General features: G+C 41.2%; 5 protein-coding genes across 23 annotated transcripts in view; 2 read left to right on the plus strand and 3 right to left on the minus strand.

Annotated features, from left to right (window-relative positions):
- The window catches only part of LOC110565460 (protein-lysine methyltransferase METTL21E), a 7737-nt gene extending 3742 nt beyond the window's left edge, over nt 1-3995 (minus strand). Inside the window, exons 1-3 of the mRNA XM_021663147.1 lie at nt 3941-3995; nt 2265-2431; nt 1454-1571 (exon numbers count right to left, since the gene is read on the minus strand). Coding sequence (XP_021518822.1) covers nt 1454-1571; nt 2265-2431; nt 3941-3995 — 340 coding nt within the window. The remainder of the gene's footprint in view (nt 1-1453; nt 1572-2264; nt 2432-3940) is intronic.
- Nucleotides 3996-21918: 17923 nt separating this feature from the next.
- On the minus strand, nt 21919-56376 carry Ercc5 (ERCC excision repair 5, endonuclease). Of its 2 annotated transcripts, XM_060379814.1 has the most exons (15): nt 56143-56371; nt 51838-52013; nt 50381-50496; nt 49805-49891; nt 47759-47819; nt 44958-45101; nt 42850-43057; nt 38654-39703; nt 32329-32576; nt 31877-31996; nt 31540-31753; nt 30286-30430; nt 24498-24700; nt 24006-24088; nt 21919-22538 (listed from the first exon to the last, which is right to left on the minus strand). In XM_060379814.1, the coding sequence occupies exons 1-15, from the start codon at nt 56228-56230 to the stop codon at nt 22005-22007; spliced, it is 3477 nt and encodes a 1158-aa protein (XP_060235797.1). In that variant the 5' UTR covers nt 56231-56371; the 3' UTR covers nt 21919-22004. The 2 variants fall into 2 exon arrangements, with proteins under 2 accessions (XP_060235797.1, XP_060235799.1); XM_060379816.1 differs by lacking the exons at nt 21919-22538; nt 24006-24088 and having other exon boundaries at nt 24566-24700; nt 30256-30430; nt 56143-56376.
- Nucleotides 56377-58638: 2262 nt separating this feature from the next.
- Bivm (basic, immunoglobulin-like variable motif containing) lies at nt 58639-92544 on the minus strand. 16 transcript variants are annotated; one of them, XM_060379822.1, is made up of 12 exons: nt 92419-92544; nt 91901-92016; nt 91352-91486; nt 78423-79020; nt 73089-73215; nt 71929-72024; nt 71360-71464; nt 71062-71156; nt 64370-64502; nt 62866-62952; nt 62048-62144; nt 58639-61120 (listed from the first exon to the last, which is right to left on the minus strand). In XM_060379822.1, exons 4-12 carry the CDS (start codon nt 78895-78897, stop codon nt 60836-60838), a joined length of 1500 nt encoding a protein of 499 aa, XP_060235805.1. In that variant the 5' UTR covers nt 78898-79020; nt 91352-91486; nt 91901-92016; nt 92419-92544; the 3' UTR covers nt 58639-60835. The 16 variants fall into 16 exon arrangements, with proteins under 16 accessions (XP_060235805.1, XP_060235806.1, XP_060235801.1 ...); XM_060379823.1 differs by lacking the exon at nt 91901-92016; XM_060379818.1 differs by having other exon boundaries at nt 91352-92016.
- Nucleotides 92545-92583: 39 nt separating this feature from the next.
- Poglut2 (protein O-glucosyltransferase 2) lies at nt 92584-108279 on the plus strand. Its single transcript, XM_021627905.2, has 10 exons — nt 92584-93224; nt 94284-94489; nt 96881-97086; nt 97261-97338; nt 98619-98791; nt 98912-99149; nt 100970-101179; nt 101849-101938; nt 103995-104102; nt 104787-108279. The coding sequence occupies exons 1-10, from the start codon at nt 93043-93045 to the stop codon at nt 104802-104804; spliced, it is 1509 nt and encodes a 502-aa protein (XP_021483580.1). The 5' UTR covers nt 92584-93042; the 3' UTR covers nt 104805-108279.
- A 1239-nt stretch (nt 108280-109518) lies between these two features.
- Tex30 (testis expressed 30) lies at nt 109519-118715 on the plus strand. Of its 3 annotated transcripts, XM_060379834.1 has the most exons (7): nt 109576-109664; nt 110126-110567; nt 112995-113068; nt 113543-113773; nt 116781-116832; nt 117288-117493; nt 118275-118715. In XM_060379834.1, the coding sequence occupies exons 3-7, from the start codon at nt 113054-113056 to the stop codon at nt 118446-118448; spliced, it is 678 nt and encodes a 225-aa protein (XP_060235817.1). In that variant the 5' UTR covers nt 109576-109664; nt 110126-110567; nt 112995-113053; the 3' UTR covers nt 118449-118715. The 3 variants fall into 3 exon arrangements, with proteins under 3 accessions (XP_021483583.1, XP_021483584.1, XP_060235817.1); XM_021627908.2 differs by lacking the exon at nt 110126-110567 and having other exon boundaries at nt 109519-109664; XM_021627909.2 differs by lacking the exon at nt 110126-110567 and having other exon boundaries at nt 109541-109664; nt 112981-113068.
- Nucleotides 118716-120967: the final 2252 nt, after the last annotated feature.

Here is a 120967-nt window from a genome sequence, read left to right on the forward strand (position 1 = left end):
GGTACTTGGTTGGAGTATGAGTCACTGGAAAGACCCCTCTGTTCAAATTTTCTGGTTTTGTTGCTCTCCTTGTGGAGTTCCTGTCCTCTCCAGATCTTACTATTTCCCTCTTCTTTCATAAGATTCCATGCAACAATTGGCCATAAGTCTTAATGTAGATAAATCTAATTTTCAACAAATCTTTTTAAAATCCCAAGGTAAGGAATACCTCTTGCCCATACTGTGTTAAAAGTACCCAGATACTGTATTTGTATCTAAAGACACAATCATTACCACTTTCAGGATACTGAACAAATGACGTTCATCTTTTTTATGTTTGTCTCAAGTTAAACAAATACACCGAAGAGATCAATTCTTTTTAACAGACCAAAGAGCTTTCCAAAACATAGACTCTGTCTGATCCTGAACCAGGAGGATTCAACAGATTTTTTAATAGAGTCCCCGAGTCTAACCATTCCAGGTGAAACAGCCTCCAGGCAGAGAAAAGTTTTAATTTCAGTATTGGGAAGGACTTTCAGGGTCTTGTATTTCTTCAGTGATTAGAAAGTTTTAAGTTACTAAATCTTAAATTCCTCTCAAGATTTTAAAGCTATAGGTTTGTTCTTCTGATGATAAAAAAAAAAAAAGTAAGATAGACTGGGGTCGTAAACTTCAGAGGGTGAAGCCAAATGAAAACAATGAAATGTAGAACAAAAATATTGGGCTAAACCACGGCAGCCATGCAGAGAGACAGTTTTGCACATTCAGATGGAAAAGATGCTGGTGAGAGACCTAGAGGTCATAAAATGAAGAATGGAAATGAAGAATCAAATTCAAAGACAAACCCCTAAAAATCAAAGCAGAGATACGAGTTGTGTGTGATTCTTAATACTCCTCCCCTATTTTAATAGGAGCACGTTCATAAAAGCCTAGCATTCTAGAACCCCCAAAGGAATCTAGCAGGATGACGAAGTTCACCCCCCACCCCCCCAGGCTAGGCTCCTTAGTTCACATTCCACGGGAAGATTTAAAGCTGCTTACGCAGAAAATTCTGGGAAGAAACCAGGAAAGAAATGTTAACCTTGGTAGAGTTCCTTGATGAAGTCTGTTTTAAATAATTAAGGAGTTACACATGGGCGGGAGAAGCTCATCAATGTCGCGTGCTGAGCGCTCATCCCTTTCTTCGAAGGTCTGAGATGGGGCCTCCCCGCAGCCCTAACAGGGCTCTTCCCGAATGGGGAAGTGAGTTCCCAGGAAGCAGAGCTCCATGCATGGGCAACTGGGCAGGAGAGGCCCTGAGTGGGCAGATGCCTCACTCATCCAAGTTCAGGACCCACTCAGGGTCAGGTGTGGAGTCACACAATCCTAGATCATAATACACTGGAAAGCAGAAGTGACTACTGATGTTTGGTCATTAGTTTTCTGACCAGCTCCATTTGATAAAAAAAAAAAAAAAAAAAACATACCTACTTACCAAGCAAACTTGCCACAATGGAGACAAGCCCTGTCCCAGCTCCAATTTCAATCACATTTTTATCAACCATGTTATATTGCTTGGCATGTGTTTCCAGGAAATAGCATAGAACAAGGGCCTAGGAAAATTGAGAGGAAAGGATGTTTGAAGCAATAATAGTAAAATTAAACCCCATAGATATTCTGATCTGAGCATGTGCACCTCTGGGTATGAGTAAATTCGTGGATGTTCATACAAATCATTCTAGAAAATTACCATCAGAAGTACTTCCCCTGAGCCCAACATTTTGGCTGGGTAGAAAAAGTCCTCATTGAAAAGAAAGGCAAAAATGAGTGAAACTACAGAGTGTCGTCGTTTAAAATCGACCATCTTTACATTTCTCACAATACTGGATGATTCCGAGTAACTTGTGAGGTTGTGATGGGAGTAGCTGTGGTCTACCACCCTTCATGAAGTCGCTCGTGAAGGAGTGGGTGTCTTTAGAAGTATCCTACTTGTGAGCTGCATATAGACATCCTTTATGCTTGTTTAATTCAAACAGAGCCAATAAAAATAAGAAATGAAAACATTTACTCTTTTCCTATCTCATAGTTATAAAAGCTGAAGACACCTACATTTTTATTTAGCCTACGAATGTCAATAAAGTCAGAAACAAATTTAATTGTTGGAAGCAAACTCTCAACACTCAATTTTAGTGTTGTCTAAGATCACAAAATAGAATCTTGCTACCTATTTCCTTCTTCCAAGTCGAAAAGAACAATAAATAAAACTGGGAAATAATTGGGTGCAGCAATTTTGTAAAAAATTATACCGAGGGCCAGACAAATGCACCGTAACAATCCTTGGCTTCGGTAATTCGAATCTCATGCCCAGCAAAGTGAAAGCCTTCCCAAGAAATAGTCGTTATCACAGTTGGAATAAAACTTCTTGCCATGATCTCTGCGACCACCTGCTTGTCATCACCATCTTCTCTGTTTTCTGAAAGAAAGAAAAAAAGAAAAAAAAAAGGCATGGCTTTAATCATGCTAAATGAAATAAGCCAGGCCCACAAGGGAAATATCACATGTTTTTTTCTAACATGAGGAATCTAGATTCAAGGTTTAATCAAGATTTTTTAATTCTCAGAAAAGACCACTGTGCCCAGATATTTTGGTATTGTTGCTCTCCTTGTGGAGTTCCTGTCCTCTCTGGGTCTTACTATCTCCCCTTTCTTTCATAAGATTCCCTGCACTCTGCTCAAAGATAGGTTATGAGTCTCAGCATCTGCTTTGATACACTGCTGGGTAGAGTCTTTCAGAGGCCTGCACAGATGTAGCCCATGGCAGCTCAGTATCCAAGTGAGTTGCCTAGTAATGGGAACAGGGACTGTCTCTAACATGAACTCAGTGGCTGGCTCTTTGACCACCTCCCCCTGAGGGGGGAGCAGCCTTGCCAGGCCACAGAGGAGGACAATGCAGCCAGTCCTGATGAGACCTGATAAGCTAGGGTCAGATGGAAGGGGAGGAGGACCTCCCCTATTAGTGGACTTGGAAAGAGGCATGGGAGGAGATGAGGGAGGGAGAGTGGGATTGGGAGGGAATGAGGGAGGGGTCTAAGGTGGAATACAAAGGGAATAAACTGTAATTAATATAAAAAATAAGTTTAAAAATGTAAAAAAAACTTTTTAAATTCCTAGGTTTTTAGATATGAAAGCAGAAAGCAGACTGTGTGGAAGGAGGAGGGGATAATGGGAATGGAAAAGAAAAAGGAATGAAAAGAAAAACCAATATTATATGTTACTTTTTATTTGTGGGGCTAAGATTTTAAAGCGTAAATGTGAGGCTGCTTGCAGATATGACAGGAAAGAAGTGTGTAGGAGGGGGCCAAGGAAGGGTGATGTGGGTGAGTGTGAATGAGAAGAGTACTGTGTAAGCATGCAAATACTATAAAGGAACCTATTTTTTAAAGATGTATTTATTATGTATACAATAATTTGTCTGCATTATGACATCACACCAGAAGAGGGCACTAGATCTCACTATAGATGGTTGTGAGCCACCATGTGGTTGCTGGGAATTGAACTCAGGAACTCTGGAAGAGCAGACAATGCTCTTAACTTCTGAGCCATCTCTCCAGCTCTAAGAAACCTTTTTTTTTATGCTTACAAAAATCATAAAACTATTTCAAGTCCTATAAAAAGTAAAATCCAGTGAAATACAGATATCCTGTAAGAAAAACACAGCCCTTCTCAATTCAAGGTACTATTGAATACCCACTGACATTAGACAAAATAAACTAGCAAACTGTTGAAATATCCTTCATGGGGACAGCAAGATGGCTCAGGTGGTAAAGGAGCTCGCTGCCAAGCTGAAGACTTAAATTCAATCTCTAGAACCTACACGATGGAAAAAAGAACTTATTCCCCACCCTTACTCTGTGCCATGTCCCCATCACTCCTACCCTTAAAAAAAAAATCATCCCTGCAAACCCAGCAGCGGAGAGCCCTACCCCATCCTCTGGGCACCCCATTCCCACTCGAGATCTCCAATTCCTGGAGGGCCATGGGGGCCATCTGGGGCAGACAGGTGAGACCTCTACACACAACCCCTGCATGTGCCATGTAGCTGAGCAAACACAGCAGTGGTGGGTGATGCCCTGCCCCCTGCATTCTTCATCTACTGAACCTCACCCCTACAAGCATTCCAGGAGGATGGCAGCCCCCAGGGACCACCAGGTCAGAATCCTCAGACCACAATTCCCTTGCCTTGTCTTCTCAAAAAGCCTATCAGGAGAGAACCCCACCCTACCCCTGAAAACCCCATTCCTGGCCCAGTGTGCAGCCCCCATCCACAGAGGCCCATAGTGGTCACCCAGGACAAACAAGTGAGACCTCCACATGCCAGCCCGCTACCTTAACCGGACCCCTGGGCAAACACAACAGGAGTAAGCCACACCCTCCCTCAAGCCTGCTCTATCTCATGGGTCACAGCCATACCTGTATTTCCAGAGACCTTGGGCCATCAGGGACCACCAGGTAAGAGTCACATCCCCACCCCAGCCAGTCCATCCCCCTAAAACACTCCCAACAGAGGTAAAACTGCACTTTCTCCCCAATGCTCCATATTCTGACCCATAACTCGCCTTCTATTACCTGAGGCCAATACCAGAGACAAGTAGAGGGCTAAAGGTCAGCATAAGAACACAAATATCAAGAGCCTGGGAAATATGACAACACCAGAACCCAACTATCATACTATAGAAAGCCCAGGATATCTTAACACAGTGGAGGAACCAAAAAAGAAAAAAGAAAAATAATGACCTTAAATCCAGTCTCATGAAGATGATAAAGGCTTTTACAGAAGAAATGAATAAATCCCTTAAAGAACTAGAGGAAAACACAATTAAATGGGTGAAGGAAAGGAATAAAACTGTCTAAGACTTGAAAATGGAAATAGAAGCAATAAAGAAAGCACAATCTAACAGATTCCTGGAGATGAAAAACTTAGGGAAGAGAACAGGAACAACAGATGCAAACATCACCAACAGAATCAACAAGATAGAAGAGAGAATCTCAGGTGTAGAAGATATGACAGAAAAATTTGATACATCAATCAAAGAAAATGTTAAAGCTAAAAATCTCCTGAAAGAAAACACCCAGGAATTGTGGGGCACTATGAAAAGACCTAACCTATGAATAAAATGAATAGAAGAAGGTGAAGAGTTTGAGCTTCAAGGACCAAAAGATATTTTCAACAAAAATCATAGAAAAAAAATTTCCCCAACCTAAAGAAAGAGATGCCTATAAACATACAAGAAGCCCACAGAACACCAATTAGACTGGACCAGAAAAGAAATCTTCCTACCACATAATAATCAAAACACTAAATCTACAGGACAAAAAAATAATAATATTAAAAACTGCAAGGGAATAAGCTCAAGTAACATATGAAGACAGACCTACACCTGACAACAGAGACTAAAAGCCAGAAGGGCCTGGCAGATGTCTTTCAAATCCTAAGAGAGCACAGATGTCATCTCAGACCACTATACTCAGCAAAACTCTCAAACACCATAGATGGATAAAACAAAAAAATTCTAAGACAAAACCAAATTTAAACAAATCCAGCCCTACAGAAAATACTAGGAGGATAACTCCACCCCAAGGAGGGTAACTACATAAAAAAAAAAAAAAAACAGGAAATAAATTATTCCACATCAGCAAAAACAAAAGAAGGGACGCACACATAAACACACATATGTACTAACACCACAAACATAAAAATAAGAGGAATTAACAATCTTTGGTCATTAATATCTCTCAACATCAATAGTCTTAGTTCACCAATAAAAAGACACAGGCTAACATAATGATTGTTAAAACATTATTTTTCTGCATACAAGAAACAAAGATAAACATTACCTCAGAGTAAACAGCTGGGAAAAGGTTTTCCAAGCAAATGGACACAAGAAGCAAGCTAGAGTAGCTATTCTAATGTCCAATAAAATAGTCTTTCAACCAAAATTAATCAAAAGATATGGGGAAGGGCACTTCATATTCATCAAAGCAAAAATTCACCAAGATAACATCTCAATTCTGAACATATATGCCCCAAATGTAAGGGCACCCACATTTATAAAAGAAACTTTACTAACTTAAACCACACATCGAATGCCACACTTTAATAGTAGGAGATTTCAAAACCCCTCTCTCAGTAATGGACAAGTCACCAAGTCAGAAACTAAACAGAGATATAATGAAACTAATCAATGTTATGAGACAATTGGACCTAACAGATATCTACAGAACATTCCATCCAAACACAAAAGAAAATACCTTCTTCTCAGCACAGAACCTTCTGCAGATTTGACCACATACTTGGACACAAAGCAAGCCTCAACAGATACAAGAAAATTGAAATAACGCCTTGTGTTCTATAAAGACCACCATGGATTAAAGCTGTTCTTCAACAACAACAGAAACAATAGAATATCTAAAAACTCACGGAAATTAAACAACTCTCTAGTCAATGACCACTGGGTCATGGAGGAAAGAAAGAAAGAAATTAAAGATTTTAGAATTCAATGAAAATGAAGGTACAACATACCCCCAACTTATGGGAAACAATGAAATCAGTGCTAAGAGAAAAGTTCATAGTACTTAGATCATACACTAACTTTTTTTTGAGACAAGATTTCTCTGTGTAGCTTTGGCTGTCCTGGACTTGCGTTGTAGACCAGGCTGTCCTTGAAATCCCAGAGATTCACTTGCCTCTGCCTCCCCTAAGGCTGAGATTACAGATGTGCACCACCGCGGCCAGCTGCCATACTAACAATTTAAAAGCACACCTGAAAGCTTTAGAACAAAAAGAAGCAAGCACACCCAAGAAGAGTAGATGGTAGGAAATAATCAAACTCAGCGCAAAAGCAATAAAGTAGAAACAAAGAGTACAATACAAAGAATCAAAAAACCAAGAGCTGTTTGTTTGTTTTTGTTTGTTTGTTTGTTTGTTTTTGAGAAAAAAAACAAGATAGACAAACCCCTCCCTAGCTAAACTAACTAAAAGGCAAAAAGAAAGTATCCACATTAGCAAAAATCAGAAATGAAAAGGGGCACATAACAACAGATAAAGGAAATCTAAAGAATCATTAGATCTTACTTCAAAAACCTGTATGTCAAAATATCGGAAAATCTAAATGAAATGGATAATTTTCTTGAGAGATACCACTTACCAACATTAAGTCAAGATCAGGTAAACAATATAAATAGACCTATAACCTCTAAGAAAATAGAAGTAGTCATTAAAAGTCTCCCAACCAAAGAAAGCCCGGAGCCAGACAGTTTCAGTGCAGAATTCTACCAGGCTTTCAAAGAAGAGCTAATATAAAAATTTCTGAAACTATTCCACAAAATAGAAACAGAAAGAACATTGCCAAATTCACTCTGAGGCCACAGTCATCCTGATACCTACAAAAACCCAACAAAGAAAGAAAACTTCAGACCAATCTCCATTATGAACATTGATGCAAAATATTGAACAAAATACTCGCAAACCAAATCCAGGAACACATCGTCCATCATGATCAAGTAGGTTTCATCCCAGAGATGCAGGGATGGTTCAACATATGAAAATTCATCAATGTGATCCACCCTATAAACAATCTGAAAGAAAAAAAAAAAACACATGATCATCTCATTAGATGCTGAAAAGGCTTTTGACAAAATAAAACACCCCTTCACGTTTAAAGCTTGGAAAGATCAAGGACACAAGGTGCATACCTAAACATAATAAAGGCAATATACAGTAAGCCAAAAGCCAACATCAATTTAAATGCAATTGTACTAAAATCATGGACAAGACAAGGCTGCCCACTTTCTCTGTTTCTATTCAATATAGTACTTGAAGTTCTAGCTAGAGCAATAAGACAACTAAGGGAGATCATGGAAGATACAAATTGGAAAGAAAGAAATCAAAGTATCGCTATTCACAGATGATATGATAGTATACATAAGTGACCCCAAACATTCTACCAGAGAACTCTTACAGCTGATAAACACATTCAGCAAAGTGGCTAGATACTTAAAAAGAAAAAATCAGTAGCCCTCCTTTACACAAGAGTTAAACAGATTGAGAAAGAAATTAGGGGAAACACCCTTTATGATAGCCACAGATAATATAAAATATTTTGGTGTAACTCTAACCAAGCAAGTGAAAGACCTATATGACAAGAACTTCAAGTCTGTGGCAAAAGAAATAAAAAAAGATGCTAGAAAATAGAAAGATCTCTCATGCTCCTGGATCAGTAGGATTAACATAGTTTAAAGTTTCCATCTTACCAAAAGCAATCTACAGATGCAATGAAATTCCCAACATGATTCTTTACAGACATTGAAAGAGCAACAATCAACTTCACATGAAAAAAATAAAAGACCCAGGAGAGCTAAAATAATTCTGTACAATAAAAGAACTCCTGGAGGTAACACGATCCCTGATTTCAAGCTGTACTCCAGAGCAATAGTAATAAAGACTGCATGATATGGCACAGAAACAGAGAGGCTGACCAAAGGGATCAAACTGAAGATATACAAACAAACCCATATAGCTACAGGCACTTGGTTTTCGACAAACCATACAATGGAAAAAGCGGCAGTTTCAACAAATGGTGCTGCTCTAACTGGATGTCTACATGTTGAAAAAATGCAAATAGATCTATATCTAGCACCCTGCACAAAACTCAAGTCCAAGAAGATCAAAGACCCCAACATAAAACCAGATACACTCTATCTAATAGAAGAGAAAATGAGGAAAAGCCTGTGATTCATTGGCATAGGGACAACTTCCTGAACAAAACACCAACAGCTCAGGCTCTCTAAGATCAACAATTAACAAATAGGACCTCATGAAACTGAAAAGCTTCTGTAGAGCAAAGGACACTGTCAATAGAGCAAATGACAGGCTACTTATTGGAAAAAGATCTTCACCAATCCTACATCAGACAAAGGGCTAATATCCAAAGCATATTAAGAAATTATACAACAATAAACCAAATAATCCAATTAAAATATGGAGTATAGAGCTAAACAGAATTCTCAACAGAGGAATGAATCTTATAGGAGAAAACAAGTAACTGGACAGGAGCCTACCACTGAGGTCCTCTGAAAGTCTCTACCTAGCAGTATCAAAGCAGATACTGAGACTCATAACCAAACCTTCGGCAGAGTGCAGAGAATCATATGAAAGAAGGGGGAGTTAGTATGACCTGGAGAAGACAGGAGCTCCACATGGACCAAATATATCTGGGTACAGGGGTCTTTTGTGAGACTGATACTCCAACCAAGGACCATATATGGATATAACCTAGAACCTCTCCTTGGATGTAGCCCATGGTAGCTCAGGGAAACAGGGGCTATTTCTGACATGAACTCAATGGCTCGCTCTTTGACACACCACCCCCCCTACCGAGGGAGGAGCAGCCCTGCTGGACCACAGAGGAGGACTTTGCAGACAGGCCTGAAGATACCTGATAAGCTAGGGTCAGATGAAAGGGGAGAGGTCCTCCCCTATCAGTGGACTTTGAAAGGGGTAGGGAGAAGTTGAGAGAGGGAGAGTGGGATTGGGAGGGAAGAAGGGAGCTGGATAAGTTAATAAACTATAACTAATATTTAAAAAATAAAAATTTAATTCAAAAAAAGAAATGCTCAATGTCTTTGTCATCAGGGAAATGCAAATCAAAATGACTCTGAGATTCCCTCTTATACCTGGCAGAGTGGCTAAGACAAAAACTGAAGTGACAGTACATGGTGCCAAGAACGCAGAGAAAGGGTAATGCTCCTCCATGGCTGGTGGGAGTGCAAACTTAAACAACCACTTTGGAAATCAATCTGGAGGTTTCTCAGAAGATTGGGAATAGTTCTCATGATCCAGCTATAGCACTCCTGGGCATATACCCAAAGATGTTCCACCATACCATGACGTCTGCTCAACTATGTTCATAGCAGCTTTTTTCATAATAGCCAGAAACTTGAAACAACACAAATGTCCCTCAACTGAAGAATGGATAAGGAAACTGTGGTACATCTACACAATGGAATACTACTCAGCTATTAAAAACAAGGAAACCATGCAATTTGCAGGCAAATGGATGGGACTAGAAAAGATCATCCTGAGTGAGGTAACCAGAGCCAGAAAGACACACATGGTATGTACTCATTTATAAGTAGATATTAGCCATATAGTACAGGATAACCATGCTACAATCCACAGACCCAAAGAAGCTAAGAAACAAAAAGGGCTCAAAGGAGGTTGCTTGAATCTCATTCAGAAAGGAAAGCAGACATCCTAAGTGCATGAAAATAGGGAACTGGATAGGATATGCTGTGGGGAGGAAAAGGAAAGCGGGAATCAGACCTGGGGAGAGTGGGGACAAGAGATGAGAGGACCGGGAGAGAGAAGGAAGACGGAGGGGACAGCTCAGAGACAAGCTGTAGTCCTGGGACAGGGTAGGCTCCAGGAAAGCTCTGAGGGTGACTCTATCTGAGACCCCTAGCAGTGGGAGATAAGGAGACTGAAGTGGACACCTCCTAGCCAGGAAGGACTCCTAGTGGAGGGAAGGAACACCAACCCACCCACAAAACCTGCCTACAAGAAATGCAGGAATTAAGAGGGAGCAGAGACTGAGGAACTGTCCAAGTAATGACTGGCCTAACCTGAGACCCACCCACAGTAGAGAGCCAACCCCAACACTATTAATAATACTCTGCTATTCTTGCAGACAGGAGCCTAGCATAACTGTCCGCTAAGAGGCTCCACCCAGCAGCAGATCAAAACAGATGCTGAGACTAGCAGCCAAACATGGGGCGGAGCTTGGGAAAGTTTTGAGGAAGTGTTGGAGGATGGATAGAAGGACCCAGAGGGGATAAGAACTCCACAAGAAGACCAATAGAGTTAACTAGCCTAGGCCCACAGGGGCTTACAGAGACTGAAGCGCCAACAGAAGGGCATGCATGGGCTGGACCTAGGACCCCTACACGTGTATGGCCGATAGGCAGCTTGGTCTTCATGTGGGTCCCCGGCAAGTGGATCCAAAGTTGTTTCTAGTGTGGACTCTGTTGCCTGCTTTTGGATCATGTCCCCCTAGTGATGCTGTCTTGCCTGGCCTCGGTGGAGGAAGATGCGCTTGGTCTTGATGTAACTTGATATACTGGGGTAGGTTGATACTGGGTGGCTCCCCTTTTCTGAGAGGGCAGAGTGGGCAGGGAGAAGTGGGTGCAAGGGTGGTACTGGGAGGAGAGAAGGGAGAAGAAAAAGAAAAAATAAGGTATTTTTTAAAGGGGAAAAAGGTATAAAAGAAAAAGTATAAGAATAAAAATGTTTCATCCTTTAACCTAATTTTTCATATGTAAGGGCCTCGTCATCTCTTTGATGTTTACCGAAGTTCATATCACCACCACCTATCTATTTCCACAAACAAACTGATTCGCTTTAAAAAAAAAAAAAAAAAAAAACTTTGTAGGTTATCACTGGCTTCAATTGGATTAAAGGAAAGATTGGTGGTGGAGTATAAGATCTTGAGTTCTATCACAACTACACAGTACAACTCCAAATGTCTTGATAATACATAGTAATCTCTACTTTGTGACTCCTGGTTATTCAGAAAAACAAAGATACTTAATTCTACCCAAAAATATACCTTGTGCTGCATATTAGCATGAGTCATTAAGCTGTTATTGTGATCCTATGCATAGCATCATAACATCTAAGACTCCACTCTCCTTCTCCCACAAACACTGGCCCTCAAAGGCACAGAGAAAGCAGAAAGATAAGCAATGGGTATTCTGCAGCAGCAGTTCCGCCTTTCAATACATTTTCCTGAACTCTCCTTAAGCAACCATAAGCATTTACATTCAAGAACCAAATAATGCTGGCAATATATTTTACTTGAACTTTATTTTCATCTCACTACATACACTTGGTTTGCCGAGACTGACGTGGTGACGATGTCAACATTCACCGTAGAAATTCTTTAGGGAAAAGCAGAAAGCATTAATTGCTTTCTTGAACTTTAACTGAGTTTCTCCTCTTGAGCCTCCTTGCCTCCTCCTCGTAAGTGTCACACTCCTTTGAGAAGTCACCTAAGGTGCCAGAGATCGATAGATGCTAGAGCACACCAAACCCCAGGAAAGTCTTTAAGAGTTCCAGGCTTTGACATGAGAACTTGACTAGTGGAACTTTACGTGTAGAACCTGTTGTATCTGACTTTGCATATTATCATTACTTTAAAGGTTAGTTGGCCATATTAGCGCTGTTGTCTAACAAGTGGGTGTCAGCAAATGCGTCTTTGACTTCTTTTGTCTTTCTGGGGGGAAAAAAGCGAGTTATTTCTTTTTAATGTGATGACTTTACCTCCACAAGGAAATGAAGATTTAACCACATATATGAATGTTCTATTATAATTGAAAATTAAACTCCCAAAATTATAACCATTATTGATTGCTTGAAGACTCTAAAAGAGAACAACTCTACCCATCACATATGACAATTTAAAATAAGGGTTAGGGAGAGAAAACAGTGGCTAAAATGGTTACCATGCAAAGATGAGGACCAAAGTCTGGATCCCCAGCACCTATGGGCATGGTAGCTCACCTGCAATCCCAGTGCTCAAGAAGCAGAGACTGGGTCCTCAGGACACACTGGCTACCAATGTAGCAAAGTCATTTAAAAAAGACATAATCAAGAAATTCTTTAACAATTATGTTGTTATCCTGGGTTTATCTATTTTAAACCTAGGATCCAAAATAGTCAGTGTCATTTTGCAGCGATTAATCTCTGCTGATAGGGATTTAAAAATCTACCAGATGTGCTTGCTGTCCTGAGAACAAAAGGAATTACAAATGTGAAGTGAAAATCAGCAAAATTCTGCCACATTTCACTTATGATAGAGAAGGATTCAGCAGTGAATAGTCTCTGCTGCTGGACTGCAGCCTTTAGAAGCAAAGGTCTGTCTCTAGTCCCTTTTCTACCTGTATGGTCAATAGGAACAATAAATGTGGGAAGGTCAAAGCACAGAAACACACACACAAAAAAAGAGAAAAACAACATTTAGCTATGACAAGTGGATTCAAGTTTCCATTTGAGGGCTGTCATGAAAACCTGTCAGCAAAATTTAAAGTAAAAACCACCCCTACTAAGTAAAAGAGACTGTCATTCAATTGAATCTTCTATTCAAAGAAGAATGTCATGAGCTTTTGAAGAATGCCTGTAGATGTTTTAAAAGATGTTAAAGATATTTTCAGATTAGTAAATTGTCACAGGCTAGCACAAAAAAAAAAAAAACATGACTCTGAATACTTTGGCAGCATCAAAATCTTCATCGTCTTCTTCTTCTTCTTCTTCTTCTTCTTCTTCTTCTTTTTCTTTTCTAAAATGAAATGCTGAGAAGATTCCACAAACATTTCCAGTCAGTTGGTCTTCTTAGTTTCAATCAAATAGTTCAAACAATACTATATTTTGTGTCTTTACAGAAGACCAAAAAAAAAAAAAAAAAACTTATTTGGATTGTTCAAAGTGGAAAACAAAAAACAATGAAAATTGTTGCACTGAGATTGATACTTGGATCAAAAATGGAACCATACTAAATAATCAGGAATGGAGTTTGATAATTATTATAAAAGAGGCATCCCTGAGGTGTTATAGGAGTACCCAGGGTTGGCTGAATCAAGAGAAGCATCCTAAAGTGACATTTGCACTCAGTGAATCCTTGAACAAGACTGGCCTGCTCAGTCTTGGGTGCAGTGCTGCAGTCTGGGGCAATATATTTACTATACTAGCAGGAGATATAAAATAATGAGTCACTCACTAATACATAGTAAAGATTTAAAAAACAACTTGAATAAATATATGATAAACTAATTTCCTGCACATCAAACAAAAAGAAGTTAAATTTACCAATCCAATCTACCTCAGATGTCTCTAAAACTCAGGGCTGGATGTCACTATTCAATGCCAGTTACCACCGCCAAGGGGAGATGCACACTTCAAACATACATACATGCTTCCTGGTTGGCTTCTCTGCTATGGCTGCTGCTGTCAACCAGATTCTTACTGCCTTATCAAGCACTCAACCTTTGCTCAAGGAATCCTGTATCATCCCACATGAGGCTTTCTTTGATCTATATTGTGCTTGACACAGCCAACAGGTCTTCCTATGCTCTGCCCATCCCCCTCTGCTCTCCTATGTGAGCATTCGCGGTGTGAGCTGAATGCTTTCCCTATTTCTGTTCCTTCTTTCATCTCCGACCATAATCATTTATCCCTAGTAAATCCCTTGCATAACTAATCCCATTTTGGCATTACTTCTGGATAAGCCTAAACAGACACAGGCAGTGTGCACAATGCCAAGAAAGCAGCTGAAGCAACAGGTCTGGGAATTGCTGTGTCCTGGGACCAGGGAACACTGGATCCAGATGTGCAGTCTGCTCCACATCTGAAGACTCTCAGGAGCTGCCATCTTACAGCATTCTGCCACTTGTCCTGGCAGCTCCAGGGACTGGGATATGGGGCAGGCAACGAGGTGTATTTAGAATAATTAATATAAACGAAGCTTTAGAGAATTTAAGATTACAGGGTAGCACTAGACGTACACACAGAGGAGTTTTTAGCTCTCATCCTAGTTCTAGTGTCAATCTGCATATAAATTAGTGGCAGCTTACAATTCTCAAACCCTCCTGTGAGTACTGCAATATGAGGACTGACCTTTGGTCTTACTCCATCTTTTCCAAGCCCAAGATACTAAGTGTAAAAGGACAGGACAGATAAACATCCTTCAGCACTTGGGAACCCAGTGTTCCTTTACTTGGCAGAAGTCTTGCCAACAAAATGCCATCTGGCTTGGCTGCAGCAGCACACCCTTTATCCCCTCAGCAGTCTGCATCTGAACACATTCTTACATTTTTAAGTAGCCACATAGATGACTCTGAGGTTTGTTTGCTCTTGCTGTAAAATATTTTAAGACTTGTTCTGCTTCAAACTCATCTTGAACTACTTCCGCTTCCATTTTAATCTGCCAAATCATCATGTGAACATTTGAGACAAGAATTGTTTTTAATGGATATGAAAATAACATGATTCTAGTCACATGAACCACACAGAAATTCAAATTATCTGAAGGGCTGGGTTTTCCATGAGATTACAATTTACAAATTTGAGTTTGCAAGGCACTGGCTTTTAAGCCAGGTAGGCTGCCAGCATTAGGCTTATACCCAATTCTGTCTGCCTGCAGATAGGCTCACCCAGGGTAGAAGCCACTTGTTAAACCTGGTATAGCCCCCCAGAAAGAAACAGGTCTACGATTATTTGAAAATATCTACAGTGAGTATAAATAAAGAGAACATAAAGAAAATAGAAGATAATTTGATATATGTTAAAACTAATCCACAAATTTTATCACAATGAAGATCATTATACTTAGTAACCTAGGGAAAGCCATACTTCATATGCAAGACTGGAAAAAAAATGGTGGGCCAGTTCTAAATACACAAATTTGAATTCTTACATATAGAAGCCAAATTACATTATCTATTTTTGCCTTGAATCAACAGTCAAAAAGATGGTAAATATATGTTGGAGATATTTTGCAGCTTAAATTCATCTTTCATCCAAACATCATTAAAATATTTAGTTTTTATGTTGAACTATTTTGTGCTCTCTCTCTCTCTCTCTCTCTCTACTAAAATCCACAGACCTAAAGATGCTAAACACTAAGGAAGACCCTAGAGAGGATGCTTAATTGCAAACAGGATAGACTCCAGAAACAGTGAAAGAAAAGAAACAGAATGGGAGCCTACTATAGAAGATCCTCTGAAAGGCTCTACCAAACAAGGGATCTAAGCAGATGTTGAGACTCATAGCCAAACTTTGGGCAGAGCGTAGAGAGTCTTACAGAAGAAGAGGGAAGTGGGGATAAAAGGACATGGAGGTGACAAGAGCCCCGCAAGGAGACCAACAAAGGTAAAAAAATCTGAGCCCAGGGGGTCCTGCAGAGACTGATGCACCAATCAAGGACCATGCATGGGGAGGACCTAGATGCCCTGCTGAGAGGTAGCAGATTGGCAGCACAGTCTCCATGTGGGTTCCACAGTAAGGGGAGTAGGGTTGTCTCTGTCGTTAACTCAGTTGCCTACTCTTTGCTCACTTGACCCTGGCAATGCAGCCTTGCCAGGCCACAGAGGAAGAGGATCCAGGCAGTCTTGATGAGACTATGAGCAGATGGCAGAGGAGGAGAACTCCCCCTTTCAGTAGACTAAGGGAAGAGGATGGGAGGAAGAGGGAGGGAGGGTGGAACTGGAAGGAGTTGAGGGAGGGGACTTCAATTATTACATATGATGAATAAATTGTGAAAAAGTTTAAAAATAAAAATAATCACAATAATGTGTTTGGTTTACGGCATCTGTTTTAAAATGCCATTTTTGAAGATCAAAGAAAAACTCTAAAATCATGTATTTTCTACAGATTAATTTATTATTTTCAGTCAAAATTACACATAATGTATCATCAGGATCACTGATGTTCAATGTATTCTTTAAAATATTGGAGATATTTTCAAGTTAGTAAACACAAGCCAAAATATAATATGTAATTAATAAATTCTAGTTCCCTTTAAGGCATTAATGAAGACTAATATTATATGGTTTTTATATTATATTAATAGTTTTGTCTATCTAGGATTGGTCAAATTACAAGAAGAAACAAAATTATTTACCTTTCTGAGTTTCTGGGTCCATCAACTGATGAATTAATGAATAGCAATATGCTGATGTTTTCTTGATCATGTGCTGAACAATAAGCAAATACACTAAAATATCAAATGCCAATAATTAATTCAAAAATGTATAGTAAGTGTACTTATACCTACCTAATAGTTTAACTTCTGATGTAGCTGAGAAAATTATAGTAAATATCATTACCAAATTAGAATGTCAACTAACTGACCCACCAAGTGGTGTTTTGGGGCAGCATCTACCTCATGAGTCCATCCAGGCAAAGGTTTACAACAAGCTCAAGTACTGTCTGCCATTCAGTCAGAGCAGGTAATTGGAATCAGCTTAAATGAGCTGTTAGTTAGAAAACAATTAGATATTTCTACTTCTCAATTTGACTTTACATGACAAATAACCCCACAACTTCCATAAGAATATAACACTTTCTTCCAAAGATCCTGTGCATGTTTCCCAGCTACCATAGTTTCTTTGTGGCTTGCCTCTGTAAGTTAGAAGCCAAACTATTTCCCTACAGTTTACATACAATAAAAGCAAAAGCTAAATAAAATCGTCAAAATAATACATATAAAAGAATTAGCAAGACATTTTCCTCCTCTCATTTCTCATAAAGAAAGCAGTCTTTATTATACCTGTCCGCCTTGAGATGAGTATTTGGTCAATATTAAGACTGGACATACCTAAAAGTGTTAGCTGAGTTTACAGAAGGTGAAAGAGCACCATCCACAGCTAGTGATTCGCTGCTGAAGGCTCTGGTGGTGCCTGCAAGGCTGTCCCCAGGGCTTGTAGTTCACTCCTGCATACCCTGAACAAATCCAGGCAGAAGAGATTAGAGTCCGACAGCTGTAGCCTCTGTGCCTCTGACTGTACAACAGTGACGTTGCAAAGCTCAGAAAGCAAAGACTGAAGGACAGTAGGAATGTTCCATGACTGCCTGAGAAGACAGCTAGAGCTCATGAATGCACACTGCTCCTGCGGTGAGAACGCAGGCTCCCTAGAGGAAGCAAACCAAGTTTTCAATTCCAAGAGTTATTCTAAGACTCTGTGCCTATGACGTCCTATGAAATAGAGACCGTGTACTTTTTATGTTACCTATCTGGGTGTGAACACAGCTTTTCGAATCCAACAACTACACCAGCATGTGTGTAGCATTACTCTGTACCCAAAAATCACGTAACATCAATTCCTTCTCACTGGGGCCGAACAAGACGACTGGGATGTGGTTCTCTGAACATCTACACACCAGCATATAGGCCAACACCTCAGTGTACATGTAAATTCCCTTTCACTGCTAAACTAGCCTTCAAGTTGCAGGAGAAATCAAAGCCAAGCAAGACTGTGCACCCAGGGGTATGAGTACAGCTTCTAAGAAATACTTTTATACCATGATGTACAGAGAGCTGATGAGGTCTGGGAATCACAAGGGCCAGTTTTTAATGTTCATGTCAATAACTACTTATGACTTGGGGTCATTTGCTTACTGTATTTCTTAGCTTTCCTCATTTATAAAACAGGATTAAAAAAATCACATAATATATACTTGGGGAATAACTGTTTAGGTAAAACATTCCTGGGAATTCCAAAACCTTGAAGAATGGACACTACTTTGCACAGGCAATTTTTTTTTTCCAGAGGACACACTCCCTTTTTGACCATTGAAAACAAAAATGAATAATGACTTGATAAATAAAATTACTTACCTCTTTCAGGGAATTATTTGAAAGATCGTGAAATCCTCAGTGCCAGATTTACAAGATGCAGAACTCCCAAATCAATTATGTTAACCAACATGACAATAATCATTTGTTACACCCTGGAGTATCTGGATGTATTCCTCTGGCTGTGCCTTACAGAAGGCTTCTGACTCTATTTAGGAAAGGAAAAGTTAAACACATACACAGGTACATACACACACACACACGCACTTATTCACACACTTCTGTTTCATGATATCACAGAACAACCAAAGCAGCCAAAAATTCTAGTAGTTACCGATTACTGGTTGCTGGGGTTTGGATGTGTGATGCTCCCTCACAAGATAGTGTTTGAACACTTGGTTCCCAGCTGGTTATACTCTGTGAGGAAGTTGTGGAACATTGTGAGGTGGGTCTCTCCCTATTCCTCCTACTGGGTTGCCTCATCCAGTCTCCATGTGATGGCATGTGCCTGGTCTTGTTGTAGCTTGTTATGCCCTGTTTGGTAAATGTCCCTGCTCTTGTCTGAGTATGGGGGTGGATCTGGGGAAGGTGGGAGAGACTGGGGTGAGTGGGGTGAGGGGAGAGGGGAAACTGCATCAAGATTTAATATAAGAGAGAGAGAGAGAGAGAGAGAGAGAGAGAGAGAGAAAGAAAGAAAGAAAGAAAGAAAGAAAGAAAGAAAAAGAAAGAAGAGGTGGGTTCCCATTGAAGGAAATAGATTGCCGAGGTGGGACTTGAACAGCCCAGCCTGAATTCCAGCTTTCTCACTAGCCCTGATGTGAGCACACTCCTGCCACCAGGCCTAGCTCACCATGATAGACTCTATCTCCTCAAAATCTGAATTAAAGTAAATCCTTTCTGGAGCTGGAGAATGGCTCAGCAATTAAGAGCTGTTATTGGTCTTGCAGATGACCAGGGTTTGGTTCCCAGAACCCAATATGCTGGCTCATAACCAACTGTATCTCCAGTTCCTGTGCCCTCTTATGGCTCTTGGCTCCTGAATCACATGGTGCACATAAAGTCACCAAGTCAAGCATACATACTAATAAGTATTCTTCATGTTTCCATTAGGCTTTTACCATAGCAATAAGAAACATTAACTCCCACTCTGGTGAAATATCTTAGGAAATACTTTGTACTTAGCAGAGCATTATCTGTTGCTTGCAGTCAAGAAAAGTAAAATTCTCACACATAGGAAGACAGTTGCCTTTTTCCTCACCAAAGCCATCATTTGGCTCCCTGAGTACATGAGCATATTTCTGTATTCATAACAAGTTTGTGAATCCTGTGGGTAATTTCATCTACTTAGCCTTATCCAAGAGGCTTGTCATCCCTATTTTTGAGCAGCTTCCTATGCCTTTATTAAACACTTCACAGTCTGCACAAATCTGCACAGTAGAGAAAAACATTTCCTCAAGGCAATTGATTTCCTGACTCATACTGTTTAAAGGGAGAAAATGTTAATGTTTGATAGGAGGATCAGTGCTAATTCTACTTGTTCGTGGGTGACTCAGTCACTGACTTGGTGTTAAAATAGTAGAAGCTTGACTGTTTAGATTACCAATGTGGATCGCATCATCATGGCAGGCCAGCCAGGCTAAGTGCAATAACCATCTTGTGGTAGGTGGGAGACGTGAAGACATAGGACTAATGTCAGAGTGAAAATTTTGCCCATCAGACCCCCAGCAGGGCAAGCAGGGAGGAGCAAGTCAATATTTCTAATATTTTAATTGTATAAGACGAAGAATCCAATAAGGTGAATCCACACCTTAGCTCCTCAATTAATTCAATAAAGAATATCTCTCAAAGTTCAAAAAATAAAAAAATAAAATAAAATAAAAAGGCTAAGAAGCCAGAGAAAGGACAACAGACAAGTATCCCAGATCACTTTGGGCAACCTCACAGGACTGGGGAGACAAAAGAATGATATTTGGGACAGATACAGTAGCTAGGAACCGCAAGCCCAGGATTCTGGAAAGAATAGGTAGCCACAGAAGCCTTCAGTATTGAGTTTATACTCAAGAGTTTGCTAACTAAACTGTTTAAGGGAATGAAGCGTATTACAAAAGCAAAGGGAGACAAAGAGCAAAAATGAGAAGAAAGAAACACCCAGGCTTCTAGCAGGTTCTTCTGGAAGCCATTTCCTAGGCATGAGGAGAAAACAGAAGTAGAAGCCTTAGCAAGAATGCAAACCAGCCCTGAACCATAGAAGAGGTGACCTCAAGCACTACTGCCTCTCAACAGACTTTCTGGACAGCTAGCCAGAAAAACTTCTCCGGCTTTTAACACAGAAAGTCCAGCCACCAAAGTTCACCAGCAAACTAAGAAATAGTATGAACTTACAGGTGACCCAGACACAGACTTTAAAAGAACTGTGTTCAGGATGATAAAAATAAAGAACTGAACGATTTATTTTAACAGTAAAATACAGATAAAGCTGAAGAAAAGATTAATGAGCTGAAAGGTTACTTTATGAAGTATACCATGGTCATGATTCTAACAAAACTATAGATAGACCAGTATGTTCTAAATAACAACGTGCTTTTGCTATTGTCTCAAGAACATTAATTTATTTTATAAGTAAAAAAAAAAAAAAAAAAAAAAAAAAAAAACACCCTTGAGATTTTTTTTAGCATTAACCTGTTGATTCAAAACAATGTCCTTCCATGATCCAGGCATGAGGCCCTCTTCTGCTATCTGCTTGGGACAATAGTGGATGGCAGGGACTGAGTTGCTGGAGCTGCCAGACTGGACTGAGAAGTAAGGATATTTTTCTTCTTGTCTAGGTCTGACTGGGACCTAGACGAACACATATAGAGAGAGCACTCACCAACAGAAATCCCTTCCTTTTCCTTAATGTGGGTTCAAACCTTCAGACATGCTAAGATAATAGAAATGATGATAAAGTAGAAAACACCAGAAAAAGTGTAGCACACTGAAACTCTGTCCAGTTTAGCATCCATGTTTTAAAAACCACAGTCTGCCCCTCTGTTGTCAGGCCTTGCGAAGCTGTTGACTCTGTGAGGCATTCTAGGGTAGAGTAGCACCCCGGGTCTGCAGTTCATGAGGTTTGGCATTATCCAAAATATTTAAAACTATTTCAATTGTGGACCTGTTACTAAAGAATATTTATGAAATAAAAATAAGTTAAAAAATAAGAACTATTTATGAACAGTGATCCATAGGCCTGTACTAGTCGCTACACATTAGCAATACTGACAGTGTTTACAGTAAGGAACATTCTGGGACTGTTCCCAGTGACCCACAGATGTGCATTTAAAATTCAGTCCTCAGCTGTAAGTATGTGCCTACCCCTGTAATGATAACCCAGATGAATTGGCCTGGCTACCATGGATATGTGCACTACAGTTTGACCAAAACATATGTGTTTCAATTCTGTGTGTGGACAACAATATGAACACTAAAACATATTGTTTTTATGTAAAGTTTTTCTATACTTTGATTTTTAATAACCTTTACAAATCAAAAAATAAAATAAAATAAACCACACATTCAAAACCGATTGTACAAATAAATTTAATCTTATGCTCTCAATACATAACCATTGCAAGCACTATTTTTCAAATCACTGGCTTTTTAAATTTTAGGCTTTTCTTTTTCTTCTCCTCATACTCTTTAGCGTCCTCCTTTTCTTCTCAAATACGGGTCTAGCAGTCACGAGGACAGCCTTAGCTTTGTCCCCGTCGTCCTCACTGGAGCTGCTGGTGGACATATAGCCATCCTTCCCACGAGGCTTTAAGTCTGGCAAATCTGAGCAACTGACTGTTGACGACTCAGCTGATCGTCTCTGCTGTGCACTCATCACAGACGAACCTTCTGCGTCCTCACTGGAAGACTCCCCGGCTGATTCTGAGAGGCAGGGGGCCCCCAAAAACCCACCATTTCCAGAAGGCCTCCTTCTTTTGGGGACTGATGTTTCTCCTGGGTTTGACAGGCTTCTTTTCTGGGTTTCTCCTTTTGCTTCATCAATCTCTTTCTCCAGCTCACTGGCTGCCTCTTCCCTTTCTTTCCTTAGCATACATGTCACTGCTCTGCTCAGCCTCTGGCTCTTTATGTGTTTGGCATCTTGTTTTTCCTGTTGAGCTAATCTGAAAAAGGAATCAATTCGTAGCTGGGTCTAAAATAAAAAGAAACAGTAAGTCAGGTAAGTGAGTAGTTTCTAGGCCAAATCAACAAGTTCAAGTGTGATCACATTGGATTACTAGTTCCAAGAATTTAGATTCATGGCCTCCCAGAAGGCAGTTCTAGCAGTAAATTTTTTTTGTTTGCTTTGTTTTGTTTTTGTAACAACTGTATCCTTTCCTTTGACAGCAACATTTTCAGAGTCTGTGCCTAAGTCATTAATGCCTTTTAAAAGCCTTAGCATTATACAGAGTCTTCAAGAGAAAACCTTGCTGATGCACTAGGAACCATTAAAAGCCACACAGGAAACAGAAGTCAAGCCTTTAGTGCAACAAATCCACTGCTGAGAAGACACCTTAAACCTAGTGTATGTCACAGCATTATTCGTAACCGCTTGAGAACTAAAAGCCCAACAACACAGAAACAGTCAATGTGAACTGTCCTGGAAGGTAAGCTGGTCCTCTGAACTATAAAAAGCGATGCAGTTCACAGAAGCTGGGATACGCTGAGGAGCCGAGCAGAAGAGGAGGCCCGCACCATCAACAAGTATTTACGCAGAGGAGCAAGTCAGCGTGGTAAACAGAGACAACTAACCCATGTCAACAACCATTAGGAGGGAGACAGCAGTTTTAATCTACATCTTTGCTGTCTATATTATCTGTACTCTTTAAAGGAAAAAAAAATGCATAACGGAAAGGGAAAATATATTACAATGGCATTTTTCTGAAATTAAGGTCACTAGAAAATATTTTTATTCTTAGTTAGCTTCTATTTCTGGTGGCTAAATGTCACCAGGCAAACAAAAGGAAAGCCCTGGGAATATGTCTTAAGTCACTTACTTGTATTGGATTTTTTTCCTAAATTACCCAAATTTATTAGATACTGATTTCATTGTCTTAAATAGTGTAGTTTCATTTGTAGTTCTATGCATGTTTCATGACTGTCTTCTGAGATGGAGGAAGGCTTATCCGATGTGAGCAGAACACATGAATACGACAAGCAGATACCCATTTAGAAGAAAGCCATATAAAAGGGAATTTTCCTCCTCAAAAAACCCTCTTGCAGAAATGTTACTACAAAGACCAGATCCTAAGTTGTAAATTAAAATGTTAACATCTGAAGAAGCTTGAATGATTAGAATTGTTTTAGAGTGAATATTTCCTGGGCTTTTAAAAATTAAAGATATCTCCAGGGTAAAATATTTCATCTCAAACATCTTACTATGAAATCATTTATTAGGCTAGAATTTTTTTCAACATCAGCATAAATAAGGACACTGCAGCACTAACAGTGACATTAAAAAAAAAATGGATTTCGGGCCCAATCTCCCCTGTGGTTTCACTCTGCTCTTTAAGGTGTCATGGTTTCAAGACTTCAGTCACCTGCCCTGAAACAAGACTGTTAACTGGACCTTAGCAGCTCCTACCCTACTAACTGCGACATAAAGAAAATGCACAATTACCTGCTGGACGTTCAGCTGCTTTAGTACTGGGCCCAGGGATTCATCTGTCTTTGTGTTGTTCCAGCCAAAATACCTCTGACAAAATGTGCTCACAGTTAAGAATTACAGAAGTTTTTTTAAAGAGACTTAACAAGTAATTTTAAAAAAGTTTAAGAGCCAACCATTAATGCCATTCCCTGTCTCCCAGAATAATTGCATTCATAGAGTGAAGTGGTCAGATAAAAGGCTTGTTTCAAATAAAGATCCTTACTGAAGGATACTTGCCTCATATACATGAAGCCCTGAATTCATTTCCCAGCACTGGGAGATTAAAAAAAAAAAAGTCCTCAGTAAAACTGAAGAGGGAAAACAACTATGAGGGCCTCAGATAAATAGAACATTGGAGAAGAAGAAGAGGAAGAAGAGGAGGAGGAGGAGGAGCCAGGTTCCCTAAGTTTTAAACCCAACAAGTCTGCAGCTTAATATTATCATAAATTTTAAAAAAGGAAGGATATTCTCTAATCCTGTCGACATCAGGTTTGCCCCACAGAAACGATCTCCTGGAGTCGTCGACTACAGGCCTGAGATAAGCATCTGCAACTGCGGGGTTGGGGAAGCCTGGCATCAGCTGCAACTTCCGTAATTTCTTCTTCACTTTGGTGTCATGGGGATTGGCAGCGACCTTCTTGCTGTTTTGAGCTTCCTGCCACCACTCTCTGCAAGGTAACAGGAGCAATTACTTATAAGGCAGGGAGACATTACAGTTGTCACCCTGGAGGGAAAGAGCTAAATAGAAAGTTCAGAAATGCAATTTCAAGTCCTAATTCCAGCACAAATGTATGTGATGTAGAATACAAAGCAACAAAGGACAGATCTTACACCAGGTTAAATATTTCACGTATATCGTTACTCTCAGCTCTCAGAAGAAGAAATAAACTCACAAAGCGGTACTTTGCTCAAGACTTCACTGTCAGCGTCAGATGACAAACCCCCCCCAGGGCTTCTGTTCAAACCACAGTAGCACAAAGCAGCAACTTCTCTAGGCCTCTGGTCAGTGAAGTGAAAGGTACAGCGGATCCAAAATGTCAGGCACATAATCGTTGTTTTAGTGCAGATGTCATCCAACACAAAGTAGGCTATGAAAGACAGGGGGCGTATGTGCAGAAAGAGATGGTAGGGCCTTTTAATTTATAAATAGTAGCAAGAATTATTGTTCTCTGGTGGGTTGGGCAATGATCTACGCAAAAGCAGGCTGTTAATTTTGATTTTTTTATATTAAGTCCACTTTAAAATTTTTCCATCTTAATGATAATTACAGCAAATTCAAGAAAGACACACTTTTTTTTTTCTTTTAACACTACTCCTCTGATGACGAAATCATCAGAGGTGATAACTATGGGGTGTTTAATAAGCCTGTCTACTTCCTGTGTCTGGAAAACGCTGCCATTGGAAGCAGCCACCAGGCCTTGAGGAACCTGTGCTCACACAGAGGTCTAGACAGAGAAGACCCAAGGCCTGCCAGTCTGTCGGCCTCCTAACTGATATTGCCTGCCATGTAAAACATTCAGCAGGCCCTTGAACTTTGAGCTGTTCCAAGCCAGAGAACAGGAACAAAAGACTTCTAAGCAAGCCTCAGAGTCAGGAGCAGAACCACCACGTAATACTAGTGGAGGCTTTGGAGTTTCAAGGTAGGTAACTGCAACATGCCGACAGGAGACTGATAGAAAACACCATCAAAGTTCAAACACGCTCCTCACCTACCCGATCATTCACTGGATCCTGAACGCCTACCCCCCTGTTCTAGTTCTTCAGGTATTATTAGTAACAGGAACTGGGTTTCAGCCTGTAGAACCTCACTGAGTGACTTAGGAGTGCCACCTAGAGTTCAGAAGTCTAACACTGGTCTTCAGCAATACCAAAATCAAGGGAAAATAATGCTTTCTTTTCTTTTTAAGATTTTTGTTTGTTTTGTTTTGTTGAGTGTGTGTGTGACATATGTGCAGGTATCATGACCTGAAGTAGCTGTGGAGACCTGAACTTGAGTCCTCTAGGAAAGTGACAAATGAGTAAGTATACAGACCATAGAAAAAAATGTTTTCTTAACCAGTTTTACAACATAATATACACACCTTAATGTAAAAGAGACAGGCACTGCAAAGGAAGATGGGAAAACAGGGCTGAGTCTCTCAACCAGGCTGGGAGGACACAGTAAGAAGTGGCAGCCACTGTGATGATCCTGAAGAACACGTGCTTGGAGGAGGAGCTGTCACTTCACCTCAGCTATCTTGAGCTTACTTAGGAACAACAGGGGCACAGGATCTTGAGCTCCTTTTTTCCTTGAACCAATCAAAACATTTGGGGGAGACCACCCCCGATTTAAATGCTAGTGGCAAAAAACAAAAAAATCCAAAGTGCTGTGCTCTGCTAGATTCCTACCTGTCTTCCTAAATATTAGCTCTGCTTTATACTACACTCCAGACTCAAACAGGAAGGAGACTGTTCAGCCAGTCCAAGAAGCTTTGACACCAAAGCCAGAGAAGTCCCTGAAGCTGACTCTACAACATACAACAACATTCCATTGCTTTTTCAAACAAAAACAAACAAACAAACAGCCTATCAGGGAAGCAGGTAGACTAACAGAACCTCTTCACCTCTCACTCCATTCCTTCATTCCTCCAAATCCAATCCCCCAGTCTCACCGCAGCTCTGCAGCAGAATACCTGCTTCATTCAGCCTTTCTTAACCCCCCCCCCGCCTCCATCTGCAATAAATCATACAAATTCCTCCACAATCTCCCTCCCCCTACTCATTACTTTATCCCAGCACCCAAATCCAGGAAGCAGTACCTGGGAAACCATACAAGCCACTCCAGCTGGGAAAGCAAGTAGGCTAACTGCAGAACTTCACCTCTCTCTGCTCCTCCAAATCCAATCCTCAGCTCTGTAGCAGATTACCTACTGAGGCCTCCCTTCCTCCCTGGGCCCCATCTCCAATGAATCTCACAGATCTTACCTTCTAAATTCGCTTTTTCCTGCTCATTGCTTTATCCCAGCCCCCATCTCCAGTAGGCCTTGCTTGAGAACCCACAGGTCATTATAGCCAAGGAACAAGGTAGCCTAACTGGGGACCTTCACTAATCCCTCCTTTCCTCTTATCTCTGAGCAGCTCCCTGATATACGCCTCCATCATGTAGATCTTTTCCAACCTTCTTTCCACTCATCCTGCCATCACAGCTCCCAATCCCAGCAGACTTCTCTGAAAACCATTCAGCCAAGCCTGTCAGAGAAGCCAGTAGCCAGTGAGGTAGGTAAGCAAGCCTCAGGTCTTCACTACTCCTCCTTTCCTCCGTATCCAATGCCCCAGTCTCACTCCTAGTTTTGGAGCATGTTATCTGTTATGGCTTCTTCTCACTCTCTGCCCCATTCTCAGGGGACTAAGCAGATTCTGCTTTGCTCCCTCCTGTGGACCTTCCGCACCCCCACCTACACCCACAAGTCCACTCCCACTCCTAAGTGTCAGCTTCCAATACTCAGAAACACATCCTGCCTTCTGACTCCTCCCCTCTTTCCTGTCCTCTGGCTCCTCCCAGCTCAACATTGTGTCTAGTTGCAGGAGATGAGTGGGAGAAGAAGGGGAGAGAGGAGAGCAGGAGAGCAGAGCTGGAGGAGAGATCTTGGAGGACGTGGAGCATGAATCAGACCTAAGATTTCACAAAAAGCAAGTATAATGTGGGAAATCTAAATGTTAGGAAACTGAGGGTTTGGAGGCTTAGGAGGGAGTAAATATTGCCCAGCATTGTGTTCTAGGATAACTAAAATCCCAGTCTCTGTGTAGTGATTTGGTTATACAGCTGTTTAAGATTAACAGCAAGCTTTACTAGAAGATAAACCTATAATAAATATTAATCGTCACCTACAACACCCAGGGAAAAGAGGGTGAGAGGAGTGTCCTTTTCTTATATACTATACCTTCCAGTTTAGTGTGTTTATGGATTCCTGAGTGTGTAAACAAAGGGTCTCTGTTTTCCTGTGCCTGCTCTTAGGCTCTTTTCCTTCTGTTTGTTTGTTTTGTATAATTCCAATGTGTTAGCTTTGTTTTAATTTATTTTATTATTATCCCATAGAAGCCTATTTGTTTTCTAATGAGAGACAGAAGGGAGGGGGGGAAGATCTGGATGGAAACAGCTAGGAACAAAGGGAAGAGAAACAAATTCAGAATATATTATGTAAGGGGAAAAAAACCCATTTTCAATGAAAGGAAAAACAACATAAGAAAATAAAGCTATAGTACACAATACACCAGCTACCATGCATGTGTGAATGTTATGTGCATGTGTAATGGGTATAATGTGCATGTAATTGCAGCTTCTTCTAATTAATTGTTGAGTAAAATCATCTTAATGCATACTTTGCAATGTTGCTATGATATATTTCCTCATTTGTGGAAGAATGTTATTTGCAGCTATATAGTTCTTCACCAACCATGTTTGATGAGCTATTCCCCGAGTGTGTCAATAACTTAACCCCAGTATGTCAGCTTCTCAGCAAGAGAGGTGCAGTAAGAGACAGGAAGCATGAGGTGAGAGCACCAGCGTGTGCCCTGAGGCTGCCTGGAGCCGGTGATCGCTGCAGTCACACACTGCATCTTAGTACTGACTCTTCACAATACAAGAGAACACAACTGAATTAAACCCATTACCTGTGGCAATCTGGTGTTTGCAAGGGAACCTTGTAACCTTGCTAACAAACTAGACAACGATGAATTTTACCTTCTAAAGAGATGAATTCATGTTATATGAGTCATATTTCAAGTTTTTTTTAATGCCATTGAGAAAAAAAGCCAAAAAACAAAACAAAATAAAAACAAAATCCCTACTTTCTGAGTCAGTGGGATGAATGAACAGGTAAAGTTGTTTGCTGCCAAGCCAGATGACCTGAGTTCAATCCCTAGGACTGGCACGGTAGAAACAGAACTGACCCTCATAAATTGTCCTGACTCTCCACAATGAGATAACTCAAAGATTAAGAGCACTGGCTGCTCTTCCAAAGGACCCAGCAATTCTCAGGACCACATGGTGGCTTACAACTATCTGTAACTCCAGCTTCAGAGGATCTGGCACTGCATGCTTGTGATAGACATACATCCAGGTAAAAAAATATATATACATAAAAATAAATAAATCATTAAAAGTAAATACATAAACATAATTTTCAAAACTACTTTCAGAGACACAGCTCCTACCAATTCTGAGACTGGGAGTCTCTGACAATTAATATTGATTATAAAATTGACAGGCTCTAGATTCCCTATGGACAGAAAACTCTGACTATGTCTGTGACAGAGCTTTTAGGCTGAACTAACTTGGGTGTGAAGATCATCCCTGTAAATATGGCCAGCAGCATCTGGTGTTCTGGGGTCTAGACTGAAGGAAAAGGAGAAAATGAGCTGCACACAGCATTCATTTCTCTCTGCTTCTGACCGCCATGCCCCTAGCCAAAGTAGACTAGACCACTGAATATCAGCCAAAATAAATAAATTTAATGCTTCCTTAAGCTCCTCTGTCAAATACTTGTCACAGCCCATGGTGAAGAAATAAATACTTGGTCTCCAAAGCTCAGAAAGCTACACCTCAAGTACAGCACACCTCTGGGTCAGCACATGTGTTTTCAGGACAATGACGTTACCATGTTAGTTCCTGGCCCTGGCCCTCCAAGCATGTTTCTGGTTGACTTCTTTCATAACACTGAACGAGTGGTGAACAATTTAACTGGCAACACTGAATGATTTCATTTGCTTTTCCAAAACCCATTATCCGATTCCATAAGGAAACCTGAGTGTATAGGCTGTAACTTCTCACCTTTCCCATCCCTAAGGCCTGTATATATGACTCATTTTAGCCATTCTACAACGATCTGAATGAACTCAGAGGCAGCTCACACACTAACAAGCAATGCAGAACTGGCTTTGTGTCCCTGGACTCGGAGAAGCCAGGCATGACTAAAATGAAACCAAAACGGACTGAAAACAGACTCCCCAGGGCCCTAGAAGCCACAGCTACTGTCTCCCATTGCTCCCTCAACGTATGATGATGGGATACCTCATGATCTTAGAAACAGATCCCAGTTGTGGTAGCACACACCTATAGTAGCAGCTACATAGGAAGCTGAGGCTAGAGGATTGCAAGTTTGAGCTCAGCCTAGGCAACACAGTAAGAGCTCAGCTTAAAAAAAAAAAAGAATCCATTTGTTAGTCTGAGTATTTATATATATACCTGAATTAGAAACATGAAGAAAAGCCTTACGAGAATTTTAGGAGTGGGTCCAGGCCTCGCCCAGGGAACTCATTGAGAATCTCCATGGCTGTCACATTGCCGACTGTCGGGATCCCTTCAGTATAATCACTGCCCAGTAGATAAGCCAAGTTGATTAATTTGTTTCGGTCCAATCCTGCATAAATAGCAACAGTTATATTTAGTATTTTTATAAACTGCACATGCTAAGCCAACATCCAAAGACACGTTTTATTTAAAAATAGGCTCATTCAGTAGCTATCACTCAGCTGAGCTTTTAAGTTTTAAACATTCTTATTTCTCTACATTTAGTGATCCTGCCTGCTTCCTCCACCCACAAGCATAAGCATTCCATTACCCACTGAGCGCCCCTGCCGACCTATGCAGTGACCCTCTCAGACTGAACTCATCTCAATGCTCCCTTCTTCTCTTCCGCTGTATGACTGGCCTAGAACCGGGAAGCTAGAACCCCTCCTCCCACGCTCCTCCCACACCAGGACATGCACACTGCTTTCCCTGCTGCACCAGACACTACAAGGCTTCAGTTTCCTCTCTCCAAGGTTAACGATTGATATCACTCCCCTCCCCCATTTCCATTGGCCCTCTTGGCTCCCTAGAGCATGTGTACAAGCAAGCTTCTGTCGCAAGGTCTTGAAATCTTTAAGTTTCTCTGACACGACCTTTGTCAAATGTGTATTTATATTTTCTTGCTATTTCCTTAAGGAGCCTGCCCTAGGCTGCCTCAAACAAAGCCTTCCCTAATGACACCTCTGTCGGGAGCAGCATGTGCTCTCCTGCAGCTGCATCTCATTCTGGCTCTGCGTTGGTTTTTTCTATGGCACACATCAGCTGTCAGATTATGATTTGTTAACATGGCCAGCATATTCCTCTTCCACTAGGTTGTTTCATTTTTAGCTACTATGCCACTGTCAAGAATGACTGGCACATGAGTGTCAGTGTGCATTTCCCAACTGATTGGATGAATGGTGTGCTAAATGTCAGGCACACTCATAGCGGCAGAAGCAGCAATGGCTCCGCTCTATGAGAACATCTCTGGCTCCCTGTCAAGTAAGAATTCAAATAATTCTGTCAGATGATTTAACTGCAAGAAAGACGCAAGGATTTTAACTTCCTAAATCCGACTTTTAATATCCTAGGACATCCCATTTTATTCATGCATCAATTAGTTCCTTGAAAAGAAAAGCCATATGAGTCAAATCTTGAGGATCAACTGTGGGCAGTGATCAATCACACTGTGAGTCCTACCTAATTGGTTGTGGAAGTCTACGTATTGGTAGTACTCTACAAACTTGTTTTTGTTAAAAAAATTCTTATAGACATGCCGAGCTCCAAAGAGCCATATATCGCTATCATCAGTGATGGTTCCAGAAGTCTGATCGGTGAGGTCCAGGATGGCACACTGTGCCTCTGCCTCCATGGGAGCCTGGATGTAGGGAATGCCGAATAGGCGCAGGAGTTCCTGTAGTAAGAGAAAACACATGCAGGGAAATTCACTGTGGACCCTGACCACGGGGGGTGTGACATTGTCACACAGCTTCTCCGGGGACAACTCTAAGGAAGACCAAGCTAAAGTCAGACTCACCTGGCTTTCCAGAAACATCTGGCCTGTTACAGAGGCGGCGATCCGCTCTTGCTGCTGTTTTTGAGCGTTCAGTGAATTCTGTTCCGCTAAGAGGTTACTCTCCAGGGCATCTAGTTCCTCCTATAAAACAGGTTCCATCCGCAGATAATTATAGTTGAGATCCAATTATGTCCATTTGTTGCAGAGAAGCCTGCTTTCCTCTGGCTGAAATGACCAATAAGCTGCTTCTCCTTACAGTGTTTCCACTTGGGATTTCCAGGCAACACTGCCCTCACTAGATCACATTCGCCTACCTAAACCTCAGGTGTAACTTACATTTTAATAGGAAGCTATGAGTAACAAGATGGATTATAAAACATCTAGTAATTAGTTATCTAGCAACTCTCAAAGTCTCACAAGTCACAGGCTTGGCTTCCTTGGCACAAAGTTAAAATGTGGTGTTATACTATTACCAAATTAACATCCTGCCATTCATCGGGTGAGTCCTCAGCATCTCTCTCAGCTTTCCTGGGTTCTTCCATGGCCACGTCCTCACCGTGAGTGCTGTCCCCCAGGAGGCACTCTGTGTCAATGGCGGTTTCTTCCTCCTGAGTTCCCCTTGGTTCCTCTGTACCTTGTTCAGAGGGATGTTCAGAAGCCTCCGATGACTCTGTTTGAAGTTCATCATCACTGACTATACTCTGCACTTCAACAAAACTCCCTGTTCAAAAAATAATGATGTCACTTCATCTACAATGAGAACATTAGAGTCACTCTGAAGTCATCAAAGCTTTCTGAACAGTCCTGAAAAATTTCAGACCCCAATGCAAAGGATTTAAGTATAACCACAAACATGCCACTAGCTTGCTATTCTTAAATACAATCATCACAAATGTCTACCCACCACTTCTAAACAACTTTTTCAGTTAAACAAATTGATCTATTAGGCTTTTGGTCACTAAAAGTATGGAAGGAAATTATCAAAGACTTGCATGTTAACTTTAAAAAACTATGCTCCATTGACTAAGGCTGTTTTTAAAACTCAAAGAGGAGGCCAGGGAGGCAGATAGGCTGAGAACAGAGCTTCTCCCCTTTCTCTTCTTCTCCTCTAGTCCCAATCCTCCAGTCTCATCACCAGCTCTGTAGATCACTTGCTATAGTCTCCTCTTCCTCTTTGACCCCATCCCACACAGATCACAAAGGTCTTCTCCAGCCTCCCTTTCCCCAAATCATCTCAGTCTGCAACAGACAAACTGACAAAATAAGCAGATCCTGGCTGAACACTGTGCTCTGCTCTCCTCCCTCCTGTGAACCCCTTCAGACCCCTGGCCTAGCCCCATTCCTAAGTGTCAACTAATATACAGAAACACATAACACTTGGAACCCCCAGTGGCTACAACTATTAGTTCAAAAGAAAATGTCCAACTAGGCAACACACAGCAATCACAGTCCCAGAAAACCCTGACAGGAAACAGAAACCAAGAAACAAAATGCCCAAACAACAAAGACAAATCCAGATATCAGTACCTAGACCTATATATTCATATCAGTGGCACATTCCTAGATGTCAGCATAACAACACAATCAGTAATAGCCAAGGCACAGAAGACCAAGCAACCTGGATGCAGAGCTTTTCTGCCCTCTGTTCTCCCAGAGCCTCTTTCCCCTGCCCACATCTCCTATGGAACCCACAGACCATCTCCTCACAGCTTTCCTCCCCCAACTCGTAGCTGTATTTCAGTCCAACTCAGCTGGACTCTCCCCCGCCATCCCTCACCTCCCTGCTCAAGCACAGTCCATGCCTGCCAGGAAACCAGGTAACCTGCCAACAGACATTTTCAGCTCTCCCTGACATTCAATCCCTTAGGTTGATCCCTCCTAGGACTGTAAGAGAACACCAGCTGCAGCCTCCCTCCTCCACCAACACCCCCGCCCACAAGTCCTGTGGATCTCACAGACCACCCCCTCCTAAACTCATTCCCCCCACCACTTTTTCCTATATCCCAGGCCCCAACTCAAGCTGGCCACTGCCCAGGCATTCCCTGTGTGCACACTACACAAGCAGGCCAGTAAAACATGCAAAGCACAGCCATCACACTCTCTTAAAATACAGAGAGGGGCCTGAAGAGATGGCTCAGCTGTTACGAGCACCAGTTGCTCTTGCAGAGGACCGGGTTCAATTCCCAGCAACCACATGGCAACTTACACCTGTCTGTAATCCTAGTTCCAGGGGATATCTGAAAGTCTCACACAGACATACATGCAGGCAGAATACCAATGAACATGAAACAAAAAATTTAAATAGATAGATAGAATACAGAGAGGAACAGAAACCAAGGAACAAAACACCCACCCAACAAATCCAGAAGTTAGCACCTAGATCTATAATCACTCCAAACCCAATGCCTAGATGCCAGCATGAGAACAAATCAATAACATGTAGGACAATTATGTCTCCACCAGGGCACAGCCATTTACTGCATCAGGTCCTGAATATTCATCCAACATAGCTAAGCACAAGAAGACCTTAAAACCAACTTAGGAAGATGAAAAAGGTCCTTAAAGAGGGAATGAAGAAATCCAGGAAAACACAAACAAGCAATTGGAAGAAATTAATAAATCTCTGAAAGAAACCCAGGAAAACACAGAGTACGAGGAATTAACAAATCTCTTAAAGAAAGCCAAGAAAGAAAAAAAAAAAAAAACACAATTGACAATTGAAGGAAAAAAAAATTGTTCAAGACCTGAAAATGGAAATAGAAGCAATAAAGACAACCCAAACTGATGGAATTCTGGAAATGAAAACTTTAGGAATATAAACAGGTACTACAGAGGCAAGCTTCAGGCAATGAATACAATACCAAATGTGTGTGTATGTATATATATATATATATATATATATATATATACATACACACACAGTAGGTTAAATCTAAAAAACTACTGATACAAAACATCCAAGAAATCAAGGACACTATGAAAAGACCAAGCCTAAGAATATTAGGAATAGAAGATGGAGAAGAATCCTGACTCAAAGACCCAAAAAATATTTTTAACAAAATCATAGAAGAAAATTTTCCTACCCCAAAGAAAGAAATGTTTATAAAAGCACAAGAAGCATACAGAAAACCAAATAGATTGGAACAGGCTACATAATTATCAAAACACTAAACATAAAGAACAAAGACAGAATATTAAAAGATGTAAGGGAAAATGAGCAAGTAGCATATAAAGGCACACTTGTTAGAATTACCTAACTTCTCAATGGAGATTCTAAAAGCCAGAAGGACCTGAACAGATGTGATGCAGATGCTACGAGGCCACGGATGACAGCTCAGACTACTCAGACAACTCTTATCCTGCAAAACCAATCACCATAGTTGGAGAAAATAAGATACACCATGACAAAGTCAAACTTAAATAGTACCCAGCCCTAATGGGATTGCTAGATAAAAACCCCAACTTAGGGAGGTTAATTACACCTCAGTTACATCTCAAACCAGCAAAATCAAAAGCACACACATACACATTCTCTCTCTCTCTCTCTCTCTCTCTCTCTCTCTCTCTCATACACAAATCACCACTACCAGTACAACCATAAACAAGAAAAATAACAAAAACCATCATTTGTCATTGATTTCTTTCAACATCAATGGTCTCAATTCCCCAGTAAAAAGACATAGACTAACTGATTGGATGTGAAAACAGGATCTATTTGCTGCATCCAAGAAATACACCTCAACATCAAGGATACAGATTACCACAGGGTAAAAGTTGGAAAAAGATACACTCAGTAAACAGACCTATAAAGCAAGCTGGTGCAGCCACTTTAATATCTAACAGAGACTTCAAACTAATCAAAAGAGATAGGGAAAGGCACTAATACTCACTGAAGAAAAAAACCTGCCAAGATGACATTTCAATTCTTTACATCTGTGTCCCAAACAAAAGGGTACCCAAGTTTGTAAAAGAAACACTATGACAGCTTAAAGGACATTGATGCTCACACACCAATAGTGGGAAACTCCAATACCCTACCCCATTCTCACCAATGGACAGGTCATTGTCTTAGGGTTTCTATTGCTATAAAGAGATGCCATGGCCACGGCAACTCTTACAAAGGAAATATTTAATAGGGGCTGGATAACAGTTCAGAGGTTTAATCCATTGTCATCATGGCAGGAAGCATGATGGCATTCAGGCAGACATGGTTCTAGAGAAGAAGCCAAGAGAGGAAAGGGAGAGAGACACTGGGCCTGGTTAGAGCTTCCTAGTCCAAACACTTCCTCCAACAAAACCACACCTACTCTGACAAGGCCATAACTCTTAATAGTACCACGCCCTATAAGCCTATGGAAGCCATTATCATTCAAACCACCACAGTCTTCCAGACAAAAACTAAACATAGAAATGCTGGAGCTAACAGAGGGTATAAACCAAATGGACCCAAAGATATTTATAGAACACTTCCCCCAAAACAGAAAAGAATATACCTTCTGCTCTACACCTCAGGGAACTCTCTCCAAAATACTTGGACACAAAGCACATATCAATAGACACAAGAAAACAGAAGTGACTCCCTGCATCCAAGCAGACTACCGTATATTAAAGCAGATATCAACAACTACAAAAACAACACAAAGCTTACAAACTCATGAAAACTGAACAACTCACGGCTGAATGAAGAATAGGTCAGGACATAATTAAAGACAGAAACTAAAGACTTTCTAGAATTCAATAAAAAAAAATAAGCAGCATACCCAAATTCATGGGACACAATGAAAGCTGCATTGTACTAAGTGTCTATATTAAAAAACAAAACAAAACTGATTTTCTACCAAAAAAAAAAAAAAAATCACTCCCATAGGCAAGACTAGACCTCTGGTATGTTAGAATAGAATCATAAGTGTGTGGATTTCAATAAAGATGGATGGATACAGAAATAAATAGAGCTGTGAGCATGCACATACACACAGTGTGTATATGTGTGTATGCGTGTGTTTGTTTCGTGGCTGTTACTGAGGGAACAGAAAGTGCACCCAGAAGCCAGTGTCTGACTTGTAAGCTCCACAGTTCCTTGATGAAATGCTAATCAAGGGTTCCAAAAAAAGTCAGTAGAAAAAAAAGCCAGTAAGTACAGAAATTATATAAATACAATTAGGAGTTGGCAAAAGCCATAAGAGCTTGCTTAACCCATCACCACCAAAGTGAGGACACTTTGAACAAATATATAGTGTTGGACTGTAACAGTACAGCAATCCATACAACAATAAAAACAACAAAGGAGGGAGAAGGGAAGGGTCTTTACAGTAGGATAAACCTAATCAATGCCCAGCACTACTTGGCAACCATCACAGTAGGCCTCTACCCAGACAGAGACCAACCAAGGATGCTGAAACAAGTGGCAGGAAGTTTGCTTGGGTGCAGCATATTCTGACAGGCCCCAAATTCCTTTCCATGAAACACTGACAAAGGGAGGAAGTAAAAATGTAAAAACCTAGCCAGGAATGGTAGTTCAGACCTGTAATCCCAGCACTCACATGGTAGAGACAAGAGGGTCAGGAGTTCAATACAAGCCTCAGCTGCATAGCAGGAATGAGGGCAGCCTAGGTTACATGAGTCTCAAATAAATAGACAGAGAGACAGACAGACAGATAACAAACTGATAACACAACACAAATTATGTATAAACATATATGCATACAGTTATCTTCATTACTTGAAGTGTGATCTATAAGTCATTTCAAATACTAAATTAGCAAATACATATACACATATATGTAATAAGCACAAGCGTGTGTGTGTGTGTGTGTGTGTACGTACGTGTGTACTTCTATGTACATTCTATCACTATGAAACGAGGTTTAGAGTATTATGTGACTTGCCTGAGGGTACCCACAGTAGGGTACCAGAATGGGGAGGCTCCCCAGCTGGAGATCCCTTCTCAAGACTCCACTGCCTTGTCAATGGTTCTTGGTTGTATCTGTGGGTGCAGTGAAACCAAGCAGAGCATCTCCTGACAAATGCCATAAAGAAACTAGAGTGCCTTTGATCCTGGAGTCAAATCTTAGCAAGCAGAACATAAATAACTAAACTATAAACAATGAAAGGATCACTGCATATGTATGCACAAAAAAATGCAGAGGTTTAGAAAGGAGAAATGTGCATGGAGAAAATGCATGGGAGAGAGAGAGAGAGAGAGATGGAGAAGTGATAGAAAGGAAGAGGGAATGGGGGGAGAGACAGAGACAGAAAATATAAAACAAATGGGACAAAATACCAGCCTTTAGCTTAGGTGTGAATCAGTCAGTATTCTACACTATTTTAATTTTTGTAATTATGTCAAAGTAAAAAGTAAACAAAAGCTAAAGGAAATTCAGCTTTCTTTTATCCAAACATGACACTCCCTACCTCTAAAAGTACCAAGGACAGAGGCTGGCAAGATGCCTCAGCAGTTAAAAACACTTGCTGCTCTTGCAGAGGTCCAGTATCAGGTTCCCAGTGCACAGCTTACAACCATGTGTACTCCAGCTCCACAAGATGTGATGCTCTCTTTTGGCCTCTGGGTACACACATACATATGTGCACAGACACAACCCCCACACATGTAAAATAAAATAAAATCTTCAAGAGTCTAAGGATAGCCCAGCAAAACATCCCCATCTTGGCTGTGTTCCCCTGGAAAGCTCACTTCTCTTTTCTTCCTGGTTCCTCAGCAAAACAGGGCTGCACTATAGGGTCTCTCAGTCTCTACAGACCTGAAGTCCTCCCATTCCATCCCCTTAAAAGAGTACCTACCATCAGACTCGCTTTCCTCAGACTCCACCTTCATTGGTTCCATGGGCTTTGGGATGGAAATCAACTCCCTGGAAGAAGCTTCAGTCATCTCCTGCTGCTGGATGGTTTTCAGGTTATCTCCATGTTCTTCAGTATTAGAAGACAAAGCATTTTCCAAGCTAGCTATTGCCTCTGAAGGGACATGAACTGTATCCCCTGCTTGGAAAGTAGGATTCTGTCCACCTTCTGTTTCATCATCACTTGAAAGACACTTACTCTCAGGTGGGTAAAGACCTTTCTGCAGCTCAGGCTCTTCAGGGTGTGTGTCCACCCTCTGATCAGTACGGGTTCTTATTGGAGGTACCAGGGTCGGTTCCCTTGCACTGAGTTGCCCAGAGGCAGAACTGCATGGAACGTCTGTGAATGCTGCTGGAAGGGGAGCTTGCCTACTCTCAACCTCACACTCACTACTTATCTGAGAGGCTTCATTCACCGCAGGAGTAAGTGGCATTTGTTGCTTTGGAGAATCACATGGATGATAAGCAGTACTAAGAGAATGTGCTGACGCTATCTGTTCTTTTTCACTGCTGGAGCTGGCGACGTACTCCTTTACCACAGTCACACTGGGTAAAGGAGGAACTGTGGCAAATGGTGCACCTCCACCTCTCACTGCAACTCCATCAACGTGCTCCTGGTCTGGATTACTTCCGGACAGTGTTCTCACTTCCAGTTCATCACTCCTGGCACACACTTTCCCATCATCCTCCAGAGCTCTCTGAATAGCTGCAAGGGTCTGCGGCGATATGGCGCCTGAATCTGCAGTGGCCCGCGAGCTCCTCTCCCGAGACTGCCTTGCCTCTCCACTCTCGGGCTCCTCTTCTGAGCTGCTTCCCAGCATGGCAGCCTGAATAGCCAGTAAAGTTCTTGGAGAAGGGGGTGTGGCCTCCGGCTCTTTCTCTGGCTTCACTTTCTCATGGGGTGATGTCTTCACGTCAAAAGACATGCTGTGTTCTTTGCTGGAAGAAGAAAGAGATTCTGAATCCACATCCGTGACTTTCTTAGCTTGAATACCTAAGAGAAATAAAAACATTTCTCACTATGCAATTCACAATGCATTTCTGGGAGGATAAACAAGAGAATCCTGGATCATAAACACAGTAAGACATTTTTATTGAATCCATTCACTAATTCTAAAGTGACTGGCTCTGTAGTAGCTAATCCATTAGAGGCTAAGTACAACTGTTACTACCTAAGCAAGAGTCCACCGGCTTTATCATGGATGTCTTCCCCAGAACTCAAGAGCCACAAAGTACCCTAAATTTAACGTTTGATTTGACAGTAGATAGTCAAAAGTAAAACAAGTGCTTTTATGTATTTCATAAAACATAATTTCATTGTAGATTGTTTCTTATTTGTGTTGTAAAAAAAAAAAGAAATCAAATCCTGGTGTTAGTGCTCACACATGTGAATTTATAAAATTAAATTTATAAAATGATCTTTCTACTATTTTAATGACCAGTAAAATTGAAAAATGTTGTTGAACCAAGTTCTTTATAATAAAAGCTGAAATGAAAAAAATTTAAAACACCCCCCTCCAAGAAAAAGCAACAATAAAGAAAATAGAAAAATATTTGATACAGTTGCTGAAACTAATGATGTAGAGTAATGAGGCAGTGTGAAAGGGCCTTCTAATTCAAATCTGGCCTTACAGGTTGCGACTTTATTATTTATGCATCTGTTTGTTTGTGTAGTGTGTGTGTGTATGTGTATGAATATCATGTGTTTGTGGGTACCCGAGGAAGCCAGAAGAGGATATTGCATCCCTTAGAGTTACAGTTACAGGCACTTGTGAGCTGCTCATGTGAGTGACCTGGAACCCAGGTCCTCTGAAAGAGCAGGATGAGAGCAAAACTTCTCAGCCATCTCTGAAGCTACTTGATGTATATTTTTAATGCTAACTTCATATTTTAAAAATTGCTTTGATGTAACATATTTTTGTGGTGAAAATTTTGGTTTCTTTTATGTTTTCTGTTTTGTTCCCAAATATGGGATATGAAATATTTTTAGTTCATCCTCAGTTCAACTAAATTGAACTCATAAACTCGTGAAGAGGGGACATGATTTTGCTCAGCTGAAAACAGACGTGAGAAGGCACAAGATGTTTTGCTGGAAGCTGTCTCGAGCAACAGACATGTTTTTTGCCAGCTGGAAAAACAGCCCTGTGTGGACTAGAGAAGGGAGAACTAGAAGCCCACAGAGACAACGCTTCATGGCTACACTTTGTAAGGTTCACATCGCTTTGCTGGTCTTTGTTTTTCTGCACTTCACTTCTCAGTGAGCAAGCTCCAGAGAACTTGTGGCACTCCAGCTGAGTCTTGATGCTTTCACTCTTGCCGATTCTGTGGAGTCTTCCTGTTTCTGCTGACGGTGCCCCTGCTGTTGATTCGTGTTGCTGTTTGGTGTTGGCTAGTTGACTGGACTGCTGGTGTCCAGACAACAAAGAGTGGAACTGCCCCAAGGAACGTCTAAAAAAGGTCCACAACCCCCTTTCCTAATAACCTTTTCTCACCTTCCTCTGGTCAGTGGGTTGGAAGGGAGTAAAAATGTTTAAGAACCCTAAATAAAGTTTGTTTTTGAAAAATCTAAGCCTACATATTCGCACATCTTCTTAAAATACGGTAGATATTAAATTTGAATCCATCACAAAGAAAAATGGTCAAAAATCTGAGGAAATGTTTGAAATGTTCTACTGTCAGTGGAGAGCAAAACTCTACCTTATGTAGTTAATGTATATAATAAATTGATAAATATTGGAAGCCACCCCTCACCGGACACTTTACAGACAAGATGTGACCCAGCCCACTGAACAAACCTGTATCAGAAATAATCATGTTCTCAACCTGCCTGGATGAAAGTAAAGAATCACAGAGGTTAGGCCTCTTGCTCACGAATTAAGTGGCAGAACTGGAACTCAAGCTCATGTTTGCTTCTAAAATCCCATGATTTCAACTTCTGTTTTCTCTATCATACGAAGACTCTCTGCGTTACTTCATTTTCTCTCATTTTTTAAAAGTAGGGTTTCTCTATATGATAGGAGGCATACTAGGGGGCATACTAGGGAAGGAACTGGAAGAATAGAAGAAAGGTAAAGGTTGAAGGTGGGAAGGGTCAATCAAAACCAAAGATATGTGCTAACATCACAGAAATGCACCACTCTATAAACTAAAAAGCACAATTAAAAAAACAACAAAAAAAGTGTGAATGGAAGTCCCCTCCATGAGTTGATAGCATTGCTCCCAGAAACCATGGGGTCTTGAACAAAAATCCTAGTGCCAAGTGCAAGACATTCCCCATGAGTCTCTGACCAGACAGCCCAAGAAGCCCCCAAAACAATACAGTCCATTGCTGTTGCTCTTGCTTAACCACAACTAGATGGTAAAATCCTATTGCAAAGGACACAACACACCATGGACACAGGACACAGAAAAGTGAACCTGGAAGTGAGCTGGACACCTCCTCTCTGCTACTCCTCCTCTGCAGGACTAAAAGGCACCAGACAGGCTGCTGAGGGTGAGAGATTACCAAGTCTTTCCCAGTAGGAATCCTGTGTGCTACAATCCTGACTTGACAAACAAGATACCCACATCAGTGCAGCAAGAATACCTTGCGGTCAAATCAGTGTCCCGCTCAGTGGATCTGGGGTCCACTCCACGGGAGGGAAGACATGCCTGAGACTGTAAATCCCACACGTGTGCCTAAAGCCTATTGTTGCCACTAGCCTGGGCCAGAGAAGCTCCTCCCTGAAGAGGGTGACAGTCAACGCAGAGTTCTGGAACAAGCAACTGCTGAGCGCTCAGCCCTAAATGAGACTTTTGTATGGCGCACACACGCACACACCAATATCGTAAAAGGGGAATGTCACAAGAGGGGAGGGGGTAGAAAGAATGAAGGAGGGTGAGGATGGAAAGAGACCCTACAAAATGCTGTGTTCTGGATATTGGATGGCCGTCATAATGATAAGCACAGAGTAGCTGTGGCCACCTGCATAAGACCTACAGGAGAGCACAGCTCCCTTGATTGACAGAAGTGTTCATAGGCTGTGTCTCTGCTTTGACTGGCACAGAAGAATGCAGCCCATCACTGCAGGCACGACAGCAGGAGAACACTGCTTCCCTATCATGATTTGTAGCTGTCAAATCAATGATGGTGCCTGGTACCTTTTATCAAGATGTAGTGTGAGGTGTCTTCAGAGACCACTCTTCTTGACTCTACCTCCTTCAGAAAGCCTCCCTCATCTTCATATTGCCTCTGGATTTGCCCTGAGTGCTGCTGGTTCATTTCCTTTTGAACATTTTCTATATGCTGGTTTAGGTAGTTTTTCTTAAGCAAGCCTTTCAGCTGGTACTGTGAAAAGTCATGAGACTCCTAGGGACAAAATAAAATTACTGGTTACATTAAGATGATAAAACCACCACTGTCCAACCCATTTCCAAAAGGTAGAGTTTCGTAGCATACCAATACAATTTGAAAACTAAGGGGGTTTCACTGTTAACTTCATTTTTTTTGTGTTGTGTTTTTGAGATAGTCTCTCCAAGTCAGCCTGGAACTCACTATATAGATATAAATCAAGCTAGCCTTGAAATTGTGAAAATCCTCCTGCCTCTGCCTCCAAACTACTGTGGTTAGCACAGATGGCATTATAACAGCCTTAAAAATATTTGAAAAACAAAGAATTAAGCAAAAAAAATACATAATAATAATAATAATAATAATGAAAGACCTTTTTATTATTTAATCATTCGTTTAAAAATCATTTTCTGAGCTAGACCACATAGCTATAGCATGACATGTGATGGTGGCTCAGTGAAACACAACCTTCTAAAATACAAGTGAAGTGCCTTGCAATGTCCTTGGTCCACAGGACACACAGAGTAAATAACCAGAGGTATTACTAATCGTAGTTTACATGAATAAAGCCTTTCCCATTGAAGGCATTCTGAGTCCTTTTATATTGCCCACCTTGACTTACCTTCACAGGCATCCAATGAGACATTTTCCTATCTCCAGTCTGCGAATGATGAGCTTGAGACTTTAACAGTAGACTCGCACGGGAGACCCCAGACAGACGGCTGACTAAAACTGAGTCTGTTAGTAGACTTACGACTGTCCCTGCTACACATGGATCTTCTCTCATCAACATCATGTGCACGATGGATAAGTCACACCACGGTCCATCCTGGACTACTCAGAACTCTCTCCTCATGGACCCACCCTAGCCTCCTAGCCTTAGTGACATCATGGTTGCACAGAGAAAAAGAGAAAACCACTAGACGCTACCTTTCTCCTCTCCTTCTCACTCCACTCAACCCTTTTTCTATCAGTAATACTCAGAGAATCTGCACACCTCTGAAAGAACAAGGCTAAAAGACAGATGGAGCATGAATTGTTTTCCCACCAAAATATAAATAATTTCTTGTACCCAAAAATTTTGATAAAATCATTTCCATGTACCTTTTTTTTTTTTTTAACCCTAGCTACATAGAAAACCAGAAATGACTGACTTATCTGGCTTTTTTCATCTTTCTGGTACCAAAGTAAAAAAGTATTCTAAAGTCTATGGCAAGTTAAAAAATGCAAAAACAAAAACCAAACAACTACATCAATTGCTGTCAATTTACATTCTACCTCAGCATGTGAGGAGAACTGCTGTCAACAGAGGCGGTGGCAGGAGGAAGGAGAACGGAACTCACGCGCCAGGAACTAAAGACAGCAAGTACTCAGTGGGGGCACAGATTACATAATCAACAGCAACATGATCAGGACATACTCAACAACACACGACCATGCACACCAGACCTGCTCCAGCTTCCTGTGACTCTGAAGTTACTATTCTCAGACCACCCTGTTCCCACTAGTCACAAAGAAGGAGAGGAACACACACAAGCCTATATCTGGAATTTCAAGTCAGAAATCTTTTCCATGTCACAGTTACTTTTTGTAAATAATGTATGTTGTGTGACATACATTTAAAGTGACTTCTGGGAACAGTCCAAGAACCACATGGTGCTGGGCACTTCCTGTGTGAGACACTTGAGTTACCCGCTATGGGTGTAGCCAGGATCAGGACAGGCATGTTCTATGCTGAATTGCAGTGAATGCATAAACAAACCATGCCTCCTGTGGCCTGAGATACACAGACTCTGTACCCTTGCAACCGGGATTCTCTCTAAAGTACCACCTGCCAATTTTCTCTTCTTTCTGTGAAGCTTTACTGAAGTTTAATTCTAAGCATTGGTGTGCTACTGTGCACTGCTGGCTGTTTTACCTCTGGCATTGCTTCAAACAGTGTTCGTCTTCGCTTGGTAAACTCTTTCATGTCAGTCAAGATCTCATGCTTTACTTCTGGTGGCAGGCTGCTGAAGTCCTCAGACTCAATATCTATGGCATGAGGATCATGAAAGAATTCTTCCTATAAGGAATAAAATGTTAGCATCACTGAATTCATATTTACCCATTTAGGTCTATTCGCTGTTACAAACACTCACTGTGTTAACATTATAAATATAGCTCTATGTAATCTACACATAGAAGTATACATTCTATAACAGGCATCATAGTGAACAAGCAGACAAGCAATCAATCCCTTCATTTGTTCCTTCAGTCCAAAGCAAACCACTTACCAGGCACTTATACACCACCCTGGCCCTGCTTTAAGAGTTTGGGTACTGTGCTAACTATGTACGTAAGTGCCTTAATCTTAGGAGTGCAGCAAGGCATATCAGCAAGTAAATAAATAAGCAAGATAATTGTTAGAACATCCAACAGGCTGATCTGATGAGAGTAATCAGGGAAACAAAAAGGATAAAATTCTTATGGGTTAGATGGAGAAAACCCTACCAGACAGATGTCCTGAGCAGGGATCTGAAAAATACCAAGACCCTGATGGGTATGGGGATCCTAAACTGAAGAAGACAAGTGTAAGCGCCATGAGATGAGAAGACTTGTGGAAATGAGCCATTTTTATACTTACATTAGTTGTATATTTTGAAATTTAAATAATGCCTTAAAAATTAATTTTCCTAAATCACATGGCCCGTGAACACTGAAGTCCTGACCACAGGATCCTCAGTAACACCACTTGCTAACACCTGATGCATGGATAATGCAGAGCCATAGGAAGTTGAAAGAAACCGAGGTTTTAGCAGAAAAGTCTTCTACCAGACATACCAAAACAATAAGACCTTAGGGAGTCAAAGAATGCTACCTACTACGATACTAAGCTTGAAAAAAAGTTCATTTAAAATAAAAAATTGCACAAAGGAGGCTAGAGAGGTGGCTCAATGACTAAGAGCACTAGCTGCTCTTCTAAAGCATCAAAGCTTTATTGCCAATATCACGCATGATGGTTCACAGAGTTCTGTCCCCAGCGATCTGACATCCTTTTCTGACCTCCACAGATTCTGCATGCTTGTGGTGCACAGATATACATGCAGGCAAAACACCCATACACCACATAAAAAAAAATAGTAAGTGAATAAATCCAAGGGGGGTAAAAAAAAAACCGTTCAAGAACCAGGAGTGGTAGTGCTTCGTATATAATTCCAGCATTTGAGAGACTAGGGTAGGAGGATTGCAAGTTCTAGGCCAGCCAAGGCTACTAACAGAAGTAAAATCTGTGTGACTTCAGTGATTAAAGGCAATACTCACTGACGTGCATGGCGATGCTCTACCACGTGAGCAGAGTCTTTGAGTCTCTTGTTGACATTTTCCCTTGTAGGTACTGCGCTGAAAACATGTAGCCAAGAATATGGTAGAAAGGAAACTATACAACATCCAAAGCAAGGCAACAGTTTTTGCCTAGGATCTCCTTTTGGATGTTTCCCCTTGGCAGAGCCCCGTGCTAGGAAATAGCACAGGCCATATACAGGCTACATGAAATTATAGCCATCAGCCTCACTGAGGTCAGCTGATGGCCACAGCCAACCATCGAGCATGCAGGTGAAGGAGCACATGAAGTAATTTCAGCCCCAGCTACATCCTGAAAGCATCTACATGGAAGACCCCGAGAGAGAAGCACCTCCCTGGGCTTATGGACTCCAAGCAGTGTGGCAGAGTGATAAAAATGGCCACTTTTATACCACTATGTTACATTGCAAAAAATAATTAGAACACATTCACTGGCATGAGTAAACAAATATAGGCACGCATATATATCTGCCCAAATCTTCCAAGTTACTTTAAATACAAAGACTGTTGTTTTTGCATTTAATTGTGGCACTGGGGAATGAATCTACAGTGTTATGCATACCAAGCAAGCACTCTAGCAACAAGTTATATTCCTGGCCCCAAGAAAGTATCCTTACATTCTGTCTAACCATGTATTACTACTTACTTTTTGAATAATCAGTTATCTTAAAAAAAAAAAAGCTTACTTTGAATATATAGGAATGCTCTTTCTGAGCCGATGCTCCATGAGGACAAAGCCATGTTCACCTCAAGCGCCAAGGTAGTGAAGGCCAAAGGCGGGCTCATAAAGGTTCATTTAGACAAAGCACAGCTGAACAACGTGGAGCACAAGATCAAAACTTTTTCTGGTGTGTTTAAGAAGCTCATGGGCAAGGATGTTGATTTTGAATTTCCAGAGCTTCAGTTGTAAAGATAATGACTAAATAAAGTATCATTCGCAGTATAAATAGTTAATTAACTAATTAATTAAAAAATATATAGGAATGCATAATGAAGCTGGATGTGGTACTGCACAACTTTAATCCTAGCCCGTGGGAGGCTGAAGGAAGACAGAACTCTTGAGTTCGAGGTAAGCCTGGTCTATACAGTAAGCTCCAGAACAGCTAGGACTACAAAGAAAAACAAAAACTCAATAATAATAATAATAATAATAATAATAATAAGGCCAAATTCAATATACAAGTGTATGAAAGGCATAGGTAAGTGTGGACTTGACATATACATATATGTACATGCAATCAGAAACACACACAGTAAAAGGGGCACCCAGCTTTACTTCTTATTGGGAACTTCCATAAAACGTCCTACCTCATAAGGATAACTCATTTTCACCATTTCGAATAGCAAAACCCATTCTGAATTCCCATGTTATATAAGTACCTGCAAAGCTTGCTTTTGTTCCATTCTTTCTTGCCATTGCTTTTCATCTTCCTCTTCTGAACTGTAAGTCAAGAAAACAATTTTAACATCTGTGATTTTTAACAAATACTTACACACATTTCTTGCGCTCAAGGTCTACAAGAGTGAGTGGGATGAGAAAACTGTAACTCCGGGGTCGCACCGTCTGGTGAGGGACAGGTGCAAGTAGCAGCTGCAGTAAGAACCCTAACCCCATCCACAAGGAAGAGAAGGTGGCTAAAGATGGGTTAAGGAGTAAATCATCTAAAAAGCTTCAGACATTGTGGTGGTTTAAACGGGATTAACCCCAACAGGCTCGTATGTCTGAACACTTGGTGCCTAACTGGTGGAACTATTTAGGAAGGATTAGGAGGCGTGGCCTTGTTGGAGGAGGCATGTTACAGGCGTCAGGGTGTGAGACCAAACCCTCCCACCATCCCAGTGCACTCTACACCTTCCACTTAAGGCTCCAGATGTGAGTTCGCAGCTGTTCCTACTGCCATGCCTTCACTCTGCCATAATAGACTCTAGCCCTCTGGAACCATATGCCCAATTAAACACTTTCTTTGACCAGCTGCCTTGGTCATGTGTTTGTTACAGAAATAAAAAAGTAACTAATACAGAGGGCCATGGAAGCTTTCCAGAATCTCCTACAATTACATTGGTGGATTTGCTAGGAATAAACAAAGGACCCAAATGTAAGATATAACAGAGGGTACATGCAAGGAAGTGTTCTAGACACGTGAACTGAGCTCTACAGTCATTTGGAAATAAGGAAAGGAAAATCTGCTCATGACAGTAAGGAGACCAAGCGAGGAGGTGATTAAACCAAGCGAGGAGTGATTAAACATCTGAAAGTTTATTCTGAAGAAATGACAAGCTAAGCCAGGCATGGTAATACAGGCCTGTAACCCCAACACTAACCAGGCTACAGCAGGAAGATTATAAGTTCATGGCCAGCCCGGATTACACAGCAATTCCAGGCCAGACTAGAGTAGGCACTGGAAATTTGTCATTTAAAAAAAAAGCATAAAAATACCATGAAGTTTAAAAGAAAGAAAACAACCATAATTGGGCTATAAATATATTGTAGAAGACAAAGCAGACTGCACTGGAAGGTGGGGAGTTGAGGCAAAGGCACGAGATCAAGGATGAAACAGAAATAAATTTCGGTGCTATTGAGATAGTCATGACAACAATGTGGAGAAAGAAATGGCTGATACAAAATCTGCTCTGTTGCCACGGAGCCCCTGGGAAGAGAACGAGAGGCCAAAACTGTCTACACTTCTGCTCCTCCACCAACACTTCAAACACAGACACCTTGAAGGCTAACCACCAGCAGAGCAAGACTCACGGAAAAACTGGAAAGGAGCAACTAGAAAGGTACCAGGAATGCAGGCCAGCAGGTCATGGCAGCCACATGGGCAGAGAAGTTAAGTACAGTGAGAAATGTGAAGTGTCCATGTGTCTATCAACAAGTCTATCGAATGTGGTAATTTATCCTGGTGGTGAGAGAGATGGAAGGAAGCTAGAAACAGGTAGGTCAGCATGAGTACAAAAGAGTGTAAATACATATGAAATGAAGCATGAGGGGTACTGAGAGTTAAAGGTTTAAGCAGGGGTAGGGGCAGAGTAAGGGGAGAGGTCAGGGTACAGGAGGATAATCAAAGGTATCTTAAAAAAAATCATATTGAATCCCAGTACTTTGTAAGTTAGTTTAAATATATAATTTTTTAAAAATGGAGGAGTTTGAACACAGATAGATGGACAGTCAACCTAGAAGACAGAGATATTAAATGAAAATCTCAGTGCAGGTAAGGGATACCTCCCTATAAGTCACTGGTCAAGGAACAGCTAGAGGTCTCCCCAATGCTGAGATTATAAGCATTTGGTGCCAGTATGCACAGCTTTTTACGTGGGTGTTAGGGATGGAATGTGGGTCCTCATACTTGTGTGGCAGCTCCTTTATTAACCGAGCCACCCGCCTGGTCCCTATAAAGTGATATTCTTTAGTAGTTAAACATTTACCTATGTTTTTCTTCCTCTGGTAAAGGCGGCAAAGCATAGATGTCATTCTCTCTTCGAACTTGAGTAAGACTGGGTAGCGCTTCATTTCTGGAAAGCACACATAACTTTCAACAATCATATGAAATGCATTTTGAGTCATTCCTCTCCTTCCACTGGTTATACAAACCCCACTCAAGGACAGTAGCTGACCCCCCTGGCCTGAGTCTCCCCTAAGCTTTTGATGTCACAACTAACGTCCCTGTGAAGGGAAAGGGGAAGTCCCTAGAGCTCCTTAGATACAGCCCCAACTATCATCAGGAAGGGCTCAAAGTAAAGTCGGGTTGCAGTGAACCCCATAGAAGAGCACCTGCCCAGCACATGTGAGGCCCTGCAACACTTAAAAAAAACATATAAATCAGCAAACTAGTTCATTAAAAGAGGAAGCAATATAACTTTTCTTTCTCATTAGCTACAATTCCACACTCCCAAGTCCAATGCTATCTGCACACTCCTCTCTTGACTTCCTATTAAACGAGACAAAGAGAGACACTATTGGAGCCCAGTGAGTGTCTGCAGCCACTGTGGTGCTCCTCTTGCCTTTTGCTTTTGAAGGCAGTTTTCAGAGCCTGTCTCTTTAGAAAGGTTTTCAGAAGCTTCTCTGTCGTTCTTCTTGAGTCAGTGGATGCAGAATCCTTCTTCTGCCTTCTCTTTGCCTGTGAAAATGAAGCGCGTGGCGTTTCAACTCTGATGATGCTCTACTAAAAACATTTCATCATCTGAAATTAAGGACAGCAGCTATTCCATCGTTTCCTTCTCACTGCTGCCAGTAACCACCTTCAGGTTCTGGGTTGCACGGGACACACAGAGCACTTGCCTAAAAATCTCCTATACGTAGCACACCTGGGAAGTTATCAGCTTAGTGTCAGTTTCTTGTAAATATACACTTCAGTACCACCAAGAACCTAAATTTTATACAAGTTATTCCAAAATCAATTTGAAATAATACAAAAAATATATTATTTTTATGTAATTCTGTCCCCCCCTAATTCAAGATGATATTAGAAGAAATTCTTAGCATGTATAAAAAGATCTTCTAATAAATATCTAGCTGAGCAGACACTTTCACTGAGACAGGGCTGCCCCACAGAAAACATTTCAGAGGATAGCCTGGTCAAGTTCAGTTTTGTTGTTGTTCTGAAAGTACTTTTGTTGTTGTTGTTGTTGTTCATTTTATTTCTCTGTCCCCAAGGACACTCAAACACACTCTCAGACATATCCTAAGTAGAGGCTCCTTAATGAGCAATAGGAGCCCAGCCTGACATAATGGAGACCATCTAAAATTAATTCTAGGGCTTTCAGTTAATAGATAAATTTAACCATTGACTCTCACTCTTGTGAAAGCTTTGAAAGATAAACTGCTATAAGCCTAGCATTGTGGTGTACTCCTTTAAATGCAGGTAAAGGCAGGCGGATCTCTGTGCGTTCAGGGCCAGTCTGATTATATAGAGGGAGTTCCAGGGCAGCCAGGCTACATAGAGACACCATGTCTCAAAAAAGAAAAAAAAAAATCCCCCAAAAAGCTGTTAAAGATAAATTTTTAAAGCCAACTGAAATTAGGTTGATTACACGTCAAAACTGCTCATTGAAAATATACATAAAAGCAGGGTGGTGGTGGCATACACCTTTAATCCCAGCAGGTGGATCCAGTTCAGGTGGATCTCTGAATTGGAGGCCAGCTGATCTACAGAGTTCCAGAACAACCAGGACTACACAGAGGAACCCTGTGTTGAACAACACCCCCCCCCGAAGAAAAATGGCATACATATACAGGCATACATATACATACAGGCATACATACACAGGCTGAACAGGTGTTACAGTTAGAAATATAGATGCATACATATTTATGCATGGAATAACAATTGGCAGAAAAAAGAGGCCATGAATTTAAAGTAGAGTTGGGAGGGATATATGAAAAGGTTTGGAGGAAGGAAAGGAAAGGGAAACCATTGTAACTGAATTTAATAATAATGAAAATAAAATCAGATATTTACCAAGGTCTGTTTCTTTAACAGTGGAGCATCGCCATCAAATACAAAAATAGGGCGAATACGGAAAAACAGGAGTTTGCAGAGCCGATGGAACAATGTGAGAAGATGAGCATTTTCTACCGCATTCCCGTGGCGATCTCGGACTCCTTTAAGTGCTTGGTTTAGCCAAATACTAATATCTGGGAGAACCAGTAAAGGAAAACTGTTCGGAATTTCCATCTTCATCCTCAAATTTTCAATTATCCAATAGACTGAACATTAAACACACACCATCATTCTTGTGAAGTTGAAACACACCTGGCCATGACAGAATCTACCCAAAGTCAGCTTACTCTTCTTTGGCTCCTTAATACTTTCTACTTTCTGAACCTTAAAATCACAGGCAGGCGCGCCCCTTGAAAAGTCTAATGGCAAAGACAGCTTCTTTTTATGCCCAATCTAAAGTTAACATCTACCCACATAGGTATGCACAACGACATGAAAGCAGAGGGCGCCGAGTATTTGGGAGGGAAGAAATGGGAAGGAACTTGGAAGAGGGACTGGGAAAAGTAGTGAGAGGAGAGAGAATGTGAACAAAAGTACAGTGATCTACATATATGAATATGACAAACCTACTATTTTGAATATAACAAACAAAAAATGTTTTAAAGCTTTTATAATAAAAATGCCTTCTTTGAAAAGAAAGCCCTCCCACCAAGCCTGGAGATGAAGCAGAGTCCTTCCCCAGTATGCACAAAGCCCTGGCCTCGGTTATCAGCATTGCAAGAACAAGCTAAGCAAGCAAGGTACCAGGCACCTGTGATCGTATGACTCAGGAAGATTATGTGTTAGAGGCCAGCCTGGACCACACAGCAATGAGATTCTGTCTCAAAGACAAACAAAAAAAGTCAATGTTCTACAGCAAATGTTAGGAAACTGTCACAAGTTTCTGAAAGACAACTTGAAAATTCATAGCAGAAAAGGTTAAAACTGTATTCCGTCTTACCTAAGAATTTCATTCCCATACTTTTAACCTCAAGAAATCATCGTGGATTTACCACAAAATTTATAATAACGCTTGAATATAACATTTAAAGTTTTTTTCATGATCTGTGCTTAAAACTCCAATACGCTGAGTTCCTAGGATAACATGTTCTTAGAAAGAGGTTCAGAAATAGGTCTAATGATTAAAAATAGTTACAAAACATTGCTAGAAGAAAGTTAATACATTATAAAAACTAGAGTGCAATTCTCTCTATAATCCAAGTAGTGTCAAATGCAGAAAAATTGACCGTACACCAGCCATATTACAAGTAGCAACCTCTACTAAAAGAGTCATTACGTTTTCTTGTAGTTTTCCCACTTTCTCAACCTTTTTCAAAGATGCCTTTTTGTTGTGGTGGTTGTTAATGTACTTTGCATTTGTTCCTAAGTATGAACTAGCACCCAGCTGGATTTCCTGCTCTTGGCCAGCGCCTTAGAGTTTTTCTACCACAATCTTTCCCAGGCCCACTTCCACCCTCCAGTCGATACCTCTTGCAGAGGCTGCCTCGAACCACCCACCACACTCTGCACATGTACCCTACGACTAGAGCAGTGCTGTGTCCTAGCTAACCTGGCAAGACTAGGGCAGTGCTGTGTCCTAGCTAACCTGGCAAGACTAGGGCAGTGCTGTGTCCTAGCTAACCCAGCTAATCCACCTGACCGCCTGAAGACATTTCAAAGTCCATGCCTTCTCCACTAAGCTGCTTATGCCCCAGCTCTGTGAATCACTGTTTCACGTGTGTGTGGCGGGGGCTGTAGGGGTAAGTTCTCATATCCTCCTCATCAAACCAGTGTGAGACCCTACCAGTTCTACCTTGCAGGCACATCAACCTTTAATATCGCAGCGCTGTTATTATCAATAAAGACCTGTGCAGTCAAGCTATCAAAAACAAAAAATACAAGAAAAATTTCAAAATGTTTTAGGTAATTTAATGATTTTGTGTTTGGCCACACTCATTAGCTATTATAGGTACAGAAGCCTCTTCTACATAAGGTGTGTGGTGGGGGAGTGATGATATATAATAAAACACATCTGAGCCGTTTCTAGAATGACTTAAGACCTTAGAAGACATGTGAAGAATCAACTGCAAGAAAAGTAGTTTTAAAGAATGTTACAACCTCCCACATGAAAGAAGATGACCATGACTGCGTGTCTCAGACATGAGTGATCAGGTCCACAGCATTTATCTTAGAGGAGGCGTTCCGAGCCTCTGTTCTGCATGGCCCTGACAACTGCTCCCGCTTGGCCCGTTTCTGCTTGTTACACTGCCATACAGGACTGAAGAAGTTTCTACGCAGCCCATCACTTTGACTTTAGAACTGAAAAAAACCCAGTGTCAGAGTCAAGACAGCTCTTAAAGCTGCTATCTGTGGGTCGAGGACCTGCAGCTCCTGAGAAAAGATTAAACTCCATATTCCTGAAACATTAAATCACACTGAAGTAATTCCCTTTCATTTTTCACATTTAAATTAACTAATTAACTCATGGAAGGTTGGGAGTTCTAACATGAAATTCTTAGTTAAAAAAAAAAACATAAAATCAGTTACACACTTTGATTCATCAAGCTTCAACACACAAGACAAAAAGAAATTCTCCACGGGCTAGAAAAATTAAAGTAAAAGTCAAAGCTTGCTTTAGAGTTGAACCTCAAAGGCTCAATAACATTTGAGAACAAAAGAGAACTTTTCTTAATCCAGGAGGCCACTGACTGAAGACTAGGTTAATCCATACTGGTATGTGTTCAGTGAGGGTATTATCTCCCTAATACTGGTAATACATTAACTTATGTTAAGGTCTGTAATGAAAAAAACCTAAACCGTTATTTCTTAATTTTTTGACACAAACAAACTGTTTAAATAAAACACTCAGCTATCCACATGGTCTAAAATCCAAAGTTTATTTGGAAAAGGATGTAAATTAAGAAACCTGAGATAATCGTAGATAAGTTCTTTATTAGCAAACAGAAAAATAACATCTACATTTCAGATCTCAGAGTTCTCATGATGAAATATAGAAAATTAAATTACAGAGATAATCGGATTATTACATTAGGCATATGTGATTGTATGCAGATTCCTTAGCAATTGTTTAGTTAAATGGTCCATTGCTTCAGAAAAGCTTAATAACCCCCTAAAAAGAACTTCATACCCTAAGTGACACTTCTATTCGACACGCAGATAATCTACATGGCTTACTCCCATCCCCTACTCTCCCGCTCAGATTCCTGAATGCAGAACTCCTAAGCCTTTCTAGGGGCTGAAAGAGAAAATAACTTAAATTCTTGATGGTGTCATCAGCACTACTTTTTCTCAAAGATGGGGCTGGAACTCCGGGCTCTCATACACCCTAAAAGAGAGCTCTGCCTGTACCATGCTGAAACCATTTGATAAGAATGCAAGAATTCCCTCACTCAAATGTACTTTCATTTACTAATAATTCAGAAATCCTTAAACTGCAATGACAAAGGAAAACCACTAGGGTGAGTTTACAAAGCTCTTCAGGTTACGTAACTTACTGAACCCAGTGTAAAAACTTGTTAGGACAAATTCTCAATTTTTGCCATCAGCGTATTTGGCATAAAACGTGATTTCTCCAAAAGAACAAGTTCTCCTTTAATTACAAGCTGGGCACAGTTAAAAATTGATTCATCAGTGGCCTCTTTACTGTACTTTACAGAAAACGCGCGCGCGCACCTTCAACAATTATTTACAAGTTTCTCTAGTTCTCACTAGGAAAACGGTGTAAAGGTACCTCCAGCTTCTGGGCTAAAAGAATCATTGTAAAAGGGGAAAAGCGGAGGGGAGGGAGTGGAAGTGGGGGTGTCGTGGAACAAATGAACATAACAAATTTCAAAATTACCGTCACATTTTTCAAAATTGAAAACCAAAGAAAACTCCGGAGGCAGAAAGTTAAGCACTCACACAACCATCACAGAAGCCGCAAAGGAACGAACCCACTCTACCACCACATGAACTGTTTATTCCAGCAAACCAGAGTTAACTATTCAAGAAGGACGGGGCGGGGCGGGGCGGGGCGGGGCGGGGCGGGGGGTCGGGAACTCTCTACCTTGTCCTCCCCACGCTGAGCCGCCCACACAGAATAACCTCCCAGATCCACAGTACTACAGAGCAAGGCGCTATTCCGCAGGTTATCACGTACGTCTCCTCACTGTCCTGCGGGGAGAACCAAAACCCGGGGGACGGAGGGTGGCCCCGGGGAGCGCCCGGCACGGCTCCCCCACGACGCCCAGTCACGCTCGTCCCGCGGCGCGGCGTGAAGGATACCCACAGCCAGAACCTTGCCCTCCAGCGCCTCCGGGCTGACCCGGCGGCCGGCGCACTCCAGCAGCCTCCACAGCCCGTGGACGCCCATGGCGCAGGCGCACCGCGCGGGCCCGGCACGGCAGCGGCTTCCACTCACGCAGAGCCCACCGCTCTCCACCCGGCACCCGGGTCCGCGGGGGCGTGAACAGAAAGCCGCAGGCGGAAGCACTTCCGGAGCGGGCCTGGCCTCCCGGAAGAAAGGCGCAACCTGGACGTGGCGGCGGTGGGAGGGGAGGTAGCCCTAAGCCTGCTGCGATTGATGCCTCCCGCGGACCAACCTCTCGGCCACCGTCCAAGTGCGAGGTTTGGGAGTCTCGCGTTGACGCTTGATGTATAAATCCCGCGCCGGAACACTCCGGAAGTCAGTGCGGGGTTGCGACCCAGTTTTCTTCTAGTGTTTCTCTCCGGCTGGCTGTTAGGCATGAAAGGTATTTGCACGTTGGCTTTCTTAGTGGAGTGAGGTCCCCGTTGTGTATTCAATATCAGCTTCCCCATTGTCCCTCCAGCTTTGTAGATTTGATGCCGGGTTTTGGGTGAGACGAGAAAAGAACAGGTGAATATTTGCAAGACACCGTTCAGTAACTAGGTGGCGGTACAACGCAGTGCTTAGTCGCGAATTTCCGCCAGCATCTGAAACTTGGAATTCCACAGCCGTGGTGAGAAAGGACTTTTTGGCAATGTAGGCCCAGAAAAGGCCCGGTACCCTCTTGCTAAATCAAAACCAACCCGAAACTTCACTATGGTGGTTAGTTAACTCTGCGGAGATCACGTGTCTTCAGAATTTCTGGTCCATCGTCTGTAAAATCTTGTACTGAGCAGAGTTTGTGTGCAAAGCACTTAGCATACAGTTGTTCCGATTTGATGTACAGTATTGGAATTACATTCAGACCCAGTAAAAAGGTACTAATAAGAAATAAGATATCCAGACTTATCATAAACATTGGGAGACAGAGATAGCACAAATTCAAGACCCACATGGCCTTGTCAGAGAAAAAAAAAAAGTGGGGGAGGACTAGAATTAGATAATTTTTTAAAAGAATCGTTTGCAGCAGAAGTCTTATCAGAAATCAAGTTTTAGCAAAAACGTATGTGTCCACACAGATGGCTTATAGTAGCCATGTTAACTTGTATTAATCTTGGCTTATTTTAAAGGCCATAAGTTTCACAAAGTGCTTTTAGCGTTTCCTCAAGGTGTAATATTACGAATTTTTCATTTTAGTACAGTTGTATTTTACCGAGGGCAATACAATTGCCTGTTTATTTTTTATCACTTCCAATAGTAGGCTATAAATTTGTTGAAATCAATATGTCTTGATGACTGTTACATCCTTACTTGTAACACACAGCAGAAGTTCATAAATGTTGCTTAAATGACCTCTCAAGTCTCCTGTTGGAAGCTCTCCAGGCCATTTTGCATCCTGTGGAAAATATTTGGATTACAGGTTAAGCAGATGTTAGTTCAGACCGTATCTGGCCAATGGAATTACTGTGTATTCAGGTGAGAATTCATGTTGAATTCAAAATTCACATGTTGAGTACATATTTCCAAGTATGTTAGAATGCCCCTGTATTCAAAGTGACTTTTAGAAAGTGATTCTCATAACAATAAGGCCAGTAGGGACCATTTAGCAAAACCATTTTTGTGTCTAACAGTCATGATCAGTGATAGATCACAAACATGCAGACATGTTTAAGTTTATGGATTTGATTCCTATCTCTTCGTAGATGTACACAAAGACTGTCGCCACTAACTAATATAAGTGCCATCCTTGTAAGAAGAGGGAGTTGGAACACAAACTCCAAGGGTGCCCACAAATAAGAGAAAGGCCATGGGAAGACAAAAGGGGTGATCACAAGTCTAAGAGATAAGAAACCAAACTTGCCAAGACCTTGTCTTGGTCTACAGAATTGTGAGGAAAAAGAAAACCCACTTGTTTTTAAGCAATCCAGTATTTTCTTACGAAAGTTCTAGCAAACCATTATTCTCTATAACCCTTGGCAAGAAGCTTCACCAGTGAAAGCCTTAGGTTTAGCTGGCACATGTTAGTACCACCAACTTCTGAGGGCTGCGCTGAGTTTTCACATGAAAACATCTATTAAGTGATGGGATTTAAGATTGGGGTTTTGTTTTGTTTTTATTCTTAAGTGAAAGATTGGCAGAGAAGAAATGCAAAGAGTGAAAGGGAGTTAAATAATGTCATAATCCTGGAGCAGTTAACTCTGTTAACTGAACAAAGCATGGCTGAAACAAAGCAACTTGGGAAACATGACAGTTACTATGCCAGTGTGACAAGATGGTTTCTTGCCTTGTAACTGGTATAATGGTGAGGAAAGGAAGTGTTACAGGATTTTTTAAAATTCCTGAGTGCTGGATAAAAACAAATAGTGTGCCTACTTAAGTATTAGGCATGCTTTTAAACCAGAGCAGTATGTTTTGAATATGAAATGCTCTTGAAAGAAAAGAAACCGAGGAGTGTATATTTGACATACATTTGCTCTTTTCAATTTAACAGTCTCTATAAACTAATCAATTAAAAGCACATTTTTTAAAAATAATTATTATAACAAGCATTTAAATTGCTTTCCTGCCCTCCAACCACTATTCTAAATACTATATTCATTAGTACATCTTTTTCTTCAAACCACATAATCTCACAGGTGAAACAACTAGTAATTTCAGAGCCAGTTATCATTCATTAGAAAAAGGGTTGACTAGCAAATAGGACAGGAATATTACTAGTTTTCAAAAATAAGTATTCAGATTCTCTTACCTACTTAACCCCCCAAAAAGATAAAAACCTCCCACTGAATTCAAACAGTAACTTAAATTTGTAAGTTGAAGTTTTAAGTGCTCACACATCAGTCTGCTTTTATAGAGCATATAACTAGTATGTAGGAAATAAACTCGTGTTTCCTCAGCTGTCATTTTGTTAAGGTTTCTATTTTATTTTGCATTTGTATTCTTTCCTCTTAGCTCTTCAAACTTATTTCATTGAAATATTCAATTGAACTATTAAAAAACAGCTTACATTGAAAACACACTTGATCCACAAAAATTACAACCTCATTTGGTTCAACCTAATATGAAAATTTTTCCGTATCATGTTATGAAGTACTAGAGAATCAGTATCCAAGTATTTGGAAAATAGCAAGCATGAAGTATAAGTCATCAGCCTATCACATTGTTTCATTGATTATAAAAATTGCAACATGTTTCTTGTAACACTAATTACATGGAAATGCCAAATTATCATATGCTTCACACAGTTCCAAGGATACACCCTAACTACAAAACAGACGTTAATATTCACGAGTAAAAAAAAAAAAACAACTTTATTTGATGAAAACATTTTAAAAGTTCCAGTATGAAATAACAAAATCAACAACCTACAAATCTTTCAGGCTTTTGCATTTCAAGCTAAATAATCTCTTCAGAAACAGGACCATTTTGTCATATAAAGCCCTTTCTGTACACTAAGCTGTATGAGTGGGTAAATATATATAAAATTCAAGAGACAAATGAAAATGTTTTAAAAATAAAAATCTGAAACCTCCCGATGAGGTGTATTGCAATATGGTTCTAACATACTCAGCACCCTGTAATCACCAAGTTACTGACTTGAATCTTGGAATGATCCTGTTACATGAAAGAACAATGGAAGTCACACATTGCAGCAAAAGAAAAACAGCAGCTAAAGAGGAGCTCAAGTATTGAGTTCACACATCTGAAATATTTAACACACACTTCAAACAACTGGATGTTTCACAAAAAGAAACAGCTCAGAATTGAGAATAGAGAGTTGTCCTCAGAGTGAGCTGAATATCGCCAACATGTCTTCAGCACTGTTTAACACGTGACTCCATTAAGAGACCAATAAAGTATCAGATCTCACTGCACATATTACCATGGATGTAGAAACTAGATTCCAAGTGCTCTGTAACTGCATGCCTAAAACAAGGTGTTCTAGACCTTCAGACATTGTTCAGGGCCTATTCTTCTTGTGCAAAGTCAAGAGTACCAGAATCAGTGCCCCACCTGCACCTATAGAAAAGGTCAGTTTCTTGAGTACTTTTCTGCTTCTCTGTCAAGAATCCTGAGATAGTTATTCAGGAAAGCACGGAGGTGAGGTGGATACTGCCACCACTGAAAGAACAACTAGCCTAGCAAGATACTTTTAAATGAACTTTAACCATGAGTAAAAACTACAACTTGACAGCCCCCATTTTGTTAAGGGCAGGTGATGGTGCCTTGCAAATTGGTCTTAGGAATCAAAGTATCTGTAATTAATAGCTAGGGATCAAGTTTTAATAAATCACTTCATGCTTAAATAGTTCAAGTTTTAATTCTGTTAAGTGCATTTGTGGTTTTGCTTTGAAGCAGTTATGATTTTATCGGATTTTTAAAAACCCTTTGTCCAGATTGCTTATCTGCTTTCAATTTTAAAAGAGCAGTAATCTTTTTTTTTACCTGCCTGCCTATTTGAAGCCACCCATTGTAATCATATGTATGCTTATTTACTAGAGAACTACAGGTTATGTTTTGTACCACAAGATCTGTTCCTATTGCTAGACTTTAAGAAACCATCTGAAGTCTTAATGCGCTCCTGAACATAACAGCTGTGTGGGAGACACCGGTGCTTCGGTTTCCACACGCTCAGTCATTACCATTGTAATCACCGTAGCTGTGGTAGCCACTGTTCCTTCTCTCATGGATGCTAGACATCTTCTTCCATGCTGAGTCCTGCTGGAAACTAGCACTGAAGGACCTGCCCAGACGCCCGTGCTGCTTCTTAGAGATGTTGTCCTCGCTCTCAGATTTGGCAATTCCCTGGGGAGGTTGTGAATCTTGTGTAATGGTTCCAAATGGAAAGTTCCAAAAACCAAATCTTTGCCAACTGAGTCTCTGGAATGCTATGATGCAATGCAAATTTCCTCCAACCTGAGAAAGAAAAAAGATGAAGACAATAAAGAGAAAATAATTGTGTAAGTTTGTGGGGTCCTTATGACTCCCTCGGAGTGATGGTGTTACCCTTTCACGTGTCTGAAAACACTACTTAGAGCACACTAACATACTCACCGGTCCCCTCAGCAGCCTTTACAATATAACAAAGCCCCGAGGGACCGGAGCACTCCTGCCCTACATGCCTCTCCACAGCCTAGACTCAACATAGTCACAGCCTGACTCAAGGTCATGCTTCCTGTTCTGTGTGTGTGGTCTATCTCCTCCTCACCTTTCCTAAAATACTTACCTCATTCCCTCCCCCGTGTATAAGTGTGTGTGTTTGTGTGTGTACAAGATTTTTAAGACACAATCTCTGTAATTTAGGTTAGCATGAAAATCATTATCTTTTTGCCTAAGAGCTAAGATTACAAGCATGTGCCACCACACCCAGCTTCATTTATTCTTTTATCACTATGTTCATAGCAAAAAGAAAAAAAAAGGTTGCCTATTCAATCTAGATTGTTTCTGCTCCTGAGAGCTTCTTTCTGCAGTCATGCTTCAACACATGGCTCTGCCTTGTGAGCATAATTTACCAAAGTTGGGCCAAAGGAACTCAACCAAGGCAGGTAAGTCTCAATCTAGACCTAAAAATAAGTCACAAATTGAAGGCACAGCACAGCCTACCTAAGAGTGATTAGCATTCGGAGCACTTGGCTGCTACTGTTGCCGCAGTACTGGGTGTCATTTCCCGCAACTGTCCTCCTTGGCTAGGGGTTTAAAGTTAGCCTGCGTTCATAAAATACATCTTACTTTCCTGACTATGATAGTTTGAACTTGGTTTTGTTATTTACCACATCAAGAGTATTAATAAAATACTGCATATTGGTCGTTGGGAAGTGGCTTCCAACATGGTACTGTTCTTACCTTCTTTGTTTTCCGGAACTGCAGCCCCCTCTCTAGATGTCTGATATCTAAGAATTCTGGATTTTGTGTGTTTAGGTCAGTGACAATATCTGCCCATCTATAATAAGAAAAAGGATAGTTTTTTTTAGGTCCAAAGTACCACTGTAATAAAGCTTTTTCCAAGAGCAAGTTGTCACACTATATCACAGCAGGAAATGGTGATTATTCTCCTGTGTCAGCACTGTTCCATCGACTAGCCTTTAAAAGCTACTCAGAGCATCAGGCCTGCATGCAAGCACCTGCACCTGCTGAGCTACCTCACTAGTCCTAAAGATTTTATTTTGTTTTATTAGCTTTTTTTTCTGTGTAGCCTTGGCTGTCCTGTAACTCGCTCTGTAGTCCAGGCTGGACTCAAACTCATAGAGATCCCCCTGCCTCCCAAGTGCTGGGATTAAAGTCGTGTGCCATCACTGTGAAGCAAGATTTTATTTTAATCAAATATCAGGATTTAAAGCAAAAATGAAGCAATTCTAATTTTTTTTTTTAGAAAAAAAACTTAATATATTACTGAAATGGAAAAGCGGACCAAAAAAAAAAATTCATTTTCATAGAATTCCAGAAGAGGAAACTCAAATCTGTGGCAATGGGAAGCACACCGGCTATGGGCTGGAGAGAAACAGATCATAGCAGAACTTGCTGTGGCACACTGACTGGGTCATGACCGTACTGGTGTGCTCATTTATCTACATGCATTTAATTGCACAATTTTGATCTGTGCCCTCAGTGAAGGAAATATTACCCCAATTAAAGAAAAACAATAAAAGCTACTAAAAAAATACCTTTTACAATGAATGGCAGGATGTTTTCTACTTGACTCTCCAATTAAAATCCAATATTCTACTTCTTGTGGTGAGAGAGGGCCCCTGCTAAACAGAAAATATATTCACAGTCCACTTGATAAGTGGCATTCACTCCCCGCAGTATGCCGTTCCAACTAAAACTCAGAGACAGCTTTGTTGATCTAGAATAAATATCAGCAATTATTTGGGCCATTCAAGAAATCCCCAAATTAGGTTTGAGCCCTCGTCACTTTCATATTCAAAAATCTAAGATTACAAATGTTTTAATATATGACCTCCTCAGATCAGAGGGGAAGATGACAATTTTAAACATACAGTGTTCCAGTCCCATCCCTGGAAATTCTAATTCAAGTGTGGAAAGGAGCCTAGAGATTTGCATAATTTTAAGAATGATTCAGGCAGTTCATAAACACAAGGCACTCACTGGTGAAGTCCAACTATCAAAGGAACAGAGCAGTGGAAGTCAAAGTGTGTTTCACACTTTGTAGGTACCTGAAGGAAGGTCAAAGCACAGGCTGGAATCACAAAAGAACCGCAGCAGTGCCCCACACTTCAGGAAGTGATCAGAGCATGTCCGGAGTTGAGAGAAAGAGCAGTTTTATTCTTGCTCCTCATGCACAAGCAGTTTCAGCCTCCTGGCTCCTCCAGTTTCTGCACCTGATTCAGGTTGCCTGAGGCACCAAGGGCCTTTGAGTGGGACTGCAGGGACACACGGCCTCCAGGAAATAAAAACCCTCCTGTCCTAAAGGCCAAGCCATGCCCTCCAGGCAGACACTGGACCCTCACTCTAGAGAGCACTTCCAAGGGCCACCAATCTTTTCATCCTCCTCAGTCACCAACCCCACCAAGCCAAGTCTGAATCAACCAGAAAATCAGTGGGGTCAGATAGCCATGCATGGCTTTCATTTTCACCTGTTCTTAACAATAACCTCTGCTTTGGAAGAAATGTGGTAAAGAGAACGAGTAACATTCAACCTCAGTTCCCTTGTTTTGAACACATCTCCTTCACAGAGACAGATGTTCATATATGTGTGAAAATATGTTTTCAAGAAATAAAAACCAAAAGGAAGAGGCAAATAAAACCATGAGATAAAACTGGTCCTGAACTTCTTGTAGAAAAACCCTGACAAATACCTTCTTCATTATGAGTAGAGAAGGGGCTTTTAAAGTGCTCAGTGGTAGCAGTCTTGACCCACGGGCATGTAGGACAATGAAGAGGACACTGGGGCTAGCATGTGAAGGCCCCTGCATTCTGTGTATAACAGTTATAAAAGTGATGCTTCAGATGGCTTTCTCTTACAATGACTGAGCAACAGCTTTTAAGTGCATTCAGTCCTGCAATACATATGCACACTTGGTGTGAACAAAACATATTACCAAACTTCCCAATCTCTAAAAGACTAGAATCTGTTTAATTCCCAAAAACATTTCGTACAACACATTTTTCTGGTGAAGTACTCTTATTGAGTACGGAGCTGCTTACCTGAATGCTTTATTAGCTTTAACAGGGGTTGCTTCAAAGCCAATTGGACAAAAATAATGGTTTTGGCAATGGTAGATATAAGCCAGTGACTCGTCTTTCAATCCTCGGGTTAATTTTGACAAGGCCCCAGGAGCTACAAAGGCAAAATCAGACAAACTGAGGGCCACAAAGCAAAGTCTGATTTTACACAGAGAACCAGTTAAGGACTGGAAAACAGCAAAGATGCAATTTATAATACAGTGACATTCTGATTTTCTGTGAGGGGCTAAGAAGCTATCGATGTGAGCAAAAATATGAATGAATTTACTTTTAGTTTTAGATAAACTCAGTAGCAAAACAAATGAAACATGTCCTTGCTTACCAGAACTTTTTAAGAATACACCAAGATATTCAATGAGTGTGTAAAACCCGGTATACACAATCACAGTCTTAACTTTTCTGGTTGTGGACATCTGTCACTGCTAGCTCCTGAATGAGCATGCCCAAGTGAAGTGCATCTGTCTACAAACTCTATCTAAACTAAGTCCATAAAAGGAGTGAAATTATAGACATTCTAAAGTCCAGCTGTAGCCTGTACATCCTGCTTCAAGCTTACTAATGCATAGGATTAAACAAAGTAAAAACAAGCTACGATAATGGTGTGCAAGCACACGCACCTGCCACAAAATAACACGTTTTCATTGTGCTGGCTCATTTCACGTCAGACCTGACACAAGCTACAGTCATCTGAGCGCAGAGAACTTTGACTTAGAAGATGCCTCCATAAGATCTGGCCTGAAGAGCATTTTCTTAATTAGTGACTGATGTGGGATCAGCCAACTGTGGGTGGTGCCATCCCTGGGCTGGTGGTTCTGTGTTCTATTTAAAAAGCAGTTTGATGAGGCCATGGGGAACAGGTCAGTAGGCAGCATTCTTCTATGGCATCGACATCAGCTCCTTGCCTCCAGGTCCCTGCCCTTTTTGAATTCCTGCCTCAGATTCCATCAGTGGACTGTGATTGAGGACACATCAGCCAAATGCCTTCCTAGATTGCTCTGGTCATGGTTTTCATCACAGCAATAGAAACTGTAACTAAGACAAACGTCTTTCTACATTTGTCACACAGATGAAAGGCTTCAGCTTTTTTTCCCTTGTGTATGGTTTTTGTTGTTGTTGTCTGTTTGCTTTGGTTTTTCTGTGTTTTTTGTTTTGTTTTTCTCCGAGACAGGGTTTCTCTGTGTAGCTTTGGCTGTCCTGGACTCACTTTGTAGACCAGACTGGCCTCAAACTCACAGAGATCCACCTGCCTCTGCCTCCCTGAGTGCTGAAATTACAGGTGCCACCAAGCCCAGCAGCATCAGCTTTTCTACACACACCACACAGATCAAAGACAGCAGCTTTGCAGTCAGGCAGGAGCTCAACTGTTTCTCCTCATCTGCTGCCTATCACTCTAATAGTTGTCAAGTGATTTCCAAAGTATTAGCAAAAGAAACAAGTTTTTATCAGCACTCAAGGCCATTAACTGAGGTTTCATTGACCTGCATTCCTTGAAGAAATTAAATTATTCATTAACAAGTAGCCCATTAAAATTGGAAACCCTAAAAAGAGCTGAAAGCCTGCATCATACATTCACGGTGATGGACTTTCTGGCCACTCAAATAGCTGCTGACCACCAAGATCTGCCAGTCAGCGTCTGCAGCAGTTCCACAGAGGCAGACTGGCTGCTCCGCAACGGGTTGCCGGTGGGGGCTCTGCTCATGCTCGTTTCTGGCTTCTCCTCTGAAGTTCCATCAAGGCAGTCCACATATACTTTTTACTTTTGGGCAGATCAGCGCAGATACGGAGTTTCCTCTACTAAAATCTCTACTTGGAAAATACTAATAATGATCAGCCATTCCATATATTTGAGTTGTATTTCCCTCATACTTTCAAAACTGACCCCCTTGGCAGTTTAAATGAAGAATTTTTAGGACTAACTTCAGTACAATCTTTCATTTCCATAAGTGAACATGATCGTAAATAGCTTCCAGATGGTGAGTTAAGATGAAATGTGTAACTTTATTCTTTGTACACTTAAACATTGTAAAAATTGTTTATAACCACCATTGATTTTGAAAAACTCCTGAAATGTTTTTAAGCTTAAAGTTTGCATTGAGAAGATTTTTCAGATAACTGAAACTATTGTTTTACACTAAAACTTGAACTCAAAGCATTTAGTTATGGCACGTGCCTTTACTCCCAGCACTCAGGAGGCTAAGACAGGCAGATTTCTGTAAGTTCAAGGCCAGCCTGGTCTACAAAGAGAGTTCCAGAACAGCCAGAAAAAAAAAACACAGAAAAACCCTGTAAAAAAGGGGGGGGGAGGAGAAAGAAGAAAAAAAAAGAAAAAGAAAGGGAGAAAAAAGTGCTTCCATTAAAATGTAACACAAAACTTTGCTAGTGGTCGTTATAACTGATGTTTCTAATCTATTCAGGATCCCAGGAGAAGATGATATGGATGACTATGTCTGCTCTCCGTGGCACTCACATAAATGTGTGGCTGAAAACACTCTTTTATCATGTCCTAGTTTTCCAGAAGCCATGATGTGGGTTTTCTTCTATAGAATAATGTTTCTATTATTAAATGTGATATATAGCATTTATATACAATTTCTTTTTTGCTTTGTTTTTGTTTGTTTGTTGTTGTTGTTGTTGTTGTTGTTGTTGTTGTTTTGAGACAGGATTTCCCTGGGTAGCCTTGGCTATCCTAAAACTCACTCTGTAGACCAGGCTGGCCTTGAATTAATAGGGATCCACCTGCCTTTGTCTACCAAGTGCTGAAATTAAAGGTGTGTACCACTATATGATTCCTAATAACAGGATGTTTTCTTGTTTCTCCAAAGTACATAACATTCTCCAGATGATTTCAATATCAGCAAACTTAAAGCAGAGCTGCTGTGGCCAAAAAAGTGTATAAGGAATTCTGTTTCATCCTCTCCCTTTCCTGACAAAGCCCTTAAACAGAATCCTCAGGTCTTAACTGAGCACAATTAGAAAACTACTGCATCTCCTTGTCAATGCAAAACCAAACTCTTAATAAAGAGTCTGCACACCATCTCTTTGTGAAGACTTCAATGAAGTCTTGCTGGAGCCCAGTATGAGTGGCTGGCTTTTTAGGTCTTGGTTGGGAACCAAGAATTTGCCTTTCCAGCAAGTTACCAGGTGATGCATCCAGAGACAGTATTTTGAAAGCAGCTAGTTTAGAGTAAGTGGAGATTTTAACTCCTGAGTACCTAGTAACTCTATCAGATACTATATGTAAAAAAAAAAAAAAAAAGTTCTAGCATGGAAGATGAAACAGCTAATGTTAAGGTGTGAAACTACAGTGCCACAAAAAGGTACAGAAGTCAGAGGAATCGAGAAGGGGCGGCACTCAAGATGGAACGCAGCGAAGAGGTGGGGCTTCAGCAATCTAGACAGAGGAAAGGGCATAAGGGGAGGCAGATCCACGCAACATACGTGGAGACATCAAAGCACTAGTTCAGAACATGGAGTGCAACAGAGAAAGCCTTCAGGAGCACACCCCACACACTTTCAGGACAAAATCGGAGAAAAGATTACCTTCTAAAATACAGTGCAATATTTAATCAATAAGAAATGATCTATGATGAGAAGACAAATGTGTTGTTAAGAGAAACTAGGTTCAGAGTATAGTTCACCCTATAGCAGAGGACACCTAAAAACTAAGTCACAAAACAGCCACTTCCATAGCTGTACAGTGGACAGACAGGATGCGAACAAAGCTGTAAGGATTAGGTTCTGAGCTGAGATGAGCGGACAACTTGAGCTGCCAATGGGATTCAGGCCCCTTTGGCACTATAGCTCTCACCCAACACACTGTCAGACCCTTACATTCTTTGAGTTGGTCTAGTATGAACTTGTCCTTCTGTGGAAGACTTAGAGAACTCTGGAAGATCAACTGAATATAAATCTTTATACACTGAAAGTCAGGAAAGATTCTGGAACCATGATGGGTATCAAGCGGCATATCCTGGCAGGGCCCTACCCATATGATACTTTTTAAATACAGCAGGCATGTGAGGGTAGTGGTGAAAATCCAGTTTACTTTGGCTTCACATGATATCAATACTATTTAGTTTGCTCTGTACTCAAGCCTAGAGAACTCCCAACGAGGAAAGGGGGTAACTACACTGCAAGTTAAAGACAATTATTTACTATGAACTGGAAGAATACTGGAGGTGAGAAAAACAGTACATCATATCTCAGATATACAGTACTTATACAGTACAAATAAGTACTGTATATCTGAGATATGATATAATTGAGGTTACAGAGAGCCGATAGCTATGGTCAAGGGCAGAGTATGTGTGATCCATACAGAGGCTGGTACTGTGTTAAACAAAGCAGTAAACTGTGGTGCCCACTGAAAGAAAAAGAAATAAATTCCTGAGCCTAAGTGTGATTTCAAAGTGAATCTTGACTTTGCAACCTGAGTCACGACTTTGAAGTTAACCGAATGAACAGCCACTGTTAACATTTAGTGCACGCGTTCAGTGTGAGCAATTATTTCTCTGGAAAATATGCTTCACTTTATATTAACTGTTTAGTTTTACCACATTCTCCAGGTTTTTAAAAATTCTCTAAGGAGCTCCATTTACAGTCACTATGGAGGGCACAGTGGCACCAGAGAGTTAATAAGTCCAGGACATGTAGTTCTCAAGAACACTGAAAGCCCACTGTGAAAAATCAGATCTGTCTAAATAGAGAAAAAAAAAAGATATGTTTCAGAGAATGTATTAAATAAACAATGCCATCGGGCATGGTTTCACTCCAGAAACCACTGAAGAAGAAAGCCCCTCTTAGCAGCTCTTCCTATCACAAGACAAAGTATGAAGAGGAGGGAGAGAAGCAGAATACCAGTGCTCCGCCCGCCTGAGTGTAACGGCTGGTGATGTGTAGCACAGATGAATCAAAGGGCTACTTGGAATGGTCTCTTTGGGCACCAAGCAAGACATTTACTTTAAAACGATGAAATATGTGGTATCACATACCAAATACCATATGACAGAGGCTAGCAGATAGTAATAGGATTCTGGGGCTAAGCTGTCCAGGGATACTTCAGAAATGAGACCAGGTTGCAGAGCAGGGAGGAGGTTGGGGAGAGCACTGATAAGAAGAGAAAGAAAGAAAATTGATAAACTATGTTGTTAAACTTTATTTGAAGAAATCTGAAGAAATCACCATCTTCCCTTTGCATAAAAAGAGAGAGGGTAAGAAGGATGGCCTAGGAGGTACCTCCTCCCAAGCCCTCGAACCAAGTTCGATCCCCAGAACCCAGGTGGTGAAAGGGGAGAACCAACTCCCTCAGGTTGTTCTGTGATCACACATGAAAATAAATACACAAATAAATGTAATTTTTAAAACTTGTAAAGGAAAACAGTTTATTCCACCCTACAAATAAACAGGGCATCTGCTTAAGGAAGTTTAGACAGAAGTAGAGGGAATCGGAGGGTCTCGGTGCCAAGCATCCTAACATATCCTAGTCCATCAGGAAACTGTGCAACAACATTCATATCCATGCACCCATTGTACAAATAAGTCATGAAGAGCTAGAGGAGCCAAGCCACTGGAAAGCAAGCCAAGTACTATTGTTCTAAAGATCTGCACACTCAAATCGCTAACAAAATTAGGCCCCAAAACATAATAACAGCATAGCTGATGAAAAAAATCTTAAAATCCAGAATATTGAACCTAAACCAATTCTATGGAGCCCTGTTAGTGCTTCATTGCATTTTGTTAATTAAATTTTTCATATTTTTATACTTTTTGAATGTTGTTAATTTACATGGCTAACCATAGTTTCTTGATGTCCTATAACCTTTCGTATCAATCATCCATCACTCCATCCATCTTTATCATCTTTGAAGTGGAGGCTAATCTTAATTCCTATCACAACACGCTATTGCAGCAATCTTGAATAAAATCTCCCATTTCAAGGAGAGTCGGAAAAGTTTCTTCTTTAACAGTACCTTATAGCTGTCCACTCCATAAAACTCAAAGTTTACTATGACAATTTAAAAGTTGAAATCATTAAACAAGCTGGAAAGTGGTGGCACACCCCTTTAATCCCAGCACTCGAGAGGCAGAGGCAGGCCTGCCTGGTCTACAGATGAAATCATTAAATAATACAAATAATTCAGCTAGTATATAACAAATAATCCCTAACTTCACTAATATGTCTGTTAAAAAAAGAGACTGCTTTACAACAGAGTGTTGCCACGTCACAGTTTACCATGTTGTTCTGTGTTACCTTTGATGTCAGTCCAGCATCACATAGCCTCAAATGCTCTCACTCTGTCTTAAAATGAACTCCAAGCTTTTTCTCTAAAAGTTTTACTATAATGCACACGCATACATAACAAGGTATTAAACAATAAAATCAATGTGTTAAGAGCAGTGTTTATAACATGCCTTAAAATTCCAACATCTATATAAAAGTATCAGGAGGGGTAAAAATACTGGACTTTATACTGAAAGTGCCCTACATATTACTATCATGATTTCCTTCTTAGGTAAAAAGGTATGAAAACATCAGACTATTGAGAGTTTACTTGATGTCCCAGGAAACAATATAGCCAATACTCAACCTGAAAACTTGTGAGTATGTGTGTGTGTGTGTGTGTGTGTGTGTGTGTGTGTTCATTTTCACCTACCAGTTTCTCCAGCTGTTTTGTTCTTCCCATGGGGCTTATATAGAACATAAGAGCATCCTTTCACATGGAAGTGGTCATTAATTTGTCTAAACCATCTGAAAATAAGAAGATTTGCTCATAGCAATAGTTTCATAACACAGATGGGCCACCGTTTTAATTGTACAGAAACCCAAGCACAGCCCACACATGGTATATCTAAAGGAGCCTGGGACCCAGCACCAAAGTCTCCACAACATGACAGCATTATCACTTCTCAGAATTAGAAATAAGGTGCTGTCTCTAAGCGGCAGCTTCATACCTCATGAGTGTTGTATTTCCAGTGAAAGGGCCAAACCTAATGTCTTCAAATGGGGGTTGGAAGCCCAAAATATGTAATGCGTCTTCTTGGGTAATAGGTGGGAGACTATAAAAGAAACATTTCCTTTCATTTCACAGTTCCAGTCATAACACGATCTGCTTCAATGTTAATAATACATAGGTTTAGCTTGCAAACAGCTTCAGCAATATACTTCATTTATTTTACTTAAAAAGAATACATGCAAATATTTTAACCTGAAAGGCTTATAACAGTATGCACAGTTTTTCTCATTTGTGAAAAATCTACACTCAGAGAGTTCCATTATAAAACAGGTACCTTCAAATTTCTTTTTTTATTTTTAATTTTTAGCTTTTTGGCTTCAGGGCCTCTCTATGGAGCTCTGGATGTTCTAGAACTCACTATGTAAACCACCCTGACTTCAGACTCAGAGATCTGCCTGCCTCTGCTTCCTGAGTGCTGGGATTACAGGTGTGCACCACCACACTAGGTTTTCTTCAAACTATTTTCAAAAGTGGAGTTTGGTGATAGCAGTATACTGGCATACTTACTTCCCAGCTCCCATTACGCTGTACAGGAAATTCCAACAAGAAATCAATGAGGAGATACCACATGAAGTCTTGTATTGTGGTCGGCTTATGCAGTACCTGAGAAATCAAAGTTTCCTTTACTTGAATGAATACAAAACATGCAGAACAGAAATACACATTTTATGAGTGATTTCAATGTGACCATAATGCAAATGTCAATGCAATGTAAAATCACTATTTTGTTTAAAAATATTTCCTACTTATTAAACACATAAAGAATGCATGAGAGTGAAAAATCATCTATTTTACCAAGAAGAGCTAGCGATCTACTAAAGTACATCTTATTCAAACCAAGAAGGGAATTATTGACATATAAATTCTGATACAAACTACTCAAATATCTATGTGAATGCCCATTTGAGTGGGCACAGGATCATTTGCAACTTCTGAAATACTGGGGAGACAAAGCAAATCCCTTTTCTCTCCTGTCTGAAGGTTCAGAGACTCCTCTACTCAGACCAAAACCGATCCTGATCCCTTTATCACCCACCACATCCACATGAACCCCTGGGCAGGGAACCCCAGAAAAGAATTGTCACTGATGATTTAAAAGGAAACCATGAAATCCCCCAGAGAGAGACAGAGACAAAAAGAGAAAGTTGGAGATTCTAAACTGAGACTCATGGGCCATGACAAACAGGCACATATAGGATGAATTTTTAGAACAATCTAGAAAGTGTTACTTTAGTCTGGAACTTATACACAAAAGAAAAATTGTTACTTTTATTAGGTATGGCAGTAATTGATCTAAGCTAAAAAGTCAGTTTTAGAAATGCATACTTAAATGATTTGGTGTAAAATATGGTATCAGTCACTTCCTGGAGAATTCTTCAACAGAGAACAACCAGGGGAACTTCTACACCAAACGTAAGTACCATCCAATGTAGCTTGCCATTAGGAGGGATCACAAAATGAGACTGATAGCCAGGTGAGTCTAGAAAATGCTGGCCGAGCCCAACTAGCATACTTCCAAAATCTGAGATATATCTCAAGTATTTAGACGCAACCTTGGAACTAAAGGTGTTCGTAACAAATATGATTTATTAACATATACTCAACAAAATTAACGTCAAATTACGTATTTTTAAGACTAGAAAATAAAAACTGACATGGTCACATACCATCGTCTGAGGTCTAACACTTTGCGCTGTTTAACATCTTCAAGAGGAAAATGGTGGGGACACTCTCTCTGATGCAGCCCTTTTTTATCTGAAGTTTTCTTCTTGGAAATTTGTTTCTTTGCATTGCCTACAGAACAACAGAATAAAAAAGGAAAATGCTCAAACAGAGTAATCCACTTTGCCAGTAACTACAACAGCGTCGGAGAGGAGCCGCCATGCACTCTGAAAATGGCATGTGCAGACGTCTGGAAGTAATGTCTATGCTTTCTAGAAGAGCACTCTTCCCTAGGCAGAAAGCAAGAAGAGAATTAAAAACAATCTGAGCTACCCAAAATGTTATTTCCTATCAAGATCCTATCCAAATCCAGAGCAAGTCTCTTAAAACTGGTTAAAATAACCAATTCAAAAACTTTAGCCGCATCTACAACTTCAAGTTACCAACAGGAAAGAATTAAACTGGACCACTTTCCTGAAAATGATTCCTTTATATAAAACAATAAAATCCACATTAACATAATTCTCTTACAACACTGGATCCAGTATGACAACATTCTGCACAATAATAACTCTAGGCCCCAGAGACCTCAAAAAAATGTAGGGTGAAGCCTGTGTAACATAATTAAACTATAACACTGCACTAGGAACTAGAATGCAAAACTTGATAACCTCTGTGTGTGCCCTACCTAGACACACACACACACACACACACACACACACACACACAATCTCCCCAAAGACAAGGAATGAATGCCTACTGGGGAAGGAGAGATATGGAAAGTGGACAAAAGAGGCTCAAGTGGAGGGAGAGTTTATGTTGTTTAATTTTGATAAATGTATTTATTTCTGAACCATGTTAATGTTCACCCACTCAACAGTATACATACTAAAATATTAGCCAGGGATGATTTGTTAAAATGCTAACATTCCTTTCAACTACACTAATACCTTCCAGGCATCACCTATTTTAAATTAAATAATCAAATCTCATATAAAAATGAATTGAGGCTAATATTTTATTTTTGAGTTATCAAACACAGATCATGTAGACTCCTGCTTTCAGACTCTGAAATCTAGTCCAGTACCATAAACAGTAACCATGTGCCTTCTCTAACCCGCCAGGACTCAGGAATTACTGCCACTCAAGGAACACCTGTAAAGCATCCTAACAGTGAACACTATACAATCAAGACACAATATCCCCTCCTGTTTAATTATTCTTGCCATGTCTATCTAGACACAGAGAACACAAAATGGTTCAGAGCTTAACAAACACTTGCAAATGTGAACTAGACCGCACTGGGCTAGATTCCCTCACTGGTGAAAACAAAGCTCAAGAGAAGACAGAAAACTGACTTTCCCTGGGACTCCCTCTTCTGCCTCTTGAATTAATTCCCTTGGTACTTTCTTAGCAACTGAAAGTTGTGAGGCTAATGAAACATCAAAAACTGTGGCTTCACTGGGCTGAGACTGCTCTGGTACTCTTTCCTCCCTGTGCTCTGTGACTCCTTCCCTGTGCGGCTTTTGGTGAGTATGTTGCTGTGATTCTCCCCGGGTTAAGAGAGCACACACACAGCACATAAGCGGAGAGCTCCACAATGCCACATGCAGATCTGGGTCGATAGCTGACATCTCACTGAACTTGCAGGAAGAAAGCATCGTCAAAGCAGAAGCTAGATCACAGCACACAAAAGAAGCCCCTTTCACTTCTGTCTCCTGGTCATTCAATCACAGTGACCTTTGTCCATTTTGTCCATTGCTCTGCGCCATCACCTTATCCTTCTTTCCCCCGACCCTACCCATAAAACATTCACATAGCCCTCCCCTACAAGACACACACACACACACACACACACACACACACACACACACTATAAATACCCTGGTATTCAGAGAAAAGTATAAGAAAAGAAAACCAAAAACTCAGAGCTGTGTGCACACACCTGTAATCCTAGAACTCAAAATCTTGAAGCAGGAAGATTAAGAATTATAGGCCAAGGGGCTGGAGAGATGGTTCAGCAGTTAAGAGCACTGGCTGCTCTTGCACTGGACCTGGATTGAGTTCCCAGCTCCCACATGGTGACTAATAACCATCTTTAACGCCAGTTCCAGGGGATCCATCATGTTCTTCTGGCCTCTAACAGTATCAGGCACACACATACACATCAAGTACAAATAAAATAAACAAATTTAAATAAAAAGAATTATAGGCAAGGCTGGAGTACATAGCCAGAGCGCTGTCTCCAAAAAAGGGGGGGGCAGGGAGGGGCAGAGGAAAAGAAGGAAACATGAGACAGAGTTCTGGGCACCAAGCACCACCAAAATGAGGTCAGAAGGAGCCTGAAAACAGAAAAGTTTTCAAAGAAAATGAGGCCCAAATCTCGTGCTAAGACCTGAACCACACTGGTTCATAGTAGACCCCAAGTGACACAGCCAGGGCTAATGGGCCCAACCCAAGAGCAAAACTGTCTTTAAAAGAGAGCTTGCAGTTTCTGTTCAATCATGTGGAGGGGCACAGAGAGAAAGACACACACACATACAAACACACACAGAGAGACAGAGAGAGAGTCATACAAAGAGAGAGGTAGGGAGAGAAGAAGGAAGGGGGGAGAGGTAGCTAGCTTGCCTCCCCGCCTGCTTGTTGGGGTGATATAACAGAGTTGATACAATAGTCCCAACATCCAGGACATATTCAAAAACAATATAGCATGTGAAAAAAAAAACAACTATGAAATGAGCCACCCTCAAGGAGAAGATAAGGCCAACTCTGACCTAATCCAGATTTTGAAATCTGCAAAGACTTTGAAGTAGATATTATAACTGTGCTAGATAATATAAAGTGCTCTAGTAATAAATGAAGATATCACATCTCTGCGAGTGAGAAACAGAAGCTGTAAAGCAATGTAATTTCTAGATCTAAAAGTAAAGAATGGGAAAGGACGTACAAACGGCAAAAGAAAGCTGGACAACCATGTCAGTATTAAAGCAGTTTTCATAACAAGAAGGTGCTGAAACATATGCCATATTAGTAAAAGGAACATTTTTTTTTTCCAACATAAGGTTTCACTGTGTGGCCTGGGTTAGCCTGGAACTCAGTACGTATCTCAGGCTATCTCCAAACTCATGATCCTTCCACATCACCCTCCAAAGTGTTGGGATTACAGACAAGCGCCATCATGCCTGGCTAATGGGGGCCAATTCTTCAAGGAACTATAAAGATTACACGTGTGAGTGTTCCTAGTAACAGCGCACTTTTAAAACCTCAACGGTGGAGAGAAGAGAGCACCTGAAGCTGTCTCCTACCTAAGCAACAACTGCAATGACAGGGTGCTACTCTGGAACTCTGGAAGACTTCTGCATGGGCAGCATGTTTTAAGGAAAGGCCAGAACGGAAACAACATTTAATTTTGGTCAGTTTCAACACACAGCAATGTAATTAATACTCATTCTTCAGTCCAGTGACCAGCAGCTGGAAGGGTTACTAAGTCACTCAGGGGCCAGGTTGGAGAAAAAGGACCAGGAGTGAAGAATGAGTCATCACTAATAACTCTATAGATAGATACTAAGGAAAAGCACACCTTCAGGCCCCCAAACGAGACAACAAAATTATCAGTGAAACAATCCCATAATTATATTTAGAAATTTTTATATCCTACTACAAACCCACAGGAAACAGGAGAAAGCACTTCTCAGCTTGTTTTATGAGACCTGCATAGCACTAATTCTCAACCCTAAAGCAAAATACTAAAATAAATAAATAAATAAATAAATAAATAAATGACATTGCACATAAATGCTGGCACAAACAAAGCATGCCAGTCCCCTGAGGATTATACATTTACACTGCAGTCTCTGGAACAACTAATTTCAAAATGCACAAACAGAAGTATGGAGGTTTTTATAAAACCATCAGAGTGAACAGAAAATAAAAATCCTAGTCTTATCTGGCTGGGCAAGTTTGGGCAGGAGATTCATCCCCTCTAAGCCTCACCACCTTCGGCTCTACGATTAGAATAGTGGCACCTACTTCCTATAATCCCTGCATTACTGTTAACGCAAGGAAAGTGAAAAAGCATTAGTATCTGAGGAGAGCTCCAGCGCAAGGGCGAACACGGCACATGCACCCTGAGCGGACAGAGGCCTTTCTGGGTGCTCAAATTTGGCTGTTGTCATTTTTTTTTTAAGTAGATCCTAGAAGATGTTGTTTGCTTTTTATTCCCAGTGATTTAGACTTTCCTTTCATGTGTCTGTAATAGTAATGAACATATATTTCCAAATCTATGTATAACCATTCTTATTTCTATTTCTGTCTGTATTACATAGAATATATAACTATATAATAGTATACATAATACATATGTATATAAATATATACTAAATCTTATATTCAGAATGTTTGATTATATATTTAAACCTTATGTAATACTGCTAAAATTTCGGTATGACAAAGAATTCTGTATTTATGGGTTCACTGTTATCTAAAATTGAAAGCAATTTGAATGCTTTATCATCTATCTCTTCTATCATTTATCTTCTATCATCCTGTTCATATCATCAACTAATTTAAGGTAAGTATTTCTTAAGTTTGGCTTCACAAAAAAAAATATATTGATTCAGTGTCTGACTGAAGAATAAACTTCCTTGCCATCTGGAAATTTTAGAGCTATCACTGAAAAGGAGAGAAGGAGATGTCAAACAGAATTTTCTTTTAAAATTTGGAACAGGTAGCAAATACCACATGGAAATAAATGTGAACAGGTCCTAACATACATACACACGTGTGAGAAATAAAATGGACTTTAAAATATGGTTTAGAAAAGAGATCTTTCCTCAACTAATTTTCTACATAAAACTATACCTACAAAAAATAGCAAGTCTTTGATCAAAACATGTTATTTTTGCATTTAAGTTTTTTCAAGACAAAAATGTCATAATATATCCCACATTAGAAAATATGACATATCCCTGCAAAACCACAAAATAACAGTATTAATCTACCTTTGCCTTTTCCAAGCTACTGAGTACTTAATCTAGCCTTTTCCAAGCTACTGTATACTTGTCTTTAATACTTACATTTCATTCTTTTGGAATTTCAAAGCTCCCCAAATGCACACATAAGGTCAGAAGTTTCCATAGGCAACAGAGTCCTGGACTATCTATACCCAGTATTAAAAAAACAAAACAAAACAACAACAACAACAAAAACCTACATTGACAGACAAGATGATAGTGATGTTCCTTGTTCAGCAACAGAAAACATTTCATTGTAAGATTTAGCAATAGGTGGCATTTGTTTTCTGATTGTTTTCACTTGTAAACTTCATAGCTCTTTCTTACCTGATCTATGTTTCAGATGTGTAGTCACCCCATCAAATTCAGATTTATCAATTTCCCATGCGAGAGGTAGCTTGCCCAAGCTGGTGGATAAGTTTTCCAAGCTATTTTCTTCTTTATAGGTTATTTCTGATGTACTGGCTGGGATACCAATATGTCTTGAGCTATTTCCAGCAGAATGAGAGGTATTACCGGGGAGGCAAGAAGAGAGGGCTGGGCTGGGAGTTTTGTAGATCGAGGTTGCCTGGTTGAGGAAGGCATAGTCTGAACAGATGGCATAAATTTTTTCCCGAGTATGAGTCACTGGACAGCTTGAAGGATAATGCCCATCTCCTCTGGGGCCCACAGGCACTCCCACAACACTTGTGCAGAAAGATTTTACAGCCCCTTGTAGGTCCTCTTCCGGGGACTTGTTCCCAGATGTGTGGTCACCATGCCCAGAGTCCGTGGATCTTCCAGTTTCAGCAACGTTAGGCATTGAAAGCCACCGTGGATGTCTCTATTCCTAGGAAGAATCCACAGCCCTTTCTCTTTTTTGAAAAACAGCGTTGGCAAATGTTCATAGCATTCTAGAAAAGCTTGAGAGTTGACAAAAGAGAGCCTAAGAAAAGACAGAGGAGAAAGGCTGACTGGCTAGCTATCCAGCAGGCATGAGGAATGGCAACAGACTTTATACTGAGTATGATTCATATACCGTCACTCAATATGCATTGATTTTATGACCATACATCCAGAGTTATGATCACTAACCATCTATTTTATATTAAAAATTAGCTTAGGTGATGTGGAATATGGCTTAGTTGGTTAAGTGTGTGCCATACAAATGTGAAGACCTGAGATGGATCTCCAGCACCCACATTAAAAATAAATAAATTGTTAAAAAGCTTGGTGTATCATAATGCCAGCGCTGTGTAAGAGGAGGCAAGAGTATCCCCAGGGTTTGCTGGCCAACAGTCTGGCCAAATCAGTGAGGTTCAGGGAGAGTGAGAGACCTCGCTTTAAAAAGTAAGATTGAATAATGAGGATCTCTGACCTCCACACGCATACATACACTCACGAACACATACACACAAAAATTAGTGTAAAACAAAATATGAGAATGAAATACAGATAACCCAGCTAAAAAGGACAAAGTTGTATCTGTAAAGGCATTGCAGAGATGAACAATGAGTCCCTGAAAAGAAGCTCAGCATCATTAGCTGCTGTGGAAACACAAGTCAAAACCACAACAGTTTACCAACTCATACCCACCAAGACGGCTATAATAACAAGACACAGGCAACAGCGTGTTGGGGACTGTGTGGAAAATCAGATCCTTCCTAAGCTGCTATTAGAGATACAAAATGATCTGGTGGGCTTACAGAACAGTTCTCATACATTTCAACACTTACCATGTAGTCTGGAAATTTCCCTTCTAGATACATATAGAAAACATTAAACCATGCCCACACATAGCAGTGTTAACTCATAATGGCAAAAAGTGAAAACAATCCAAAGACAAGCAACTGACTAATGAATAAAAGTGACCCATGCATTTGGTGAACTTCTGCTTTGGAACAAAAAGAACTATTGATCCTCATATCAGGAATAAACTTTGGAAACATGCTAATGAAAAAAAAAAAAAAAAAAAAGTCGCGCGCACGCACACACACACACACACACACACACAAAACAACTGATCCGTTAAGAGTCCAATTTTATACAAAATCTCCAAGAGAGATAAGTCTACAAAGCAGAGTATATCTTGCCTTGGGATGGAAGATTCAGCATGATAAACTTTTTCTTTAAAATAATGAATATATTCTATAACTAACACAGGAACATAGTAAAGATCCAACTTAGCCACTGAGTACATTCAAAGAAGCAAAAGCCTTACCAAGGAGCAAGTCCTCAGTGAAGCACAACCAAATGCAAGAAACCAAACGCAGCTGCCCAGCAGGTAAAAACAGGCCTTTCCAGGCTCCAGTGACCACGCAGTACATTAGAGACTAAACATGCCCATGGGGGTCATTTTGACTTTTAGATATTAACATATCTTCTCATTTGCTTACTTTGAATCATAATCATAGACTGATTTCTATCAGACACGCCTTCTCCTCACAACTTCAGGTAGGCTTTTTTCTCACCTGCAGTTAACAGTGGGTCACAGGACGGGCGGACATTATCAACAAAGGTGGCATCTGCAGTGGTTTCATTTAGTGGTTTTCTAAATGAAACCACAACAGACAGTGTGTCTACAGATAATGTCTGGGCTTTCTCCTTTTTCCTCATTCTGTGGTGTGACGGTGATAATGGAGAAAGACCCAAAAGGAAGTACAATTCATGAGGTTTGCAGACCACACTGGTCTTCTCTGAGGACTGTTTCTCTGATTCCCCATTTCCCATTTCCTGTCTGTGATCCTCGTGTCCTTTTTTAAAAGCTGTGCGGTGGAGGGGCACAGATGTGTCTGTGTTTGGGTGTGGAAGGATAACAGACAACAGATGGTCAGCTGGGCAGCAGACAAAGGTTGTTGAGTCAGTACATCACAGGCACTCTAAGCCCACCCCTCTGTGGATCACCATGTGCCAACACTATCTCTAAAATTTGGACTGTGGGACCTGCAATATGTATCACAGTTTGATAGTTTTATACTCATTTGGAACATACAGAAAGAAAAAAAAAGTGTGAGCAAAATAGAATGTAGTAGGCCATTTCTCTGATCCCAGGGCTCAAGAGGCAGAAACAAGAGGGCTGCTGCAAGATGGAGGCTAGACCAAACTGCACAACTAGTTCTAAGCCAGCCAGCAGTACACACTGGACAAAACCCTAGCTCAAATAATCAAAGGTACATAAATAAAACAGACAAGGGAAACAGCTTCTTTCAAGAATGAAAGATATGACTGAACTTGCTGGAAGATGAAGCTGCTTAGGAGTAAAGCGCTTGATTAATAAAACATGTAACCTATCTGTTTTTGGTTTGTTTGCTTTAAGCAATGGTCACTGAACAAGAATAATCTTTGTTCTCATCTTATCTTAAAAAAATTAACTGCCATCTACCTGAAGATACCTTTTATACCAATTTTCACTCAAAATGAAAAGCATCAATAGTTTCTCATTTGAACCGTTTTACATTAATATCTCTGAAAATACATACATTCATAGGTTTGATTACACAAGTAAAGTATATTGCAGAAAAATTATGAAGTATCAGAAGGTATTTCACAGAAAATGCAAACAAGTGACCCAGAATCCATGCTAGCATGTTTTTTTCTTTCTGCACCATGATTGAGCCACATCTACGGCCTTTTGCAATTAAAGTCAGAGGACATTCTGCTATGGTATCCTTGGGACTTCATTTAGAGCCTGTTTTCTTAAAATGAAGAAAGAATAATTACTGGAGACAAAACCATTACAGACATAGATTATTCTGGTAAGCTGCAATGGTAGTCTCAGGAAAAAGCAGAGGTATGAAGGGCTGACAGTCCACTACTAAGCCTGCAGTTGTCTGAGATTCGTATCTCTTTCCATCATTATGTTTATAACTTCATGCCACCCACACTTTCAGTTGTCCTTTCTAGTCTGATCCCTACATAGACAGCAGATAGTAAAGTCTGCTACACATGTATGCTTGTAGGAATTCCCTGCCTTAAAAAAAGACCTTGGCTCTTGGAGGAAAAGGCCAACTCCTTAACTAGTCTAAAATTTATCTCTTAAGGCCACCTTACCCTACATAGCCTCCCCTGGCCTTCCACATTATTTTTAGTTTTCTGAAAGCTGTCTTCAGGCCCTCAGCCCTTTACTAATCCATTCTCACCCACCTTTCAAAGGTATGCTCAAATCTCACTTTCTGGAGAAGTTTTCTTTGCTGTTCTAACTAGGCCCAGGCACCCTGTCCATATTTGAGAACCTTTCCAAACAAGGAGAACCTTTCTTGTGTGTGTGTGTGTGTGTGTGTGTGTGTGTGTGCGCGCGCAAATAGCTGCCTCCTGAAAATCTGGTTTTCCTGGCAATTGTATTCTAAGGCCTAGCCTTTGTAGAAGACAGGTCCAACAAATACTGCACCAGGCATTATTGTAATTGTCCACCCTCATTTTCATTAACATATTAAGACTTGGTAATGAGTGTGATTGCAGGAATTCAGTTCAATGCCAAAATTTATTTACAGTATCTCACAGGCAATATGAACCCCAGGCTTTCAAGACAGCACTAGAGAAATGACTTGTGAAAGTCATTGGAATGAACAGTTCTGTCAAATAAACATACCATTTGCAAAGTCGATACTAGTCGCCTGGGTTATATTCTTCTCAGGTTATGTGCTTTTCTCATATATCCAGATGGCAAGACCCCCAGAAGACCAGCAGGAACACGAGTCTGCTGCAAACACACAAGGGCCTTTATTGCAAGCTCGAGCTTGGGTCGCAAACTGTCCCTGACACAGCAGGTTTAGGAGAGTGGTCCCAAGCCTAGGGAAGTCAGGGTTTTTAAAGGGAAAAACCACAAGCAGGGAATTCCAGGCCTTGGCCTTACATGATTGGGTAGGAGTGTTGCAAGCAAGTTGATTTTTAAAATCATTGGGCAAGAAGGGACAGTTTGGGCCAAACCACAGGCAGAAGCTATGTATCTAAAAGAAACATCTGGAACTAGGTGTGAGCTTAGCCTCAGGACCTGATTGGCTGCCCCCAGGTGGATGAACTTCTGTTCTTACCAAGATACAGTCTGTGGTTGTTCCTGGAATTGGGTTGGAGGAAACCAGTTCACCCTAAGTAAGTTACAAGATAGAGTCTGGAAAGCAAAATGGTGTTTCTTTTGTTCTCACAATGTCCCTTCTTGGAGTAACTACAGATCAAATCCTGAAACCCTAAGGCTCATTTAGAATTTGATACTGGGAGTGCATAACCATCAGCTGGATGGTCACCAGCCTTTGCTTCATGTACTGAAGAAGTTTGTTGAAATGCATGGGCCAAAGGTAAGCAACAGCATAAAGATAAGTAAGGTTCCCAATAAAGTAGAGATCAGGGTTATTAGCCAGGGGGAATTATTAAACCATGATTCAAACTATCCTTGAGACTGTTGTCTTTCTTTGCAGTGTCTTTCTAAACTTTCTCTGACCTTGGCTGAGGATTCTCTTATAATTCCCGAGTGATTAACATAAAAGCAGCATTCTTCTCGAAGGGCCTCGCTTAGTCCCCCTTGTTGAAGAAAAAGTAAATAGAGTCCTCTCCAGTTCTAAACAGGACTCGGACTTTTCCAGTCTCTGAATGTCTTCATCTATATCTGCCTTTGGAGCATGATAGGTTTTGCTCTCCAAGCCTGGGACAGTTATGCCTGTACCTGCTCCTGCAAGGCCTGCTCCTAAGATGAGGGCTAGGGTCAGGGATATAGGTTCTCTTTTAAATCTGGTGAGTCCCCCCCTCAAGATTGTCAAAGAGTCTGGATCTCATCCTCAGGGTGATAGGTAATATGGGGTGGTAATCGAACCAGAACACAAAATTCTTGGTGGGTGTGGTTAAGAAGGACCCTATGGACCCATGGAGTGAGTCCTGATGAGCAGGCCCACCATGCATTGGTGGGAAGTATGATATACTCTTGAAGAGTGTGAAGGATGGTCAAATTGCAAAGATGAGAGTGGGACTGGGACTGTCCCTTGTCCTGAGACCAACTGGAGAGTAAGGGCTGGTTCCTCATGCACCCATCTGAAGTTGTTAAGGTCATCTAAACTGGTATAGTTGTCTATTAGTCCTATCCCTTCATAATAAGGGGGTCTGGGTTTGTAGCATAACCAGCAAGAGTCAGCCAAATCTAGTTGAGAGCTGCTAAGTACTGCAAAGGTGCTAAGCAACACAGCCCATAGGGGATCCCCCTGGATTCGATCCCCATGTGGATATAAGGTGGTAGTTTGGGGCTAGACGGAATGTGTTTGTTCAAGAGGAAAAAGATACGGTGGGAGATGTTGGCTGGGTTTTGGGTTGGGGTGCAAGAACCTGGTTAGGGCCTGTGCCTGCAGGGAGGGTGAGAGGTTCACTGACCAATCAGAGGGAAAATAGTAACCCTGAGTTAGATTCACCAGCAACATAAATTCTTAAACCCCATAATTTTCCGGCCTCCCAGCCTGTTTCCTGCTTTCCAGGATCAGTAAAGGTGATGCTTACTGAACCATTTCAGGACCTGTCTAACTTTATAAGGTCTGATTTTGAGACCCTCCATTTGTCTTCATTTAAATAGGCCCCAACCAATGTCTCACATCCCCACAATGCACAGAAATAGGCTTCTGTCCCTCTGCACCGAGTGGTTCTCTTACCTCCTGGACAGACATAAAAAGTACTATATCTGAAAAGCCTACCCCATGCGCCTGTTCTTCCCTTCCAGGGTTGTGTCCTGGGCCATGAATGGTCAGCTAGTTGGCACAGATCAAAAGACAGGGGTGAAACCATGAGATACCTAGAGGTCCCACCCTTTGGGCAAGCACAGCCCCATACCCCGCCTCAGGGTTTGTAATAACCCAGGAGTTACTAAAGGGCGTGTGGGGGCCACCTGAACCAGCGCTAGCACCTGCTATTAGGCACAGGGTAATTAATGTCTGGAATGGGTGATGCAAAGTCTGAGGGGATTGTCCTTGTTTCATTGAAGCTTCCATCTAGGAGTCTCAGTGTTGAGAGAGTCCATCTTGACAGCAAAGGGATCTGCGGGCTGGGCCTAAGAAGAGTGGACACAGGTCACAAGTCCATCTACCTTGAGTGCAGTTGGGGTGGCCAGCAGGACTATGTAAAGGCCTTTCTAGCGTGGTTCAGGGTCCCCTGGCTGTATCTCTTGATGTAGACCCAGTCAACAGGCTGGAACTGATGAGGCTCTGGTGGGGGACCTGATTCATAGAGTGCATGCAGTTTAGGCCAGACATGCTTATGTGCCCATTGGGTGGCCCTGACTCTGAACAGCAACTCATCATCTGACATTTCCATGACAGCAGAGGCTTGCAAATTGGGGGTAATGAGGCCAGGGACTCCATACATGATTTCAAAAGGAGTGAGCCTCATCTGGCATGGTGAATTTCGCACCGTATAAAGGGCAAAGGGGAGGAGTGCCACCCAGTCTGTGCCAGTCTCCAAGGTCAACTTAGTTAAGGTCTCTTTTAGGGTTCTATATATTCTCTCTACCTGTCCTGAGCTCTGGGGTCTGTAAGCACAATGTTTGCCCCAATGAATTTAGCTACATCCTGACCTACCTCGGAAATGAAAGCTGGTCTATTATCTGACCCTATCATCTGTGGGAAACCATACCTCGACAGAACGTCTTCAAGGAGCTTCTTTGCCACTATCTTGGCTGTCTCAGACTTGGGAGGGTAAGCCTCTATCCATCCACAGAAAGTGCTGACAAACACCAAAAGATACCCGTAGCCAAACTTTCCCAGTCTGATTTCTGTGAAGTTCACCAGCCAGTAGGCCCCCGGTCTCTGACCTCTCAACCGAGTCCCTGGATTTTTAGCATTAGGCTAAGACCATCACCTGGATGGATGGATGGATGGATGGATGGATGGATGGATGGATGGATGGTGAGCTGACAAGCTCTGCAACTCACTACCACTCATTCTATTTTGGCACGCATGTCTTTGAAGGTAACTTTAGATTGTCTCACTGCATCAGCCACTCTACAAGTTCCCATATGTGTGGTCTGATGGATTTTTCTAAGGATGACATCATCCCTGGCTAGGGAGCCAGGGAGTATGAGCTGACCTTCTGGAGACCTCCACCATCCCTCAAGAAGTTGGCTCATGTGAAAGTTCTTGGCCCATTTGACCTCCTCATGAGTATAATCGGGCTTTTCCAGTAGGCAGGGGTCTCCACAGTCAGGAAGGTTGATGGACAGGATGGTATCCAGGTCCTGTAAGGCAGCCTCTCAGGCAGCCTTATCAGCCAAGTTGTTTCCTTTGGCTATGGTGGTGTTCCCTTTTTGATGTCTGGACAATGAATGACAACAAGCCTCTTTGGTAATGAGAGTGCTTTCAGCAATTGCAAACATTCCTCCTTGTTCTTGATGGTCTTTCCTTCAGCTGTTAGTAGTCCCTCTCCTGATAGATGGCTCAGGCATATGAGCAGTAGCAAGAGCATATCTGCTATCCATAAAGATGTTAACCGATTGGTCCTCCTTGCCCGTGGGTTAAGGCCTTAGTTAAAGCAATTAATCCAGTCCTCTGGGCTGAAGTTGCCAGGGGCAGAGGCTGAGCCCAAATTACCTCCGTTTCCGTGGTCACTGCGGTATCCGTCCTCCTTTGGCCATGTTGGAGATAACTGCTCCCGTCAGGGATCCAAGAGTGATCTGTCCATCAGATCTACCCTAGTACTATGCACATGGGCCAGGACTTCGGAGCAGTCATGTAATGGTGGGCCCAAATCTGGATCGGGCAGGAAGGTGGCTGAAAAGTATTCCTCAGGATGTATTAGCAAAGTCTGACAATGTGTCATGCTGGCATTACTGAGCCATCTATCTGGGTTGTTTCAGGACTCCCTCTACAGCACAGGGAGCAGAAACAGTGAGGTTCTGTCCCAGAGTTAATTTATCAGCATCCTTCACCAACAAGGCAGTGGCAGCGATTATGCACCAGCATGGGGGCCATTCTGCTGCTTCTGGGTCAAGCTTTTTGGACAGATATGCCACAGGCCATTTCCATGGCCCTACAGTTTGATTTAGGACCCCTTCTGCAATGCCCTTATGTTCATCCACATAAAGGTGAAAGGGGTTGGCTATGTCCAGTAGCCCTAAGGCTGGAGCTGAGAGTAGGGCCCTTTTTAAGTTTTTAAAGGCTTGTTGGTGGCCTGGTGTCCACTTAAACTCCTTAGTTTCCTTTGTAGCCTCATAGAGGGGTCTGGCTAGCTCTGCAAAGCCTGGTATCCAAAGTCTACAGAACCCTGCAGATCCCAGAAACTCTCTGACCTGCCGGGGTGTCTGGGATGTTAAGCACAGTTTCTTTTTGTGCCTGAGACAGCCACCGTTGCCCTGCCTTCAGGATGTAGCCCAGGTAGATTACCTCTGTCCAGCAAGGCTCGGCTTCTATGGCCAAAACTTAGTACTCCAGATCTCCCAAAGTTCAGAAGAATTTTCGTGTCCCCCACAAGCAGCTTTCTTGGTCATCTGCTGCAATCAAGAGCTTATCTACATATTGGAGAATGGTGATATCTTGGGTGGGTATGGTACTCACTCAAGTCCTCATGCAGCACCTTGTCAAATATGGTGGGAGAGTTTTTGAAACCCTGGGGTAGTCGTGTCCAGATGAGCTGGCCATTGATCCCAATGTCTGGGTCATTCCATTCAAAGGCAAAGTATTCCTGGTTTTTGAGAGCAAAAGGAAGACTGAAGAAGACACATCTTTAAGATCCAGAAAGGTATACCAGCCTCGATCTGGAGGGAGGGAGCTTAATAGGGTGTATGGATTTAGGTTGGATGTATGTCCATCACTAGCCTATTGACATGCCACAAGGCTTTTTGACCAGCAACAGGAGGGTGTTCCATGCCAAATGGCAAGGTCTCAGACTGCCAAGGCTGAGGAGTTTGTGGATATGGTGCATAATGCCTTTCTTTGCCTCCAGGGGCATGAGGTACCGGCGAATGCAGATGGGGTCAGCCCCCATTTCAGTTCTACGAATACCGGTGGCTGGTGATTGCCAGTCCTGTGCCCTCAGTTTCAGCCCATGCCTAGGGAAATTTTTGGAACCAAAGATCTATCTCCTTTTCGGAGGAGAAGAGCACCTCAAACAATTTATATTCTTGTTCTAATTCTAAAGCCAATACATGTATAGGCTTTCCATATTCCTCCATCAAATGAACTCCATTAGGCCTGAAGTGTATCTGAGCCCTCATTTTGGACAAGAGGTCTCTTCCCAAGAGTAGACAAGGACATTCAGCGATGACCATGAATGAATGGGTTGCCCATCCAATTCCCAAGTCCATAGTTCTCTGGGTAGTTCTGGATATTGTTTAGTTCCTGTGGCCCCTTGGACCCAGGACTTTTTGGTAGAGGTCCTCTCGCTTCAAGGAGCATGGAGTATTGTGCTCCTGTCTCCACCAGAAAGTCCATGGGCTTCCCCTCTTATGAAAGAAGTGGGAAACAGTAAGATCTGGGGAGGACAGGAACTCCACAAGGAGAGCAACAGAACCAAAAAAATCTCAGCACAGGGGTCTTTCCTGAGACTGATACTCCAACCAAGGACCATGCATGGAGATGACCTAAGACCCCTGCACAGATGTAGCCCATGGCAGTTCAGTATCCAAGTGGGTTCCATTGTAATAAGAACAGGGACTGTCTCTGACATGAACTGACTGGCCTGCTCTTTAATTACCTCCCCCTGAGGGGGAAGCAGCATTACCAGGCCACAGAAGAAGACAATGCAGCCACTCCTGATGAGACCTAATTGACTAGGATCAGAAGGATGGAAAAGAAGACCTCCCCTATCAGTGGACTTGGAGAGGGGCATGCATGCAGAGGGTAGAGGAAGGGAGGGATTGGGACGGGAGGAGGGAGGGAACCACAGAGGGGGATACAAAGTGAATAAAGTTTACTTAATAAAGAATTTTTAAAAAAAAGTTACCCTGGACTTGGGGAGGGGTTTCGAACCCTGTCCCCTTCAGTCGCTATCTCTGTTGTTATAAACTCTCTCAGCTAAGGCCACCAGATCTCTGAATGATTTTTCGCCTAGTCTTTCCTGTTTCTGCAATTTCTTTCTGATGTCTAGGGCCGCCTGATTAATGAAAGCCAAAGCCACCATAGATTGGTGGTCTGCATGATAGGGATCAGATAGAGTTGACTGACAAAATGCCTCCGTGATCCTTTCTAAAAATGCTGCTGGGCTTTCATTAGGTTCCTGCCTGACATCATATACCTTGGTCAAATTGGTGGGCCATCTAACGGCCGCTTTGAGACCTGCCAACAGAGTCTAGCAGTAGACAAGGAGGTGCCCTTACCCTCACCCTTGTTATAGTCCCCAGTGGGCCTAGTGATGGGAAATCCAGCACCAATGTCAGCTGGATTCTGGGTGGGTGCTCCAGTTGTTTCAGGACCTGTTTCCAAGCTTCCAGGAGGATCCATACCTGTTCCTCAGTGGTAAAGAGGACCTGCAATAGCTGTTGGCGATCATCCCAAGTAGGCTGATGGGTAGAAAGAACAGTCTCTAAGAGACTGATTAGGTCCTTGGGATTCTCAGAAAAAGGGGCATTTTGGGACCTCCAATTGTATAAATCTGACGTGGTGAAGGGCCAATAGTGGTGGGGCTGATTCAAATCATTATCAACAGGACCATCAGCCCACAGGGGTAGGACAGTAGAGTCAGCTTCCTGGTCAGGAGCCTCCAGGTTTTCGACCCTCTGACTCTGAGTACCCTGGGAGGGGACCCCTGTCCCTGCTGGCGTTTGTGAAGGTGCCATTGGGGCCAGTGCTGGAGCTGGGGCCAGTTCTGTGGGCTCCCAGGGATTGGGGAGTGGCCTCTAAGGAGGGGGAGAAAAAATAATCTCTTCATCATAACCACCCTGGAGAATTGGGTAGAGGGGAGCTAAGGGTTTCTTGAGTCCCTCGTCCCTAGCCACCAAAGCCTATACCTCTCCTGTGGACAAGGATAGGTTAGTTAGGGGAAGAGGAAGGAAGGGTTTCACCCATGCTGGTGACTGAGGAGTAAGCAAGTTTTTCCAAACCACTACATAAGGGCCTTGGTCAAGACGACCATGTACCTTCTGGAAGACACATTCTTCTACAGCTAGGACTGTGGGCAAATGGAAAGTCCCTTCAGCTGGCCAGCCAACACCAAATGCTGGCCATTCCAAGCTGCAAAGGATTATCATTTTTCTTTTCTTCACATCTACTGAAAGATTATGTGCTCGGATCCTAACTTCTTTGAAATGAGCAATACCAAGTCAAGGGGGTTGGAAGGGATCTGTCCCATGTAATCCGTCAAAGTCAAATACAAGACAACAAAAAACGGACAGAAAGACAACAGACAGAAGCATTCGAACAAGCCACCCAAGCCTGTTCAGCAGTCCCCAGAACTGGGGAAAATATCCAGTCGTGGGTTTCAAAATCAACCTGATGCAGGGCTGTCAGGCCTCCACCAAGAGGCCCTCCAAGCTCCCCTCAGGGTCTGAACCATCTTCCAGACCTCTGTGACCCTCCAGTGGGTCCATGTGAGATCAGACTGAAAGTAGGACAGGGCACACAGGTAACAGAACTTACTCACCAGTTATGGACCGGGACCTGGGGCCTGGAGAGGGTCCCAGTCTAGCCCCCAAATGATATGCTCAGACCGTGAGACCCCCAGAAAACCACCAGGAACACGAGTCCGATGCAAACACACAGGGCCTTTATTGCAAGCTCGAGCTTGGGTCCCTGACACAGCAGGTTTAGGAGAGTGGTCCCAAGCCTAGGGAAGTCAGGGTTTTTAAAGGGAAAAACCACAAGCAGGGAATTCCAGGCCTTGGCCTCACATGATTGGGTAGGAGTGTTGCAAGCAAGTTGATTTTTAAAATCATTGGTTGGGACAAGAAGGGCCAAACCACAGGCGGAAGCTAGGTATCTAAAAGGTACACCTGGAACTAGGTGGGGGTTTAGCCTCAGGACCTGATTGACTGCCCCCAGGTGGATGAACTTCTGTTCTTAGCAAGATACAGTCTGGTTTATTACTGGAATTGGGTTGGGGGGAACCAGTTCACCCTGAGTAAGTTACAAGATGGAGTCTGGAAGGCAAAATGGTGTTTCTTTTGTTCTCACAGTTCAGTACAGAACTATAAATCTTATAAAATCTCAGTAAAACCTTCTACATGTCACAGTAGTATATTCAATATTCTGTAGAGAAAGCAACTGAGACACAGAAACCCTCAGGACTGATTAGAAACGCTAAGACTTCAGCCCCCACCCCCACTCTTTTCTACCAGTGCCCTAGTCTCAACCATCAGAGCAGACCCTCTAGGGAAGGCCTACCTGCTATTATGGGATCCCTGAAGCGCACGGTGCCCTCTTTGCGATCAGGCTCTGGGGAGCCAGGAGTCTTCCCACCGCTCGTCTTCTGAGGCTCCAAGGCCACCTGAAGGTAACAACGGTGCAGGCGGAGGAGACCTGGCAGCGTAGGGACGCTTTTGAGTGCAACTGCAGCAGCGCGGCTGTCCCCACTCCCGTCCCGTGGTGGATAACCCAGGGCCGGGAGGACCCAGTCCCCACTGGCCACGGCCAGCTAAAGCCTCCTAGGCTCCTCCTGGCCTGCTCTCTCACTCCCAGCCGGAAGAAAAGGTTTGCCACGAGGGGGAGCGCGCACACGCCTGCAGGGTGCCGCTTCCAACCCGTGGGGGCCCGGAGGGTAGAGTAGCGCAAGGGCAGTGACAGCCGCGGAGCTGGAAGGGGAGGCCGCGATGGCTGAGCCGATATCACCAATAAAAACAATGGCGAAAAAAGGAATCCCCACACCTCGGCTCACAACCAGGAGGACTTTAGCTCGCCGAGCTACCGAGGGTCTGTGTTTTCCACGCCCCTTACCCTGCGGTGGGAGGGCCGAGCCTGTGATTCCTCTTGACCTCCCTGGTGTGCAGAGAAAGACACCACGCAGGCCGGGTGTGTGGCAGGGCCCGCTAGCGCAGCGTGAAGACCCTCTCCTGGAGAGGGTAGAGGGATACCCACAGATGCACCCCAAAGTCGAGCTTTGTGCCGGCGACTTCTATCCCGTGCACCTCCTCCGAGACTCAGCTCGACCCAGATACTTCCCGGGAGGGCCGGCAAGGAGGCAGTGACCCCGCGCTATGAAGAGGCGGAGCACACCACTGCCCCTGGGCCGCCCCCTTCCCCTCCCGCTCCCGCTGGGGAACACCTCTGCTCCCGGCTGGGTGTCCGAACTCAGGCGCTGGAAGGCAACACCAGATGGGCATCCTGGCGCCTCCTACCCAAGGCCCCAGAGTCTTTTGTCCGATTGAGCGCACAGAGACTGCGCCAGGACACTGACGCCGGGTGTTTGGATGTCATCGACAACACCTGCCTTCCTTTCATCCTTTCCTATATACCTGCCACTTGCAGTTGCGGTGGATGCCGTTAACAAAATATATGTTGGGAAGCCTTAGCTGTGACTCCAGACATGCCAGTTGCGCAACTGCAGTATTTAAGGGTCGCCCGAAAGCAGTGATCCAAAGTTAAGGAAAATAAGGCAATGGGGGTGGACCCCTAGCAGGATTTCCGCTAATCCTACGGTGGACTACATATCCCAGAGAGCCGAGGGCCTAGGACGCGTGTCCACTCCACTCATCCACTAGCAGAAGACCTTACTAAGCCTGGTCACCGCTCAGGCCAATCCTTTGCCTCTCACCTTGCCTGGAACCTACTACGGATTCGTCCCCAAAGTGATGCTCAAGTGGCAAGTTTGTCATTGCCTGGAGAAAGAGGAGCGAGGCTGCGGTTCTTACCCGATTCACCAGAACCGGTGGCCTTCTTCTCCAGGATATGCCAGCGCTCGGGTTGTGACATTCTCGGGCACAGCGGAGACCCGCGCAACGGCCCCGCACTTCAAGCGACACTTTAGGGACCTTAGTTGCAGACAGGGCTGGTCACCGTGCCCCTGCGTACCCAGGCTAGCTGTGTCCACTTAGCACGATTGCATTTATCCGTGGATCTTCTAAGACTCGGTCTTGTAAATGTTCAGCATTTTGCTGCTTTCCCTCCTTTTTCTGGGGACTGCGCCAGCACTTGCCCAGACCAGCGGAGAGAGGAGGCTGAGCCCAGAGAAGAGTGAAATATGGGGACCCGGGCTAAAAGCAGACGTGGTCCTTCCTGCCCGCTATTTCTACATTCGGGCGGTGGATGCCTCAGGGGAACCGTAAGTGCAGAAATGACTCCTCTATTTGGGATCGTGCTTTAAAATTTCTTTTTTTTTCTTCTGTTGTTGTTATTTGTTTTATTGTTCTTCATCTTCATCTGCCCCCACTCGTCTTTTCTCCAGACAGTTTACATTCCAGAATTTTGGAGAGCTATCTACATCTGGTTATAACAGGCTTCCCCTTCCACAACTGTTTTTCTCTATAACTTTAGGAATAATTCCAAAATATGTATCCAGCGTAGTATAAATAATACTGCTGTAATGACAACTCTTTTCTTAGCTTTTCAGATGGGAATCGAGGCTAAACAAACCTCTGTTATTTTTGAATGCTTTCCCACAAGCTCTTTCAACTGAGAACACTAAGCACCTCTCAAATGCAGGAATACTCAATTCAAAATGATTGTGTTGTTAATATGATAGGCCAATCATTTTGATTTTTCTATAGCTGTAAACAGAATTTGGGGTACTGGTATATTTCATTTTAATTACATGAATGTGAATGGGGGTATATACTCCCACATGAGACCAGGTGCTTAGGAAGCCAGAAGAGGGCACTGGATCTCTTTGACCAGGAACTGCAGGTGGTTGTGAGCCTTGGGTACTAGGAACTGAACGAAGTCTTTCATATGACAGTAATTGCCCTTAACCACTGAGCTATCTCTCCAGCCCCAAGAACACTGAATTTTCTTTTGAGCCATTAAGAGCAAATTTTCAAGATAAGGTCATCCTTGAAGTAAACACTTAACAAATGACAAATTGCCAGAGGTTGAGCATGACTTAGTAGCAGGCTGAGAGGAATATTGTTCTGTATTTGTATGTTAAATGGATTGGTAGTCTTAATGTGTCTCCTGACAACTATTGAAAAAATACTTTATGTTACTATTATCATCTTTTTATTTTTGTTCCATCATTGGTGGTACAAAAAGCCTGAGAGAGATGCAAACAAGCGTACTTAAAAGAAGGGTGTAACAGAACACTCACCTTTTACAGACTGACAAGAATAAATATTTTGCATCTGCTCTTAAAATAATACTCTTATCTCATTGCTTCTCATAACAGGTTCACATCGTCTCCAGGTGAAAAGGCGTTCCAGGTTAAAATCTCAGCACCCGACGAGCAGTTCACGAGAGTTGGTGTCCAGGTTTTAGATCGAAAGGATGGCTCCTTCATAGTGAGATACAGAATGTATGCAAGCTACGGCAGCCTGAAGATAGAGGTCAAACACCTGGGTCAACATGTGGCCAAGTCTCCTTACCTTTTAAGAGGTATTTTGAAACAAAGTTTTACAGTAGGATTTGTATACAAAAGCACCTGTCATTCCACCAATAAGAACCTATCAAAACACTTAGCATACTTTTTCCACTAAAAGAAAAAAAAAACTAGATGTTTCTGTAATTAAAAGATAAATTAATAGACCTAGCAAAAGAGAGACATTGATTTACATGGTGATTATAACTCACGAAAGACCAAGAAACATTTCTAGAGAAGTTGCTCCCTGAAGACGCATCTGTGACAATAATCAAATTAAAAAGCTAAAGAGATGCTCAAAAGTGCAGAACACATGCTGCTCTTGCAAAGAACGGGAGCTTGGATCCCAGCACCCATGTCAAGTAGCTCACACAGCCACCTGGAACTCCCGTTCAGGGAAGAGGATGTCTGTATTCCACAGGCATCTGCATTCACATGTACACAAATACATGCACACACACATAGTTTACAATAATAAATGTTTTGCCGTTAGAGAGGTTTTTAATGCATAGCTTACAACAAGGTTTTAATAAACCTTTTGGAACACAGCTTACAATAAGAGATATAACATATGCTTTATATGTATAAATGATAGTTGATATGTGTGTATGCACATAAGAAATTAAAACAAAGTCTCAAAGAAATCATGGCTACCATTATAATCATTCTCTCCTCTATGCTCTACTACTTCAGACTTTTTATTCATTTTGTGTGGATGTGTGTGTAAGTCTTAGTTTTAAAAAAGACTTATCAGGACTGAAGGGATGGGTCAGTGGTTGAGAACACTGGCTGCTTTTCCAAAGGACATGAGTTTAATTCCCAGCACCCATCTGCCATTTCAAGCTATCTGTAACTCCATTCATAACACCTTCTTCTGGCATCCAAAGGCACTGCAGGGCATGCATGCAAATAATACACCTATATACAGAAAATAAAAATAACAAAAGAAAAAGAAATAAAAAAGAATAATCAAGTTAAATATGTAGTCGTAGATCTTGAATGAATGAACTAATTAACTTATAATTATCACTAAGATTGCAAGATGTGGTGACACACATCTTTAATCCCAGTGCTCTGAGGAAGGACAGAAGCAAGTGACCTCTATGTGTTTGAGGCCAGCCTAGTCTATGTTCTAAGTTCCAGGCCAACCAGGTGGCTTGAAGCAGTAAAAGGAATTGACCTTTGGCTTGGTTGTCATTTCTGTGCCACTGTTACAGAGGTTTCTCTCATCGGGGTGGGAAGAGAGAATTGTAATGCAAGGTCAACATTTTCCCCTTTGTATAAGAAGACAGGACCACAAGGAAATCACAGATTTTTAAAAATTTGTTTCTCATTTATTTATTTTACTCACTTTACATCCTCACAGCCCTTTCCCTCCTCCCCTCCCACCCTCTTTTCCTCCCTGTTTCCCACGGATTTTCTTTTTTTTTTTTTTCAACTGTCCAAATTCTTCTCTTACATTCTACTGGGACTCCATGGTACAATCCAACCTGCAAAGCATTAAAATATATATAAATTTCATTGTCATCTATTGACTGGATCAGATTCAGTTTGGAATCTGAGGATATCAGAAAGGAATAACACGGTGACAATTTAGATTCTTATGTTTGGCTAACATTTTTTTAATTGTATAATTAATTCATTGTGATATTAAAGAGATCACAAGTTTATAGGATTACCTTTGCTTTCCTTCTTTATTTCTTTTTCTTAAAAAAAAAATAAAACAAGGTTGGAGTCCTTTCTTTACCTCTGTTATTACTAGCATTGGTTTACCCATTGAAAAAAGTACTTTATAGTTTTGGTTGGAAGCCTAGCCTTTAAAAACTGAGCCATCTCTCTAGCCCATAGATACCCATAGAACTTGGATTATAATAAACCAGTAAAATGGTAGTTCATATCACTTTCATCCTACAAGCTATAGAGATTCCTCGCTTTTTTGCAAATACTTTGTCATTGTTTCTAAGGATTTTAAAAATATTATATGTGTGTGTGCCAGTAATGGAGAGTATGTTCACACATGTACAAGTATCCCAGAGGCCAGAATGGTGTTGGATCCCCTGTGCCTGCACTTGTAGGTGGTTGTAGGTCCTGGGTACCTAGTCAGCTCCTCTGCCAGAGCAGCAAGCACTCTTAACTGCTAAGCCATTTCTCCATCCCCATGAGTGTTCCTAGGTAAAGGAATTATAAAGAGTAATGAATTATATCCGTGTGCAGTATGTCTATACTACCCGTTGACTTGATCTGCGCCTGTGCAGAGTGGGCCAGACTAGAGAAGTATAGGAAGAAGAGCCGTGGAAAGCTGATACGACAGAAAGCTGCTTCAAGTTCACGGAGCATTTGTTTATTATGATTAGGTTATTAAGTGAAATGTTTACCACTGTGTCGAATTGCTGTTTACATGTGAATAGGACCGGTTTACCATGAGAACTGTGACTGCCCTTTGGAAGACAGTGCAGCCTGGCTACAGGAGATGAGCTGTCCAGAAACCATCAGTCAGATTCAGAAAGATCTGTCACATTTCCCTACTGTGGATCCTGAAAAGATTGCAGCAGAAATCCCAAGACGATTTGGACAGAGGCAGAGCCTGTGTCACTATACCTTAAAGGACAATAAGGTACAGTATGATTGAGGTTTGCTTGTTTTCAGGGCTCTGTAGTGTTTTGACCATTTGGTTACATCTGGCTACTTTTGTTAAACACCATTCTTGTGCATCTCTTGACAAGCCTATCTGAAGCAGCATCTGCCAGGGATTTTACACACACATATTAAATGTCAAATTCTCTTTTAGATTTATGTCAAGACTCATGGTGAGCATGTTGGGTTTAGGATTTTCATGGATGCCATACTACTTTCATTGACTAGAAAGGTTAGTAAATTTTTTCTGCGTTATGATAGACAATGTCAATCCAGGTTTTATAATTTAATTTTTCAAAACATCATTAACATCAATATTAAGTGTCCTGGTGCCTTCTGTAGTGCTGAAGTTTTTTTGTCTTGTTTTGTTTTGTGCCTGGTATATGCATTAGATGCTAAGGGCTGCCAGCATACCTTCAAATCGCAGAGGATGGTTTTGGAGGCCACCAAACTAAAATCAAAGTGTTGGGAGAGTCGCACACCTCAGATTCTGGCAGCATTGTTCCCTGCCTCTTCCTAGCTTCTGGTGGTCCTCTGTTCTTGGTGCTTCTTTGTTTACAACTTGTCACTCTAATCTCTGCCTCTTTTCACGCGATCTTTTGCCCTCAAGAATCCTTGTTCCCTACCCTCTTCCTCTCATAGAGATGCCAATCATATTGGATTAAAAACCCCATCCCACATTCTTTTGTGGCCTCATCTTAACTAATTACATCAGCAATGATTGATTTCCAAATAAGGTCACTGTAAGACATTGGGGTTTAGGACTTAAGCGTATATATCTCTTGAGGGAAAATTAGTCAGTCTTTAGCAATACCATACATGGAAAGTGCCTCTGGCTCATTCACAAGAGCACAGGGCGCTAAAGCCCCAACTATTGTATTTCCCAGCAATATTCCCACCCTCCCTTTCTCTACCTTTCTTTCTCTGATTCCTCTCTCTCTCCCTCTCCCTCTCTCCCTCTCTCTCTGTGATCTCATTAGAGTCTCTTGATAGTATTAGAACAATAGAAATTACCTTTGTTAGCTTCTTGATTTTATGGTAAATCTGATGGCCAACTTGGACACCACAGAAATCAAACTGAGGGTACTTCTGCACATGATCATATTCTGAAAGGTTTCTGATTGTTTGACCTGAAGTGATTTTCATTGCCTAAAGTTGGAAAGATTGGCCTTTTATTTATGTAACGACTAATTTTGTCAAGTTAGCATACTGAATGATGGGTTTCATTGTGACATTTTCATAGATGTACATCATGTATTTATCTTCACACACAGATCTCTTTTCCATATTTTTCGGCAGTGTCTTGCCCACGCTGGCCATGAACTCACTGTGTAGCCCAGACTAGCTTTATATTCACTCTCCTACCCACGATCCTCCTGCCTCAGCCTCACAACTGTTAGGGCTTAAGATAAGCACCATCATACCTAGTTCCAACTGCTAAGGTTAACTGATAAATATATGATCATGTACAGTGCGTGACTGTGAATAAGCTCGTGTTATCCCCGCCCCTAGGTGAGGATGCCAGATGTGGAGTTTTTTGTTAATTTGGGAGACTGGCCTTTGGAAAAGAAGAAATCTAATTCCAACATCCAGCCGATCTTTTCCTGGTGTGGCTCCACAGATTCCAGGGATATTGTGATGCCCACGTACGACCTGACTGACTCTGTTCTAGAAACCATGGGCCGGTGAGAGATGGTCAGGGTTGACCCCGAGCCTTGGTTTGCTCTCTTTGGTGAGTTCTTTTCCATCTGCTTTCATGAATTGATGGTTTGGGAGGAAGACATGTTCCGTTTTCTGTCTTCTAGAGTAAGTCTGGATATGATGTCAGTGCAAGCTAACACAGGGCCTCCCTGGGAAAGTAAGAACTCCACAGCTGTCTGGAGGGGCCGTGACAGCCGCAAAGAGAGACTAGAGCTGGTGAAGCTTAGCAGAAAACATCCAGAGCTCATCGACGCTGCTTTCACCAACTTCTTCTTCTTTAAACACGATGAGAGCCTGTATGGGCCCATTGTGAAACACATTTCGTTTTTTGATTTCTTCAAGGTATGACATCACCTATGGCTATTCCTTTCTGCTTTCCAATTTATGTATACATAGCACTTTGGGGAAAGGAAACTGAAATCTACAAGTTACAGAGCATGGGAAGGTTCACAAAACACAATGAGTACTGCGTTTTGGTGAATCTGGATTCACCGCACAGCACTGATACTGACTAGGCATTATGGGAATTCAGAGCCAGGAAAAAAGTTATCTTTTTTTTTTCCAGATAACCCTTAAGATAAATGTGTGTTTGCTCAAATCCTTTTTTATTAGAAAGTATGTGTAAGTCATTTTATAAATACTTGATCGCAGGGGCTGGAGAGATGGCTCAGAGGTTAAGAGCACTGTCTGCTCTTCCGGAGGTCCTGAGTTCAATTCCCAGCAACCACATGGTGGCTTACAACCATCTATAATGAGATTCGGTGCCCTCTTCTGTCATGCAGATGTATATGCAAAATAGAGCACTCATATGTAAAATAAAGAAATAAAAAAAATTAAAAAAAAAATACTTGATCCCAAAAATCATAGCATTAATAGCAAGATTTAAAACAGGCATCTCTTACCAAGCATTCTGCTGAAGGATGACTTGAAACACATCCATTTATTCTGCTGAGCATTCTGGGCATGACACGTGGTTTTTCTGCACCTTGGTTGTAGATTCCTCATGTTTCCCAGGAAGTAATCCTCTTTCTGACAACTCATTTTCAAGCAGTGGCTGCCTCCCCACTCTCCAGCCCTGGAGGAGGTTTCTGCAGTTCTTTGGCTCAACAAAAAAGTGGGAGAAAACGAGAGATTAGTGACCTCTTCTGTGGATGATGCAGTTTTATTTGTAGTAGATAGACTGTAGTAGTAGATAGACCTTAGGGATGCCAATAATTCATATGTTGATGTTTTCACACACACACACACACACACACACACACACATATATATATAAACAAAATTTTTTTAATGTAACAAGAGATGATTAGCCATCCCTTCTCAGAAAGGGTGTATGTGTATGTGTGCGTGTGTGTGTGTGTGTGTGTGTGTATGTGTGCGCGCGCCTGTGTGTAGAAAGGCCAGAAGAGCCTTGAGTGTTGTTCCTTAGGAACCATACACCTTGATTTTTTATACAGAGTATCTCACTTGACCTGGAGCATGCTAGGTAAGCTATATTAACTGGCCTGCAAGCTCCAGGGATCCACCAGTCTCTTCCTCCCCAGCACCGGAATTACAAGCACATGCCACCACACCCAGCTTTTGTGAAAGGTTCTGGGCTTCCAAACTCAGGTCCTCATGTTTGCATGGCAAGCACTTTACTACCTGAGCCATCTCCCAGAGCCAAGCGCAGTATTTCATCACTTGACTTTATTCTTACATATTCTTGAATTTTCCACGTCTAGGGATCCTGAGTTCCACAGTATTATTCATAGATGTTCTTATGCCAGAGATTATTAATTTCTTAAGATGTGTGTCACCATGTAATATTTTAAAAATACTGTTGACATGGCATAGAATGTTGCTGCCATTAGCTGCACATGTAAATCAGTAAAGAAGCAGAGGACTTACCACGCTACAACTCTGCCTTCCCTTAGGACATCTGTCTTATTAATTTGCTAACTGCTTCAGTGTTAGATGTGTAGCTGTGTTTGGGAAGTTTGGAGCCATATCAAATTAACCTTTAACTCTAGATCAACACAGTGTATAATAAGAGCATTTATTCAATTTTAATGGAGAGGGGAAGTGTGTCTGAGGAGGGTAAAATTGTGCATACAAGGGGAAAGAAAAATGAGTAGAAAATGGGAATTCAGTGAGGGCTCTTACATGCTCCTGTTTTACAGCACAAGTATCAGATAAATATTGATGGCACTGTGGCAGCATACCGCCTGCCCTATCTGCTGGTGGGCGACAGTGTGGTCCTGAAGCAGGACTCCATCTACTATGAACATTTCTACAATGAGCTACAGCCCTGGAAACACTACATCCCAGTCAAAAGCAATCTGAGCGACCTGCTGGAAAAGCTCAAGTGGGCAAAAGATCACGATGCAGAGGTAAGGTCAGTCTCCTAGAAGGCTTCCTACTACTTGTACCACTGTGTCACAGGAGAGTTGGAAACATGCCAGGGCACTGGGATGTTCAGGTGCAGCTCTTACCCGCACATGGGATGCTACCTGAGCAAGGGTAGTGCACAGGTCTCCTCAAGGTCAACATAATAACATTTTAGGTTAGCTGAGCACGCTGCTAAACTCTGGCCTTGATTGTGTTTTTCTCTTTAGTTCAGGTCAGTTGTGAGCATAAGCAGTGCCTATCTGACAGTAGATGTCAGTGACTACTGTAGAATAAAACAAGGGGTTTTTAATACAAGCAAGCTTGGAGTTAAATGTCTACTGAAAACCGAACAGAGGGCATGCAAGGCTTCATACTGTTTACTTAATAAGTTGTTACTTTGCTTGGGTCTAACTCCTCTCTCCAAGGGAGGGCTTATCTCTAAGCATCCCACATGGTGACTTGTACTTTGAAATCTTGCAAACCTCTCTGAGCTGAACAAATGCACTCTGTGAAATGCACCGTTTGCCACTGAAGGCTGTTCCCAAGGATACGTTTTTCTGTTTCATCTTCACTGTGTAGTCGGAAGGTCTGCATATGTCTGAGAAAAAATAAAATGAGGAAAAAAAGTTCCATTAAAGGGTGTTATTTTGTTTTGTTTTAATTCCCGATAGGCAAAGAAGATAGCAAAAGCAGGGCAAGAATTTGCAAGAAATAATCTGATGGGTGATGATATATTCTGTTATTACTTCAAACTTTTCCAGGTTAGTATTTTCACACACAGATACACACACATGCACTTTATATTACTTTCTAGACATGTTACAGGCAAACAGTATTTCACATAAAACTTTCTAAAAGTATATTACTGTATGGACATATATGTACCACTTTGGTAAAAACTAGACACAGATACTAAATAGTAAGTATCTGGGGCTTGAAGTATAGCTTAGCTGTAGAGGACATAACCAGTATGCACGAGGCATTGGGTTCATTAGGGGAAGAGATGTTGAATGCCAAGAATGTGACAACATCGAGTGAAAATGTTGATACTAGGCCTCAGGGCCTGGGTTTGGAGGCTGGGCTGTATGTGTGGAAAGGAAGTCCAAACTTGGGTAGGCAAAGGGTCATGTCCTGTCTGGTTGAGCATTCAAAGGGGTCTACGGTCATATTTTCCTCAAACAAGGCCAGCCTCATTTAATCGGGAAGCTAAACAGGATCGGACCTGTTTCGTACTTGCATGGGAGCCTGCTTGGCAATACTGGGTACTGTAGGCAATCAATCAATAAAAATATGAAAAAAGCCTTAATTCAATGGAGTGCAAAGGATAATCAGCCTCTTGGCCCCAAATGACTCATGCCTTTTCTTGAAAATTATTTTCACGAACCAAGAATTTATAAATTATAATCCCAATGTATCTGATTATTTAAAAGGCTTATCTTTTTAAAAAGTGCATAAGTAAATTTATTTGCTAATAATAATAGAGCTAAATTAAGATTCTTGTCTCAGACTTACAGATATCAAATACCATATATTGGGCTCTGCTACAGAACAAAGTTGGTCTGTCTCTGATTTGTACTAGTCTGATTTATAATCTTTCCTAGAAGGTGGTGAAAGGATACAGAGAGCGAGCTGTGTAAAATGAATGAACTAGAACAAGGGGATTACTGTCTGAACATCCAAAGACCCACTGTGTTTTACCACTTACTTAGCTAATGTGCAGCTTCTATGCCTCGTATGGTGCCCATTGCAGAATAAGAAGATAATCAAAAAAGGTGGTGATTCAGAGTCATGCAGCCTTAGTGGGGAAGAAAGGAGTGGGCTCTATTCTCCTTCTAGTGGGGATTTTGTGCAGCATTATTTACACTTAAAGAAATATTTAGTTGTATAAATTTGGGCTATGAGGCTGGAGAGAGAGCGCTCCACTTAAGAGCACGTACTGCTCTCACAAAGAACCTGAATTCGGTGCCTATCATCCATGTCAGGCAGTGCGCAATTGTCTGTGACTCCAGCTTCAGGGCATCCGATACCTTTGGCCTCTGTTGATATCCATATGTGTGTATGTGTGTATAAAACATAAATGTTGATGTGTGGAGGCCAGAGGTGGACATCATATGTTGATATGTACTCGTGTACATACCCACACTCAGACACATAATGTAAAGGAAAACTGTTTTTGAAATGTAAATATGCTAATGTAGTGGCACACACCTATAATCTTGTCACTCAAGACGTAAAGACAAGAGGATTGCTGCAAATTTGATAACAGTGTGGTATACCTATCACTAGGCCAGCTACAGTGACGCTCTTTCTCAAAAATATGTATCAAAATAGGGCTAAGCAGAGAGCTGGAGGGGTAGAGTGCTTGCCGCGCAGTGTAAGGGGACAAGGTAGCATCCCCAGTGCCCCCGTGAAGGCCCATTTGTGGCAGAACTTGTCTGTAATCCCAGCACTGGGAGCAGAGCTGGGAGAATCCCTGGGCTCATGTCCAGCCAATGTAGTCATTTAGTGAGGGACCCTGCCTCTAAAATAATGTGGAGGGTAACTAAGAAGGACATATGACGTCCATCTCTGGCCTCCTCACATCATCATACATGTTTCACACACACATAGATTAATAAGGGGTCTATTAGAAATCAGTAGCCAGTGTTCGGAGCGCAATCAGGAACTCTGTATTGGACATTTAAAATGGATATGGAGGACACTAAGGTACATATGCATTAAAAGATTGCTTTTTTTTTTTTGTGAGTTCCATCATGTCTCATTTGGTATTTTTTAAAAGCTCTGCTTAAGGAATGCCTTTGTGTTGCTGTTTAACAGGGTTATGCCAATTTACAAGTGAGTGAGCCTCAAATTCGAGAGGGTATGAAGAAGGTAGAGCCACAATCTGAGGATGACCTCTTTCCTTGCACATGCCACAGGAGAAAGGTAACAAGACTAACCTTCTGACCCCAAATATGTGACAGAACCAGTGCATATGCCTGCACACTGTCTGAAATATGCAGGAATTCTGAGTACTGATTAAAAATTTGGTACCTGATTGTCAGCCTGGTGGGATTCTGTGCGCCATGACAGTCTGTAAGTACAAATTTTTGGTTGTTTGCAGATTTGTCTTTTATGAAAAATGATTTGCCACTAACTCACTATCTGCAAAGGGTACATCATCTATGCTAATCCATTTCTGTGCTGCAAGAGCTGTAAAGCCACTACGGCCAAGAATGGAAAGGATTAATTATCACATTTGTTTTGGCTCTGAATGATATGGGGCAGTTTCATTTCCCATTTCTCTCTTTAGGTTTAGAGAGAGTAGGTAGCAAATCAGTGTCTCTCACTCACTAGTGGAGGTCTGGGTGAGAGTGGTATATCTTGCAGTCTACCCCACCCCTTCACACATACGGGGTGTAGTGGTGACACAGACCCCTAAGATCCGAGTGTAATTTTACACTGGGTATCCTGGTCCTACAGAAATAGTCCCGAACCCTTAAAACACCTAGAAGAAACTTGGATTTTTTTTTCCTCCTCTCTCTTTAGGAAAAACTAATTATCTGGTATGAGCATTCTTGGTTCCTAAGATTTCTTAGTGGCTCTTAACGTTTTTCTTCTTAATTACAGACCAAAGATGAACTCTGATACGCAAAATATCCCTATTCAAATGATGGTGCTCTGAAGATACTTCATAACTGTAAAGATTATTTTTAAGTATTAGTTTTACAATGTAAAATCTACTGGTGAGTGTTCGCTTTCTCAGAGTATTTCTTCTTATGCAGTATTCCATGACTGTCTTTTACGGCACATTTTTAAATTTTTTTTAATAAAACCGCCTTTATTTTAAAGGTCTATTTTGTACCAATTATTTTCTATGTACGAGTAGAAAAAGGAGAGTCTGAGTCCTTGATTCTGGCATTCTGCCGACTCCTTGCTCTGACTCAAACAGACCTCCAAAAACGAAACCCAGCCGGCTGTGGTGGTTCTTGCCTGTAATTCAGCCCTCCGGAGGTTGAGACAAGAAGATTGCCATGAGTTCAAGGCCAGTCTGAGTTACACAGTAAGCTGGAAGACAGCAAGACTCTGTCTTAAAATAGAGATAACTTTCTCTCCTTTGAGCTGTTTTTTATTTGAGAATGACTCTTCACTCAGTCACAGCCAAGCCTCACTCTGATAAAACATTGCAAGAGCTGCCTTTATCTGGCTTCTGCCTCCGTTGTTAGGCAAATCTGTTACCGTTTGTTATCGTGAACCCTACCGCCGTCAGCCCCGTGCCTGTTTTCTTCCTGCCCTGGCGTTTGTTTCTCCCTTTCTGTGGGAGCCAGGATCCACACTCCTGTCCAGCCCGTACCAGGAATGCGGGGCCTCTGACTGTTTATGTCGTGGAGTCAGCATACTTTGCGGTAGTTTGGGTAGACCCTCCCTTATTCCCCAGACCTTAAGCATCTTGCCTACAAAGACTTTTTATGGTCTAACAGGCTCGCCTGAACATGGAAGGGACCACAGATTGTAAATGGGTAAATAAATGACAACTACCTTGAAAATGCAATTAAGGAATTAGGTGGGGGGCCAGGCGTGCTGGTACGTGCCTTTAGTCCCACTACTCAAGTTTCTCCTCCAATTATATGTAAGTTCCACACACATTGTAACAGTCGATCTGCGTTTCTTCAAGTTCACTGATTTGAATGTTAATCTCATTGAAAAATATTCTGGCAGAAATATTCAAATTGTTTGACCTTATCTGGGGAATGGCCCAACCAAGTTAACCATCACTAATGGGAATTCATACAGTGAATATATATTGAGTACCTAATATGCATACATATATTATACGAAGTTCGAACAATAGGAATAGTTACTGTCTGTTCTGGAAAAAGAATAGACACTTGAAATCAAGAAAATAAAAGTATGGGTTGTGGCTAAAAATGTCATCATTGGGGTGGGAGATAGTGCCTACTTATCACTAATATGAGTGTGTAAATCAGAGGTTGACTGTTGGCATAGTTTATGATAAGCTACTGTTAAAATAGTAAAAACTTCTAAGCCATGCATGTTGGCCACACGCCTTACTCCCAGCACTCGGGGAAACAGAAGCAGGTAGATCTCTGTGGGTTCTAGGACAGCCTGATTTACAGAGCAAATTCCAAGACAGCCAAGGCTACACAAAGAAACCCTGTCTTGAAAAACCAACCAAACAAACAAAAAAACCAAAATATTAAAAACTTCTGATACTAATTTATAAAAGCAAATCGTTAAGAAGACCTTTAAATAGCTGTATTTTTTTGGATATCTATTGGAACTGTTCATATTTTATTTTTCTGGTTTTGTTGCATTCATTTATAGTGAATTACACTAACAGCATTTCATCTTAAAGTGAAAAGCCATGATCATTCTATATTATTTATTTGGTTATTGCTGAGTTGATTTAGACATTCTTTTTTTTAACTTCTTAAGAATTTTATACAATGTGGCCATTTGATAATTTATGTTTAATTTTCTTTCTTTTTTTGGTTTTTGTTTTGGGGTGTTTGTTTTGTTGTTGTTTAGTTTGGTTTGATTTTTCGAGACAGGGTTTCTCTGTATAGCCCTGGCTGACCTGGAACTCACTCTGGAGACCAGGCTGTCCTTGAACTCACAGAGACCCATCTGCCTTGCCTTCCCCTCCCACTCCTTCCCACCTCAGTGCTGAGATTAAAGGCATATTCCACCACTGCCATGCCATTTCTTTGTTTTTTTAAGACATGATCTTACTAGGTAATCATGCTTTGGTTGGCCTGGACCTCTCTATGTAGAGCAGGCTGGCTTGAAACTCATAGAGTTCCACCTGCCTCTGTCTCCTAAGTGCTGGGATTAAAGGAGTGGGCCACCATACCTGGTCTTGATTTAGGACTTTTTAAACTACAATCCACAGGCCGAATCTGACCTACCACCCATGTTTGTACAGCCTCTAAACTAAAAATAATTTTAACATCTTAAGTGGTTGAAATCATAAAAAGAAAAATTCCAGTGCATGTAGAACTCAAATTTTGGCTCGTAAATAAAGGTTTTATATTATTTTTCTCTTACATCTGTGGAAAAAAAACAACTATCACATATTTAGTCATCTAAAATAATATAGTTGTGTTGTTGCAATTCTGGAAGTCACAGTCTGAACTCAGTTTCCCTTGGTTGCTTAACTAATGTTAAGGACATTAAGCAGGGTTGACTCCTTCTGATGAAAAGGGGGGCCATATTCTTGCCTGTTTCTCTTTCTTCTTTCTTTCTTTTCTTTCTTTCCTTATGCTACATTCCTAACATTTCTTGCCTTGAGAACCCTCTCTCCATCTTCCTAGCCTACAGCCTAATGTCTGAAAGTCAGCCTTTGCTTCTCTCACCACAGCACCGCTGTTTCTTAACATTGCAATAATATGATTCACAATAAGCCAAGTGTCCATGCCCAGTAACAGATACAGAAATTGTTTACTAGGACTCAGTGATAGAGATGGGTTGATAAGAAGAGGCAGAATACGCTTGCACATAACAGAGTAGTGCAAGATAACAGATGAGAGATCTCATTCTACGACTCCATTTATATGAACTGTCCAGAAAAGGTAAATCTATAGACACAAACCAAGTTAGTGGTTATCTGGTATTAAAGGTAGGAAAGGGGAATGACAAGTTTCTTTTAGAAGTTATGAAATGTCCTTAGAATTTGATGGTTGTACAGTTACTGGAGATCACCAGAATGTGTACTTTAATTGAAACTTAAGTCATGCAAATAAAGTAAATAAAACATAGCTAGAAAATAGCAGACATGAGAAAGCAATATAGCTTAGTGATAGAATGTCTGCATGGACAAAAAGCCTTGGGTCCCAGACACCCGTTAAGGGACAACTGACTCCATTTTTTCTTTTTAGTTAAACAATGTTAGACTTTGATCATGTCCTTGGATAGAGGTCACCTTGGTTTCTTTTTTCTTTCTTTTCTTTTTTTAACTTGTTCTGCCTCAATAATCTCGTGAATTAAATGTTGTAAATTGTTATTGTTTCCGTTGTTCAAAGAGTTGACTGACCATAAAATGCTTCATGGTATGTTATCTGTCTACCTATAACATGATCATAAAAATAACTCCAAAATTCTGTTTGTTTGTTTGTTGTTTGATCATTTGCTCATTTAGCATAAAAAGGCTTTCCTGTTTATGGCCTGGGTTGCTTTCATTCTCCTACTCTTGAGGAGAGTGTTAAGTCTGGCCTGGCTATAAAATAAAAAATTTCCCTTGAAACATCTCAGTGTTAGCTCCATTAACATCAGCAGAGGCTGAGGAAGAAGAGGGTTATGGAAAGACTGAGGGAAGGAAGAAAGATTAGCAGACATTTAGAAAGTACTGTGATAAATGGCTTTCTCCTAATTGTTAGTATGTTTTATGTCAGAAAAAAAAGGTACCAAGTCCAGTGTTCCTGAGGGGGATTCATTCATTCAGCAAACATTTGTCAGGAGTTATCTTATATAGGAGATTCAAATACACACACACACACACACACACACACACACACAACTACCTTTTCTTCATTAAGGAAGTTTAAACTTCCGAAAGGCCTGAAAAAGAAAAACAATGACATGTAAATGAAGTCCTAAGTTAAAGATGCACTCTGAGGAAATACAACAGGATCAAACTTCTGCAGTGGGCCCTGCTTGGTCGGTTGGGAGTGAGGTGGCAGTCCACGGAAAGAACAAGAGGAAATTCTGGTTATTTGACTCTAAAGAGGGAAGCGTGGAGACTTCAGGAGGGACTGAGTGGATGGGTCCTGTTCCCTCTGGGACTGCCACATGAAGTGATGGGCACAGGCTTGCTAGCAATGGACCCTTCTGGTGGCCTGAGGCTAATACAGGTAATGCAGGTAGCCTGGTACAGGTGAGAAGCATTAAACCTTTTGACATTTTTCTGACCTGGCCATCTACAAAGCTCACACCGAATTACACAGCCAAGTCGCCAAAAAGGGAAAGTTTAAGTCGCAAAATAAATGAATAAGCAATAAAAATACGTAAATAAATAATGTTTTGAGTGCACTGTTTTGTTTTGGGCCGCACGCATAGCTATCCTGTGCGCATGCGGCACCGGGTTGGACGCGCCTCAAAGCCAAGGGTATAAGGAATCCATGTCGGGGAAGGGGCTAGCAAGGGTTTACTCCATGACTTAAGAAGGGACGATCGGACCGGAAGAGGCTAAGGTAGCGACAGGAGCGGCTTTCCCGCGCTTGGCTGCACCAACGTTCTAATCCCCGCTTCAGGATCGCAACCCCCAGGCGCCCGCGGGAGGCGGGGCCGCGCTCAGGCGAGCGGAAAACTCTCCTTCCCGGCGAGCCCCGCGGCGCGCCCCCACGAGACTCGGGGGCGGGGCCTGCGCGCGCGTGCGCAGTGGCGGGCCGCGCTGACGGGGGCGGCGAGGCGGTCGCTTCGAGCGTGTTAGTTTGCTCCCTGAAGAGAGTGAGGGCGGTTGGGCGCCGGCGGTCACTCGTGCGTTCGCTGGTAAGCGCGACGGCGGCGGCGGCGGGAAGCGGGGGCAGCGGGGCCGCTCCTCGGGGCTGTCGGCCGCCGCCCGAGGCGCGCGTGGAAGCTCGCCGCCGCCGGGCAGTAGCCCGTGGCCGGCTTGGCCGAGGAGGGCGGACGCGGGGTTGGCTCGGCGGGCAGGCGGAGCCGGGCCGCGGCGACTCCGGTGGGCTGTCGCGGGTGACGGGAGCGGAGCCTCCTCCCAGTCGTGAGGTCTGCCCGAGGGAGGGCGCCTGCCCGGCCCGGGACTCGAGCGGTCGTTGAGCGAACAAACGACGACTCCCGCCGACCCCCTAACCCCGGGTTTGGCTGTTTGGCTCCGTTGGTCGGTCGACCCCGGCAAGACTAGAACTCATTTTTGTCCGCCCGGTGACAGCCAGCATAACGGTGCAGACGTAAGAGACAAGGCGTAAATGTTTATTTTATTTTTATTTTTTAAGTGGAAGTCAGGTGACGGTGGCGTTTTGATGGCTTAGTGGGAAGATACGACCGTAAAACACCACCTCTGGGTGGAAGCAGCCCCTCCCCCCAAACTCCGCTCTACTCCTAACGTTTGGACCTGGTACCGAATCAGCTGCGTTTGTTTTGTGTGTGTGTGTGTGTGTCAGTCGCCACCTTGCCTCTAACCCGGTTGTTGAAGTTTTCTCCATTTGCTGTGGAAGACGTTGAGGCAGAGCCAGGCTTCAGCCCTCCCTTATCTAAAAAAAAAAAAAAAAAAAAAAAAAAAAAAAAAAGCTAGAGATAAAATCGACACTATCCGTTGCTTTGAGCTATTACCCTGTTATCCTGTGGGACGACGTTTTCAGGGTCACTGAAGCAGCGTAGAACAAATTCGGCGTGGAGTCTGGAAAGCAAAGTTTTTCTTAAAAATAAAACCCCAAGGTAATCTGAAAGAGCTTTCTAGTTTGGTGTTAATTTGAAAACATGGATCTAATTTTACTGCCTTCTGAAATGCCACTAAAATTACAGGGAAGGGGGTTGGGGGGGCTGTTTGTTTTGTTTTGTTTTCGTTTTGAGATAGGGTCTTGTTCATGCTACTCTCAAACTTGCAGTGATTCTCCTGTTTCTGCCTTTCAGTCCAGGCCCCACCCAACCTGGCCTTTTTTTTTTTTTTTTTTGGACAAAAAGTCACTGGGAGAGAGACCTGGGAAATATTAACAGTTGACTCTAAAAAGCAGTGGCTAACCCAGCAGTAGGGAACAGTAAAACTACCCTGAATAAATTATGACCTTCAAAACACACAGAAACTGGTAGTACTAGATAGAGTTGGAAGTGGAAGTGCATTGATGTGGATGATGTAAAAGTTAGGTTAGTTAGGTTAAATCTTTTTGAGGAGCAGTAGGATATTTCAATTACTTTCCCACATTTCACCCTCTGAAGTGATTGTGTTCCCCATGCTTAGAAGAGGAGGAGGCGTATTTTTGACAAAGGATTTTTTTTTTTAACTGGAGGACCCAAGGCAGTTAGTTAATTGTAAGGATATATTTATGAAAATAAAGGCCCTAAAGCCATAATTTCTTCATCCACTCCTCTTTCAACTTCCAAAACTTTAGTAGCTAGATTAATAACCTCCATGCTCAACAGGTGTGGGTGGGATGAAAAGGACAATGAGGAAGCATAAACACAAGTTAGCAGTGGTTGCTTTTGGCAGGGAGTAAGAAATCTAATACTAAAGTGTGAAGAGATCTCGCTGTTTACATTTTTTGTTTTCAATTTTGTACTGGGAGCTGGGGATACAGTTCAGCTGATGTAAAAGCTGAGAATCTTGTCTTTGGATCCCCAGCATTCATTTAAAAGCCAGGCCTAGATTCTGGCAACCCTAGTAGTTAGATACCTAAAGCTTATTGGCTGGTCAACCAGCTTACCCAGATTGATGAGATTCAAGTTCAGTGAGAGACTGTGTCTTAATAAGCAAGAGTAATATAGGAAGACACCTGATGTTCACTTCTGGCCTCCACATGCAGGCACACACACGTGCACTTGCACATATGTATATATAACAAAAGATAAATGTATGTATTGCCTATTTTTAAATAAAAAGTTTTTAAAATTATGAACAGATTATTTGATGTAGCATTTCCTCTCCCATGAATTTTTCTTACAAATATACTTACATGTGAGTATACATGTTTAATATACCTAGAAAGAGTCACAAGAAGCAAATAATGCCAGTTGCCTCGAGAGAGGTTTTGAGTGCAAGGCAAAAGTGAAATGAGACAATATATTCTTGATATGTTTTGAGCTTTGAACCTACTAAATACCAGTGAAGGCATATGGGTGATAATGGAAATTCTGATGCCGATGATATGCTGAAAATGAAAGCTCTCTTACAATAGAAAAGAATAGATAATAGTCACAAAGATTATAGTGTCTTATGCCCATTTATGCTGTGGTTCTTCAGATCGGTTGGATATAGACTGAGTTATAGGCTTTAATTTGGTTTCAGTTTTGCTGGAACTGTCTTCATTATGGGACTCTCACTGAAAATGAAAAGCTTCCTTGGATAGTTTTTCTCTATGGGTTCAGGGTGAAATTCAGTACCAAATTTCTAGGAATTCACCAAAGCTCAACTTAGAAGTAGCACTTGGAAATGTTCCAGTAGCCAAACCTAGTGTCAGTAGATTCACATGACAAGGATTGTGGATAGATACTTTTTTTGTTACACAGAAGGGGGGAAATGACATGATAGAAATGACTTAATAGCTGCGGGGAAATTAAATTGAAAATGGTTGAGATTGTATTAAAAAAGAAATGATAAAGAAAATTAGTAGATATATAGAAATTACATTAAGGTGAATAAGAATAAAGTTTGGTTTTTGTTTTGTTTTTGTTTTTCGATGCAGGGTTTCCCTGTGTATGTAGCCTTGGCTGTCCTGGAACTTACTCTGTAGACCAGGATGGCCTCATACTCATAGAGATCTCCCTGCTTGTGCCTTCCTGAGTGCTGGAGCTATAGGCATGCACCACTATGCCTAGCTAAGAATGAAAATTCCTATAAATAGATTACAAAAATATTTTTGTAAAGATACAGCATCCTATTTTTGGAATAAACTACTTTAAGACCTATGTCAGTGTATCCCATTTGCTTTATCTTATATACTATCTGCCAGCTCTTGTAATTAGTTTTGAGTGCCCATAAAAATCTTGAAAGTAATACATGATTAATTAATAAATATAGAGAGAGATATCAGCTTGTAGAGAACTAGTTTCTGATTGTGTTTATTTCAGCTTTTGGATCTGCTCATTAATTGTTCTGGTGTCATATATATGTCTGACAGCTAACCTTTCATAACAGAGTCTTCTTTTCAGGGAGATGCCCTTTGTTTCTTGGATGTAATGTGCTTTATGTTTACTATTCAGCAGTGAAAATGAGTCATACAGAGGTAAGATATTTTCATATGTTCAGCATCTTCAGATTAACTTTTGGGGGAGCTGGGGAAACGGACTAATTTTCATTGATTATCATATAATTCTATGTACTAGCCTTGTTTTCAGTTTGCAAGATAGAGACAATACAAAACTAGTATTGTAGAGTAAAGACTCCAGAACAAGACTACCTGACTTTGCTTCTTAGCTAATAGCTATGTAACTTTGAGCAAGTTACTTAATCTGCTATGCCTTATCTGTAAAGTAGGAATAATAGTACTTGCCTCATAGAATTATAAGGAATGCTTATATGAGTTAATACATTAGCGCTTTAAGTACCCGACAGTAAACACTTCTTAAATACTATAAATATCATGTTTGTTTGGAGGCCATGCATTTAGTCACGAGTCCTATAAAACAAATATGTTTATTTACTCAGTTGCTTAAATTCAGTCAAGAAAATAATATCTTTTTATTCTCTTGAATTTTAGGTTAAATTAAAAATACCTTTTGGAAATAAATTACTGGATGCCGTTTGTTTGGTACCTAACAAGAACATAGCATATGGAATAATTCTTACACATGGAGCATCAGGAGATATGAATCTTCCTCATTTGATGTCACTAGCATCCCATCTTGCATCTCATGGATTTTTTTGCCTGAGATTTACTTGCAAAGGCCTTAACATTGTACACAGAATTAAGGCATATAAAGCAGTTTTGGTAAGAAAAATGTATTTACTTATAAGGTTCTGTTTAAAATTCTTTATAAATTTAAGATATTTTGTCATCTTATTTGATTTTTAGATATAAATATTTTTCTGAGTATTCTTAGAAACTTGCCAGTACATGGAGATTATTTAATGGTTATATTTCTCTTGTCATCAGTTTGTTTTCATGGAGATGAATGTTGACCTCATAAGTGTTCTTTCATACTGCTGCCCAAGAAACTACTTAGAATTTTTTCACTGGAAACAATCTAACTTTAAAATATAGATTTGCCAATCCTAGAGAATAAAACCTACTATACTATTCATGTACAAATATACCACCTTTATATGTTGTTCATAAGCATGACTTAAAAGCCCTGGGTAAAGGTCAACACTGAAATTTTGTTTAAATTATTTACATTAGATGCTAGTATTTTCATCAAATTTACAGCTTCCAGCTTTAAAAAAAAATAATTTTTCCTTTATCAGGCTTACTGTTTATCTCTCTAGTAGGTGTCATGAGCCTGGAAGAGTGGGGCCTAAAAATGAGGTGGAATAACATCTTATGCAATAGTCAACTTTATTTAGAGCATCAGGCAAGTTATACTCTAAGGGTTAAAAAGAATCACATGAGTAAAATGTTCAGTAACAATGACAAGCACATGTGACAAAAATGTTTTTCCATAGAGACATATGAATAACAAAAACTGAAGTAACTCACTCCTATCTGCAAAACCTGGGAGGAACATAAAAACACATCCCCAGAGCAATTATGTGATTTGAAGAAACTGAGATAACAAGACTCTTACCCTGTTTTCTTGGAGTGTTCTCCAAGCACTCAGAGTTCTTGGACTGTGTTCTGACATCTCTCATCCTTTTTTATTTTTTAATAGCAGGATCTCCAGAATGGTTTTTATTTTAGATGTTTTATATTGTCCTTTGATTCATGAACATTTCTATAAGCAAGCAAATTATAATATTAGAACAGTGAAAGCATTGTGTATAATACTCTGCCACCTCGAACAGCAATCCAAACTATGTTCCGTACTATTAGTTACATTATTATATTGACCAAAAGATTCTAGAGTATAGCTTGAAAAGAGACCTATATGATAGTTACTAGCATCGGGTCTTCCTCTTACTAGTTGAACAAGAACAGAAAGGTGAAGCAGTCAAGTATTTTATGGCCCTTTTGGTATAAATAATTCCATTTTAAGGGTTTATTCTCTGTATGCTATAATACCTACAGGAAACAGTTTAGTGGGGAAAGTAAGGAAGTTTAAAGGCAGCAAAAGGTCCACTTAATACACAAATGCTTCTTTTAGTCTGGATTCAAAGAGATGTAGTTCTTCCTTTGCTCTTGATAACAATGTGCAAGGGCTGTCCAGCACAGTCTTTATTTTTTCTAGAGTTTTAAGTAGATTGGTTAGTGCATAATTAGGTAAACATTTTAATTTTGTTGAAATTACACTGGAAATACTAAGCACAGCTCATGAGGCTGGAGAGAGGTGGGTAGACAAAGTACTTTTTCCAGCCATGCCCTAGCTTGTCTAGGTTGTAAAGGTAGCTTTTTCATAGGTTCTCCAAAGTTCTCATCAAAAAGTGGAGAGAACTCAAGATTAGATTGATTACAAGGTTCTTCACTCGGGGTCATTTTCAGACAATGGAGGATATGTATTTTAAAGGAGGCTCCAGTAAGGGAGCTGAGGGAACTTGTCACTGTCATAGTTCATACTGTTTTTACTTTTGATTTTGCCTGCCCAGGAAGAAATCTTCTTTGCCTTTTTATCGGTTTTAAGATTTAATTGAGTTTTTGGCCATTCGAGGAATTAGCTATCTCTTTGTCATATTTAGTATCCTCCTTATCTTCCTTAAGTATTTTAATAACAAGTTGAATCAATGCTCAAGTGACCCAAAATTGAACAGGCATCTTTCCCCTTGTTTATTTTGCCTTTTCAATATTCTTTTAGAGTCTGCCCCGTACTTCTTCATCGAAAGTTCCTCCTTCTGGAACAGACATAATCATAAACAACTTGCAAGCAGTCAGTAGTTATAATTTTGATACCTGTCCTTCTCCTTTTTTTTTTTAATTTATCTATCATGTACACAATGCTCTGTCCACATGTATACCCGCACATGGGAAGAAGGCACCAGATCTCGTCATAGATGGTTGTGAGCCACCATGTGGTTGCTGGAAACCAAATTCAGGACCTCTGGAAGTGTAGCCAGTACTTCTAACCTCTAAGCCATCCCTCCAGCCCTTTTTTTCCCCCTTCTCCTTTCTTTAAGAAATGATGCACAAGCTCAACATAAGGCAAAGCCTTCCCGGGTTTCTGCCCTATAATGCTCGATTCACTTCCTTCTGTAAGAGTCCTTACTGTCTTATCTCATAGCTGACTTCAGGTTACTGGGTGCCACTTTGTTTACAGCTCTACAGGTGATGGGAACTGGGGGAATGGAGCCATTAAATGAGGCAGACTAAAATTTCATGCAATAACCAACTGTATTCAGAGCATCAGGCAAGTTAGACTCTGAGGGTTAAGAAAGCTCACATGAATAAAATGTTTAATAACAAAAACAAGCACACATGGCAAAAAAATGTTTCTCTGTAGAGGCATATGAATAACATCTGAAGTAAACTCACTTCTATGCACTACACCTAGGAAGACCATAAAAACAAGAACAATTCAGTATTTTGAAGAAACTGAAATCACAAGACTCTTGTTTTCTTGGAGTTTTCTCACAAGCACTCAGAATTCGAACACAACTCCATTTCCTGAAGTGTGTCCCAACAGTTTACTGCTTGAATATTATAAAGGCAAATTTATTTTTCCCTGACATATTAACCAACATAAGGATTAATAGTGAATACATGACCAGAAGAGGAAAAAAAACTGTATCTCCTGTAAGAATCTGTACATTTGTCTTTGCATAAATTTTTCTATACTTCATTAATGATAAGAATATCTAGTGGAATATGATATGAGAGGAATTGATAATTTTTTGGTTGATTTACCTAGAATTACCTAAAGACCTCAGGAGAATACAAACTTGCTGGTGTTTTTCTCGGAGGTAAGCTTCAGTGTTAATTGTATTATAATATTAAAATTGATAACAGGAAATAAGAGTTATTCTGTTTTGATACATAACCCTGATGCTTTATTTTGAAGTACTTTATATGCTTAAAGCAAATCTAAAGCATTTGTGTGTTAAAAGTTGCTCTCCCTTTATTCACAGCATTTTATCACTCTTCCAGTTGATTCATTGAAAAAGAATTTCTTCATCCTTTTAAGTATTGAGAAAAATAATTGATTCTTTTTAAAATTGGGCTCAAGCCAAATTAGCTTTTAGCTTTTCATAAATCTGTAGGTTTCCATTAAAACCATTGGAATTTGTTGGTTGCCACTTTCTTGAATTGTAATTTTTTTTCTCCATAAATGTGAAAAATAGAAATTCTAATTTTACCATACTATCACTACTATTGTATGTAAATATTTATATTTCTAATTGAGTTTAATTGGTTATAGGTCGTTCGATGGGTTCAAGAGCAGCTGCTTCTGTAATGTGTCATGCTGAGCCAGATGACGCTGATGATTTTGTTCGAGGTCTGATTTGTATTTCTTACCCACTGCACCATCCAAAGCAGCAGCATAAACTCAGAGATGAAGATCTCTTTCGTATAAAGGATCCTGTACTGTTTGTGTCAGGCTCAGCAGATGAAATGTGTGAAAAGGTGAATTGGAACTCTATATTTGTATTAATAAAAGAAACATATTGGGGGCAAGATTATTACCTGTCACACTCAGCATCTGAATCATGGGTTACCATAACCCACACCTTTAATCCCAACACTCATAAGACAGATAGCTATCAGAGAGTTGAAGACCAGCATGGTTATATGTCTAAGGAGTTCCAGGACAGCCAGTGCTACTTCCACCCTGTCTCAGAAACAAAACAAACAAATGCTTATTTGTCTAATGTTAGTTTGTGTCTTTGTTAACCCTCTATCTTTGGAAAACATAAAAACGTACAAACAAAACACATCTCTCCAAAGGGATTTGATGAATACATTTAATCCTTATTTGAAGAATATATAATTGTTATGATTTGGGAGATAGTCAAGTATACATTGGTTTATTGCCGTAACTTTTAGGTAGATTGTTATTATTAACCCCAAAGTGCGCTTTGGCGGCATTCATATCTTACTGAATATTAGCCTGTTTCCCAGAGCACACAATTTTTGGAGGGGAAAAAGAGTTTTGGAAAAACAATTTGAGTAATCTGCTTAACTTTTTCTTGTCAGCAAATGCTTGGTGTATTCTGTGATGTGATTGCTTGAGAAAAGTGGACTGCCTCTGCTGTAGATGTTTCCTTATAAACTTCATTGTCTATAAAGTTGTCTGTAAAGCAGGTATTTAATGGAAACTCTTGAATCAGTCCAGTATAGATGAGGGAAGGATAATCCTTTACTAAATGTCAATAGAGTCTAATATCCTCTTCGCTTTCCTCTTTAGAACTTGTTGGAGAAAGTAGCACAGAAAATGCAAGCTCCCAGTAAAATCCATTGGATTGAGAAGGCAAATCATTCCATGGCAGTGAAAGGGCGATCAACAAATGATGTTTTCAAAGAAATAAATACACAGATCTTATTTTGGATCCAAGAAATCACTGAAATGGACAAAAAATAATTGTCAGTAAAAGCCAGGTTATTTTGAATAAAAATACGGTTAATTTGTTAAAGTATACCTCTCAGCATTGTGAGATATATTTCAGACTAATGTTCTTTAATGTTGCCCTATTTTTGAAACATTGTATTGTGAAAATATACTTTACAAGATGTCTTTTGAAAGCACTGTTATAGTTATATGAAGATAATGTACAAATATTGAAGGTTGTCTATAATTTATTTTCATTAGTTAAGTTTTGAAAAATTAAACATTTGCATTTTGTTACAATGGTGCTTTTGTCTTAACTGTGAAATGCTTAATTTTGAGAAGCAGTATCACCTTTGAAAAAGGAAGTGCTGGGAAGATGGCTCAGTTATAAAGGGTTTGTTATGCAAGCATGAATAACTTAAATTTTATTAAGTTTTATTTATCTTGGGTTCGGGTTGTGCGGAGATCAAAAGACAACTTGGGGCAGTTGGTTCTTTAATTACAAGCTTGGTGGCAAGTGACCTTAGCATCTTGCCAATCCCTGAATTCAATCCCCGGTACCAATGGAAAGAAGTGGGTACAGCAGTATGTCCCTGTAAACCTAGTACTGGCACTTGCTGGCCAGCCAGTCTAGCCAAATCATTGTGCTTTAAATAATCAGGTGGAGCACAAATGTATTGATCTCTGGACTCCATGTTTATACACATGTGCACACACACACACAAAGTAAAAGGGATGGTGTTGTGTTGATTGTTCAGACTTGCCAGCTTGAAACCTTGAGCTCAACACTGTTAAAAGAAGCAGGTGGAAAGATCATGGAGGTGCTTTCAAACAACCTTGTATGTATTTAAAAAGTGCAGTAGCAGTTTTCCTTCATAAAATATGAACTTAAGGTCTGTTAGGTTAAAAAAAAAAAAAAAAAAAAAAACCTCAGCAGTAGGTTTGCAAAAATGAGTAACTGCTTAAGAGTTTCCATCATAGTGTATGAAGAAAATAGATGATTCATTCAAATAGAAAGTTAAAATTAGCTAAATAGTTGAACTAATATGTGCAGGCAGAATTAGGGGTTCTTAGAAAGTGCACAAAATGAGACTAAATTTGTAAGAAATTTTTAAATGGGTGGTTCTGTGCTAAATTCTATCACTAGTTAACCTACTGCTCTAGGCACTAAGCTTCAAGTTGTCCAGGCATCTTTGAGAACCCTCATTCCTCCTACCCTGCTAGGGTAGATCAGTTTTAGATACTACTTTTTCCACCTTAGATATGGTATGAATAAAAACCTGGGTAACTTCTAGTCATTTATATTATTGTAAAATATGTATAGCTATAATTTCAAATTTCTTTATCACTGTATATAATACTTTTTGGTTGACTCATTCTCTGAACAAGACAATTTTTAAATGTGTAAAGAGAATGAATATTGAACATTTTTAAATACTATGGGTGTCAAAACATTGTAAGCCAGAGAGAGAGAGGAAAAGTGCTCCGAGCTATCAGAAATACCATTGGTCCAATAACAACTATATGTCCGTGGACAAATGGACAAATGTAGCTCAGCAGTAGAACTCTAGCCCAGCATGAGGTCCTGGATTCAATCTACACCAAAAAAAAAAGGGGGGGGGAATAAAGGAAACTTGAAAACCACCAGAATATAGAAGTATAATGATAAAGTAGGTTTGAAAGATTAGTAGTGAAGCTATAAAAAATTTCAAACTTAACAAATTAAGGGAAATTAAGGTAAATCATAGGCAACTGAACTGGCTAGTTTTATATCAACTTGATACTAGCTAGAGTTATCTGAAAGGAGGGAAACAATTGAGAAAATGTCTTCATAAGATCTAGCCGTAAGGCATTTTCTTAGTGATTGATCTGGGAGGGCCCAGTCGATTATGGGTGGTGCCATCTCTGGTCTGGTGATCCTAGGTTGTATAAGAATAAGAAAGCAGGATGAGCAAGCCATGGGAATCACACCAGTAAGCAGCACTGTTCTGTGGCCTCTATCAGTTCCTACCTCCAGGTTCCTGCCATGTCTTCCCTCTGTGATGGGAGAAGTATACCTGAAGTGTGAACTGAAACCCTTTCCTCCCCAACTTCCTTTTGGTTATAGTGTTTCATCACAGTAGTAATAACCCTAAGTAATCAAAGACACTACTTTAAACAGGAATAGTAGCCATTCAAATATTTAACATCCCTCAGTGCTAGGTGAGAAATTACTGTGGTGTTTTATGTGATAATTTGCCATTTGAAAACCATGCACCTAATTATGTTTGGTAAGAATGTGTAACTCTTAGCAATGAGCCATAGGTCTGAGGCTGAAATGTATGCTTCTCTCCTTATTGCTGCATTTTTAGTAGGAAAATACAAAGCCCTTTTAGTTTGAATACTGTTAAAGAGCCATCCTGCTGCCTCTACTAATAAATGACACTGTCTTAGGGTTTTATTGCTGTGAAGAGACAGCATGACCACAGCAACTCTTACAAGGGAAAACATTTAATTGGGGTTGGCTTACAGTTTTGGAGGTTTAGTCCATTATTGCCATGGTGGGAAGCATG

Source organism: Meriones unguiculatus, chromosome 3 (genome assembly GCF_030254825.1).
Source record: "Meriones unguiculatus strain TT.TT164.6M chromosome 3, Bangor_MerUng_6.1, whole genome shotgun sequence".
NCBI lineage: Eukaryota > Metazoa > Chordata > Mammalia > Rodentia > Muridae > Meriones > Meriones unguiculatus.

Bases quoted from the DNA above. Each gene is read 5' to 3' on its own strand.
- Ercc5 (XM_060379814.1), bottom strand. From the start codon at position 56,230: ATGGGCGTCCACGGGCTGTGGAGGCTGCTGGAGTGCGCCGGCCGCCGG. The intron at 39,704-42,849 runs GTACCAGGCACC...TATTTCTCTTAG, and splicing joins ACACTACATCTTGATAAAAG to GTATTCAAGCTAAGAAAGTC. The intron at 24,701-30,285 runs GTAAGGCTTTTC...GTTACCTTGCAG, and splicing joins GACCCACTCCTAAAATTCTC to AGAGTGGTGGCAGGAAGCTC.
- Bivm (XM_060379823.1), bottom strand. From the start codon at position 78,897: ATGCCTAACGTTGCTGAAACTGGAAGATCCACGGACTCTGGGCATGGT. The intron at 73,216-78,422 runs GTAAGAAAGAGC...GTTGTTCTGTAG, and splicing joins ACATCTGAAACATAGATCAG to GCAATGCAAAGAAACAAATT. The intron at 64,503-71,061 runs GTAGGTGAAAAT...TTGCCTTTGTAG, and splicing joins CAAAACAGCTGGAGAAACTG to CTCCTGGGGCCTTGTCAAAA.
- Poglut2 (XM_021627905.2), top strand. From the start codon at position 93,043: ATGTTCAGCATTTTGCTGCTTTCCCTCCTTTTTCTGGGGACTGCGCCA. The intron at 93,225-94,283 runs GTAAGTGCAGAA...TTCTCATAACAG, and splicing joins GTGGATGCCTCAGGGGAACC to GTTCACATCGTCTCCAGGTG. The intron at 97,087-97,260 runs GTACAGTATGAT...ATTCTCTTTTAG, and splicing joins ATACCTTAAAGGACAATAAG to ATTTATGTCAAGACTCATGG.
- Tex30 (XM_021627908.2), top strand. The intron at 113,774-116,780 runs GTAAGAAAAATG...TGATTTACCTAG, and splicing joins AGGCATATAAAGCAGTTTTG to AATTACCTAAAGACCTCAGG. The intron at 117,494-118,274 runs GTGAATTGGAAC...TTTCCTCTTTAG, and splicing joins CAGATGAAATGTGTGAAAAG to AACTTGTTGGAGAAAGTAGC.